This window comes from Oryctolagus cuniculus, chromosome 17 (genome assembly GCF_964237555.1).
Source record: "Oryctolagus cuniculus chromosome 17, mOryCun1.1, whole genome shotgun sequence".
NCBI classification, from domain to species: Eukaryota; Metazoa; Chordata; class Mammalia; order Lagomorpha; family Leporidae; genus Oryctolagus; species Oryctolagus cuniculus.
The window spans coordinates 22,345,662-22,480,684 of NC_091448.1; the positions used below are offsets into that span (position 1 = coordinate 22,345,662).

The window sequence follows — 135,023 nt, forward strand, 5'->3', positions numbered from 1 at the left end:
TCGGGCATGGAGAATTCCGCTTCGGTGGAGCAGCTCCAGGAGACGCTGCTGCGGGCTCTTCGGGCTCTGGTGCTGAAGAACCGGCCCTCGGAGACTTCCCGCTTCACCAAGCTGCTGCTCAAGCTGCCGGACCTGCGGACCCTGAACAACATGCATTCCGAGAAGCTGCTGTCCTTCCGGGTGGACGCCCAGTGACCCGCCCGGCCGGCCTTCTGCCGCTGCCCCCTTGTACAGAATCGAACTCTGCACTTCTCTCTCCTTTACGAGACGAAAAGGAAAAGCAAACCAGAATCTTATTTATATTGTTATAAAATATTCCAAGATGAGCCGCTGGCCCCCTGAGCCTTCTTGTAAATGCCTGCCTCCCTCCCCCATCACTGGACCCCCCCCCATCCGCCCCTATTTAAGCCACTCCCTCATTCCCACCCTTCTCTCGCCCCCTCCCCCTCTGGTTCTGTTCCTGTCTCAAATCCAATAGTTCCGAGCTGAGCTGGCTTCTGTGGTGTGGTGTGCTCGTTTGAAGGGTGGGGCGGGACTCTTGCCAAGGCTGGGGGGGACACCTCTCCATCTGGTCAATATGGGGGGTGTACTCTGCCAGCAGATGGGAGGATATAGGGAAACAGCACGCAAGTCTAAGGGGGGTGCCCAAGGGGGTGATTTTCATCATATATTTATTACATAAATATATAGTAAAATAGACGAGCAACAATTACCATAAAAATATCTTTCTTTAAAATCCTGACCCAAAACACAACGGGGTGAAAAATCGCACATAACAGACATACTGATTGTCAACGTGGGGCAGGAGTAGGAGCCCCTCAAGTCACCCCTACCGGTCCCACCCCTCCCTGGGGAAGGGACCTACCTCCTTCCCTGTTTCTGGCCACAGCCCCCCACCCCCACCCCAGCACCAGCTTCTCATACATTCAGTAGCGCCTCTGGGCAGTGTCCCCTCCCCCCACCCAGGAGTTCCCAGGGCAGGAATTACTGTCCCCCCCTTATGGACGGTGTCTGTGTCACACGCCCTGGCCTCTCCCAGCCCTGCAGACCCGCCCCCTGGGGAAGGGGTAGGAGCTCCTCCTCCCCCACCCTCCCCAAGTCTGAGCAGGGAGGAGGCTGGATGAGGTATGTGTGTTATAAGTGATGGGAGGGGGAATACTGAGATGGAGAGGCGGGTGGTGGGGGCGGGGTAGTGGTCATGGCTCTGGCACCCCCTTGTCCTAGCCTGGCCCCCCCATCCTGTTCCCAGCAACCCATCCTCCCACCAATACTGCACCTGCTGCCCCACCCTGCCTGCCCTAGTGCCCGGGCCAATACCGGGGGAGGCATGCCAAGCACCCACATCAGGGCCACCCCCTCATTAGCACCAATGGCCCCCAGGAGAGGGCCCTATTCCCCACTTCCTCAGCAGGGACTGGGACAGCTGCCTCTCTAGAGCAGATGCATGGCACTCCTGAGTCTCCCTGGCTCCTCCGGCACCATGCGTACTCACTCACACATTCACGCAGAGAAACGCACACATACGCCCCACATCACTGAGGGGGGAGGGGAAGGGCCCCGGTGGGGGAGGGGGTCACAGCTCATCTGACTGGGGAGGGCAGAAGTGGGGAGGAGGGGTTCCTAAGTGCCTGTAAGAGGCCAAGGCTCTTCCGGGCCTTTTCTTCACCGAGTCCATGGCTGAAAATGGGGATGGAGGGCGAGGGGTGGGGATGAAGGAGTAGGGGAGACAGCAGATAGGTCAGGAATTCCACTGGGGACCCCAGGTATGGGAGTCAGGTACAAGAGGGCTTATCCATGGGACTGCAGTCACACCCCAGGAGAGAGAGGGAGAGGACAGAGACAAAGACAGCACGGGCAGCCCAGGGCCCCGGTGGGGCGGGCAGGCACATGCACAGGTGACAGGATGCTCCTCCAGGCCCTCCATCCCCGTGGGAACACCTGATCAGCGGGGAAGGACACCGCCCTGGCAGGCAGCATAGCATTGCCTTCCTGTGTGTGTGGGTGCACGTGTGGATGCTCATGGCGTGTGTGTGTGTGTGTGTGTGTGTGTGTGTATGTGTGTGTAGGGGGCTGTGGCAGGCTGAGGGTTGGGGTGGGGTGGCAGGTTCCCCACTGCTTAAGACATTTTTGCCCCAATAGTGCAAAGCGCAGGAAGCCCTGGCGCCCCCTCCCCCACCCACCCCTGCCCCATTCCCCATGGCTTCCGGGGGCATCTATGTCCACCCATCCATCCCTGCCGACGTGCAGCCCTGAGCCCAGGGCCCTCTGGTCTGCGCTGTCCCTCCCCACTCCTCTCCTTCTTCCCTCCCTCCCTCTCTCTCCCCTGAGGAGCTGCCATAGCCAAAGGGAGGAGGCGGAGGAAGAGGAGGGCAGCTGCCCCAAGTGCAGACCAACAGAGCACTCCTCACCAGGAGGGTGGGAGGGGCTCAAGCCAAAGTCCCTGAATTTGAGAAAAGAAGAGGGGAAGGGAGCCCAGGGGCAGAGGGGGGCTGGTCTGAAGAGCATCAAAGGGAAAAAAGGAGGAGCACCAACCACCCCTCCCCCAGGGCCCCAATGTAGTGCCACTGACCCGGACACCCCCATTCTGGTGCCTGCCCACCCAGAGTCAGGATGAGCGCATTGTATAGGAGCAGGGAAGGAGGAGGGCAGAGGTTAGAGAGCCCAGAAGACAGACCAGGAAACAGGGCAAGCGAGCCCCCGCCCCCAGGGGCTGGGACTCAGGGAGATGCTCACGCACAGCTCCCGCCCCGGGCAGCAGCATCTGGACCATAGCTAATACTGCAGGACATGAGGAGGGCGGAAGCCGCAGCCACAGCTTTTCCCATGTGGGTGCCAAGGTGTGCGTGTGTGTGCGTGTGTGTGTGTGTGCACGTGTGTGTGTGTGAGGGGCGGGGGACAGGGACAGGCCCCTGGGGCTGGGCACTTGAATGGGGAGCTGTGCGGGCAGCAGGACAGGAGGTGAGGGGCCAACTGGCATCCAGCGTGAGAGGTAGATGGAACTCAGCGGGCACGAGTGGCAGAGAGCGGAGGAAGAACTGGGCTGGGGGTGCCAAAGGGGCACAGGGGGAGGGGCAAGGCAAGGGGGTGGCCAGGACCCTGTTGTGTCAGCTCACAGCTCTGATGGGCAGCCCTCCCGGTGCGGTCTGCTGGGAGAGGGACTCTCTTTGATTCGAGGAGGAGGAAGGGCAGCTGTCAAAGTGCATGGGGTGGTAAGGGGGGGTCCTTCCCCTCTGGCCAGCCTTAGTTAATAACTTAATATCATCTCTCTCGCTCGCTCGCTCTCGCTCGCTCTCGCTCTCTCTCGCGCTCTTTTTTTGTCTTTTTCTTGGTCTAGTTTTTCTTCATCTATCTTCTCCCCTTGCTTGTTTCCAAAGTGCAGTTAGAATGACTATAACATTTAACCCCCAGGGGAGGCGCCGAGCCAAGTCGTCCTCTGAGCCCAGGCATCTGGGGGAGCAGGAGGCCTTAGCTTGGAGGGGACACCTCGGCCAAGGGACTGGGCAGGGTGTCCCTCTCTCTCTCTCTCTCTCTCTCTCTCTCTCTCTCTGTCTCTCTCTTTTGTGCAGGGGGAGAGTTGAGGGCATCTGCCCCCTCCCACCTTCCTCCTCTCCCTACAGTCAAGATGGCTTGTCCACTCTGTTTCTCTCTCCCTTCCCCTGGCTTCTCAGAGGACTGGGTCTCCCCCCGCCTCCCACACTGTCCTTTTCATAGCAAGTTCATTTGTTGCCCTGTCCCAGGGCTGGAGGTTCTGAGGGGGGACCTGGGCAGTGTGGGGTGTGTGTATGGGAGCGGAATCTATCCGAGGGAGAGCGGGAAGGAGAGAAGAGGGGTGTGGGGGTGGGGTCTCCCTCAGCCCCAGCCCCGCCCCTTCTCTCCAGGCTCCTCCCCCCAGCTCCGGCACACCCTCTGGCCGCCTGAGGCTTTTAGACTTCCTGATCCTCAAAGACCTCGAGGAAGAGTGGGGGAAAGAGTTCGGTGGGGCACTCGACTTTCATGTGGAGGAAGCGGCTGGCGTGGCAGGCCCCGATCATGCGGAGGTCAGTCACCTTCATGAGCAGCTTGGGCCAGAAGTGCGGAATGTTGTGTTTGCGGTGGTTCACGTAGTGCTCGAACGCCAGCAGGTACGCCTCCTGACTCTTCTCGATCTTGTCCACGCACAGCAGGCCCGAGCGGTCTGCGGGGGAGGGAGGGAGGGCGCCAGGGCTCAGTGGCTGAGAAACACAGGCGGGGATGGGAGACTGAGGCACAGGGGCTGGGAGAGAAAATCGTGTGCAGGCGGGACCTCGGGGCACAGGACTGAAGCTCCCAGGGGGCCGTGGATGGATGCAGAGGACAGAGGGACAGAAAGGTGGGCCTGGCACGGGAGAGTGAAGCTGGGGACAGGGAGGACCTGGGGAGGGGTGGTGGTCAGAGAGGAGGGGTGTGGAGGGCACCAGGGGACAAGAGATGGGACTAAGGCACAGCAGGGGGTTGGGGACAGACGCTAAGGGGCATGTGAACGACAGAGATGATGGGTCCCAGAGAAAAGCATGGGGCAGACAGGACAGGACACACAGCAGGGGCTCAGGGGCATGAGATGAGGTTGGGGACAGGGGTATAGGGGGGTGACGGAGCAGAGGCTACGTGACAGAGGGACCTGGGTGATGGGGATGGGCTCCGGAGCAGCAGAGAGATCGGAAGATCCAGGAGGGGGGGAGAGCCACAGGCCCAGCTCCCGGCCCGCTCCGAGCCCTCGCAGCCGACCAGCAGGTACCTGTTGACATTAGCAGCACAGCCTGCAGCAGAGCCACTTCTGTGTCGTCCAGGTTAAAGGCAGACAGTGACTTGCCCAGCTCGAAGATGGCATCGGAGACGACACCCAGGCCGCCGTTCTTGAGCTGCTCCCGCTTGACAGCCATCTCCCCACTCAGCGTCAGGGTGTCGCTCTCGGGGTCATAGCGGACGGCTGCCCGCAGGGACATGATCTCCATGCAGCACCCCTTCAGGAGGATGATCTGGTCTTCGCAAGGCAGCTGTGGAGCGGCAGGGCCGTGGGCACACTCAGCACACTCCTCCCCACGCCCTGGAGGCCCCCCCCCGGTCAGCTGCCAGGTCGGTGAGCCCACCACGGCCTCAGCCAGTGAGGTGTGCTCTCCGCCTGGTGCTGGGCCCCGCGTGCACATGCCGGGGACTCAGGTCCCGTCATCTCCCCCACACTCCCTGCAGATGAGAAGACTGAGGTACGGGGGGAGTTGGGGGAACTCGGCCAAGATCCCACAGCTGTGAGGGCCACCTGCTGCAGTGAGCACTGTGCGGCACGAGGAGAACCGGCAGGCTGCCTGGAGATGCGATGGCCATGCAGATGTGAGGGGAGACGGGCCGGGGAGGCAGGTACGTGTGCACACACGTGCATGTATATGCATGTGTGTGGGTGTTACATGAATGTATATACATGTGTATGTGTTATGTACGTGCCTGTGAGCACTGTGAGTGCATGTGTGAGCGTGTTGTGTGTGCACGTGTGTCGGTGTATATGCACATGCACCATGCATGCGTGTATGCACACACCTGTGTGTGCACGCAGGTGTGTGTGTGTGTGTGCATTTATCTCCAGCAACTGCTCCCCACCCAGCAAACCGCCAATGGGCAAGTGCCAGCACCAAGTGAGCTGGGGGGCTGCTCCAGGTTCCTCCCCAGCAGGGCACCAGTGTCTCCTCCCATCCGCCACTCACCTCGGAGAACATGGGCAGTTTTTTGGCAAAGTCCACCACACGGGTGATGGCCGGGGTGATGATCTTGGTAAACTCGCTGAAGGCCTCTAGGTCCACCTTGTCCCCGTCTGGCATTGAGACGATGGGTGACTGGCCAATGTCATCTGGCTACAGGGAGATGGGGTGGGGGTGGGGCAGTTGGTCAGCTAGGGCTGCAGACCCCTGTCACCTCTCACTGAGGCTCCCTGCCCACCAGGGGGAGCTCCAAGGCAGCTTGGGGAAGTGGGGCCACCAGGGCCCAGAGGACTGCCCCAGCCCTGAGGCTTTTCCTCCACCATGGGGCAGAGGATAGACCAAGGCCAAGGTCTGCTGATAATAACAGTGATAAAAGCAGCGGCAGCAGGAGAGTAATAACAACAGCAGTTGTAAATACTGAGCACTTCATCTGAGGCCAGGAAGAGGCCGCGTGTTTTCCGTACCTTTTCTCATTTCAGCCTCATTCTGTAAGGAAGCTACAATATTAATACCCATTTCACAGATGAGGAAACTGAGACGTACACAGCTAAGTGATACTGCCCGAGTCACAAGACTAATTAGTGGCAGAACCAGGATGTGAACCCAGGCACCTGACCGCCAATCTGCCTGGTATGGGAGTATTTGTTTCCAGCAGGGCACTGTTCACCCCCTGCCACCCTCCATCATGAACCAGGTACCAGTCTCTGCCCCCCCCTCCAACTATATACAAATGTCTGTCTCCTCCCTAACTGACCACTCACTTGGCAATCATTTTGTCAGAGCCTAACACCCTGTCTGGCACTAGCAGGTGCCCAGAAATACAGTTGTGTGACTGTGCCCTAGCCCTCTCCTCACGGTCACTGTGGGCAGGACAGGCCGGCCCTGTTCACTGGAAGTCCACTGAGGAAGGCAAGGCCCTGTCCTCACAAAGCTCCCCATGAGATGGGAGACACGGGACGGACCCAAACTGCAATGACACGCTGGGTGTGCACACAGTGAGGATCCCTGACGGCTCAGAGGTCTCGGCTCAGCTCGTTCCTGCCTCCCGGCCGCGGGGCCACCACTTTCCTCGCTTCCTTCTCTTTTTTTTAATTTTTTTTGACAGGCAGAGTGGACAGTGAGAGAGAGAGACAGAGAGGAAGGTCTTCCTTTGCCGTTGGTTCACCCTCCAATGGCCGCCGCGGCCAGCGCGCTGCGACCGGTGCACCGCACTGATCCGATGGCAGGAGCCAGGTACTTATCCTGGTCTCCCATGGGGTGCAGGGCCCAAGCACCTGGGCCATCCTCCACTGCACTCCCGGGCCACAGCAGAGAGCTGGCCTGGAAGAGGGGCAACCGGGACAGAATCCGGTGCCCCGACTGGGACTAGAACCCGGTGTGCCTGCGCCGCAAGGCATAGGATTAGCCTAATGAGCCGGCCGCTTCCTTCTCTTCTTACCAGGAATTTCCGCCTCTGCTTCCAGTGGCTGCCCTGGGCGTTGGTGCTGCGATGGGCCTCCGTGGCGACGTGGATCAGATCCCACTCTTCGGGCGTGGGCTCCGGTCGCTGCTGCAGGGATCGGATCATCTCCTCCTTCCGCCGCCGCTCCCGGTTCTGCTCTATCAGCTTGCGCTTGGCCACCCGCTTCGAGTCATCTAGAACCACTGAGCACAGAGACACAGAGCGCTTCGCGGGGCCTCTCCACAGTGCTCCCAGAAACTCCTCCTGGTGCATGGCCTGGAGGGCCACCGAGCTTAAGCGACTTTCCTAAAGCAATCGCCCAGCAGCTGGGTAGCACGACGGGGATCGTGCTTAATCCCTGGGACCAAGTCAACTCCCACTTGGGCTGATGCAGAAGAATATCATGTTCTGGTTTAATGGGCTATGACAATACCAGAAGATCCTGCCGCCCAATCCCTGGCCAGTGAAAGACACAAACCCTCGCTTAGCAATGGGGAGCCTGCCCTGGGAGATGGGAACCCCGAGCTAGGGGGTTCTCTCTACCAAATAACAGCCCCTCTATGGCTCTCAGGTGGGTACTGTGGCCATAGTGCAGGGGCCACCCAAGGAAGCCTGTGTCCTGTCCCCGCCGGGACCAATACACTGAACTGGACTGTCACTGTACCGTGTGAGCACTGCGGGCTGCCACCCAAGAACTCAGCCCCCCACCCGCAGCCACCTGGCTCAGCTCCCCTGCCCCCACGCCCCTTACAGTCCATGGCCATGCCCACGGCGATGCACTTCTTGAAGCGGCACAGCTGGCATTGATTGCGCGTGATCTTGTCGATGACGCAGCAGCTGTCATATTTGCAGGAATAGGTGGGATGGAGATTCTTCTGGATTGTGCGGCGAAAGAAGCCCTGGGGGTGAGGGCAGGGAGACGGAGCAGGCTGCGATCAGGGCTGAACCGACCATGGCATTCCCTAGGAGCTGGGGGTGTGCTGAGGGAGGCGGGGCCAGTATGAGAACCTTGGCATCCTCCCCACCCCGCAGGCCCAGGAGCAGTGGGCTCTGGCAGGCTCCCAGCACCCAGGCCGTGGAAGGGCTTGGGCGCTTGGGCCCTGGAAAGGAAAAGCCTGAGGCACCAGGGTGGCAGCAATCAAAGGAAGAGCTACTATTTGCCGAGTGCTTACTATGTGCTAAGCACTGGGATAAAGACAACTCCTCTTTGACACAGCCTCGCGGTTACCCCTGATGATCACCCCGGGAGGTAGGGACTGTGACCAACTCCTGCTAGGACGCTGAAGCTTGGAGAGAGGAAGCAACCTGCCCAAAGCCATCTGGCTACACCAGGGCTCAGGCTGGAGACAGCCAGGTCTGAGCTCTCGGGTTCTGGGTGTGTTGAAATCACCTGGAGCGCTTACGGATTGCTGAGCCTCACTTGGGGACCTACAGCACTCGGGGGGGGGGGGGGGCGAGGAGCCAAGGCTGCTCTTTTTAGGATGCTCCCCCGGGACTCGGCTGCCCGCACGCTGCTTGTGTTGCTTCCAGGAATTCTAAAACCCTCGTGGTCTGGTTTGCATGACATTGAGAGAGAAACCTCAAGCCTTAACGTATTTTCAAATAATTCTGTTTCTTGGAAGACCTTGGATTTTCAGGGGATGGTGACCCTACATCTGCCACCCCATAATATCTGAGCACTGGTTCGAGTCCTGGCTGCTCTACTTCTGACCCAGCTCCCTGCTAACGAGCCTGGGAAAGCAGCAGGAGATAGTCCAAGTGCTTGGGCCCCTGCCACTCACAAGGAGACCTGGATGGAAGATCTCTTTCTATATATCTCTCTCCTTCTCTGTCATTCTGCTTTTCTAATAAATAAAATAAATCTAGACAGACATTCCATCTGCTGGTTCTCTCTCTCTAGCTCTCTGCCTTTCAAATAAATAAATACATTTTTTTTTTTGACAGGCAGAGTGGACAGTGAGAGAGAGAGACAAAGGTCTTCTTTGCTGTTGGTTCACCCTCCAATGGCCACCGCGGCCAGTGTGCTGCGGCCGGCGCACCGTGCTGATCTGATGGCAGGAGCCAGGTACTTATCCTGGTCTCTCATGGGGTGCAGGGCCCAAGGACTTGGGCCATCCTCCACTGCACTCCCTGGCCACAGCAGAGAGCTGGCCTGGAAGAGGGGCAACCGGGACAGAATCCGGCACCCCGACCGGGACTAGAACCCGGTGTGCCGGTGCCGCTAGGTGGAGGATTAGCCTAGTGAGCCGCGGCGCCGGCCCAAATAAATACATCTTAAAAAAAAAAAACAAAAAAAAAAAACACTGGGCCAGCGCTGTGGCATAGTGGGTAAAGCCACCACCTGCAGTACCAGCATCCCATATGGGTGCTGGTTCAAGTCCAGGCTGCACCACTTCCGATCCAGCTCTCTACTGTGGCCTGGGAAAACAGGAGGAGATGGCCCAAGTCCTTGGGTCCCTGCACCCGTGTGGGAGACCTGGAAGAAGTTCCTGGCTCCTGGCCTCAGATCGGCGAAGCTCCAGCTGTTGTGGCCATTTGGGGAGTGAACCAGCGAATGGAAGACACCTCTCTCTCTCTCTCTCTCTCTCTCTCTGCTTCTCTGTAACTCTGCCTTTCAAATAAATAAATTAATCTTTAAAAAGAAAGAAAAAAGCTGATGTTTGTTTAAGTCTGTCCCTCTCTGGTAGGCTGTGGGCAGCTTGGGGGCGGGGCATAACCTGCACCCCTCATACCTAATACTGGAAGATGGGTCGTACCTGGCATTTCTTGGCTGCTATTTATGTGCCTGGTTTGTGTTTTAAACACTTCATATGCAAATTATCTCATTTAATTCCCCCAGCAACTTTATGAGGTCATTTGTCATCCGCACTTTACGGATGAAGAAGGCTCAGTGCAGCAGGCAATTGACCTACACCAGCAGAGCAGGGGCTGTGAATGAGCAGGTGGCTGAAGAAGAAACGATGAGACCGAGACGAGGCTCTGTGTCGGGCCAGGTGCTGAGGGATCCCAAGGCTGGGCGCTCAGCGGCTGGGCACGGGACAGGGGATGGCTGGTCCCTACCTTGCAGCCCTCACAAGTGATACAGCGGTAGTGGTAGCCGGTTGCCTTGTCCCCACACACGACACACTGCTCGTCTTTGTCCAGGTAGCTAGGGATATACCCTGGGAGGGAGGAAAGGAGCGGGCAGGCATGGCTCGGGGTCCCGGCAGCTCGGCGAGGCTCCGAGACTTTCTCCTGCCCCAGCCTTCCCTTTCTGGCCTGTGGCACAGCCCTGCCTCCCTGCAGGGCTCGCTGTCTCCAGGTGGAATCCTGGGGACAGGTCACTGGACATCGTGTCCACCCCCTGAGAAGACACAGCAGCTCAGTGCTGACTGCTCGCTCACAGCTAATGGGTGGGGGAAGATGGACGTGGAAAATGGATGGCGGCAGCTCGGGAAAGCAGCTTGGGAAAGAAGGGAAGAGGCACTTCCTGACTTAATCCATCCTCAAAGCCCGGGTCATGCCCTCATCACCCCTCTCACTCCAGACAAACCCACCTCCAGCCCTCCATAGGCACCTGTCATGGGTCAGAGGGAGACCTGGCGGGGGTTGGGGCAGGAAGAGGGGGCACACACAGCCAGGCTCACCTGACATGCTGGTTTTCAGGGAACATTGGCCGTTCTTTCTTTTTCGCTTTCCATCTGGTGACCTGGCACTAGATGGGGGCAAAGTGGACAGAATCACGGAGCGGTCTTTGGGCAGCCCCCTCCTCACCCGTGAGGTTCCTAGAGTCCCCCAGGCCCGACTCCCTCCACCTTGTGTCCTCATTCCACCTCCCACCCCCAGGTCAGCTGACAAGGCTTAGAAGCCTTTAGCTATCTGAAAGCTGCAGGGGAGAGAGATAAGGGCCTTGGCTGGGCACAAGCATGTTCCAGGGCCCCAAGGTACACATCCACACGGATACAACACACACACACACATACCCACACACATACAACACACACATACCCACACACACAACACACACATACCCCCCCACAACACACACATACCCCCCCACACACAACACACACATACCCCCACACATACAACACACACATACCCACACACATACAACACACACACATACCCACACAGGCACACACACATGAATATACAGCACACACATGAACACAGTACGGGCACACACATCCACATCTACAACCACACTGTAGATATGAAGCACCCACAATCCACAGAACAGGACCACCACAGATCCAAGCCTTCCGTGGATGACAACTGTGCCAAAATAATCCACAGGATAAGCTTAACCTTCAGAACACACACATACACATGCACATGCACATGTATGCAATATGACACCAGCGTTCATATTAATAGCTTTGCAGCCTTCAGAATAAACCCAAGTACGATACACCACCATCTATGCCACTTCCAGGGCATTCTCAGATGTGTTATATGACCTCTAGGATATGCCCACATGTTACACAACTCTCTGGACAGGCACCTGCTAACACCGCTCTCTCTCTCTGCAGTGTGGACATCCAGGTCAGGATTGCATGCTTAGTAACCCACAGTGGCAAATGACAACGACAGTCACCCTGTGTACGGCCTCCATTTAACACAGGCCTGAACCAAAGCCCCACTTGTGCCTGGTGACACAGCACACAGGAGACACAGGCAGGGCAAGGACCCTGAGCCTCTTCATGCCAGGGATTCTCAGCCACCTTCAGTCCCTGCACATACATGTCACCAGGCTCTCCATACATGTTACATAACCTCATCACACACGGCTTACATAAGCCCTCTCCGTGCATGCGAGGGTTGTATAACCTCCCTCTCCCATCCTGCATGTGGCAAGTGCAGGGCCCCTCCTCCTGGAGCCAGACGCAGTTCCCAACACACTGACATAGTGACCTTGGCCAGGGTCACAGTCACAGACAGCCCCGTGCTCCACACCCCCTGGGGATTACCCTGTCTGGTTCCGACAAGGCTGGAGGGTCAGGTCTCCCTCCCGCCTCCTCTGAGGGGTGGGTGCAGGGCACCTGAGGCCTCCTAGGCCCCAGTGCAGCCCGCGCCTTCAGCAGTTTACAAGACTCCCAGCCTCTGGGTGCAGTCCCAGGAACAACCACAAGGTGGCGCAGGGACATGGGGGAGGGGAGGATACTGGGGGAGGGGCTGCAGTCCTAAGGGACTGAGAAAAGGCACTCTCGCCTTTGTCCAAGGTTTAGGGGCAGACTCTCCAGATCCACATTAGCCTGGACGGGGAGCTACAGCGGATGCAAGTGACAGCCACGTAGCAACAGGCCGGATCCTCAGAGTCCCGGTTGGGGTGAGGCTTTGGGGGTGGTTACCCTGGTGCCTACCCCATTTCGAGCCCCATCCACTTCCTCCAGCCCTCCAGGGACCCAGTGTTGGGCCCCAGGGCTTTGCCTGGCCAGGCCTCCAGCCTCCTGGCTCGGGATCTGATCTCCTAGGCAACAGCCAGCCACACTGCTCCCCAGAGCACCCCACCCCCACTCTCTCCCTGGCCATAGGCACAGCCTGTACCCAGCTCCCGGGGTTCCATGCCAACTGGGACAGAGCTCTGTGCCACTTGGATCCAATGGCAGAGGCAGAGACCCTCTGGGTTTCTCAAGGGCAGCGCAGATCACAGGTAACCTGTCCCTAGTGTGCATACAGCGCCATGCCTCACCCATGTGTAAGCAAAACCTTCACAGCTGGCATGCATTTCCACTTCCTGGGAGGAGCTCCACGGCAGTGTCCGCCTTTGACCATGAACAAGGAAGAGCTTGTGGGGCTCCCAACAGATTCCAAATCTCAGCATAGGCTGTGACCAATAGTTACCGGTGCATGGGCCTGAAATGTCATGTTACGAGCACCACAGCCTGTGGACAAGGCACTTGTAAGTGACCAGGTGGGGCCCGGGCTGCCAGAGAGGAGAGGAGGGACACAGCAAGGCCGTTTGGATCCCACGTGCTCAGGTGAGGGTGGCAATGACAGAGGGGCCTCTGGGGGCACCTCAGGCTGCCCAGCACCACCCAGGGAAGTGCCGTGTGCCCTCCTCTGCCTGTAATTACTCAGGTCTCTACCACCGGCCCCTGCAAGATGGGTATCTCTCAATTCGAGTGCCTGGTTCCCTGCCACCTCTGAGCGTTCCCTGGGCTCTAGGACGAAGGTGGATAGCAGGCCTGCTGTCTTTGTGCCCCATCCCCCAGAGCCACTCAACACAGAGCTCTTTCGCCCAAGATCGACGCGTAAGAGCTGGTGCAAACTCGTCGCCAGATTCGTTACCTGTTCTCCTCTGGGTCTGACCCACACTCCACCTTGCTTGGCTTCTGTTCCATTCACTTCAATTCCATCCAGGATGCCCTCCAGCACGCCAAGAGACTGGGGTGGGCACGCTGGCCCCCCCAACACGCCCACAGGCCGCCCACCCCCCGCCACCCAGGCCCTAGGGCACAGCACCCATGGTACCCGCTCAGCACTTGGCCTTTCACACCATGCCCTGCACCCCAAGGGGGGCGGGCGGTGGGAGGGGCCAGGGAGTGGCAGGTGGGAGGGTTGAGGGCAAGCTGGGTCCTTGGGGGGGTGGTCCTGGGGGTAGGTGCTGGGAGAGTAACTTCAGAGTCTCGTCCTGTCCGCGGATCCCTGCAGAGAGAGGAGAGAGGCCAGGTAAGGAGGTGCCATGGTAGAAGGGTGGGGAGAATCCCTTTGGTGGCCACATCTGGGGCTCCGGGGGACTATAATAAAGCGACAGTGGACATGGAGGGTAGGTGTGGGACAAGGAACAGGGTTACTCCTCTAGTACAGGCACAGCAGGCAAGACTGGATACCCACATCCTCAGCCCCACACAGGGGAAGGATGAAGGGAAAGACAAAGCCATCCAGGTACCAGGCAGCACGACTCAGCTCTCACAGCCAAACTGATGCCCAGCCGCTAACATGTGCCCGTTAAACATTAGCTAAGTCCTCTGAAAACCCATCAGCACCATGGCAGGGGAGGAGACAGAGGTGGGCAGGTCCCAGCACAGGCATGAGGGTACCGTGAAGGAAGCGGGGTGTGGGAGCAGCACACAGGTGCCCGTCTCAGCGCCATAACAGAGAGAGACAGCGACAAAGCCTCTGCCGCAGGCCGAGTCATGACTCCCAGTCCCCAGAGTTCCCTATTCAAGGGCCCAAGTGTCACTGCTGGGGCTGAGGAACAGACTTGTCAGCAGGTTTAGATGAGCTGCCACCCACCAGGACAGAGGAAATGAACGTGTGTTAGCAGAATAGCCAGTGGGCGCCCTCCGCAGCGGGCACCCGAACTTCACCTGGTTCACAGCTGCTAAGCAGGTGGCTCAGGGACTAAAAGCTCACACCCTCCAGTGCCAGCCTTGTTCTGCTACCTCGGGCCCAGGGTGCCAGGCCCACCATCCCGCCACGCTGCACCCCTGACCCTGGCTCGCTTTCTGTGTGCACGCAGGCAGGTGCAGGTGTGTGGGAGGGGGACAAAGGGTGCAGCTCCCCACATACAACCTCCATCACGTGGCTGCTGCACCACAGACCTCGCCCCTGGGCCCCCCAGCACCCCCCTCCTGGAACTGATAAGGAGGAGGGTGGGGGGAGGGAGAGAGATAAGTCAGATCCTTGGGCAGGGCCATGGACAGGGCCTCTGCACCCAGGCAAGCCCCTGGGGTGTGACTGTGGGAGGAGTGTGGAAGAGCGCCCCTTCTGCCTGTGATACCCCCCAGTCTGGGACTGGGCACTGGGGGCCGGACAGGAGACTGAGGGGGGGCCCCCCGAGCAGGGAGTCTTAGCTCAGGGAGCCTTCAAGAAAGTAGGTCAAGTTTTTCTTGGCTTGTGGAGAAATTCCTGTTATAAATTTATAATGGCGTAGCCAGTCCTGAGGGGTGGAGGTGGGGAGAGGAGGAGTGGGTGGGGATGCCCAGGGCCTGGCCATCAGGGCCTGCTGCTCCCAGACAGACCAGTGAGGAGTAGGGGGCGAGGGCAACGGTGGGGGCTAGGCCAGACAAGAGAGGCTTCTATGTTTCTACTTCTATCTGGGCCCAGCGAGCCTTCATTTGGTCTGTCTGTCTGCATCTGAATGTCTCTCTCTCTCTCTCTCTCTCTGGGCCTGGGTGTCTCCCTGTCTCTCCCCCCACCAAAGGCTGTGCCTCGGTGCTTGGCACACCCTGGCTGCGGTGCTGCCCCCGCCTGTCTCCTGCCCGCCTGGCACACTGCCACCACTTGTTTACAGAAGCTGGAAAAATCCACTCGCCAGCCAGAGGCCCGAGCGCCCCCGGGGAGGGCAGGAGGCAGGCACAGGAGTGGGCATGCTGAGAGAGGGGCAGCCCTGGGGAGCAGGCCCCAGGCGCAGGCACAGAGGCCAGGGTGCATAGGAATGGCCCTTAGCAGCTGTGGGCCCGCCGAGCAGGGAGCACAGGCAGCAGCCACATGGCATGGGCAGCTCCTGCCCCGGGCCGTGGCTGTGCAGGACCCCTTCCCCCACACCCCCACTACCAGTTGCTACAGGGCAGACCTGGGGCAGTGCCAGCCTAAGCCACCCTGCTTGTTTCCCCTTCCCCCTCCACAGCCCAGCCTTAACTCCAAATGTGCCTGGGCACTGCCAAGGGCTTGCACGTGCCCGCTGGGAGGGGGGGCAGACTCCCTCTCCGCCCTGACTCTGTGCTGAGCTCAATGGGGCCTTAGTGCCAGTCGGTGCCACTTTGGACCTGGGTAGCCCCTGGCTGTGGACAGAGGACCAAGGTGCTGCACTTACTACCCAGGGCACCCTCACCTGGAGGCTGGAGACCCTGGGGACTCCTTGATGTCTGTCCAGGGGCTACCTGGGCCTCTGGGGTGACAGAGCCCAGCAGAGGCCCCAGCATGCATGGAGGCACCCAGGAAGCTGTGTTAGCTGTGTGCAGAAGGTGGTCAGGGAACAAGGGGCAGGGATACCCACCCTGGTGGGCAGTCCCTCTCCCCTCATCCACAAGTCCAGCTGAGTTCCCCCCAAGCTCCCTCCGGGTGCAGCCCCTGCAGAGGCAGAGGAGCTGGAGCTATGGGGGGGTCCCAGGTTGGGCTGGACAGCAGGGCAGCGAGGCCCACCTGTTGGCTGGCCCGGCCACCCACTTCCTCTTTGTCAGATATGAGCTGCCGAGTGGCAGTGTGGGCAAGGTGCCCACACAGGGGGAAGCATTTCATTAAGCTTAAGTGCTTCTGCGCTGGGCGGGGGCAGGGGGGACAGGGACAAGAAGCCAGTGCGGCATCCGTAGGCACCACGCCAGGTTCCCACTGCTGCTGGTCCCACTCCGCAGTCCTGCGGAGCCAAGGGACACCCCCAAAGGACTCCCGGGCCACCTGCGAGGACTCTCTGTCCCCAGGACCTAGCACAGAATAGTACGCACTCAGCTCTACACACTCAGCTCTACGGAGGATCTTGGCCCTACCTTTCTGGGGCCCCTGAACTTTGTCCTTAATGCTCACAGGAAAGCCCAGCCCTCCTCCTCACCAGGCACACAGAGAGAGGCTTGCACCAAGGAAGCTCCGAAAAGGGGGGGGACGAGGAGGAGGCGGGGGGGCAGGAGGGGTGCTCGAGCGGAGGGGAGGGACAAAGACCTGGGGCAGGGCCCGTGGGGGTGCAGAATGCAGGGGGATGGGGGGGACTCTGGGAAAGAAAGACAGGGAGCGATGCGGTGGGGGATGGGAGGGAAGGGGGAGCGAAAGGAGGACAGACACGGGGAGGGGAGACAGACGAAGGAGGGGGAGACAAAGGGAGAAAGGTAACAAAGAAAGATGGGTGGGGGGTGCTTCAGCCCCGCCTAAGTCCCACCCCGTGGAGGCTGGGGGAGGGGGGGAGTAGGAATGGTTTCCACGGTGACAGCTGGTTCTTGGTGGCCTGGCATGTAGGCTATTAATAGTGCTGTGGGTAGGTTCACACCTCCCTCTCCCCTTCCCCTCTGCCTGCTGCTAGGGTGGGGGGAGACCCCCCAATCATTGGCATCGATACCCTGACTCCATGCCACGGGAAGCGAGAAGGGTGATGCTGCGGGGGCCAGGGCAGCCACTTGGGACCAAACACACACTAGGGCATGCACGGGCAAACGCATGTGTGTGCACACTGGCCCCGCTCCCACGGGCAGCCCCCCACACCCATGGCTCCCTGCAGCCTGTGGCCATCACGGAACCCCAGCAGCAATGCTCCTCCCTCGCGTGGAAGGGGAGAGGCCTCTCTAGGGCTGGAACCTCTCTCTCCTTTGCCAGACGTGCCCCCCCCCCCTTCTATTCTCAGGTATGGTTGGGGCAGGGCTGCCCCACCCAACTCTGTTCTCCTGCTGCCAGGAAAGAGAGGAGGAGGGAAGGCAGCAAGGAGACTCCTATCTGGCAGGTGTGATGTGGCAAAGGAACAGGCACAGACTCTGAGCAACGGGGCGGGGGGGGGGCATGGCAGGGAGGGAGACAGCTCCCCTTGGCGGGGCGCTCTGGCTGGGCCCCCAGGAGATGGGATCCAGGACTCTGCTCTCCTAGCCACCTGAGGCCTTAGGGGCTCCAGAATGGAAGATGGGGTGGGGGGTAGTCCTCAGGGGGAGGTTGGTTACTTAAACAAAGGATCTTCCCCACCCCCAAAAAAGAATATAACAGGAAACTCTCCCCTGCAGGTCAGAGACAGAAAGACATAAACAGCAGCCTTGACTTGGGCCAGATGCCCAGCAGGAACATCAAAGACGGTGCTTCCCACTCCACTCCCCCAACAACCTCACCCACCTGCTGCTCTCCTGGCCCTCCTCCCCCACCCTGGGCCAGCTCCAGTCAGGTAGCCTCGGGGTGCCCAGCTCTAGAGGTCACCTCCTGGCTGCATCTATCCCTTGTGCTGCTGCTGATGGCCGGCGGTGCCCACACCCGTGCCCAGGGGCTCAGCCCCTTCCTTACAGCCCCTTGCCCCAGGGTCCCTTGGGAACAGAAGTAGGACAGTGAAGTCGCTGAGAAGGCAGAGCGAGGAGCACCCCCAAGCTGGACATGGCACATTTCCCCACCCTCCCCCCAGCAGCCAGTGGGTAATCGGAGCTGGGAGCTGGGGCAGCTGAACGCTAGAGGCATGAATGTCACGGGGCCAAGGCGCTCCCCGCAGATGGCATCCTGGGCACTGCGCTGGGGGGTCTCCCTCCTTCACTCCCCTCTTTCAAGGCAGAAGAGGTTGCCTGCCAGCCCTGGAGAGCATCACCTAGGAGGGGAGGAACGGCGGAGGAGAAAAGAAAGGCAGGGATATTCTCCCAGGCACCCCAGGGAGGCAGGAGCCAGCCCCCGCCCAAGCAGAACTGGCAGAGGCAGAGAGGGGAGAGCGAGGGAAGGGGGGGGGAGTGGAGGAGATTGAGAAGTGCGTGTGTGTGTGCGTGTGTGTGTGTGTGTGTGTGTGTGAGAGAGAGAGAGAGAGAGAGAGAGAGAGAGAGAGAGAGAGAGAACGCGCGCGCGCATGAGAGCAAGCGCCAGCGAGCAAGCAAATGCAGCTGAGTCTCCAGCACACACACGGACACGTGCAGGCGCACAGACTTAGCGCGCATGCTCAGAGCCGCAGGGCTCTGGGTTCCCGTTCCAGGAGATATTCAGAGCCCTCCCTAGCCCACACATGCAGAAAACACCCTCACACGGATGCGTGCACAACACACCCACTCACTGATGTGTACAAAAATGCCGATAGCCACCAATCCTGGTCCCCTCCCCACCCCACCCCCACGCCTGGTAAAAGAGAAAATGAAAGAGAAGCAAGGACTCCTGAGAGCCAAGCGCCCATCTCCTCCTTAGAAGAGAGAAGCGGAGGAGGAGGAGGGTGGGGGGCTTGGTTCAATTATGCTACTTTTTGCTCCTGCTCCGGGTGTGTGGCTGCGCCGTTGGCACTATTTTTAACCCCCAGCCCCTGGTCCCCAAACAGGACAGCGTTTCCCGGGCACGGTGACATCCGTCTTGCATCCCTGCTTGCAAACTTCTGACCCCTCTCTCTGGATCACTTCAAGCAAGGATGTGCACGAGCGAGGTCCTCTGTGGCACCCCACGTTTGGCCTGCCAGGGGACACCAAGGTGAAGCCACGTGTGCCCACTCCACATGGAGCCCTGGACGTCTCCGTGAGAGACAGAGCCGTCTCTGCTCCGCGACATGTGCATCGCCCACCTGGCACGCGCCCATCCCTGGGAGGAGAGGAGAACCCACAGACGTGCTCACCGTGCCAGGACGAGACGCAGACTGAACGCACCAGTCACCTCACCTTACGCTGCTCACCCTCATGCTGAGCGAGACGGGCATCGCCGTCTCCAGATAACGAAAATCCAGGCCCAAAGTCACACAGAGTGGTCAACGCCAAAAACCCAGCCCCCCCCCCCCCGACCCCGCATCCCCCTGCCGGGTCATGCTGGCCTGTCCCCACCCCCAGGAGGCACAGAAGTCCCCCAAGCACCTTTGCGGCCGTGAGAGCGAGAGGTGAGATTTGCTCCCACTCCAGTCACCTCACTGTCAGCATCCCCCCCCAGCATCACCCGTCCTTGCTTCACCTTGAACAGCAGGGGCTGAATAAGAAGGGTTTGGGGGAGACGCAACTCTGATCACTTCACAGAGGGAAGGGGGGCACCCAGGACAGACCCCAGACCCGAAGGTGCCCTGCCCACCTCCCAGGTCCTTACTCAGCACTTCAGGTTCTCCCAGCCACCTCCCTTTAGGCTAATGCCTGTCCTGTGGGGGAGGGGTGTTTGTCAGGCAGGGTTGGGTCCTGGTGGGGCCATGGTAGGTGGCAGGGATGCTGGGTCCCCAGGAGGAAGGAGGGAGGCCATCTCCTTCATGAACTCCTACACATAAAGAAGAGAGTCTGGGGAGAGGGAACTGCTACGCTTGTTCTTTTGCTCTCCCACCCCCAGTGCTGAGATGTGTCCCAGCAGAGATGCAGCGATGCCCATATATTCCTGGATGAGCCCCCTGGTGGGGGAGGGGTATTCCCCGGCTAAGACACCACCGAGGGAGGGCTCCTTTTAAGCTAATGAGGGTCAAAAGAGGGCAGAGCAGAGGGGTCTGTCTTGGGTTCTTTTCCATATCCAGGCTGCAAAAGCTTGCAGGGGAAAGAGAAATGATATAAAGAGGAAGGAAGGTGGAGATTGGCGACCAGGTTCATTCCTGTGATGGTCAGGGGATCCAATGCTCCACTAAGCTCCTCTAAGAAATCCAAGGGACACCAGGCCCACTGGTTTCTTCATCACTAAAAGCTAACACACACACAGCCTGTTACCAACCAGGCACTTTTTAAAGCATTTTATATACTAACTCCGCTAATCCTCAAAAAGCTAAATGAGGTAGGCATTATCATCCCTACAGATATGGCAAGGGGGGAGTTAAATCACGTGTTCCGCTTCATACAAACAGCAAGGGGAAGAGGTGGGATTTGAACCCAGGCAGCCTGCCTCAAAAGACAACAAGACATCCAGCTCCTGACCACACTAGTATACCACCTGCTACGGGGATGCCACCTTGTTCTGTCACCAAGCTGCGCTCCCCAGGACCAAGTTTCAGCCCTCCCTCCTGTTGCAGCTCATGGACTGTCTACTGTAGGATCATCCTCACTGCTTCCTCCACCAAGGAGGCCAGGGCTACAGGGGAGGATGGTCAAACATGCATGGTGGCCCCTGGGCTCTGGGTGTGGGGAAGGGTGGCCCCTCCCACTCACCATGGGCTGGAACCTGCACTTGTGGGTGAAAGCGCCTTGCTCAGCCCCACACATAGTCTGGACAGCTGGACCCTCAGATCCAGGCCTTGAGGCTGGATGAGGAGGACACAGCTGTTGGGCATCTCTGAGGTGGGTCCCAGCTGCCAGGGCAGTAGAGAAAGGCCATGGTGAATCCTGCCAACTCCCGCCACTGCCCGCAGCGACAGTTCTTTCCCAGCATGGATCACTGGTGGAAGAGCCTTGTCACTGGCTCAACTAGGAGCTAACTCGCCGCAGCCTGCACACCAGGGGCTCCTGCAGAACCTGTGTCCACCGGCTGGACCTGCCAGCCCAAGGGGTCAGCATGGGCAGCAGCCAACCCCCTTCCTTTCCCCATTTCCAGCCCCCCAAACTGGGCTGTGCAGCGGCAGCACTAAGGAAACACAGGATGTCCTGAGCAGCCAGCTGAGCCCCCCGCCCCCCACCCCAACCTCCCGCTGACCCCAGAGGCGGGGCGGGCCGGGGCAGAGGGCCGGAGTTTGAGTATTAACAACTGGAAAAGTATGAAGACCATCCCTGCCAGTTCCCAGCTCCCAGGGAAGGGGCAGTGGCAGACAGAGACAAGGACAGGGGTGGACAGGGGAGCGCTGGGGCAAGAGGGAGTAACAGACTGGCAGGGGAACAAGGAGAGAGGGAGAATTAGACACCACGGGACACAGCAACAGAAAGAGAGACAGAGTTAGAGAGAAATTCCAAGTCAAAAATACACATCACTCACGCAGACACTCGCCAGCACTCGGCCTCCTAAGGAAAGCGTCCAAGTCTGGACAGAAAGGCCAAGGTGGGAAAAGGGGCCAGACGCACGGTGGGAGGCAGGGACTCAGTTGTCCCCAGGAAAATCATCCTCAGCAGGGCAGTGGGAGTCCCCTGTTAGCTTTCAGGGGACGGGTGAGAGCCGCTCCCTGGAAGCCAGCTCTCCCCCATACAACGCCCCCACCCCCACCCCTGCAGCCAGGACAATCCCAGCTGCTAGAAGTCACTGGACACTGCTTCAGGCCCATGACTCGGCCCTCTGAAACCCCCCTACACCCCCTGTCTTTGCTCTTGTTTCTCTTGTCCCTCCAAAAGAAAAAAAAGCGCCCACTCTCACAAAGGGCTGATGCCAGAAGGAGACAGGAGGAAGCTTGGAGGGAGGCTGTCACCGAGGCATGGAGGTGTGCCCGACTGCGCTGGCAGCAAGTGTGCACCTGGGGCTGTCTGACACACTGTCCACGTGGACCTGTGACAGCATGGCCCGAGCCTTGTGAATGTGCGGTGCACCTGAGTCCATGGGCTTGCGTGCCAACGAGTGCACCTGTGTCCGCACTGCCCACAGTCAATCAATGAACAAGTATTTACAGAGCAGCCCCTATGCTAGTCTCTGGGTGGGATCCAGAGCTGTCTAAGCGATTCTCCCAGGTCTTAAGGAGTCGGCTTCCCAGTAGGGTGATTTGACAAGCCAGAATGACCAAGAGCGAGTGCGCTATCAGGAATGCATGCTTTGTATCGTGATGCATGAAAAATCTCTTCACACACACACATTCCATTTACTCAGGAGCAGCGGTTTTGCTGTCGACAGAACCTCCGAGTTCCACTGTAAGAATCCAAGAAAATACTTGTTGCTAAGTTGTGTACACATGTGTTGATGTGTAACTGTGCTTGCATTTGACAGAGTGACAGTGACTGTCACGCCAGGGGATGATGCCTGCGTGACTGTGCTCATGCAAGCACGTGTGTGCCTGTGAGTGACAGGGTCTTTTGTAACGGTGTGGCTGTGTGCAATTGCTCCGTGTGCATGCATGCATGCCATAGTGACTTTTTCTGTGTGGGTGACAGCAACTCCCCCTCGCCCATGTGGGTGACAGCATCTCTGTGTTACCCTGCGTGTGGGCATGTGCATGGGTCCGTCTGCCTGCTGCTGGTCTCCCGTGGGTGTGTTCTGCCCCTCTGGGCTCCCACAGTGCAGCGGCAGCCTGCCTCTTTCCTTGTCCCATGTGGGTGTGTCCAGCAGCTCCTGTCCTTGAGTCCGCCTGGGTGTCCCTGGGTGTGCATGTGGCTGTTCTGTGTGGGCATATCTCTGTGTCTGTATGTCACCTTTGCTTCTCCCCTCATCTTGGACAACAGCCCCCTTCATCCCCTCCCCCTTCTGGGGCCGGAGCCAGCATGGAGGGGCAGGCTCCCATCTCACTGGCTTTCCTTCTGTTTCTATCCCCCCAACCCCCCACCCAGCCGGCAGCTCTCTCCCCGTTGCCTCCGCCATCCCCCCACCCCCAGGCCTTTCTTTCACACTGGACAAGGGAGGGCCCTAGACCGAGAAGGGGCACCAGAGACACGTTGCAAGGGGAGGGAGACAAGGGGGGGTGCACAACAGAGATCCGTTTCTCCCTCTCTTTCTCAGCCCCGCCAGCCAGCACGGGCCCCCACTGCGCCCCCAAACCCCCACTCCCCACCCCCACCCCCCCAGCCGCGTTTTTGCAATTAGGAGTGTTGCAACCAGAGAGCCATGCTTAATTGGGGAGAGGGTGAGGGGAGGAGGGACTTCTGTCTCTCTCTCCCCTTGCCGGTGCAAGCCCACCCCTCCCCACTGCACTCCCACTGCCCTCCGCAGCCGCTCGGCCTCCGAGGCTGGGGTGGGGGCTGGGGGGGGCAGGCCTCCGGAGCACCGTAAACAAACCGCGGCGCGGCGGGCGGGGGAGCTCGGGCGGCCGGCAGCGGGGCCCGGCCTGGGAACGCGCAGCAGACCGGCCGGACTGAGGCCGGGCGGGCCCTCGAGGGGGAGGCCCAGACGCCATCTCCGCCAGCGAACCCCAGGGCCCACCGACCTCCCAGCAACACCTCCCTTCCCTGGGGCGTCAGTTGCAAGCTCCCGGTCTGTGACAGGGTCACCTGGGCGCCGCGGAAGGCTGAGGCTGGCAGCGGGCACCCCCTGGGCGCCCCCAGCCCGCCCAGGAGCCGGCCGTAGGGACCCGCGGCTTTGCATAATCAATCGCGAGGCATTTGCATATTAATGCCCCCTCGCTCCCTCCTCCTTACCTCGGCGTGGCGCGCTGGACCGGGCTGGGCAGCGGCGCGGGGGTCTCAGCGCCCCGTGCCGGGGGCGTCCATGGGGGGCCGGTGGGGCCCGGGCCGCCCGCCTCCAGCGCCCGGGTGTGAGTGCGAGTGAGCGCGGGGGGGCGGGGGGCGAGTGTGGCGGCCCCGCGGCTCCTCCGGCAGAGGCGGCGGCCGCTCTGGCTCCTCCCTCCCCCGCCCCGCTCCGGCTGGGGCTCGGGCTCGGCGCGCCCGGCCGGCTCACGGCTGCTCCCTGCAGGCCGCCTCGCCGCCGCCGGCGCCCGCCCCCCGCCCCACGCCGCGCCCCGGGACCACGGCCAGCGGCCCGGCAGCCCCTCGGCCGCCTCTGCCCCCGCCCCGCTCGGACTCCGGCAAGCGGCTCCGGCGGGAGCTGTACTTGGTGACATATTTGGAAAAGCTGTCACTTAAAAAAAAAAATAGCCTTTGCCTGCCGGGAGGATTGGGGGGTTTTCGAGGTTTGCACCGTGGGCAGGAGGAGGGAGCGTGGACGAGCCACCTGCACCGCGTTAACGGGGCGGAGAGTCTGCCTGCCAAGTGCTCGGTCGAGTGGAGTTTGTTTGGGAGTTCGGGTCCCTTCTCCGCCGGTAACTCCCTGCGTGACCTTGAGGAAATCCCCGCAGCCTGCCCGGCCAGAGCTTCCTCAAGCTCCAATTGCAAGGGCTGGGCAGGTGCTCCCGCAGGTCCTTTTACTTTCAGTCACGCCGTTTTTAATCCTCTGGGGGAGCACATTCCCCCTTACCCCTCTCATTCCTAACAGCCAAACCCGATCCACTGCCTCCTCTTCCAAACGCCACCCTTCTCCACGTCGGCTCTTTTATTCACTGACACCAGCCATTTCCCCAACAGTCTGCTCTCCCTGCTGAGCCCGGGGAGGGGGCGAGATTGGCTGTACCCTCTCCACTGCCAGCCCCACAAGAGCTGTGTTTCCTCCCATGCTTGCCTCACCTAAATCCAAGGGTACCAAGGCCACTCTGAGGAGGAGGGTGGGCTACACCCAAATGGACCCCCTTCCCCAAAAGAGGGATGGTCTCCTACCAGCCCCATCCCCCTGCATGCATGCGTACGTGTGCGCATGCACACACACACACACACACACCTGCACGCATGGACATAAAACCATGCAAGTGACGCCAGAGCCCCTTTCATCTCAGGATCTCCTAGTGCCAGGCAGAGGTCTAATTACCCCAGCACCCCCTCTTGCCCCACCGGTTCCCCCCCACACCGCTGTCATTAGCCCAGTTTTACCAGCGGGGGCCACAGCCTTCCCACGGCTCCCAGGGCGGGGCCCTGTCTCTGCACTGCTCTTGGGGAGCTGTGTGTGTGTGTGTGTGTGTGTGTGTGTATTAGGGAAGCTGCTCTGCTAATGGTTTATAACTGGGCAGAGTCATTTGTTCAGTGTGAGTTCTGACCAACCGTTGATCCACATTGGGCTGCCTTTGCTAATCCAAGTCTCACCACCCACCTCCTCAGTTTTGTTGGAGCCCCTAGTGCCAGGGGTTTAGGGAGTTTGCAATGCATGGGGGAGGGGAAGCTGCATCTTCTGGGGCCCCTGGGACTACAGGGAAGAAAAGGATACCTGGGAGGACACTCCTGGGGTGCAGCGTGAAGGGGTGGTGACGAAGGGTGTGCTTGGTAAAGGGAGCCTGCAGTGTACAGTGGGAAATCGAGGCTGCCGCCAGCAGAGTCAGCATGCAATAAGCAAGCCTGTGTTCAGTCTGGGCTTGCAATGGACATGCAACAGCTGCAGTGGCGGGGGAGGGGGAAGGAGGGAGGAGGCTGCAACATGCAGAGTCAGTGCAGTGTGCAGTGGGCGGTGCACTGAGGGTGGCTGTGTGCCAAGCGATGCCACCTCTTCCATGATCAGGTTTGACTGGGGAGCAAGGCTGCAGTGGGCGGTGCGCAGGGTCGGTGCTCTGGCCTAAACAGAGTAGGTTCTTGGAATTGGGCTGCTCCAGGTGTTAGGAGAGAATACTAGGGCATGAGGTAGACAGGTGATACTCTGCCTCCACCAGGCTGAACGAGGAGGCAACAGAGAGGTCCCAGCAATCTGGAGAGAAGAGGGAATGGAGCCCAGAGGGACACAGTGCTGTGGTCTTTGTCTCCCCTCCTTCCTGGCTTTCTCCACTGCTTCTCTCTTTGATGCAAGGCCCTAAAATTATTGAGTGGGGGGGGGACCTTCTGAAATGGTAGACCCAGAGCCATAGGCAACACAGGGCCTCCCACTGCCCAGGGCACAGGAGGACATCTCTAACTCAAAGTAAGCTGCTGCTTCCGTCTCTCCCTCTCCTGGACTCCCAGTACGGGCTGGCGACAGACTTGGGCAAAGGCAAAGTGGAGGCCAAGCTGCTTTCATAGCACCCCTCTCACCAGATGCCAGGATGCAACCCGGGCCTGGGCCAGCAGCCCCCGTCCCTGTTGCAGCACCCTTCCCCCACCCGCACCCCTGCCCGCCTGGGCCGAGGAGTGTCCGGTTTTCAGATTCAGTGCATCCTCAGCCCCTGCTCTTCCCTGCTTCCTAGCAAGTCCCCATCTGAGCTCTCACCTCCTACCCCCCTCCCCGCCTCGGTGGGGCCAGCGGGAGGGTGGCCACGAGTGAGGCTGGATAGAGACTCTAGGAGGGGATATGTCTGACCATCCCCTCCAGCTTCGATTTCGGTTGCCAAGGAGGCAGCAGGAACAGCCTGTTCTCTGGGCTCCCATCAGAGCAGCCATGCCCAGGCCCCTCCCTCTCTCCTCCTCACCCTCCCTTCCTTCCAGTCTGTTGCTAGGAAGCACCCCAAGGTTTCTTGTGGGCCCCACTCCCAGGAACCAGGGGATCCAAACATCTTTCCAAGGAGCCAAAAAGCCTGTCGGCTAAGGTGCCACACAGCATCCTCCACCTCTGCTGAAAAGACAAAGACTTGTATTGTCCTAGTGGTCTGGGGGAACCAGACAGCCCCTCTGCCAGCCAACCCTGCTACAAGCTCTGTGGTGCAGGTCTCAGCACTTTCACTATCCCGGCTCATTTGGGCTTGCTGGGATCTGGGTGATGTCAGCAAGTCACCCGGTGTCCAGCGGACACCCCTTGGCTCTGCAGGCACAGCCCACTTACTGGGGGTGCTCTGGAAAAACAGCAGAGGAAACTGAGGCACTGGCTAAGGTATTTCTCCCCCTAAGTGATCGCCCAACCAAAAGAGACAGTGGAATCAGAGTGTGAGTTCGAGTCCCAGCTGCTCCACTTCCAAAGCCTCTCCCTGCTAATGGCCTGGGAAAGCAGCAGAAGATGGTCCAAGTCCTCAGGCCCCTGCCATCTATGTGGGAGGTCAGGATGGAATTCCAGGCTCCTGGCTTTAGCCTGGCCCCAGCCTTGAATGTCACAGCCATTGGGGGAGTGAACCAGTGGATGAAAGATGGATCTCTCTCTTTCTCTCTCATTCTTCCTTTCTTTTTTAAATTTTTTAAAAATATTTTTATTTATTTATTTGACAGGTAGCGTTACAGACAGAGAGACACAGAGAAAGTCTTCCTTCTGTTGGTTCACTCCCCAAATGGCCACAACGGCCGGAGCTACACCGATCTGAAGCCAGGAGCCAGGTGCTTCCTCCTGGTCTCCCATGCAGGTGCAGGGGCCCAAGCACTTGGGCCATCCTCCACTGCCTTCCTGAGCTGGACTGGAAGAGGAGCTACCGGAACTAGAACCCGGCGCCCATATGGGATGCCGGTGCCGCAGGCAGAGGATTAACCAAGTGAGCCACGGCACCGGCCCCTCTTGTTCTTCCTTTCAAATAAACAAATAAACCTGAGAGAGAGAGAGAGAGAGAGAGAGAGAGAGAGAGAGAGAGAGAGAGAATGAGAGAGAGAGAGAGGAAATGGAGAAAAGAAAGTTGGGGGGATGGTTTATGGAAGTTGGAGCTCAAGGGGCTGGTAAAAAAAGACTGGGAGATTAGCACACACCTACCCTAACAAGAGAAAGTGGGTACTTTATTCCCCCCGTCAACCACCTTGGCCTCGCCAGGCACCCCAGTTATGGATCTCCAAAGAGGGATCCAGGAAAGGGACTAGGCCTGAGTCTTGCTTTTGGGTAGCTAAACCAAAAGTGGAAAAAAAGAAGCTGACACCTTCTCCAAGCTGTCTTTCAGGGTTTCTCCTACCTTTATCTTTATGTGTTCATTTGACATTTATTTTCTCTTAGCATTGGACATGTGCCAGGCATTAGGTCCTCCAAATGTTCTGAACTCCTGGTTTCATTTTCCAAAAGAGCCTCCCAACCCTGCCCTGCTTTTGCCATAGAGGAGAGGAAGGAGGGTGTAGGGAGAGGACGCCTCTGTCACTGTCAGAGTTTGGGGCCCACCAGCCTTCAGCCCTCTCCTTCAAATTAGAGGAGAGAATGGAACAGGCTGATGAAGAGTCAACGGCTCAGGCCCAGAGGCCTCCCTTCCCCGCCCTGCAGGGACCTCAGGATCTCAGCAGCTCTCTTTCCCCCAGCTCCAGGAGCGTGGAGGGCACAGGTGTCCTCCAGGGTGTCAGAGAGAAAACTACTCCACAGCTTGGTTCATATCCTGACTTCACTCTCCTGGGCCAGTGGGAAGACAGGGGCAGGGAACTTTGCAGGGTCCAGGGCTGTCCCTGAGCTGCAGCCACCAGGTAGGCCACTTGGCCTCTTCCCCATCATCTCTGCTCGTAGATAGAAAGAAAGTGTTTTGACTTGGGGTCTGGCAGGGTGAGGGAACCAGCTTGGAGCCAGCTGCGTGGGAGAGGAAGGCAATGGCTTTCAGTGCATCTCCCTGCTGCCCACAGCAGGGGCACTGAGGCTTCCAGAGGAGAATGTTCCGTGTTGGGAAGGGCAATGGCAGTGAACCTGCAGAGAGAAGAGAAACTGAGAGGGTCTCTGTCTTGTATGCTAACCAGCAATTTCCGTGTTTCTGGGGTTGGGGGTCTGGATTCTTGCCACTTTGCCTGATTTTCTTTCTTGGCTTAGATAAGAAATGTCCCCTTCCCCTGGATGCCCCAAATCCCTGTTCCCTACAGCTTCTTACCTCACCATGGCCTAGCTGCCTCCCCCCCCCCAGATTTCTGAGATTTATTTTTGGGGCTGACACTGTGACGTAGTAAGTTAAACCTCCACCAGTGATGCTAGCATCTCACATGAGTGCTGGTTTGAGTCCCAGCTGCTCCACTTCTGATCCAGCTCCCTGCTAATGGCCTGGAAAGCAGTCAAAGATGGCTCAAGCCCCTGGGCCCCTGCACTCATGTGAGAGACCCAGAAGAAGCTCCTGGCTCCTGTCTCCTGGCTTCCATTTGGGGAGTGAACCAGCAGATGGAAGACCTCTCTCTCTCTCTGTCTCCCCCTCTCTTTGTCTATAGCTCTGCCTCTCAAATAAATAAATCCTTTATAAAAAAGGATTTATTGCTTTACTTATTTGAAGGGGAGAGAGAAAGAAAGAGAGAGAGAGAGAGAGAGAGAGAGAGAGAGAGAGATCTTCACACACTGGTTCACTTCCCAAATGGCTGAAATGACTGAGGTTGGGCCAGGCTGAAGTCAGGAGCCAGAAGCTCCATCCAGGCGTCACACATGAGTGGCTGGGGCCCAAGCACTTTGGCCATCTTCAGCTGCTTTCCCAGGTGCATTAGCAGGGAGCTGGATCAGAAGCAGAGCAGCTAGGACTCAAGCCCAGGCTCTGATACAGGATGCCAGTGTTGCAGGCAGCAGCTTAGTTCGCTGCGTCACAGTGCCGGGCCTACCCAACTGCTTTTCTGCCATTGTTCCAGCTGTTGGTAGATCATTCTGCCTGACTGGCTCTCCACTGTCCCTCTCCCCCAGTCAGGCCCCCTCCCCCACCAACCAAGGGAGATAAGAGTTTGGGGTCTGGGGCCAGGAAAGTGGGGGCAGGAGCCTCAATCAGAGCTGAGGATGACAAAATGGATAGCAAAAGAAAGGGAGGTAGGACCGGCGCCGCGGCTCACTAGGCTAATCCTCCGCCTAGCAGCGCTGGCACACCGGGTTCTAGTCCTGGTCGGGGCACCGGATTCTGTCCCGGTTGCCCCTCTTCCAGGCCAGCTCTCTGCTGTGGCCTGGGAGTGCAGTGGAGGATGGCCCAGGTGCTTGGGCCCTGCACCCCATGGGAGACCAGGATAAGTACCTGGCTCCTGCCATTGGATCAGCGCGGTGTGCCAGCCGCAGTGCACCGGCCGTGGCGGCCATTGGAGGGTGAACCAACGGCAAAAGGAAGACCTTTCTCTCTGTCTCTCTCTCTCTCAGTGTCTACTCTGCCTGTAAAAAAAAAAAAAAAAAAAAAAAAAAAGGGAGGTAGGAGAGCCATGGGAGAGAGGCTGGGGAGAGCCTTTCCCCAGGGAGCTGGAGGGGCCCTCAGCACTTCTCCCATCACCTTCTGAGGATTACACAGAGTCCCATCATTGCAGTGGATGCACCTGTGAGTGCAAGAGGGACCCTGGGGTTGGCGCCGCAGCTCACTAGGCTAATCCTCCACCTGCGGCGCCAGCACACCAGGTTCTAGTCCCGGTCAGGGTGCCAGATTCTGTCCCTGTTGCTTCTCTTCCAGTCCAGCTCTCTGCTGTGGCCAGGGAGTGCAGTGGAGGATGGCCCAGGTGCTTGGGCCCTTCACTCCATGGGAGACCAGAAGGAAGCACCTGGCTCCTGGCTTCAGATCAGTGCGGTGTGCTGGCTGCAGCGAGCCGGCCACAGCGGCCATTGTGGGATGAACCAACGGAAAAAGAAGACTTTTCTCTCTGTCTCTCTCTCTCTGTCCACTCTGCCTGTCAAAATAAAATAAAATAAAATAAAATAAAATAAAATAAAATAATAAAATAAAATAAAAGAGGGACCCTGGAAGAAGTCGCAGGGAAGGCTGACTCGCGTTTACACACTCCAGAGTTGAGAAACAGAAAATGACCCTTGTCCGGAGCAAAGGGAAACCTTGTACAGGTGTCCACACCCTGCAGAAACCCTACCAGGCCTCTAGAAAGGCTTCCGGTGAGTCATGGGAGGAGAGGAGGGCAGGTAGCTTGAAGACTAAAGCCCTTCCCTAGCAATGGGCCAGGTCTCCTGCCAGAGGGGATGGTTTGAGCTCAGACTATCGCCATCCTCAGGGCCCAAATATTCTCCACTCCCTTGGGGACTGGACCCAACACACTGTAGCTCAGAAACGGGTCACACAGTTGCCAGATCTCTCCCTGGGGGGCAGCTTGGGCAAGGAGGGATGGGGAATGTAGCTGTGGGCTGCTGGACAGGAAAAGAATAAGAAGTGGGGAGCAGGCAAAGGTAGAGTGAGGGGCCTGGGACCTGAAGGGAGGCCGGGTATGTGGCAGGCTCAGGAGTAAGTCTATGTGGCTGGGGGGAGCCTGGGAGTTAAGTGTGAGGAGTCTGGGTTCTCCCTCCCTCCTGCATCGGAAGCTCCAGCTACACATATTTGGCAGCTGTTTGTATAAACACTATTCCCCAGTGGTGTCACTTGGGCAGGCACAAAGGGAGGATAATGGAGTGGGGTGAGGGTGTGTACAGGGGAGGGAGATGGGATCTGGCCCTTCTCCAGCCACACTGTTCCCTTTGGAAGAGGAGTCCTCGTTTCCCTGCTTGGCCCTTGCTCCGGATGCCCAGGATCCTGTTATTCTCTGCCCCGACAGAGCCTGAGAGGGCTGCTCATCCAGATTCAGAAGGTGGCTGAGGGATGGCTGTTGGGAGAGGGACGGGACTGGGACTTGTGGACTGGCACATCTGGTTCCTCAGGATACGGGGTTGGGGGCTAAAAGGAGGGGTGGCAGGACACTGGCCGAGGGCCCCCCCATTCCCTCTTGTCTCTGACTATAAATGTCTGGGGTGACCTGTCCTTATGACTGGGCAGGGGTGAGGCTGTATAGGGAGGCTTAGATCTCAGAGCCAGAGGTGGGGGATGTTTGCTTTCTGGCTTCTCACAGGAGGGAGAGAAGATTTAACGCCTAAAGCCCTGGACATTATAATCTACAATGTGATTCTTGGGATAAACAGGATTGCTTTTGGTATTTTATTTTATTTTTTGAAGAACTTATTTGTTTAACAGAAAGGCAGTATGACAAAGAGAGATCTTCCATCTGCTGGTTCACTCCCCAGATAACTGCAACAGCCAGGGCTCCAGGCCAAAGCTACGAGCCAGGAACTCCACCTAGGTCTCCCACGTGGGTGGCAGGGGCCCAAGTACTTCAGCCATCTTCTATTGCCTCCAAGGCACACTGGCAGGGAGCTGGATCAGAAGCAGAGTAGTCAGGATTCAAACCAGGCACTCCAATGTGGAATTCAGGTGTCCCAAAAGGCAGCTTAACCCGCTGCGTCATGCCTGCCCAATAAAACAGGGTTGGGGTGATATGGTGGCACAGTGGGTTAAGCTGTCCACTTGTGATGCTGGCATCCCACAGCAGCGTGCTGTACTGAGTTCTGGCTACTCTGCTTCGGCTCCAGCTTCCTCTTAATGTCCCTGGGATGGCAGCAGCAGACGGGCCCCTGCCACCCACGTGGGGGACCAGGATTGAGTTCCTGGTTCCTGGTTCCTGTCTGCAGCCTGGCCCAGCTCAGGCTGGCCAATTTCTAGCTCTGCACCCAGTTTCTCCTTTTATTAACATCTTGGCATTAGTATGATACATTTGTTAACAACTAATGAATCAACATCAATACATTGTTACTAACTGAAGTCTGCTTTGCTCATATTTCTTTAGTTTTTTGCCTAATGTGTTTTTTTTTTTTTTTTCTCTTTCAGGATCCCATCCTCAACACAATGCCTTTTGTCGTGTCCTCTTAGGCCATGTCGAGCAGTTTCTTGGATATTCCTTGTTTCTTAAACACGCTAACTTCGGTTTCCTCTTTATTTCCTACTGAATGGGCCAGGAGAGTATGTGAGGACGCTCAGATGCGGCTGTGAGGTGATGTGTGTGCCACTAACCGGCCTCAGTGTCGCCTGTGGGATGCAGGTGTGGAAATGAAAAGTCTCACAGCTCCAAGAGCTCAGTAGTGGGGGGGGGGGGGGGGATAAAAGACCAGGGAAGAGAAACGCCACACCCTGCCTACTAACTAGAGGGTAAGGAAAGGGTGTCGGAATAGGATGGAAGGGCCTGGTCGGCAGTGACGTCATTGGGCGACGCCCAGTTGCAAGCAGCTTTTCAAGCCCCCCACACACCCCGTGCCTCTGAGACGCTGTAGTGCCTCAACGCCTGGATATCCTTCTTAAAAGGAGATAAATAATGCGGCCTGACAAGTAGTCCCTTAGCTTCCTTTCCATGGCAAATACGACTTCCGTACAAGGAACTACAACTCCCAGAAGGCACCGTGGCGGGACTTGCCGTATCTCTACTGGTTCGTATTTGTTATCCTCAGCCAATAAGAATTGGGCTCTTTGATAAGTGCCAAAATGGCGCTCCCTAGGGTCTAGAGCTCGACTGTCCGGTAGGTTTAAATTTAGGGAGGTGGAAGATGAAAAGGATATAGGGAATTATAATTTCAGGGTTGGGGAAGATGGTGGAAGTGGGGGTGGGGGAGAAAGCTGAACGTGGGGTGGTAGAGGCCGAGGGACGCCGCCAGGGCTCGGGGAGTAATTGGCCATTGGAACTGGCTTAACCCTTTGCTACCCTCTTTAGTGTTTGTATTACCCGTTTGACACTCTCTTCCTCGTGCCCCAGTCCAAGAAGGGATGGATTAGGAGGGACGGGTCTGACAGGATCTCCACCTTGTCCCTTCCCCTTTTTTATTTCCTGCTCCTCGCTTCAATCGGTTCCCGTCTCCATTCTGTGGAGCTCTGCCCGCGGCTGTTCTCTTTCCCTGAAACTTATCTCCTCTTTAGCTCCATTTCTGCAACCTCAAAGCTGTTCTCTACGGGCCGCCGCCTCAGAGTGAAGGCATGAAGGTGGTCAACCTGAAGCAAGCCATTTTGCAAGCCTGGAAGGAACGATGGAGTGACTACCAGTGGGCAATCAACATGAAGAAATTCTTTCCCAAAGGAGCCACCTGGGACATTCTCAACCTGGCAGGTCTCAAGTGAAGTGGAAGGAAGGGTGGGAGGGATGAGCCCAGGGAAGTCGTAACCACCCAGCCTTACTTTGTTGTTCCTTTTACAGAAGCACTCCTGGAGCAGGCCATGATTGGACCTTCCCCCAATCCGCTCATCCTGTCCTACCTGAAGTATGCCATTAGTTCCCAGGTAAACCACTTCTTCCCCAAGGAATGATTTTGGGGGTGAATGACCTGGAGTGCAGTTGTCAACTTAGTTTTTTTTTTTTTAAAGATTTATTTGTTTATTTGAAAGGCAGAGTTACAGAGAGGAAGAGAGAGGGAGGGAGAGAGAAAGAGAGAGAGGTCTTCCATCCGCTGGTTCACTCCTCAGTGGCTGCAACAGCCAGAGCTGTGCTGATCAGAAGCCAGGAGCCAGGAGCTTCTTCCGGGTCTCCACTTGGGTGCAGGGGTCCAAGGACTTGGGCCGTCTTTTATCGTTTCCTTAGGCTCATTAGTAGGAAGCTGGAGTGGAAGTGGAGCAGCCAGACACAAACCGGTGCCCACATGGGATGCCGGCACTGCATGCAGTGGCTTTACCTGCTATTCCATGGTGCCAGCCCCTGAACTTACACTTTCTACATGAACTGTTTGAACAGATTGCTTCTTTGAGCTCAGTTTTCTTGTAAAAATAAGAATACTTCATATGTTGTGATGGGTATTTCATTTGCTTATTCTGTCAGTGCTTTTAGTACCAGACAGTGCTAGGCTCTGAGGAAAAAGCTGTAAACACGACCTGTTCCTGGTACACAGGAATTTAATGGGTGACATTCATACAGACTTGTAAAGCAGCAGTCACTTGATGGGTTTATGATAAGGGTTAGAACAGAGTACGGGGGCTCCCTGTTGGGTCAGCAGGTTAAGCTGCTGCCTGTTAGCTTGGCATCCCATATCGAGCACAGGTTGAAGTCCTTCCAATAACGTATCTGAGGAAGCAGTGCAAGATGGCTCAAGTCAGGCTGGCGCCGCGGCTCACTAGGCTGATCCTCCGCCTAGCGGCGCCAGCACACCGGGTTCTAGTCCTGGTTGGGGCGCCGGATTCTGTCCCGGTTGCCCCTCTTCCAGGCCAGCTCTCTGCTGTGGCCCAGGAGTGCAGGGGAGGATGGCCCAAGTGCTTGGGCCCTGCACCCCATGAGAGACCAGGAAAAGCACCTGGCTCCTGGCTCCTGCCATCGGATCAGCGCGGTGCGCTGGCCCCAGCGCGCCGGCCACGGCGGCCATTGGAGGGTGAACCAACGGCAAAAGGAAGACCTTTCTCTCTGTCTCTCTCTCTCACTGTCCACTCTGCCTGTCAAAAAAAAAAAAAAAAAAAAAAAAAGGTGGCTCAAGTCACCCAGATGGGAGACCCAGATAGAGTTCCAGGCCCCCTTGTTGTCATCTGAAGAGTGAGCAAGAAGATGGAGGATCTTTCTCCTTCTGCCTCTCCCTCTGTGTTTCAAATGAGTATAATAAGTCTTCTAATTTATTTTTAAAGAATAGAGTATAGGTACTGTGAGAGAACATGGAAGGGACATCTAATCCAGTCTGAGCAATCAGGAGAGGGTTTCTGAAAGAAGTGATGTTTTACCCAAATCTGAAAGCTGAGTAGGGGTTATTCAGGCAGATGAGAGCACGCCAAGCAGAGATAAAAGTGTGTGACGTTGATTAGGAACTGAAGTGATTAAGTATGGCTGCAGCAGCAGTTTTGCTGACAGGACCCCTGGACGCTGTTTTTAGTTTCTGGCACTTTATTGTTAACCAGTGATTATTATCTAGAATTAGAGATGTAATTTAATTGTACAACACAAAATTATGCTAATGGCAACAGCTTACTGGAATTTACGAAACACTCATTCCTGTATTTGTGCGTTGCTATATAAATGTGCTCAGCTGCTAATGATAAAAGTTACAGTTGATTTTTAGTCATTATGAAAACCATATTGCAGATGGTTGTTTCTGTTTAGAAAAATGCACACAGCTTTAAGAATGGATTAAATCCATTTCAACTCTAATCTACAAATAGATTCTAAACCACAAGTATAACAGGTAATTAATTTTTCAACACTGTTTCAGACTGGTGTAGCAATGATAGTGCATGCAATTTAAAATGAGGAAATAAAAGTTAAGTGGAAGTCCAAGTTTTCACGTATTCTGGCAATTTCTAATGCTTTAGAAATGTGAAACTTACGTTTCAAGGCTTGGATCCCTTTACACTGTTAAAAATTTGAGACACAGAACTTCTTCACTTTTTTTTTTTAAAAGATTTATTTATTTATTTAAAAGGCAAAGTTTTAGAGAGAGAGAGAGAGACAAGTCTTCCATCCATGGTTCAACCCCCAAATGGCCTCAACGGCTGGAGCTGGGCCAATCTGAAGCCAAGGAGCCAGGAGCTTCTTCTGGGTCTCCCACAGGGATGCAGGAGCCCGAGGATTTGGGCCATCTTCTGCTTTCCCAGGCTATAACCTGAGAGCTGGATCAGAAATGAGCAGCCAGGACTAGAACCGGTGCCCATATGGGATGCTGGCACTGCTTTTACCTGCTATGCCAAGCACTGGCCCCCAGAACTTCTTTTTATTGTTTATGATATCTATCCATATTTACCATCTTAGAAACTAAAACTGGGAATTATGATTCATTTAAAAGTAACACAAATCGGGGCCGGTGTTGTGGCATAATGGGTTAAGCTGCCGCCACAACTGGTTTATTCCTTAAATGATTTACTCCATCCACTGGTTCACTCCTCACATAGCCACAATAGCTACGGGGAGGCCAAGCCAAAGCCAGGAACCAGGAACTTCATCTGGGTCTCCCTCTTGGGTAGCAGGGACCAAAATGTACTTGGGCCATCTTTCGCTGTGTTCCCAGGGTCATTAGCAGGAAGCTTGATCAGAAGCAAAGCATCAGGACTCAGACCAGCACTCTCATATGGGACGCTGGTGTCGCAAGCAGTAGCTTAACACACTGTGCCACAATTCCAGCCCCGATGCAGCAGTATTTTAATAAGCCTTTCAGATAACCATGGATATTCATCTTTGTGTGTGTGTTTTTTTTTTTTGTTTTTTTGTTTTTTTTTTTTGAAGGCAGAGTGGACAGTGTGAGAGAGAGACAGAGAGAAAGGTCTTCCTTTGCCGTTGGTTCACCCTCCAATGGCCGCTGCGGCCGGCGCGCTGGGGCCGGCGCACCGCGCTGATCCAATGGCAGGAGCAAGGTGCTTCTCCTGGTCTCCCATGGGGTGCAGGGCCCAAGCACTTGGGCCATCCTCCACTGTACTCCCTGGCCACAGCAGAGAGCTGGCCTGGAAGAGAGGCAACCGGGACAGAATCCGGTGCCCCGACCGGGAGTAGAACTGGTGTGCCGGCGCCGCAAGGCGGAGGATTAGCCTATTGAGCTGCGGCGCTGGCCGGATATTCATCTTTGATACTGTACTAAAATTCAGCAGGTTGTGTGATACCCCGGCAGGGAACTTTTTATACTTTGTCATATTACAATCCATTGGTCTTTCTCTTGAACTTTGAATAGATCTCTTATGGCTGCATGATTTTTGTAGCATCATGGGTTGGTCATTTGGAAAACATTCATGACTGAGTATATAGATATTTCAGTTGTTAACACTTTTAGTCCTGTCATCACATGTCTTAGAACCTCAGGGACACTCTATTGTACAACTGTGAGAGAATGAGAGTGAAGAGATAAATAATGTTTTAGTAGTATTTTATTGTATCTAATTTTTAAAGGTTTACTTAATTGAAAAGTCAGAATTATGCAGAGAGAGGGAGAAACAGAGAGATTGTCCATCCACTGGTTCACTCCTCAGCTGACTGCAATGGCTGGGACTGGGCAGGGCCGAAGCCAGGAGCCAGGAGCTTTTTCCAGGTCTCACATGTGGTTGGTGGTGGTCCAAGTACTTTCCCAGGCACATTAGCAGGGAGGTGGATTGGAAGCAGAGCAGTCAGGACTAAAACTGGTGCCCATATGGGATGTTGACATTTCAGGTGATGGCTTAACCTGCTATACCACAACACCAGCCTCTATAGGGGCATCTTAATTGGTGTCTTAAATGCTAGGCTAAATGTCCAGCCCCTAGATACTTTTTTTTTTTTTTTAAAGATTCATTTATTTATTTGAAAGGCAGAGTTGCAGAGAGGCAGAAGTAGAGAAAGAGAGGTCTTCCATCCGCTGGTTTGCTCCCCCAGATGGCTGCAATGGCTGAAGCTGCACTGATCTAAAGCCAGGAGCCAGGAACTTCCTCCAGATCTCCCAAGTGGGTGCAGGGGCCCAAGCACTTGAGCCATCTTCTGCTGCTTTCCCAGGCGATAGCAGAGTACTGGATTGGAAGTGGAGCAGCCAGGACTCGAACCAGTGCCCATAGGGGATGCCGGCACTGCAGGTGGCAGCTTTACCTGCTATGTCACAGTGCCATCCCTTAGGTAACTTTTTTTTTTTTTATTAAAGATTTATTTATTTATTTGAAAGAGTTAGAGAGAGAGATCTCTCAACCGAGAGAGAGAGAGAGAGAGGTCTTCCATCTGATGGTTCACTATCCAGTTGGCTGCAACAGCCAGAGCTGCACTGATCCAAAGCCAGGAGCTTCTTCCAGGTCTCCTACGTGGGTGCAGGGGCCCAAGGACTTGGGCCATCCTCCACTGCTTTCTCAGGCCATAGCAGAGAGCTGAATTAGAAGTGGAGCAGCCGGGTCTCAAACCGGCGCCCATATGGGATGCCAGCGCTTCAGGCCAGGGCATTAATCTGCCGTGACACAGCGCTGGCCCCATCGGTAACTTTTTTATAACATTATTAGGGGGCCAGTGCTGTGACATAGTGGGTGCAGTGCTGGCATCCTATATGGGTGCCGGTTCGAGTTCCAGCTGCTCCTCTTCCAATCCAGCTCTCTGCTATGGCCTGGGAAAGCAATACAAGAGGGCCAAGCCTTTTGGCCCCTGCACCCTTGTGAGAGACCTGGAAGAAGCTCCTGGTTCCTTGCTTCAGATCAGCGCAGCTCCAGCCATTGCGGCCAACTGGGGAGTGAACCAGCGGATGGAAGATATCTCCCTCTCTCTGCCTCTCCTCCTCTCTGTGTAACTCTGACTTTCAGATGAATAAATATTCAAAAAAATTCTTAGAATATAATTACGGCTTTTTGTATATGTTTAGTAATTCATTTTTATTTATCTGGAAGACTGCAAAATAAAGAGGGAGAGATCTTCCATCCACTGGTTCACTCCCTAAATGCCTGCAACATCTGGAGCTGGGTCAGGCCAAAGTCAGGAGCCAGGATCTCCTTCTGGGTCTCCTATGTGGGTGTCAGACGCCTAAGCACTTGGGCCATCTTCTGCCTTTGCAAGCATGTTAGTAGGAAGTTAGATCAGAGATAGAGCAGCTGGGACTTGAACTAGCACCCTGATATGGGATATTGTGTCACGAGCAGTGGCTTGACCTGTTGCACCTCAGTGTTGACCACGCCCCAATATTTTTGACCCCCAGTTGGTTGAATCTGTGGATGTGGGCTCTATGGATATGGAGAGCTGACTGTAAATACCAGCTTCGCAGCTTTTCAGACTGTATGGTCTCTGCTTCCACTTTTCGTCATTATAGCCCCAAAGCAGATAGTATATAAATAATATAGAAACCGTAAGTAGACAGTATATAATCAGTGACATTGCTGCATCTAATATAACCTTATTAACAAAAACTCTGATGAGCCAGATTTGGCTTGTGAGTTGTAGTTGTGTGGCCCCTGACTTTAGGCTGTTGCAGTAATTTAGGTGTGAAATGATACTAGCATAAACTAGGAAGTGGCAGCAGAAAACAAGAGGAGTTCAGGAATAATTTAGTAAGTAGCATGGAGAGGATTTGGTGATTGGCTGAATGAGGGGAGGGGAAGAAGGCACTGATAATGCCTGGCTTTCTGGCTTGGACACTAGATGGCTGATGGACTAGGAAGAAGACACTGGAAGCAGTATAGGGCTGTTAGGGTTGGAACGCAGGTGAGGATGGCATGTTGATTTTGGCCTTTGAGGTGCCTGTGTGGACTGTCAGAGAGAGGATAGTCCATGGGCTGTTGAGCATACGTGTCAGGGACGCTGAAGAGAAGGCTGGCCTGGAACTGTTGGTGTGGAGGCCATCAGCTGCACACGGCAATCGAGATGGCCCAGAGAGTGAGCAGAGGTGCCCCGAGTCAGATTCCTGAGGAGCCTGCCACAGTTAGGGAACGTGCGTGGGAAAGGAAAGCCTCACAGGAGCCTGAAAAGAAGGGATGAGAGAAGTGAGAGCTCGGTGCAGGAGCAGCTGAAGGGAGAGAGGAGGGAATGAGGGAGTGTTTCATGTGCCGGATGCTGCCAGCAGTCGGGTAGGATGGGGATCCACTCAGATCACCATCAAGAGTTTGTTGATGGGGGCTGGCACTGTGGTGTAGTAGGCTAAGCCTCCGCCTGCAGTGCCGGCATCCCATATGGGTGCTAGTTCATGTCCCACCTGGTCCTCTTCTGATCCAGCTCTCTGCTATGGCCTGGGAAAGTAACGGAAGATGGCCCAAATGTTCAGATGGCCCAAATGTTCAGGCCCCTACACCCATGTGGAAGACCCGGAGGAAGCTCCTGGCTTCAGATCAGCCCAGCTCTGGCTGTTTTGGGCTATTTGGGGAGTGAACCAGCAGTTGGAGGACTTCTCTTTCTCTCTCTGTAACTCTGCCTCTCAAATAAATAAATAAAATCTTTAAAAAAAAAAAAGACTTTTTTTTTTTTTCAAAGTTTGTTGATGACCTTAATGAATGGATTCATGGGGTGGTCGGGACAGAAGTCATTGTCATTGATGCGGGTTGCAGTGTGAAGGTGGGGGTGTAGAGAGCTGCCTGCGAAGAGCAGCAGGTGCTTGAATGGAAATGTGGGGTCTGCGGGAAGCTCTTTTAAAAATAGAATAATCTTGATTTGTCTGAACACTGATGGGAAAGACAAGAAGAAGGTGACAGAACTGCACGTGAAAGGGCTTTGTGCGCCATCAGGTGCTGTGCAGAATTACTGAATTACTCAGAGTCAAGAGGCCCTTTGATTCGGTGTTGTGCGTAGAGAGGGCACTTCGGAGTAGTTGGAGGTGTTGGATATGAAGAAGAACGGAGGGGATTAGAGAGCAGCTGCAGGGTCACGCGGGGCAGCCACGTGTGCAGCGGCCACACTGACAGTTCCAGTCTCAGGCGCCTGTGGTTCAGAGCTTCCATGTTGATTGAATTATTAAGACTGGACCAGGTTAAATCCTGCAGTGAAAAACAGTTTACCAGGTGGAAAGTATTTTTAGGTCCCTGGAGTAGCAATGCTTTCTTGATACAGTTAGCAGACACTCACTGAACTGTATTCACAATTGGAAGACCATAAATCCATTTGGACTAACAATATCTCTCAGGACCTACAGAATTGGGGCTTTCTCCCCTGGTAGTTTGGGGTCTATTTTTAGTGAGAACATTCAGCTCCCCCTACAGGTTGGTATCCAGTAAGGCTCAGTCCTCTGCCAAGCTCTTGCTATGGGGATGTCAGTTATAAATAAACAAACACTCGCCTGGGATGTTGTGGTCATCCTGCCCAGGCAGGCTCCCAGCTTCCCGAGCACTGTCAGACACCAGCGTTGGCTTCGCAGTGTGTCCTGCTGAAGGTGGTTCTGAACATGGATTTTCTTTGAGACCTCTGTGTGTCCCACTCCTGTCTCAACAGGGAGCAGTGTGTTCAGGTGATAGAGGAATTACAGGTGGGAAGATGATCACTGTACTCGGGTTACCGAGGCTGGCTTAGCTTTCTCGGTAAATCTTTGCAAGTTTCTGCTCCATGAGGCAGATGACTACCCTGACTGTGTCCGGGACCTGAACCAGTGCCCATAAGGGATGCTGGCATTGCCTGTGGTGGCCTCACCCGCTACACCACAGCGTCAGCCCTGTCCTTTTTTTTTTTTTTTTTTTTTTGACAGGTAGAGTCATAGACAGAGAGAGAGACAAAGGTTTTCCCTCCATTGGTTCACTCCCCAAATGGCTACTATGGCCGGCGCTGTGCTGATCCGAAGCCAGGAGCCAGGTGCTTCCTCCTGGTCTCCCATGTGGGTGCAAAGACCAAGTACTTGGGCCATCCTCCACTGCTCTCCTGGGCCACAGCAGAGAGCTGGACTGGAAGAGGAGCAACCGGGACTAGAACCCAGCGCCCATATGGGATGCTGGTGCCACAGGCAGAGGATTAACCAAGTGAGCCACGGTGCCGGCCCAAGCTCCGTATTTTTTTGTTAAAGATTTATTTTGAAGGGCAGAGCAACAGAGAGAAGGAAACACACACACACAGACTGGGAGGTGTGGGGAGGGGAGAGAGAGCTTCCCTCCCATGGTTCATGCCTCAGATGGCCATAATGGTCAGGACTGGGCCAAGCTGAAGCAAGGAGCCTGGAACTCCATCCAGGTCTCCCACATCATTGGCTGAGGCCCGTGCACTTGGGCCATCTTCTGTTGCCCTCCCAGGCACATTAGCAGGGAGCTGGATCAGAAAAGGAGCAGCTGGGACTAGAACAGATGCTGCTATGGAATGCTGGCATCGCAGGTGGCTTAACCAGTTGTGTTGCAATGAGAGCTCCATATATACATATTAAAACCTAGGTTTTCAAGTTTGTGTGTGTGTGCACATGCACATGGCTGTAGATAGGTAACGTTTCTCAACATAGTTGGGAACCTTTGGAACAGCGTAGTCCACTAGAACTTCCTGCACTGGAAGTGTTTTGTGTCTGTGCTGATACAGCAGCCAGCAGCCACGAGCACTTGGAATGAGGCTACTATGACTGAAGAACCGGATTTTTAGTTTTATTTAACTTGTAATTAACCCCAACAGCCACGTGTGTTCCAGTGGTTTCCCTGTTGACAGCATAGCTTTGGAAGCAACTTTAGGAGATAGTAATCTAAGGGTCTAAGGGTGTGTTTTCATTTAGTCATTCTTTTTTTTTTTTTTTTTTTTTTTGACAGGCAGAGTGGACAGTGAGAGAGAGACAGAGAGAGAAAGGTCTTCCTTTGCCGTTGGTTCACCCTCCAATGGCCGCCGCTGCAGCCGGCGCACCGCGCTGATCCGATGGCAGGAGCCAGGAGCCAGGTGCTTTTCCTGGTCTCCCATGGGGTGCAGGGCCCAAGCACCTGGGCCATCCTCCACTGCACTCCCTGGCCATAGCAGAGAGCTGGCCTGGAAGAGGGGCAACCGGGACAGAATCCGGCGCCCCGACCGGGACTAGAACCCGGTGTGCCGGCGCCGCAAGGTGGAGGATTAGCCTAGTGAGCCACGGCGCCGGCCCTCATTTAGTCATTCTACAAATGCCTAGACTGTGGCAGTCACTGAACAGGGGCACCCTTGTTCTCAGGGAACTACCTATTTGGTGGAGGCAGCCTGTACCCCTGGGTAGTGATGGGTGCAGGCACCATTTGGAGCACAGATTTCAGCTGCAGGTGGGAGGCTGAGGTTGCTCCGGGAAGCTGTCCTAACGAGTCCTAGAGGAGCAGGCCCAGAGTGTGAGTGAGAGTGTCTGTAGTGAGGCTCACTGCCTGTCTCAAGTGCAAGTGCCGCTTCTGCAGCACCAAGAAATGTTTGTCTTTAGTTCTTGCCCAAATAAATCGCTGTTAGTGACAGAGTTGGAGGAATTAAGTAACATAGCCTCACTTTTTTTTTTTAAGATTTATTTACTTATTTATTTACTTTGAAAGGTAGAGTTACAGAGAGGCAGGGGGAGAGAGAGAGAGAGAGAGAAGAGAGTCTTCTATCTGCTGGTTCACTCCCCAAATGGCTACAATGGCCAGAGCTGGGCCAATTGGAAGCCAGGAGCCAGGAGCTTCCTTTGAGTCTCCCATGCGGGTGCAGGGGCCAAGGGTTTGGGCCATCTTCTACTGCTTTCTCAGGCCATAGCAGAGAGCTAGATCGGAAGCCGAGCAGCTGGGACTCAAACCAGTGCCCATAGCCTCACTCTTGCCCATTCTTCTGCCCATTGGTAGTCAGACTTATTGTAGACAATGAATGACTTGGCACCTTTTAAAAAATTATTTATGTATTCACTGGTTCACCCCTTAAATGCCCAAAATGGGCGTGGGGGAGGGCTAGGACTGGGCCAGGCTGAAGCCAGAAGTTGGAAGCTCAATCCATTTCTCCCACATGGGTGGCAGGAACCCCTTTATTTGAGCCATCACTGTTGCCTCCTGGGGTCTACATTAGCAGGAAGCTGGAGTCAGGAGCCAGAGTCGGAATCACGCCGAGGTCCTCCAGTGTGAGACATGGGCATCTTACCACTAGACTAAGTGCCCATTCCCACCTGACACCTTTGAGTAGCCCCAGATTCATCCGTGGGCTTACGCTGATGCTGTTTTATCAGTGAGCCGGTCAGGCACAGGAACAAAGACAGTGCATAGTGTCGTTTCTTTCCTGATGGATCAGGGAGGGCCTCTCCACGGGGCTGAGGTTTCAGGAGAGCTGAGGCAACATCAGATGTCACTGTTTGTTCCTCTCAGCTGTGGGAGACCAGTGGTCTGATCACTGTTTTTCTTCCTTCCCTCAGATGGTGTCCTACTCCTCTGTCCTCACGGCTATCAGTAAGGTAGGATCACTGCCGCTCCTGAGCTAGGTGGGGGGTAGGGGATGACTGCCAAGCCCCACTTCCTTGGCTGCTCTGGTCAGGCGACCTCGCTGAGGCTGGACACGCAGTGCATGATGCCTCTGGCCGCATTCCTGGCCTTCCCCTGGGAAGTGAGCATGGCATGTAGGAGCCGATTCCCAGTGCTGATAGGATGCTGTGTCTGGGGGCACAGGAATCCCGAATGTAACATCTGCGTCCCAGGTAAGACCCAGGCCAGCATCTCCACTGTTCTTCCCACAGTTTGATGACTTTTCCCGGGACCTGTGTGTCCAGGCTCTGCTGGACATCCTGGACATGTTTTGTGACCGTTTGAGGTAAGGGCAGGGGGCTCAAGGGCCCAGCATTCTCCCAGTGCAAATGAGAGGTCCCCCCACCCCACCCCATAGACTCAGACCAGCCTGGCAGGGCCCCACCTTTCTTCTTTTCACTTGCCCATCCCTACCCATCATCCTCGTCCTTTTCTATTTATTCTCTTAGGACAAAATGCCTCTTCTCTACTCGGAATAGCGCATTTCAAATCTTGTCTGAGGGCCACCAACTGGATAGATGTCCTCCCTGGGGCTGTGCTATCCTCCCTGCTCTCTTTCCTAGTAGGGGAGTGCCAGGGTCGGATTTCAGCCCTGGGAGCAGAGACAGATTTTGCATCCTTTCCTGGTAGCTGTCATGGCAAAGCCGAGGAGTGCGTTGGACTGTGCCGAGCCCTCCTCAGCGCCCTCCACTGGCTGCTGCGCTGTACGGCAGCCTCTGCGGAGCGGCTCCAGGAGGGCCTGGAGGCAGGCACAGGCCCCGGAGAGAAGCAGCTTGCCATGTGCCTGCAACGCCTGGAGAAGACCCTCAGCAGCACCAAGAACCGGGCCCTGCTGCACATCGCCAAACTCGAGGAGGCCTGTATGTCCCCTGATTCCTGTGCCCTGTAGCTGGCCCTTCAATTGTTAGGGGAGAGTCAGGCTGACATCCCACTTCTTTCCAGCTGGATCTGAAACCATCCCACTTCCTTTTTTCTCTCCCCATAAGCATTGCATACATCCCAGGGACTTGGGCAGGGTGGCACCCGAGCCAGTCAACCAACAGGTATTTACAGAGCATTGTTGTATCCCAGCGCTCTGCCAGGAGCTGGGTGTGGGGGCGGGGGGCTACCAAAGCAGCATGTGGCAGGCCCTGCCCTCAGGAGGAATATGTGCTAGTGGGAGCGAGTCTACTACGCCCCACACCTGCAGGAAACTTGAGGACGAGACAGGCACATCATCTGTTCTTACGTTTGTCTCCACGTCGCTCCTTGTCTGGAGGCAAATGACTCTTGTCCCTTTAAACAGCAGTGCCAGCCTGCGATGCCATACACCTCTTGACTCGGGTTCAGATGTTAAATGTTGGACCCTTCGGAGCCTGAGAACAGACAGATCAGCTGGTGGAGGGAAAGGCTGTTTCCGGTGATGGGGTCGTAAGGCCACAGTCTTGCTCGGGAGCCAAGGCGGCTTGGGGCCACCTAAGGCTGTCTTGTTCCCCAATAGCAAGAACGCTAAAACGGGTGACACCCAAATCCTCAGGACCTGACTGGGGAGCTTCCTATAGGAGTAGTGTCTTTATTCTCTAAGTGCAGTTTAGTGTTTGTGAAAAGTCTGGAAAGATAATCACTATGTAAAGCGGGGCTGTGCTTGACCACTTCTGGCCTGACGAGAATGGATGAGTGCCTGCTGGCCGCAGAGTGGATGAGTCCCTGATTCTGATGCGTCTCGGGTCTTGTCTTTTTCTTCCCCTCGTGCTACATGGTTAATGGGCTGGTTGCTGCTGTTATTCACCATTTGACCCTCTGGAGTTGTAACTAGGATAAGCGATTTATAATCAAGTGCTAAGTAGTGTGGTAGAGAGCATGAGTGCTGGCCTTTAGAGAGATTAGTGGGTTAGAGCAGTTGGGTAACTTGTTAAAGGAACTGAGGCTTGAGCAGGGACTTGAAGGATGGTGGGAGTTGTGTGTGAGGGGGCATCTTCCCAAAATGGGGAGCCGAGGGCAGGGCCCAGAGGAGAGGTGGCGGACAGGGATGGCAGTCTGGGAACCAGGCGACTTGAGTGGAGGGAGAGGGCCATGCCAGGCTGGCTGGCCTTTCAGCTGGGCTGTCTCGTGAGGTGATTTGTGGCTGGCCTCCCTGATCCAGCCAGGGACTCTACACGCTGCGTGCTGCCCTCTGCTACTGCCCATATGGTCTCTGCAGTCAGCTGGGGCGTCCCATGGGAGTCAGGCTTTTTGGCGTGGTTTCTAGGGCCTTCAGCCCTCAGTAGCTGTCCCCTTGCACACACAGTGCATGCTGCCCTTCAGCCCCTAGCCTCCATGTCATCCTCAGGGGAAGCCTCCCTGCGTGGTTTTGTGGGCCCAGGGTGCCAAAGACGTGGAACCAGGCCCTCTGTTGCCTATCAAGTTTGTGCATTTCCTGTTCCTCTTCAGCCTCCTGGACTGCCATTGAGCACTCTCTCTTGAAGCTTGGGGAGATCCTGGCCAATCTCAGCAACCCCCAGCTCCAGAGCCAGGCTGAACAGTGTGGCACACTCATTAGGAGGTAGCCGGCTCCCAGGATGATGGTGGGGAAGAGGGAGGATGTGTCCTGGGGCTTGGGTGAGGTTACAGTGCCCACTCCTATCCCCTTCGTTCTCACCTTTGTTCCCCAAACGCTGTCCCCTCAGCATCCCCACAATGCTGTCTGTGCATTCGGAGCAGCTGCACAAGACTGGCTTCCCCACAGTCCACGCGGTGGTCCTGCTCGAGGGCACCATGAACCTGACAGGCGAGACGCAGCCCCTGGTGGAGCAGCTCATGATGGTGAAACGCATGCAGGTGGGAGGGGCCGGGTGGCCGCCCTTACCCGAGGTGGGCGGGCAGGTCAGAGCAGGGGGAGGAGTCTCCTGTGTCTGGTGGAAAGGGGCTGCCAATCATGCATGGTTCTGTCTTCTGACCTCCCTGGTTCTCAGCACCAGAGCTGGGGAGCAGCCCTGCCCTGCAGTCTCTGACCTGGCCTAGCCCCTGGAGCCTGAGAAGGATGAAGGGGTGCGGGGCACCCTCTTAGGCCTCACTCTTGACTTTCCACAGCATATCCCCACCCCTCTTTTTGTGCTGGAGATCTGGAAAGCCTGCTTTGTGGGGCTCATCGAGTCCCCTGAGGGCACAGAGGAACTCAAGTGGACAGCTTTCACCTTCCTCAAGGTACCTGGAGCCTGGATGAGTCTCGGGGCAAGCAGACACCTGGGCCCTGGCCCTCTCGCCCGTGTTGGCTTCGTGCCGGCCTGCAGGGGCCCCAGCACCGGTTCCCACTGATGATCTCTGAAAGCCCCAGGGCTGTATTTAGTCCACTTGGCAGGACTCTGGCTTCTCAACAAGGGGTGTTGTTTAGCTTGATGCTCAGCCAGCCTGGTGCTGGGCAGTTCCCAGAGCCAGGGAGGTAGGCCCCGGTCGTCTGGAAGCTGGGCTCCCCCACTTCTGTGCATGGCATTTCCTTGTGGAGCTGGCAGAAGTGGGTGGTTCCTGTGTCCAGTGGGTTGAGGGGCATCAGGCCCTTGGGCGCCCCCCAGCTTTCTGACTGGCCTCGAAGGAAGTCTTCACTTCCAGTCAGGAGCACTCCTGTCCCGCTGCCCGGAGCAGGGGCCGGAGGGGGACGTTTCATAGTAGGTGAGACTGATCTTCCTGTTTCTCCCTTACCTTGTGCCCTAGATTCCGCAGGTGCTGGTGAAGCTGAAGAAATACTGTCATGGGGACAAGGTGAGTTGGAGAAATGGGGTGGGGTGTGGAGCAGGTGAGGGCATTCTACGCTGGAGAAACAAGGGCAGGGGAGGTCGTTCAGACCCTAGTCGGGCAGTCTGTGCTTGTGTTCAGAAGACAGCAAGTGTGTGAGAGCATTGGAGCCCTGTGTGTGTCCTGCCATATGTGGCCCGGCTCCCGGCAGCAGGCAGGCTGTCTCCTCCAGCAGGCAAGGTCGCCTGAGGGAAACACCGATGCCCCTTCCTTCTCCAATCCAGTCCTTGGAGTCGGTGGCAGGCAGGACCTACAGCAGGCCCCTGCATCCAACAGGATGGCCTTGCATGACTGCCTTGTGGGCTGTGGGAGGAGCAGGGGACCCAGAACCCCGGTGGAAGTTTCTGACCCTTTGTAGGACTTCACTGAGGATGTCCACTCTGCTTTTGAGTTCCTGCTGAAGCTCACCCCGCTGTTGGACAAAGCTGACCAGCGCTGCAAGTATGAGCGCCCTGCTCAAGCCCTGCGCTCCTGGAAGGTGTTCCGGGCTCTTAGCTTGCTGGCTATGCCAGATAAGCCTCTGGGGACACTGTCTCCTTGTTGGCTCCCCTTGGCAGGGGCAGGAGGCAGCAGCCCTGTAGTTGCTGCGAACCGAGATCTCTGTTCCCTTCCCTCCAAATTGTCCTCATCCTCAAAACCCTTCCCTGTAAACTCCCAGCTGTGCGCGCCGTTGTCTCATCATCATTTTCCCTCACAGCTGTGATTGTACAAACTTCCTGCTCACAGAATGTAGCAAGCAGGGGCTTCTGTCTGAAGCCAGTGTCAACAGCCTTACAGCTAAGCGGTAAGTGTGAGCTCATGTGGGCTACCCCAAGAGCCCCGGGCTTTTCTGTCTCCTGTTGACTGGGCTGCTGCTGCCTCTCCCACTCCTGTCTAAAGTTTGGGTTGCAAATGACTGGGACCATGCCACGAGGGGACAGGGGACAGGAAGGGACAGACCAAACTCAGTTCTTTAACATACAGTTTGGTTCTCTCAGTTGCTACTTTTTTTTTTTAACATTTATTTATTTATTTGAAAGGCAGAGTCACAGAGGCAGAGACAGAAAGAAGTCTTCCACCCGCTGGTTCATTCCCCAGATGGCTGCAATGGCTAGAGCTGGGCCGATTCAGAGCCAGGAGCCAGGAATTCCTTCTGGATTTCCCATGCGGGTACAGGGGCCCAAGGACTTGGGCCATCTTCTACTGCTTTCCCAGGCCATAGCAGAGAGCTGGATTGGAAGTGGAGCAGCTAGGACTCGAACCAGTGCTATATGGGATGCTGGCACTGCAGGTGGCAGCTTTACCCTCTACACCACAGCGCCAGCCAGCCCTAGTTGCTACTTTTTAACCCATACCTTCCAGTGTGATAGAATCAGAATCCCAGATCTTCCGTTAACCTTCAGTAAATTTTCAAAAAAGACTCAATGGCTAATGACTAATTGAGGCAGTCGCAGTACTGAATTGCTTTCTCAAGCTTCACCCAACCCCAGAGGCTGTTAAAGGTTCCCAGGGGTGGGGCCGGCGCTGTGGCGTAGTGGGTGGAGCAGCTGCCTGCGGTGCCGGCGTCCCATATGGGCGCTGGTTTAAGTCTCGGCTGCTTCATTTCTGATCCAGCTCTCTGCTGAGGCCTGGGAGGGCAGTGGAAGATGGCTCAGGTCTTCGGGCCCCTGCACCCGAGTGGGAGACCTGGAGGAGGCTCCTGGCTTCAGATCAGCGCACCTCTGGCCGTTGTGGCCAACTGGGGAGTGAACCAGTGGATGGAAGACCTCTCTCTCTCTCTGCCTCTCCTTCTCTCTCTCTATAATTCTTTCAAGTAAATATATAAAATCTTTAAAAAAAAAGAAAAAGAAAAAAGGTTCCCAGGGTTGCTTCTGCAGTTGGACTAGGGAGTGTCATGAAATCATGAAATCACGTTCCTCTTCCCTTTTCTCGGCCAACTGGTTATGACCACAGCACTGAAGACCGGGAGCAGGCACCTCAGCTGAAGTCAGGAGAAAATGCCAACATCCAGCCCAACCCCGGGCTGATCCTGCGGGCAGAGCCCACTGTCACAAACATCCTCAAGGTCAGTGTGCCCGTCTCTTGCCACCAGAGTCTTGTCTTTCCCTGTCCAGTCCCTGTACTTCCAAATAAGTAACCAGGGCTGCAGGGCTCTCTCTTGTCTGGTTTTCTTTTTCTTTTTCTTTTCTTTTCTTTTCTTTTCTTTTCTTTTCTTTTCTTTTCTTTTCTTTTCTTTTCTTTTCTCTTCTCTTCTCTTCTCTTCTCTTCTCTTCTCTTCTCTTCTCTTTTCTTCTTCTTCTTCTTCTTCTTCTTTTTTTTTTTTTTTAAGATTTTATTTGTTTCTTTGAAGGGTAGAGTTACAGACAGAGAGAGGGAGAGACAGAAAGAAAGGTCTTCCATCCTCTGGTTCACTCCCCAAATGGCCGCAACAGCTAGAGCTAGGCCAATCCAAAGCTAGGAACCAGGAGCTTTCTCCAGGTCTCCCACTTCTATGGCTTTCCCAGGCCATAGCAGAGAGCTCAATCGGAAGAGGAACAGCTGGGGCTAGAACTGAACCGGCGCCCATGTGAGATGTTGGCACTGGAGGCAGAGGCTTAGCCTACCGTGCCACAGCACTGGCCCCTCTTGTCCGGTTTTCTCACATAGTTTGCTCTGGAAGTAGAGAGAGGGGGAAAGCGGGCGCAGCTCCCCCTGAAAGCTGAGGTTTTATTGGGTTTTGCTTGCGGGCCGGGTGCTGTGGTTGGGGCTTTCACTGTTGCCACCTTGTGTGAAGACAGTAGACAAGCTCCCACCTTCGTGCCAGTGTGACTGAGAGGGATGGATGGATTTTAGGAGTGATTTTCCAGATGGGGGTCAGAAAGATGGAGTCGAAATTGTAGATTGGGGTGTACCGGTCAGTGGAGACATGCAGCGAGAGAAAAGGTGGCTGCACTGTGTCTGGGGGGTTCCACAGTGTTCTTTGGGACTTGATTTCCTGTCCTGTCCCCAGACGATGGATGCAGACCACTCCAAGTCTCCAGAGGGGCTGCTGGGAGTCCTGGGCCACATGCTGTCTGGGAAGAGTCTGGACCTGCTGCTGGCTGCTGCTGCTGCCACTGGAAAGCTTAAATCCTTCGCCCGGAAATTTATCAAGTGAGGGGAACTGAGCTCCTGATTGGTGGGGAGGCCATGTGTGAGGGAGGAGTTAGCAGAGTGGCAGTGAGGCACCTTGGACAGGTCTCCCAGGTCAGAGATGCACTGGCCAGGGTGGAACATCCCAGCTGGAGACCTTGCTGGAGCGATCTTGACCCAGAATGCCTTTTTCTCTTGAGCGGAGGGTTAGGTGGAGGTGGTGATAAGGTGATGAGGCAGTGAACAGGAGGCATGGTGGGTTCTGTGAGTGTCCAGCCGCTAATGAGAGCCTCTCAGTTCTCCTGCTTGTGTTGGTTGACTTGGAATTTGACAGAGATCATTGTCACATTCAGGGAGCCAATCTCTAGGCCTTGGAACTCTTTTAATGATAGGTAGGAGAAAAAATAATAGAAATAATTATTTTTTCTATAGAAGTGATGTTTATTTACAATTTTTTTAAAGATTTATTCATTTATTTGAAAGAGTTCCACAGAGAGAGAAGGAGAGGCAAAGAGAAAGGTTTTTTGTCTGCTGGTTCACTCCTCAGATGGCTGCAACGGCTGGAGCTGAGCCGATCCGAAGCCAGGAGCCAGGAGCCAGGAGCCTCCTCTGGGTCTCCCACGCGGGTGCAGGTGCCCAAAAACTTGGGCCATCTTCTACTGCTTTCCCAGGCCACAGCAGAGAGCTGGATCAGAAGTGGAGCAGCTGGGCCTTGAACCGGCGCCCATATGGGATGCCAGAGCCTCAGGCCAGGGCCTTAACCCGCTGTGCCAAAGCGCCGACCCCTGTTTGCAAATTTTTAAGAAGTTTTTTTTTTTTTTTTTTTTTGAAAGGCAGAGTGAGAGAGAAGGTGAGAGATAAAGAAAGATCTTCCATTCACTGGCTCACTCTGCAGATGTCCACAGCAACTGGGACTGGGCCAGACTGAAGACAGGAGCTAGGAATTCCATCCGGGTCTCCCATGGGGGACCCAGGTACTTAGGGCGTCATCTGCTGCCCCCCAGGCTTCGTGTTAGCAGGAAGCTGGATCAGAAGCAGAGATGGGCCTGGATCCCAGACACTCCAGTGTGGGGTGTGGGCGTTCCAAGCTGAGGCTTCACCGCTGCCTCGCAGTGCCTGCCCTGTTTTGGGCTTAGTCGTGATTCCGATTCTAGTGACCGCCTCTCTGAGCGTGTGCAGCCCCTTGTATCTGATGGTTGCTCAGCTCTTCCCTGGTTGATGCCAGCTGTCTCCATTCCTTCCGCAGTTTGAACGAGTTGAATGAGTTCACAACGCATGGCAATGGAGAAAGCAGTAAGTCAGCGGCAGATCCCATTGGCACTGGATCTGCCAGTGGAGGGAGAAGGCAGGGGAGGGAGGGGCACCTCGGCTCACCCTGGGAAGGCTGTTTCCTCCCAAGCCATGACTGACTTAAAGAGGGCGGTGTTGGGAAAAATTTCTAAAACTGTCCTGTTGTTGCCTTCCTGCCCATCTTTATGGTTCAGCTGGGCATTAGGGGGAAGTCTTTGACTCCAAGGAAGGAATGATGTCCCTTGAGACTCAAGAAAAGGATTCTGAGCCTTGGCTTTGAAGGAGCCACTCAATCCCTGACCTTCCTTGAGGCAAATCCCGATCTTGCGACTCAGCCAGGGGCTTTGGGCCCTTGCCGTAGGCTGAGCTGTCAGCCTTTTTATCCTCTCACAGCCAAAGCAGCCTCAGTGCGTGCCTTGCTGTTCGACATCTCCTTCCTCATGCTGTGCCACGTGGCCCAGACCTATGGTTCGGAGGTGAGTGGGAAAAAGGAGAGGGGAACGACCCATAACCCTGCCATCCCCCACCTCAGTCAGTCTCCCAGGCCAGTTCTGCTGGCCTCAGAAAGCAGGTGCCCACCTTGGGCAAAGCCAGTGGACTTCTCAGTCACATCCACATCCTACAAGGACCGCTAGGTGGCAGCACAGTCCCCTGTCTGCCTCCCTCAGACCAGTTGGTCTGTAGTTCTTCAGGGTTGGAAGGGAACTGCAGGTTTCTAAATTTATTTATTTATTTCTTAAAAATATTTATTTATTTACTTGAAAGTCAGAGTTACACAGAGAGAGAAGGTGAGGCAGAGAGAGAGAGAGAGGTCTTGCATCCGCCGGTTCACTCCCCAATTGGCTGCATCGGCCGGAGCTGTGCCGATCCGAAGCCAGGAGCCTCCCCTGGGTCTCCCACATGGGCTCAGGGGCCCAAGGATTTGGGCCATCTTTCACCGCCCTCCCAGGCCATAACAGAGAGCTGGATCGGAAGTGGAGCAGCTGGGTCTCAAACCAGCACCCATATGGGATGCTGACACTGTAGGCGGCAGCTTTACCTGCTATGCCACAGCGGGGGCCCCTAAATTTATTTATTTATTTTTTAAGATTTATTTATTTATTTGAAAGGCAGAGTTACAGAGAGGTAGAGAGAGAGAGGTCTTCCCTCCGCTGGTTCACTCCCCAATTGGCTGCAACAGCTTGAGCCGCACGGATTGAAACCAGGAGCCAGGAGCTTCCTCCAGGTCTTCCTATGCAGGTGCAGGGGCCCAAGGACCTGGGCCATCTTCCGCTGCTTTCCCATGGCAGAGAGCTGGATCAGAAGTGGAGCAGCCGGGACTAGAACCGGCGCCCATATGGGATGCCGGCACTGCAGGCGGCAGCTTCACCACAGTGCCGGCCCCGGGAACTGCAGTTTGACAGGCAGTTGGGGTGTAGTCCTGGCCCAGCTCGGGCAGGCACTGCACCCTCCACACTCTGCTCCTCTCTGCCCCCTCCAGGTGATTCTGTCCGAGTCAAGCCCAGGAGCAGAGGTGCCATTCTTTGAGACTTGGATGCAGACGTGCATGCCCGAGGAGGGCAAGATCCTGAACCCTGACCACCCCTGCTTCCGACCCGATTCCACCAAAGTGGAGTCGCTGGTGGCCCTGCTCAACAATTCCTCAGAGATGAAGCTGGTGTTAGTGCCCGGGCGCCACTGCACGGAGGGAGGAGGGGCAGGGCCAAGCCCTTCTCCCGCAAGCCCATCTGTGCTCCCCACGGTGACTTTTCCCTCCTCCCCACCCTCTGTAGGCAGATGAAGTGGCACGAAGCCTGCCTCAGCATTTCAGCGGCCATCTTGGAAATCCTCAATGCCTGGGAGAATGGGGTGCTCGCCTTTGAGTCCATCCAGGTAGCCCCGCCTTTCTAGCAACCTCTGTCTTCCCAGGACACTAAGCCCGACACTGTTGGCTTGTCATATTTACTGCAAACAACAAGACCCATGATCCAGGAGCTCCTGTGTGGTGTTGAGCGTCCTGGAATCATAGTGTTAGCCATTGCTTCCCTCCCAGGTAGCACTGGGAAAATCCAACCTGTTGGGGAGAGGTGTTCAGTGTGGGAATGTGGCCTCGGGCCTACCTCCCCCTGCCCCAGCCCACAGATGCCCCAGGGAAGGGGAGATAGTAGCCTAGTCACTCTTGTCCCTGCCCCCAGAAAATCACCGATAACATCAAGGGCAAAGTGTGCAGCCTGGCGGTGTGTGCTGTGGCTTGGCTTGTGGCCCACGTCCGGATGCTGGGCCTGGATGAGCGGGAGAAGTCGCTGCAGATGATCCGACAGCTGGCGGGGCCGCTGTACAGTGAGAACACCCTGCAGTTCTACAACGAGAGGTCAGTACCGACCCCGACCCCTCCCCACAGATGTGTCCCAAAAAGGCGGCACCTCCAGGAGCCAGTGTCCCCTCACCTTCCCCAGTACGCTACTTGCTTGGTCACTTCCTGGCTCGCCCGCTCACTCACATTTCTTCTGCCACCCATCAGAATCTGAACCAGGCCTATGCTGCCCAGCTCCTGAGATTAGATGAGTTCAAGGTGTCCAGGGTGGTGTGGCTGCCGCTCAGTGTTGTCGCATGTTCATCCTGTGACTCTGGACCACGTAGTGTGTGTCTCTTGTCGTGAGTGTTTATCACCAGCGCTGCTGTGTGCCAGAAATGCAGTAGGATTCCTGCCCTCAGAGGTCTCGAGTTCCAGGGACTCGCTCACCAGGGTGCAGAGGGTCTGTCTGAGTGGCCTTGCTCTCTAGGAACCATGAGCCCAGCTGTAGGCCTGTGGGCAGCCCCCAACCCCAGTCGTCCTTTGGGATTTCCTGTCTTGTTCCTGGTGACTTCAGCTGTGTTGAGTTTGATGGTGTTGGTTCATTCACCCAGCCAACAAGTTATTTTAAAATTCTGGCAAAAGGCTGGCACCGTGGCTCACTAGGCTAATCCTCTGCCTGCGGTGCCGGCACACTGGGTTCTAGTCCCTGTCAGGGCACCGGATTCTGTCCCGGTTGCCCCTCTTCCAGGCCAGCTCTCTGCTGTGGCCTGGGAGTGCAGTGGAGGACGGCCCAGGTGCTTGGGTGCTGCACCCCATGGGAGACCAGGAGAAGCACCTGGCTCCTGGCTTCAGATCAGCGTGGTGTGCTGGCCGCAGCACGCCACTGGAGCGGCCAATTGGGGGGTGAACCAACGCAAAAAGGAAGACCTTTCTCTCTGTCTCTCTCTCTCACTGTCCACTCTGCCTGTCAAAAAGATAAAATTAAAAATTAAAAAAAAAATTCTGGCAAAAAACATGTAACGTACATCTTAACCCTCTTTCCGGCGCAGCACAGTTGTGTTAAGTGTGTTATTGTGAGACAGCTCCAAAATCTTCTCACCTGGCAGGTCTGGAACTCCCCCTCTTCATCAACAGCATGTGCGTCTGTCTCTGTAGATCTGACTCCTTTAGATGCCTCCTATCACTGGAATTAGGCAATATCTGTCTTTTCATGACTGTCTTATTTCGCTGCTCATAATGTCCTCAGAGTTGATCCATGCTGCACGTGACAGGATTTCCTTCCTCCTAAGGCTGACTAATCAATCCTCCACTGTGCACATGTGTCCAAATGCTGCTTACCCGTTCGTCCAGCCGTGGACACTGGGTTTCTTCCATCTCTGTTGTGAAGTTGTGCTAAGAGCACAGATGTTTACCAACACATCAGTTTGTTGGTGAATACATGAATAAATATATTTTTAAAATAAAATTTTAAATAAATATTTATTTATTAATTTGAAAGGCAGAGTGACAGAGAGAAGGAGAGAGAGAGAGGGAGAGTCAGAGATGTCTTCTATCTATTGGTTGACTCCCCAAGTGTCCCCAACAGCTGGGACTGGGCCAAGCAGAAGCCAGGAACCAGGAAGTCCATCTGGGTCTCCCCCGTGGGTGGTAGGGGCCCAAGGACTTGGGCCATCTTTTGTTGCCTTCCCAGATCAACAGGAAACTGGATCTGAAGTGGAGCAGTGAGGACCTGAACTGGCCTCCAATGTGGGGTGCGTCACAATCAGCACTTTAACTTGCTGTACCACAACGCCAGCCTTCCCCCCCCCCCCCCCATCAGTTCTAAGTGATGACTGGCAGGGTAGCCATTGAGGATATTTTATAAAGGAAAAGTAGCAACGTTTAGCTAAAGTGAGGTTTGGGGAGGGTCTGTAAAATCACATCTTTGGGGCCAGTGTTGTGCCAAAGCAGGTTAATTTGCTGCTTGCAATGCCAGCAACCCATATGGGTGCTGGTTCGAGTCCTGGCTGCTCCACTTTCAATTCAGCTCCCTGCTAATGCACCTGGGAAAATCCATTAGCCGAAGATGGCCTAAGTATTTGGAGCCCTGCACCCATGTGGGAGACCTGGAAGAAGCTCTTGGCTCCTGGCTTTGGCCTGGCCCAGCATTGGCTCTTGCAACCGTTTGGGGAATAAATCAGCGGGAAGAGCTCTGTCTCTCCTCTCCAACTCTGCCTTTCAAATAAAAAAAAAAATCTTTTGTTTTCTCTTTGTCTCCACCTTTTTTCCTTTCTTCCCTCATTGTCCTCCCAAAAGTAATGGCACTTTGGCTGTGACATAATTGACCCTGAGCACCCCACACCAGTCCCTGTCTGGGTGAGGAATAGTGGGAAATCCAGGGCTCCCTGGTACAGGTGGGAGAAGCGACCCTGGAAGCCCCAGCTGCTTTTCCAGCACCACCCAGCATTCCAGGAACAGTTGGCTCTCAGCCCCAGGTTTGCAGTCATAGTCAGACTCACACAAGAAGATTCCTGGATACACACTGAGATTTGCCCAGCTACCAAGGGCCGGGAAGAATCTCGTGGGGCAGCGCTGGGGCCTCTCCTGGAAGTAACAGTTTGCTTTGGGAGGAGGCCAAGGCTGGGCGGGGACCCCCTCAAGCACTGGGCCCAAGGGGAAGTGATTGTATTTATTTATGTCAGAGGGTTGGCAGCGCCCAGGCCTGGGGTGAGGGGAGGTTGGAGAGGGAGAGGAACAGGAATATAGCGCTGGAGCCGCAGAACAGAGGGAAGGCCCTGCACTGGGCCCTTTAAGGGCTTCGTGCCCAGCAGGTAGAGCCCTGCCAGCTCTGCTGGGGGTTGTCTCCTGCTGCCCCACCGAATGAGGCCCCGTTCCCCGGGAACACTTCCACAACCCAGGTCCAGGGGAAGTCTGGCCTGGGTGTGTCCTCCCCTTCCCACCAAGGCACCTGAACCTCAGGTCCTCCCCTTGCACAGGGTGGTGATCATGAACTCCATTTTGGAGCACATGTGTGCTGACGTGCTGCAGCAGACCGCCACGCAGATCAAGTTCCCGTCCACTGGGGTCGACACGATGCCCTACTGGAACCTGCTGCCCCCCAAGCGACCCATCAAGGAGGTGCTGACAGACATGTTTGCCAAGGTGCTGGAGAAGGGCTGGGTGGACAGCCGCTCCATCCACATCTTTGACACCCTGCTGCACATGGGGGGTGTCTACTGGTTCTGCAACAACCTCATTAAGGTACTTGGCTGGGATGGCGGGGAGCCAGGGCCGGGCTGCAGGGTTGGAGGAGGCTGCACAAACACCTGACCAGGCCAGACTCCGGCCTGGCCCGGGGGCCGCTGTGGCTAGCTTCGTGGGTCCTGGCCTCAAGGAGCTGCCCGTTGGCTGTCGCTCTGGCCAGAGGCTGTGAGTTGGGAGGAGCAGGAGCAGCACCGGAGCCCTGGCCTCTGCCCTGCCCTCCAGGAGCTGCTGAAGGAGACGCGGAAGGAGCACACGCTGCGGGCTGTGGAGCTGCTCTACTCCATCTTCTGCCTGGACATGCAGCAGGTGACCCTGGTCCTGCTGGGCCACATCCTGCCCGGCCTGCTTACCGACTCCTCCAAGTGGCACAGCCTCATGGATCCCCCTGGCACCGCGCTGGCCAAGTAGGACTTTCTCCAGAGCCTGCCGGGCTCCCTCTCCCTGGGCCTCAGGCAGTCCCGCCTGGGCCCGCCCCGGGAAGCTGGGCAGATGGGGCCTGATCAGCGTGGACCAGAAACCCCCTTTTGGGCCCCTCTAATTGTTCCACTTTTCCTGGAACCCTTGGCCAGGCTCGCCGTGTGGTGTGCTCTGAGTTCCTACTCTTCCCACAAGGGACAGGCGTCCTCCCGCCAGAAGAAGAGACACCGGGAAGACATCGAGGTAGCGGCCCCTTGCTCGCGCGTTCCCATTTCATCCAGCAGACATTTCCAGGCGTTTGCTGGTGAGAGGCGCCTTCCCTGGCTGAGGGCCTCAGGCATGGCTCCTGCCCTTGGTGCAGCTGTATTTGGGCCTGGGTGGGCACAGGCTGGAGGGGTAGCTCACGTGGCCCCCCAGACTGCCCTTAGTAAGAGAAGCTGGTGAGGTCCGCCCCAAGGCGGTGAGGGCAGAGGCCCGAGGCCGTGTGGGCTGTGGGCAGGTGGCTCTTCTCTGCGTCGAGTCCTCGCTGATACCCAGAAGTCTGGGGCTCAGGTTGTGAAACAGTGACTGCCCCTCAGGACTACAGCAGCCTCTTCCCCTTGGACGACACGCAGCCGTCGAAGCTGATGCGACTGCTGAGCTCCAATGAGGATGACGCCAATATCCTTTCGAGCCCCAGTGAGTAGAGGGGCTGCCTTTGCCAGCCCCCCCCCCCCCCCGGCCCCGAGAGCCGCGCATGCACAGACGCAGCCACAGGCTCCGCTGGCTGGTTCTTCCCTGGTCCCTCCCTTTCACCACAGGGTTGGGGGGTGACAAACCACGCAGGTATGGCCACAGCTGCCTCAGTACAGTCTGTGCCATTGACTCATCAGCTCTGTGCTTCCTTCCTTCCCCCAAAACACACCCTGTGGTCTGGAGCAGGCCCAGCTGGGACTGGGGCTGCTCCCCACTCTTCCTGCCCGCGGAGCACCGGCCCAGCCTGGCTTCCACGCCCCCTTCCCCTAAGGCCTCTTCGGTGCCATTTCTCTTTCCTGAGAATAGAAATTTCTCTGAGGCTTTTTGGGGACTTCGGGGTCCAAGTGCACGTGTGAGAGGAGGAGAGATACTGGGCCTGCCACCTACAAGCCCCGTGACCGCGGCTTGTTGCTTAGCGAGGCTGAGCCCCCATGTCCTCACCTGCAGATGGGGTGTGAGAATTGAGAGCTGAGTCCTGGTGCAGCCCGGAGGCTGGGCCCCGGCCCTGGCGGTCCTCCTCATGGGGATGTCCGCATTCAGAGCTCCTCTGGACTCTGGTCTGAGGGTCTTCTCTGGGCTCTGCAGGGATCAGCTGATCCCCGAGTTGGGGGGGGCTGCCACTGGCAGAGCCACCAGTGAGTGCAGTGGCCGTCTCCTCAGCGTCCCTGCGCTCCTCCCCACAGCTGACCGCTCCATGAGCAGCTCCCTCTCGGCCTCCCAGCTCCACACGGTCAACATGAGGGACCCTCTGAACCGAGTCCTGGGTGAGTCCCCCGCTGCTGCTCCTGAACCTCTCCCTAAGGGAGGCAGGGGCCACGTCCGCTGGAAGAGGCCTCGCCTCCCCCACTGCACCTGCTTCCCCCTCGCCAGTGCTCCCGTGTCTCCCCGTTTTCCTCTATTTCCCCTGGACATTCCTGCCTGCGGGTCTCGGCGCCCCCTTCTACTCCCCTGCCTTCCCCTGGACTCTGATCTCTGCCTCCTCTTGCTCTCCCGTCCTGCACAGCCAACCTGTTCCTGCTCATCTCCTCCATCCTGGGGTCGCGCACCGCCGGCCCCCACACGCAGTTCGTGCAGTGGTTCATGGAGGAGTGCGTGGACTGCCTGGAGCAGGGCAGCCGAGGCAGCATCCTGCAGTTCATGCCTTTCACCACCGTGAGTGCCCTTCACCCCGGGCCACCGCCAGGCGGCCCAGGCGTCGCTGCACCCGCACCGGGGTGGGGCCTCCTTCCTCCTGGGACCCTGCACCACCTGAGGAACCTGGTGAGCCTCTGTTGTTCTGTCTGTGGCAGGTCTCGGAGCTGGTGAAGGTGTCAGCCATGTCCAGCCCCAAGGTGGTTCTGGCCATCACGGACCTCAGCCTGCCTCTGGGCCGCCAGGTGGCCGCCAAAGCCATTGCTGCCCTCTGAGGGCTTGGAGTGGCTGCAGGAATGGCTGGGAGGGTCCCAGCCTCAGGCACCTCAGGAGGGAAGAGTGAGGAGAGATGAAACGGCGTTGCTCTGGTGTGAGAGCCCTTGGTTGGTCTCCAGAACTTTTCCCCCCTTCCTGACTTCTAAACAGTTCCTACTTTTTTGTAATTTCTTCTCCCCTCTGCCTGTATCTAAAGAGAAGGAGCAGCCTGGATCCTTAGCCCAGGGCAGGGCCCCTGTGCAGCCTTCCCCCTTGCAGATTGGCCCCCAGGACTTCATGGACGCAAAGGGTGTGTGTGTATGTGTGAGAGAGAGAGGGAGAGAGAGAGTGCATGTGCATGTGTGTACGGGCCGTGTATTTTTGTAATGTGAGGGGAAGCCCACCTCAGCTCATTTGTAAATAAAGATCCTCACGGATCACATTGTGAGTGTCCGCACCATGGGTGTCTGCGTCTGCGCCCCGTGTCCCTTGCACTGGAGCTGGGGGAGGGGGGAGGAGGAAGAGGCTCAGGAAGTAGGGCTTAGGTTCCCGTGTGTGTTCACTGGGTAGGGGAGGGGGGCAGTGAGAGCAGCTTCCTGGGCTCAGACCCAAGTGGGGTGACAGCACTGGCCTGCGGCCCACCTGGTGAGCCGTACCCTGAAGCGGGAGGGGTTCTGGCATGCTGGGGCAGCATGTCCTGTTCTGTGGCTCCCCACCCGGTCTGTCCGGCCTGCAGTTTGAGCTGTCGCTTCCACAGGACAGGGCGAGGGACAGCAACGCTCTTGAACCCTTCCTTGCCTCTCCACACGCTCGGAGCCCCTGTGGGAGAGCCCTCAGCCAGGCAGTTGGGGTCTGGCCTTGCTGTCTAAGGCACTGCGGGGAGGAGAATGGGTGACAGGAGCTGAGGATAGGGAGGGCGCCCAAGACAGTGGGCTGGGTGGTTTGCGGGGATCTTTGAGCTGGAGGCCTGCCTGGTGCCTGCAGTGTAGACACCATATCCCCCCATCCCGAGCTGTGCTCCACCCTCTTCAGCCCCATCAGGCAGGGCCAAGGAGGAGAGGGTTCTTTCTGGGCCCCGACCTTCCACTGGCTTCTGTCTTCCCCAAGAGCCACGGGGTGGCAGCCACGGCCGCCTTTGCTGCTGTGGGCCAGCATCGGCGGAGGGGGCCCGGATACATGAATGCCACAGGACTGCGTGTTGGCTGGGGTGGGGGGGTCCTTCCCTCCCTGCCCCCTGCTCCTCTCCCACCCTTCAGCACCCCTGCTCCCCACCAGGCACCAGCCAGACTCAAGGAGGAGGAAGGCCGTTTCTGGAGACACATTTTATTGCCCTAAAACTTGGTGACAGTGAGAAAGGGGGGCAGGGAAGGGGTGACAGCACACTTCCTGTTGCCCCCCCCCCCCCCCCAGCAGGAGTCCCCTTGTCTTTTCCCTCTCACATTCCCAAGGCAAATGCCCAGCCAGAAAAGGAGCCAAATCCTGCCGCTGCTGGGGCAGGCGCCACGGCTCGGGACATCCGGTGATGCCTGCACTGCCCGCCCGTGAGCCAGAGGCCTTCACAGGGCCTGGCTTCCCAGCCCTGGCTGCCCCTGTCCAGGACTTTACCTAATACGCGTGGTGGGGGGCTGTGAGGGGGCATGGGACCTGGTTGGCCCAGTTGGGGAACACTGCTGTTTAAATATTAAACAGAGCAGTCTTGTCTCCCACGTGGACCTCCTGGTGCTCCCCAGGGCCCCGGGGGCTCACGGCAGCTCTTCCCAGTGCCCGCGGAGGCTGCCGGGAGCCCTGTCAGGAATAAATACTTGGTATTTACCAATCTCCCTCCCATGCAGGAGAATGAAACTTGGAGAGAGGGAAGGACCTGGAGTCTGGAGTTGTTTCACTCTTCCCTGTCTTTAAATACGAGGCTTAAATAAGCATAAATATTAAATAGAGATAAATACAGTGGGAAGGGGAGCTTTGCTCAGGGCTGGGCCAGGTAGCGCAGGACACGGTAGGTCAGCTCCAGGAAGCTCTGCAGGTGGGAGGCGACCAGGACGCTGCCCGCCCGGCGCTGGAAGGCAGAGGTGAGGGCTGGCATGGTGCTCTGGGTGGGCTGCACGGCAGGAGCCTGCCCCAGGTCCTCCATCTGTGGGAGAGGAGATGAGGTTAGGGCCACTGAGCAGGCCTTGGTACCAACGAGGAAGCGCTGGGAGCTGATGGGGCTGGGAGTCACGTGGTTGAGGGGGTCCAGGACTCGAACTGAGGTCTGTCTCAAGGTCCTGGGATCTGGCTCCTTGTTCTCCAGGGGACTGGAGGAAGGTCAGTGTGAGGTTCCTGACCTGGGGTGGTGGCTTCGCGTGCCCAGGCCCCGAGAATGTGTCCACCCCAACCCCAGAGCATCTCGGAGCCCTGGTGAGCACTCAGCCTTGCTGTGCGCCTCCCCCAACAAGGCTCACCTGGTGCCAGATGGTGGTGGCAAAGTCGGCGACATCCAGCTGCAGCTTGTCCAGGGCTGGCGCTGAGGCCGGGGAAATCCCCGCCAGGGCCTGCAGGAGGCCGCGGTAGAGGAGGAGGCCGCTGTGGAGTTGGCTCAGGCAGCCGGGCTGCGGGTGGAGCAGGAGTTAGGGGAGCTGCTGGGACCCTCAGGGAAGAGAAGTGGGGCGCCCCGGCATGGGTGTGAGCCCCTCTCCCCCGCCCTCCCCGGCACTCACCAGCTGCAGGGCCTGGCTGGAGCAGCTGCTCAGCGGAGCCCGCGGGATGCCCAGAGAGTGCCCGAGCAGCAGCAGCTCCTCAGGGTGGCACAGCTTGTGGGTGGCGCACTGCGGGTGGGAGGATGCGGAGTGACACCAGCCAGGGCCACCCCCCATTTCTCGGGGCTGCCCCCCCTTCCCCGTCCTGCCAGGCTTCTCAGCCCCTCCCCCAGTGCTCTCTCGGCCTTGGGCCTCCCCATCCTGGTCCCCAGCAGGGCGTCTCTCCCCAAGTCCTTCCCAGCCACCTCTTCTTTCTTCCCTGTCCCCGTGCGTCTCCCTCTCCTGGCGCCTTCCTGATGAGGGCTCCCTCCCCCTCTTTCCTCCACAGCCCTCCTGTGCCCCTGCCTCTCCCTCACCAGCTCCTCCTGCAGCATCGAGGTGTCAGCCTGGATCTTCCGCACTTGCTCTGAGCACTTGAGCAGGAAGCCCTGGGGCAGGGAGCTGGCAGGGCCTGGGGGCGCAGCTTCTTGCACTGCCCAGAGTGCACCGAGCCAGAGCAGCAGCTGCAGGGCTAGAAGGAGATGGGGCTCAGAAGATGCTGCCTGCTCCCACCTGGGTCCCTCTTGGGTGCTGGGTGGCCATCACCCCAGGCTGGGGATCGCTAGCCCCTCTGCCACTTCAGCCTCCCTCCCACACCCAGGCCAGGCAGCTGGCCAGTGCTGAGCTAGGATACTCACCCATTGACTTCGTGGGGCTCTGGGCAGCAAGTTTGGCCTTGGGTCTGTGTTCTGTCAGGGCTCAGCGCCTGAGGGCCTTTATACAGAACCCCATTGAGGCCTGGAGGAAATTACCTGGGGCCACGACTCAGACTTTGTAATTTCCCAGGATTTATGCAAATGCGGCGTCCAAGACAATGCAGGGGGTTGGGACAAAAGGCTGTTTGCGAAAGCTTTTGTGAAATTGTGGAATCTCTGATCCTTTGACATCTAGTCCCCCTCAAACTCCCTTCCTCCCCTCCAGCTCCTCCCTGGCCTACATCGCCCCGGGGTGTTTGAGCCTAAAGAAAAGCGAACAGCTGGTAAAAGCCTCCCAGGCTGGAGGCTCCTCGGCCTCTGAGGTCTGGCCCCAGGACGGCCTCCCGCCCTCCTCTGGCAGCCACTCCGGGCAGCCCTCTCTGCCTCTCTCCTTTGGGATTCTCAAGCCACCTGCACCACAGGCCCCCAGATAAGGGAGAAGGCAGTGAGATGGCCCCCATAGGTACCCCCAAGGCCCTGGGGTGCTGGCTCCAGAGGGGCTAGGGCCCGAGACAGGGACATTGGCCCTTGCCTCTGGCCGCCACCCCATACCCCACACTGGGATAGGCACCATCCCAAGTTTCAGGCTGTCTTGTTCCCAGCTGATTAGCTGGGAACTCCCCGATACCCCCCGCTCTGACTCATTCCTTTAAGCCCCCGGAATGGGGCAGAGGCCAGAGGAAGCCGGATGCCTGTCCTGAATGAAGCAAGACCATTGAGGCTCTTGCTCACCTGACCTTGCCCTTCCACTGTCCCCTCTGCTACCCCTGGTGCACTGCCCGTAAGACAGCAGCGTTCTCTGGGCTTTGGAATTGGGGGGCCGGTTCCTGTGAGTTCCCTGCCCCAGGGAAGAGGCACCAGCCAGCATGTGCTGCCCTCAAGTGGGCATGGGCTGGGGGTGACAAGGAGAAACTGCCCTGTCTTTACATCCCAGAGCCGTGCACTGTTAGTGCTGAACGTGAACTTGTCAGAGCCAGCCACGTGGACTGGGTCTGATAAGGAAGTGCCTGGCCTGCGGTCGTGGGTAGCAGAGTCATGTTACAACCTGAGCCTCTGCCGGGCAGTGGGCCTGTCGGGGCGGTCTGACTGACCGCACCCAGGGCTGTCACTTTCTGAACAGTCTACCACAAGTGCTCCAAGAAAGACTTCTCTGGGTCAAGAGGGGATGTGGCGCCCTGGGCGGGGCCATCCCTGGGGCTGGGGTGCCCTCTTGCGGCCACAGCTGGCAGAGCCATCACCTGTTGAGCTCACAGATTCATCTGGTCCCCCTGTGCCTCTACGCTGATGAGGTCGGGCTGTGTGCCCAGCAGCGCGTGGAGGGCAGGACATCCACATCCTCGAACCTGCCGACTGGCAGCCCTCAGGTGCCTCTTCTACGTCTTCGCACGATATTCTTCCCGTCACCCAACAGGTGTGTGACACACGAGGGTGGGCCTCACAGGTCACAGAGCCCGCAGGATGCGGAGTTCTGTTGGCTTCCCAAGCCAGTGGGACTCCTGTCCAGACAGCCGTCTGGGTAATGGTGCAATCCGCACTTGAGCTCTAGTCGGGCGCTGAAGACCAGGTAGAGAGCAAGGGCTCGTTGCCGGCAGCGTGCTGCGCAGGCGCTGCACTGCCCCGGAAGCTGAAAGCAAAATCTGACAAGGCACCTGGCTCGAGACCCCCCATTCATCCCTTCAGCTTCCCCCGGGCCCTCCCGGGTGTTCCCTCATGGTCAGAACTGGCTGGCAGCTTGCCCTCCCACTGCCTGCTTCCTTCTGGTGCTCGCTCAGAGCATCTGTAGCAAGGATCCGAGGGACTCGGGTGGTTGCTGAGGGCAGTTCGGTGGTATGGAGTAATGAGGCGCATGTCCTGTGGCCGAATGATTCTACTTCACTAGGCCTCAGAGCTGGGGGAGGCAGGCTCCGCCTCGCGCTGAGTGAGGAATGGCTTTTACCTTTGTATTTGAAGGGCAGAGCGAGAGAGCTTCCATCTGCTGGTTCACCCCCCAGATGGTTGTAACAGCAGAGGGATGATGATTTCTGTCTTTCAATAAATATTTAAGAAATAGTTGTGAAAACAATCAGAATATTTAGTATCATGTAAAAAACCATTTGAAATTCAAGTTCCAGTGTCCATAAACCATTCCCTTACATGTTGCTATGGCTTTCGAATTGGAAAGGCAGAATCGGGTAGTTGTGACGGAGGCCATATGGCCGACATGCCTAAAAACTGTCTCTGTGGCCCTTTGAGTTTGCAAATCCTGTACGCCGTTGGTATTGCAAGACCACAGACACGCTCTTAGGCGCTGTCTGGTGAATCAAGTCTCCAGCATGGGAGGGGGGATGCTAAATAAACTGCAGTCCACTCACACATCCCGCCTCCCCACCTGCCCGGCCCGCGAACTCCGCGAGGAGAGGGACCATTTTATTCAGGAACGTTGTTAGTGCAGTAGGCATGCGTACCGACACAATCAGCTCTCAGGCAGCAGTGACAGAGCAAGCTCCATTCTGGTAACGTGAACACGCCCTTTACAAAAACTCAAAGCTGTGTGTTCTAGGGAAAGTAGGAAAGCAGAAAGTGGCTTACTCACAGAGTTCGGCCGGAGGCTGCCCCTGCGGAGGGAGCCAGAGACTTCAGCTTGCCTGGCGCTTCCTTCCTTCTCGGGTTAAAGCATCACACAACAGAACGTTAGCGTTTATTAAGCCTGGGTAGAAAGTATGTAAGTGTTTGTTGTGTTATTCCTTGTACTTCTACGTTGTTTTTGCAATTCTAAAACACTCAAGGGAAGGAATACAGTGAGCTCCCCAGGTGGGAAAGACAGGAAGCTTCCCCAGGAAGTGCAAAGCCAAGACAGCAGCTTCCAGAGGGGGACAGAGAAATGGTCCCGAGACTCAAGGTGGGCAAGAACCAGGAAATCATGGCAAATGATGCCAACTTTCTGTAGCAGCCATCAACTCTCAGCAGTCTCTTTCCAAGCCAGAAAGGCCTGTGGTGCTGGGGGTCAAGTGGAGACTCGCAGATCTGTCATGTGTGCGGTTGGGTAGCACCAGGCAGAACGACAGCTGTGACCAGAAACACTAAACAGGCGAGACGAAGCTGTAGGCAGCTGCACCCGCCCTATTATACCTGTGTCCTATCACACAGCTTTTGAGGTCAGGTACAGTGAGTGGTCAAGGGCCGGAAGGACAAGCCACCTGGGCTGGCGCCGCGGCTCACTAGGCTAATCCTCCGCCTGAGGCGCTGGCACACCGGGTTCTAGTCGCGGTCGGGGCGCAGGATTCTGTCCTGGTTGTCCCTCTTCCAGGCCAGCTCTCTGCTGTGGCCCGAGAAGGCAGTGGAGGATGGCTCAAGTGCTTGGGCCCTGCACCCCATGGGAGACCAGGAGAAGCACCTGGCTCCTGGCTTCGGATCAGCGCGGTGCGCCGGCCACAGCACGCCGGCCGCAGCGGCCATTGGGGAGTGAACCAACGGCAAAGGAAGACCTTTCTCTCTCTCTCACTGTCCACTCTGTCAAACCCCAAACCCCAAGCCAACCAGGTAACAGAACCCCAGACTGAGCCTGGGAGAAGGCAGCACAGCCTGAGAGAATTTGAGCTGAACTCGGAACCAGACAGGCAGGGCGACTCATGGGAACCAGTGCTTGAATCCCCAAGACACCCAGGAGGTGGCCAACATTCGCTCCCTTTCCTGGAAGGGAATTAAAGAGCTCTTCAGGGGCTGTTGTGGTAATGCGATGCCAGTACCCCAGTTGGGCACCAGTTCCTGTCCTGGCTGCTCCACTTCCAATCCAGCTCCCTGCTAATGGCCTGGGAAAAGCAGCGGAAGATGGCCCGAGTACCTGGCCCCTCCACCCAGACTCAGATGGGAGTGGGAGACTCAGATGAAGCTCCTGGCTTGGGCTTGGCCCAGCGCTGGCTATTGTGGCCACCTTGGGAGTGAAGTGGCGAATGCAAGACCTCTGGCTCTCCCTCTCTCTTTGAAAGATTTATTTATTTATTTGAAAGGCAGAGCCACAGAGAAGCAGAGGCAGAGTTCTTCCAGCCGCTGGTCCACTCCCACAACGGCTGGAGCCGGGCCGATCCGAAGCCAGGAGCCTCTTCCAGGTCTTCCACGCAAGTACAGGGGCCCAGGCCATAACAGAGAGCTGGATCGGAAGTGGAGCAGCTGGGACTTGAACCGGCACCCTTATGGGATGCTAGCACTGTGGGCAGCAGCTTTACCGGCTATGCCACAGCATTGGCCCCAAAATAAATCAATCTTAAAAAATGAATTAGGACACTAGATAACATCTGCCACAGAGTGATGGGAGAGAGCTGGAGAGTAGAAGGCAATGCTGTTCCACACAGCCGGCTTCAAGTGCTGACACGCAGAGGCACAGACGCTTCAAGTGAGCAGCGCCGGATCCCCGCAAGCAGGACTGGGTGGGACCCGGAAACAGCAGCCTGGGACAAAGCCTGGAGCACTCGGTGCAAATACAGATACTGCAGCTGACAGCCACGAGCCCAGCGTGGGCCACAGACTGGCTAGGAAAACAGTTTGCCCCGACCACACCCTAACTAAAGCACCTGATGGTGGGAAAGGGCCTTGGCCACTGAGTCCGGACCTGGAGGACACGTGGAATTCAGCACAGTGGAGGGGACGTGTGGCCAGAGGCCGAAGGCTACCAGGTGCTTTTCAGATCAGGGCTTGGAGGAGCAAGACTGTGACGTGCCAGGTGCTGGCCAGAGAACAGACTCGAGGCGGGAGCAGTGGTGCTCAGGATGCAGCTCGCCTCCTCCCCGGCAGCTGCGCAGGCCCTCGCGCTGCCCTGGAAACCAGGACTCCAGACCAGGGAGAAGATTCCAGGCCTTTTGATACGGCAGCCATGGGGGCCAAGAGTAGTAACTGATGCACAAAGAGCTCTGGAGAACATTTTTATTGTTAAAAATCATAATTGAAGCTTCAAAAAACATAGAATTGAACACATGTCCCAACTCCAGTGCCCTACTCCCTTGAGGAGAGCACGGGGCTGTCCCTCCCTCCTGCTGCCCACGCCACTAGCCAGGACCCTGTCCTGGGGAGGCCACCCGCTCTCCTGCCACCGTGTGCTAAGTCACCGGGTGGGGAGGGGCCCTGGGATGGGGGGCGGCTCCCAGCACCCCTCACCCTCTGCATCTAGGCAGTCTGTGAGCTGTGTGTGGGACAAGGGGGCCAGTCCCCTGGGCAGGGGGCCTCCGGGAGGAAAGATGGAGAGCCAGTCCCCGCTCACCCACCCCTCCCCAGCCCCCAGCTCAAGGGAAGCTGTCGTCGTCATCTTCTGCCATCTCCTTGGCAAACTCCAAGTCTTGCTGCTCCCGTTCGCGTCGCTCCTGGGGGAGGGGCGGGGGCAGTGGGTGTCTCACTCCGCCCAGGCCTCCGAGCAGCTGCCCCCTTCCCCCCTTCCCTTTCTGCATGCAGGTGCCCCCCCTTCCCCCCCCCCCCGGCCTACTCAGAAAGCAGGGAGCTTACCTCTGCCGACTCCAAGTCCTTGTTGTAGGATTTGGGAGGAAACCTCATGGCCTGGAGCACAGCAGGGTGGGGGAGGGAAAGAAGCAGTGTTGGTCTCACCTGCCAGGCCTCGGGAGGGGACGCTCTCCAGCTCAGCCTAGCAGGGAACTCGGCGTGGAAGCAAACTATTACAATACCAGGTGGCAAAGGCCAAACAAGGAGCAAGGAGAACCTGGCGGAATACATGAGCAGCCCTGTGCCAGGCAGAGTTGTGGGGCTGGGGCAGAGCTCACGTGTGAGAAGCCCTGAGCTCGCTGGCGCTAGGTGGGGGAGCAGCAGTGGGAGCGGGGACGAGACTCAAGGGACCAGACACAAAGGCGCACGGCTCTCCCAGAGTCTGGGAGGAGAGCAGTGAAACACAGCAGGGAAGTGCTAACAGCAGCCAACTGCCCGCCAGAGGCGAGGGCCCGAGAACCTTCTCTGCAGTGACGTGGTGGCCCCACATCTTGCTCAACTTAGACCCTGCCAAGTGCCCTAGAGTGGCTGCCTCCTCAGTCCCCCTCGCCTGCAAAGCAGTCACGGTGGCTTCATACATGGAAAACCAGGCTCCAAGAAGCTAAAGGACCGAAATCCGGAACCAGGCTGGAGCCGTGCACCCCGAATCCCTGCTGACCGCGTCCCTTATGAGCGTAGTCCTCTGACCCTCCAGGATTTTACGGCTGCTGGAGTGTCCGAGGAGTCGGGAGGGAGGGAAGTGCCCCCGCAGCCCTCACCTTGACGGACATGTTGTGGATGTCCAGGCAGAAGGAAATGCGCTGGTGGAAGGCCAGCTGGGGTTCTCGGGTGGAATAGATGTCAATCATCTCCTTGGACTGCACGTAGCCCTTCTCGTGGTTGATGCTGGCCTCAATGACGCCATCCCGGATGGCCTGAGTGTCCCCCAGGGGAGGAAAGGTCACTAGCCCATTAGTCCCAGTCCGTTCCTCTGCTATCCTTACACATACACACACACACACACACACACAGGCAACCGCCTGGCTTTGCGGTGAATGAACGGCAGGCCCCACAGAGACCAGGCCCCTCCTCTGCCTTCCTCCCACTCCCACGCACGGGACAAGAGGGCGATGACCTGAGCCACCGCAGGTCCTGAACCAGCCCACCTTGGCAACAATGAACTCAGCATCTTCAGGGCTATCCAGCTGCAGCTTCTGGGCGATGTCGGCCAGGGAGATGCGGGAATAGGAGAGGCTGATCATGCGCACACCTGGGGGAGGACGGGGTGGAGGGGTGGGCAGGGCAGGGCAGACACAGGCCCTTCACCTGCTCACAGATACCCCCACCCGGGGCTGGCCTGTCCCTGGGAGAAGCCCCGTATGGGTCCCCTCCTCGAACGGAGCCCGATCCACACCTGTCTTAATCACATTGTGTCGCAGCCGGATAATCAGGGTGTAGGTCCCATCTGCTTGAAACTTCTCTCCAAACTGATCGAGGACCTGGTTGAACTTGGCTAGGTTTCCTGTCCTGACGGCTGCAGGGGCACAGGAGTAGGTCAGATGCTGCATAGGGGCACCGGCCTCAGAGGCCGCAGTGGAGGGTCTGGGGGCCCAGGAGGGCACACGCGGCTTACCTTGGGTCAGGAGGAAGTAGGGTGTGAGCGAGCGCTTGAGGGAGGGCTGGCGGAACTGCAGGCGGTCTGGGATCTCTCCCAGCAGGAGCTCGACCACGATCAGCAGCTTGTGCACCTGTGGTGCGACAGGGGAACACAGCACTCAGCGTGGCCAGGGATGAAGTGGAGCGGGGCTTCAGTTTGGCCAGACATACTGCGAGCTGGGGCGAGGCAGCACTGGCTCAGGACCACTGGCGGAAATGCCCGGGCGCCTGGCTCACAAAGCGCGCCCCGGGGAGCCACGTGCTGGGACTGGCTGACCCTTGAGCTCACAGCGCCTGAAGCCTCACAGCCTCTGGCCAGGCAGCAGACCCTGCTCTGAAATGGCAACGCTCTAAGGAAGAAGCCAGGTCGGGGGGTTTCCTGGCTCAGAGGTCCAGAGAATGGGACACGAGCCAGACCAAGACACTGAGCAGCGCACTGCTCCTGGAGAGAGGAGGGGGCGGCGTGGAGAGCCAGGGCTCAGGGAGTGGGCACAGCGCATGGATGCGAACGCTGCTGAGTGTGCCCACCTGGACTGGGATGGGTGCGGAAAGGCAGCGCAGAGGGGCTGAGTTACTGCCGGGCAGCAGGAACAGAAACACACGCTGGCAAAATCACACCAAGTGTCGGGGCGGGGGGGGGGGTCACGCCCACAGCGGGGAGACTCCTCACCTCCCCACACCCCCACCGAGCCGCCCTTAGCTTAATCCACGTGTGGGGGGAAGCCACGGACATGGAAGAATTCAGTAAGTGCCTAAAGGGTCTGACGAAGCAGAAACAGGAAGGAGAAAGCTCCAGTCAAGGGAGCAGCGGCAGGGTGAGGGGGCTCTCAGGAGAGAGGGGCAGGCTGCCGGGGGACGCGCACCCTGAAGAGGGCGAGGACACTCTCCCTACTGGGCAGGCGGCGGGCAGCCGTAGACGCGCCTGGCAAGAGGAAGGCAGACCTAGAGCTCTGCTCAGTGAGGCGACTGTGCACGCTGCCCAGTGCAGGGGAAGCCTCCAGAAGGGTTAACTGCTGGCATGTCAGCGCGGGCGTCACAGCAGGCCCACACAGAAGACGCAGCCACGTGAAGGGAAGGACCAAACCGGGCTTCCCACCTGGACCCCGTGAGCAGGAGGAGGCAACGGCAAAGGGCTTGGGGGGTCTGTTTGCGACAGGCCACGTTTGATGAGTCGGGGCTATCTGAACAGAGAGGAAGCAGCGTGAGCGGAACCGTGTGTGCCCCAGAATGCTGTGTCACAGGCCTAACCCCCGGGCCCCGGCGGTGACTATTTGGAAGTAAGGCCAAAGCTAAGGTAGACTGAGGTGAGGGGGCGGGCTGGGATCCAGTGTGAGTGGCGCCCCTATGAGAGAAGCCACAGAGGGTGAAAGCAGAAAGCTGGCCGAGCGAGGCAGAGAGGCCCTTGGAAGGCGTCGACACCTTGCTGCTCGACTTCTGGTCTCAGAACTGCGACAGAATCGATTTGTACTAAGCCATGAAGTCTGAGGTTCCTGGTCACAGCAGTCTGGGCAGCCTCACCTGCCAGTGATGTGCTTCCAGGAAGCATCAGAGGTGAGAGCCAAAGCTCCCAGAGCCCACGGGGTCACCTGGGGGAGAGTGTGGACTTCACTATGGGCAGCCTGACTGTCAAAATGCTGGCGAGAAGGAGCAGGGAAGGAGAGAGACAGACAGACACACAGACACCTGACTGAGGGGCTGGGCCAGAGGCCTGCTGCTTGGAGCCAGGAAAGAGATGGCCTGGCTGCCTTAGTGGGAGGAAGCAGGGTGGGGGCGCAGAACTTCGTGCCCAGAGAGCCCGAAACAAACAGGTGATGGGCCCTGGGGGACACGGGAAGGGATGGGATCAGGAACACAGGAAAGGCGGCTTTCGGTAGACGGGGAAAGACATTCAAATTACAGTGGAGAGAAGGCAGCTGCAGAATAAACCCTGGAGCCTTCTTCCAGCCCCCAGATGGCTGGGCCGGAGCTCCCCACGCAGAGCGGGCCGTGGCGGCCTTTAGAACTGCGGACTTTCAGAACTTTTTAGAACTGCGGCCCCTGCAGATGCTCCTCCACTTGCGATGGGGCTACATCCCGATAAACCCATGCTAAGTTGAGAATGCATTGAATGAGTGTACGGACCATCCTAGCTTAGCAACAAGGCCCACTGCAGAACACCAGTGTGTGGCTGCTGACTGAGGGGCTGACTGGGAGCTGCACTCACTGCCACTGCCCAGTGTCGCCAGAGGATGGCACTGCAGAGCGCTAGCCCAGGGAACAATCAACATTCAAAACCTGGGGGCCGGGAGGAGTAAAATCCTCTGCAGTGCCGGCATCCCATAGGGGCGCGGGTCCTGGCTGCTCCACTTCTGATCCCGCTCTCTGCTGTGGCCTGGGAAGGTAGTGGAAGATGGCCCGGGTCCTTGGGCCCCTGCACCCCATGGGAGACCCGGAAGTGAAGAAGCTCCTGGCTCCTGGCTTCAGATTGGCCCACCTCCGGCTGTTGTGGCCACTTGGGGATAAAGGAAGACCTCTCTCTCTCTCTCTGCGTCTGCCTCTCTGGAACTCTTTTAAAAAAAAATCAAAACTTCCAGCACTGTTTCTATTGAATGTATATTGCTTTTGCACCTTTGAAAGCCGAAATACCCTAAGTCAAACCAACTTACGTACTTTGACATAGCCCCAGCGATTCACCTGCTCACTCAGTAAGGTGGTCGGCAAGGGCAGAGCTCCTGAGGGGTCTGTGGCTGTCCTCTCTTGAACACGCACGCACTGCCCCTTCTGCCCTCTCAGGGCGCCCTCAGCAGCCACACACTCACAGCCCAGCCTGCTGCACCTTCCTGCCCACGGGGCTTCTCCACAGGAAACTCAGAACTTACACACACAGTAAAATCTGGTTTGAAAACTGCTTTAGGGGCAGGCGCTGTGGCACAGCAGGTTAAACCACCGCCTGTGATGCATCCCGTATGAGTGCCGGTTCGAGTCCCGGCTGCTCCATTTCCACATTTCCAATCCAGCTCCCTGCTAATGCACCTGGGAAAGCAGCAGCAGGTGGCCCAAATGCTTGGGTTCCTGCCATCCATGTGGAAAACCCAAAGGAGTTCCAGGTTCCTGGCTCCAGTGTGGCCTGGACCCAGCCACTGTGGCCATCAGGGAGTGAACTAGAGAATGGAAGACCTCTCTCTGCCTCTCCCTCTATCACTCTTTCAAATAAATAAATTTAAAAAAAAAAATTCCCAAATAATTACCAAAAAAAAAAAAAAAAAAAACACTTTACCCTGTAAAACCTCTCTCCTGGCACGACTCAGTCTATGTTAATTATTTGTATTTTTCATGTTTTTTAAAAAAGGATTTATTTTGAAAGGGTTACAGAGAGAGGGAGAGACACACAGAGATCAATCTTCCATCCACTGGTTCACTCCCTTTATGACAACAACGGCCAGCGCTGGGCCAAGCCAAAGCCGGAAGCTTCCTCGGGGCCTCCTGCGTGAGTGGCGGGGCCGCAACACCGAGGTCATCTTCCACTGCTTTCCCCAGGCCATTAGCAAGCAGCTGAGCCAGAAGTGGAGCAGCCAGGACACGAGCTGGAGCCCACACGGGATGTCGGCAACACAGATGGCCACAATGCTGGCCCTGCTTCTGGAGATTTTAAAAAGGCACTTCAGTGTGTCTTATATTGTAAGGAATCTCACATCCGGCTCCTGTATTCCATGAGTCTGAAAAGCAATTCCTTTCTGTAAAAGTTCTACCCAAACTGTTCAAAAACCAATTATTTTTGTTTTTAAGATATCTATCTTCCTTCCTTCCTTCCTTTCTTTCTTTTTCTTTGCCTTCAGACACTCTCCAGCCGTCCAGAGTGCACTCTCTTGGTTCACGTCTCTGAGAGATAGCGTTCCCCATCCCCTCCTATCTCCCCGTGCCTCAACACCACTTCTTGGTGACTGGGAGCTCTTAGGCGGCCACGGTTTCTCTGTGCAATCAGTGAGCCGCAGGCGGCGTCCTGGCTCCTTGCTCACACAACACCTGCTGCCAAGCGGGCATGGAAGGGGCAGCTCAGAGCCAGGGTTTAGCGACACAGTCCAGGCCCAGCGGGGCCGGGACGCAGCCGCACCCTCGCCTCACCTCCCAGAGAGAACACCCCCGTCACCTGCCGGAGGTGCAGGCTGTGCTGCTTTGTGCGCCCTGCACATGGCACCTGAGGAAGGGTCCCTGCACAGGGACCCACAGCTGAAGTGCTCTCAGATGAGGGAGGGGAGGGGAGGTCCCTGACGCTCACCGTCTGCTTGAAGCCAACAGCTGTGTGCTGAGGGGCCTTGCGAAGGGCATTGGTCATTGTTCTCCGGGCCTCTGAGTACTCCAGCTGGATGGCTTTGATTCGCCCTGGTGTGGAGGAAAGGACAATGGTGCCACCCAAGCCTCCGGCAAGCCCGAGCGCCGAAGGGGCCTGGTAGAGGTCATCCCTCGGGAGAGTCGCACCAGGCGAGCCCGAGACAGGCCCTCGCTCACCTGTGTAGTAGAGGTACCTGGCCCACTCATTGTTGTTGGCCTGCTCTGGGAACACGGACTTGGACACCAGCTTCTCGGCCTGGTCGTACAAGCTGTAGTGCAAGTAGTTCCGCAGCAGGAGGTTCAGCAGGGTGGCCTGCCCGTCCGCGTCGTGCCGCAGCGTGGCTGTCCGCAGCCGCGCGTGCAAGAAGCTTCACGAAGGAAAGAGAACAAGGCCTCAGTGACAACTCTGTGAACTTCCTTTTAGTCCTCATTTGCTCGCAATGCCTAAAAAAGTGGTAACAACTGCCCTTCTGGTTATTCTGAAAATTCAACTACCAGCCGCCTACGGTGGGAGACACCTCTCTAGGTGCACAAAAGGACAGAGCTCTGCTCTCAGCTCCCCAGTGCGCAGGCTCCAGGAGTTCACCGCGTCTACCCGGCAGCCTCCCCCACGGATCGCCCGACACGGGGGACACTGGGGTGCGGAGGATGAGACGCACTGGGAAGGCAATGCCTAGGCCAAGCCTCAACGGAGGCAGCGGGAAGCGCACTGCTGGCTGAGGGGGGAGCTGGGCGAAGGCTGGCACACCCGCGGCGAGCAGGAGGCCAGCGGGGCTGAGAGGAGAGTCGGGAATGGGGAGGAGGGGCAGGAGAGGAGGCCAAGCAGGCTGCGGTGGCCGGGTCACACCAGGCTCTGTAAACTCTTGTCAGGACTCGGAGGGAACTGGGCCACTGCGGATTTGAGCAGAGGAGAGCAGGGTTTTCTGTCTGTCTCTCCACTCCTAATCCACCACTCAGCCTCCCTTAGCAGTCGGGGTGAAAGGAAGCGCCTGGGATAGCTCTTAACCTGGGTCCTCATCTACAACCAACCCTCCCCTGGCCCAGGGCATGTCACCCTCCCCTTCCTGCTGGGTACCTTACAGCTACAGCTTGTTGCCCTTAGCAAGTCCACAGTTCTGTGGCACTGACTGACCAGGCCCCTAACCCCAAGGCAGCAAGTGAGACCCCTGGTAACGTGTACCTGCGCACCACGTCCAGCTTGTCCAAGAACTCATAGACCCGGGCGTGGTAATAGTAACACTTAGCGGCCACAAGATCTAGGGCCCGGCGATTCTGGGTACTGATCTTCTGCATCAGGTCATCCGAGATTTTCTGTGCCTGGGGAGGAAGCCCAAAGACAATCAAGCGGTCGTTTCTCAAAAGGTTAAATAGGAATTATCACACGAGCCAGCAAATCCCCTCCTGGGCACTCATCCAAGAGAACTGGCAACACTCACGCCCATCTTGCAGACCAATGTTTACAGCACATCATTCACAACCACCCAAAAGCAGAAACCACTAAGTGCTCGCCAGTGGAGGCATGGAGAAACAAAATGTGGTCTAGCCACACAAAGGAATACTAGGCTCCCATGAAAAGAATGAAATCCTGATACAGGTTACAAGGATGAACCTTAAAGATATTACACAAAGTGAAAGCAGCTAGCTACAAGGGCCACATATTGTGTGATACTATTTATATGAAACACCCACAACAGGCAAATTCTCCTAAGGGACAGAAAGCAAGTTAGTCGCTTCCAGGGGTGGAGTGAGGGAGAATGGGAAGTGATTACTAATAGGTCTGATCAGTCTTCTTGGGATGAAGAAAATGTTCTGGAATTAGTGGTAATGGTTGTATAATGTTGTGAATATACTAAAAACCACTAAATCATACACTTTAAAGGTTGAGTTATATCTCAAAAGCAAAGAAAACAGTGATAAGAAACGGAAAAACTAAAACTAGAAACCAGGAAGGGGAGCCCGTCGCTTCTTGGGCGACTCTCGCAGCTGTGGCTGAGGCCGGTGAGGGACCCTGTCCCTGCTGGGGAGCGGCGGCAGTGCTGAACTCAAAATGGAGGTCTCTGGTCCCATAAGAGTTACCATTTATTCAAATATCATGAGAGCTTATTAAGTGCAGAACACAGTAACAAATACTCTTATTCATTTATTTGAAAGGGAGAGTGATAGTGAGAGAGGGAGAGAAGGGATCTTTCATTCATTGGTTCACTCCCCAAATGCCCGCAGCAGCTAGGGCTGGGCCAGGCTGAAGGCAGCAGCCAGGAAGTCCACCCCATCTCCTACATGGGTGGCAGGAACCCAAGTACTTGGCCGTCATCCAATGTCCCCCAAGTACACTGGCAAGAAGCTGGACAGGAAGTGTGGAGTGGTCAGGACCAGAACCAGGCACTCTGAAATGGGACGCAGGTGTCCCAATAGTAGCCTAAACCTGCTGTGCCACCATGCCCAGCCTTCAGTATTTTTAAACATATAATTTATAAAATCCTTTAAAGAAGGTCACACTGGTAATTCTCATTTTATAACTAATTAATTTACTAACACACAGCTAGGGCAGGGACACAGGTCTATCTTCAAATCTACTTTTGCCAAAAAGTTTACTTTGCTGGTATTGTGCCACTGACGGGCAGACACCGCCAGCCCTTCCCACAGTGCCCGGAGCAGGGCCAAGCACATGCTCCGCGGGGCAACATTCTGAGGGATGGCTCTCAGCGAGCCCGGGGTCATCTCCGTTTCTCCACGAGGGACGACCCCACCCACCCCTCGCCCTGCCCAGGCTCGTCGGCGGCTCTCACGCGTCCTGGGTACCTCTTTGTATCGCTTGCTGTTCATGAGGAAGATGACAGTGAGGAGCTGGAGATAGGCTTCCACTTCAGGCAGGAGGGGCGCTGCCGCGGCTTTGCCTGTGCGGGGACGGAACTGGAAATCGGCTTCGGTGTCCATGGGCTGGGGGAGGACAGGAGGCAGCATGTCAACCACGATCGGGTGGAGCCCCCACTACGCCTTCCTACATGGCCTCAGTAAGTGTCTACTATGTGCCAAGGTTTTGCAGGGATACAAAAACAAGCACGCGCCGTTTCTTTCCCAGCAACACTGCACGTCTAACCCAGGGCTGCAGGGTATCACAGGCTCCGGAACAGAACACAGAGGATGACAGCAGGAAACTCCAGAGTGCCCACATCCAGGCAGAGGGAAGACACCGCCACCGCTGAGCCACTGCAACCCTGTCGGGCAGGGTTGCATGAAACTGAAGATGGACTCACGAGACTAAAAACCGGATTTTTGTGGGAACAAAGACAATCTGTGGAAAATGGACCTACACACAGCGCCTATCTTCAGATCCGTCACTGAAATGGACAGAAACAATGCCTGATGGTCCCCAAGGTGGGACAAACTCTTCACTGTCCTGCTTCCAGCATTTTCTGAGTCTCCACTTGTATGGCACAGACTAGACTACACAGGACTCTGGGAGACGCAGGCGCTCAGGGTGAATGAGGTCTGAGAAGGCTGAAACCTGGTGTCATGAATGATGACAGAGGAAGCCTCCCCTGGCTCGGAGACCAACCATCGCCACCAGAGTGCCATCGTCAGCACTCCCCGTGTGCCAGGCTCTGCTCTGAGAGCTCTCCCCACAGCTAATCCAGTCATCACACGGAACCCAGGGAGAAGAGGGGCGCACTGAGTTCAGGTCGCTTGCTCAGTGCCACACGTACTAACTGGTAGAGTCTGCACTCAAACTCAACTATCCAAAGCCAGTGCTCTCAATCACTGTTCTAGACTCTCTGTTGTCTGTCTCACAGGCCAGGAAGCAGCCTCTTGTCTCCTGTGACAATGAGACGTCGCCCAGTCCAGGGAGAGAGCGTATGCTGGGAGGAAGCGGGAAGTGAGTTTGGGTGGGAAGGGCCGAGTCCCCACCTGAAAGAATGAATGAGGGCTCCTGCGCTCCTGGGCAGATGGCTACCTACGGCGGCTCTGGCTTTACTCCTGCCACGGCCGCTAACGAGACAGGTTCTCAGGAAGGGAAGCGATTACATCCCGGGCTCTGGCTTCAAGCCTCCCGCCATCAAGCTGGCCTGACCCGCTCACCTCCTCCAGGAAGGACAGCAAGAAGTCTCGCGTGGTGTTATTTGCGGTGAAGAAGCCGTGCACAGCCTTGTACAGGACGTAGTGGTTGAGGCGGCGTGACGTGGAAGGCAGCATCCGCAGGGCTCTCAGGACGAACCTGGGCTCCTTGCCCGAGACGGCCTTCTCCAGCTGCTTCACATGCTCCTTGATGTCTGCGGGGGACAGGGGAGAAACGTCACTCCACCCCGGCACCCCTCCACCCCTCCACTCCTCTACCCCTCCACCCCTCCACCCCAGCAAGCAGTGCAGGAGATGGCCAATCACCTCTTGTGTCCTAAAGTGTTAAGCAGTACTAAGGATTCCATACACTGATTTTTAGGATAAATAAAGATCAGAAACAACGTGATTGAAACTCGTGGAGGGGCTGGCAATGTGCCACGGTGGGAGGCTGCAGCTTGTGACACCAGCATGAGTGCAGGTTTGAGCACTGGGTCTGCTTGTGATCCCACCTCCTGCTGGGCCTGGGAAGGCAGTGCAGATGACAGACTGAACACCTGGGCCCGCCACCCCTGTGGGAGACCAGAATGGAGTTCCCAGCTCCTGCCTTCAGCCTGGGTCAGCCCTGGCTATTGCAACCATTCGGGGAGTGAATCAGCAGATGGAAGATTTCTCTCTGTCTCGCCCTCTCTTTCCAACTCTCTGCCTTTCAAATAAACAAAAAGGAAACACATGGAAATTTATCAGATCTCAGTATAGGAAAAACTAACTATAAACAATGAGAGAAATCTCTCTCACACACAAATACACAATTGAGGAATCTAACATTGTAGAAATGTTTTGTGTAACTGTGTAAAAAAAATTGCAACAAATGTGATCAAAGATTCATATTTTATTTTACAAAGAGCTGTATAAATGGTTAAGAGAAACTATATTGGCCGGCACCACGGCTCACTAGGCTAATCCTCCGCCTTGCGGCGCCGGCACACTGGGTTCTAGTCCCGGTCGGGGCGCCAGATTCTGTCCTGGTTGCCCCTCTTCCAGGCCAGCTCTCTGCTGTGGCCAGGGAGTGCAGTGGAGGATGGCCCAGGTGCTTGGGCCCTGCACCCCATGGGAGACCAGGATAAGTACCCGGCTCCTGCCATCGGATCAGCGCGGTGTGCCGGCCGTAGTGCACCAGCCGTGACAGCCATTGGAGGGTGAACCAATGGCAAAGGAAGACCTTTCTCTGTCTCTCTCTCTCACTGTCCACTCTGTCAAAGAAAAAAAAAAAAAAAGAGAGAGAAACTATATTGCCACAGTTTTCAAGTAAAAAGATACCAACGGCTGGCGCCACGGCTCACTAGGCTAATCCTCTGCCTTGTGGTGCCGGCACAATGGGTTCTAGTCCCGGTTGGGGCACCGGATTCTGTCCTGGTTGCCCCTCTTCTAGGCCAGCTCTCTGCTGTGGCCCGAGAGTACAGTGGAGGATGGCCCAAGTGCTTGGGCCCTGCACCCCATGGGAGACCAGGAGAAGCACCTGGCTCCTGCCATCGGATCAGCGCGGTGCGCCGGCCGTAGCGCACCAGCTGTGATGGCTATTGGAGGGTGAACCAACGGCAAAGGAAGACCTTTCTCTCTCTGTCTCTCTCTCTCACTGTCCACTCTGCCAGTCAAAAAAAAAAAAAAGATACCAACACAAACACAGAAGACAAACAGCTAACAGATTTGAAGAACATATTTTACTAGTATTCAAATAATTGCAAGTAAACATTTTAAAGTACCAAACTAGTAATATATTAAAAATAATAACAAACGACTACAGTAAAAGGGGTATTTTTGCTAACATAATGTAAACTAGCAGTTTTTCTGGACAGTGTCCAACACAAACCTTAAAAATGTCCACCTTTTTTCTAACATTTAAAAAAATGAAAAGCAGAGCAACAGAGAGAGGGAGAGACAGACAGATCTTCCATCCACTAGTCTACTCCCCAAATGCCTGCAACGGTCAGGGCTGGGTCAGGCTGAAGCCAGGAACCAGGAACTCTATGGGGCCCAAGCACTTGAGTGGGCTTTCTCCCTCCCAGGATGCATTGGCAGGAAGCTGGATCAGAAGCAGAGTAACCAGGACTTGAACTGACACTGACACAGCACGTGGGAGTCCCAAGTGGCAGTTTAACCTGCTGTGCCACAATACCTGCCCCTCATTCTCCCTTTTGGACTTAGGCATATAGATTCTAGGAATTTATACTGAAGAAATAATCAAATAAGTGGATCAGAGGGCTGGGTGTTTGCTGCAGTGTTATCAGAGTGCCTGGTTCCCATCCGGGCTCTGCTTCTGATCCAGCTTCCTGCTAGTGCACTCTTTGGGAAGGCAGAGATGATGGCTCAAGTACTTGGGTCCCCGCCACCCATGTGGAAGACCTGCACTGATGCAGAGTCCTGAGCACCCGGATGTGGCCTGGTCCAGCACTGAGCGGGGGTGGGGCGTGGGGTGGGGGGCATATCTGGTAATGAAGCAGCAGACCAAGACCTCAGTGATCCTGCCTTTCAAATAAAATGAAAAAAGGAGAAAAACAAAATTTTAAGTGGATTAAAAAACTTGGGTATGGGGGCAGGCATTTGGCTTGGCGGGCAAGATACCCACTGGAGTGCCTGGGCTCCATGCTCGCTCCTGGCTCCTGATTCCAGCTTCCTGCGATGGTTCAATAACTGGCTTCTTCCCACCCCTTTATAGGAGACCTGGATTGAGTTTGTGGCCCCTGGCTTTGGCTGCTGTGGGTATCTGGGGACCAAATCAGTAGAAGTGAGCTCTCTGTGTCTCTCAGATAAAACAACACTTATGAACAAAGTTGATCATGCAAGGTTATTTGTAACAGAAACTATCAAATGTATAGCAATAAGGGAATACAATCAATTAGCAGGGTGTTCAGTCACTTTTGCATGATCAGCACTTAGCACAGGGTGCCTGGGCCACACAGATGATACAGTAGCAATATTTATGGAAGGTTTACTAAGTGCTTACCAGGTGTTAGGCAGAGTCCTAAGTATTTTGGTGTTCACAATCCAATGAAGTAGGTACAATTACTGTCACTTATACACATGGGGAAACTAATTCTGGAGCCTCTAGTTATAACCTCCACACTACGTATGCAACAAATGCTTCTGGAACAAACTGAATATTGACTATGATGAATGAGAAATCCAAAATCGTCTGTATTTAGTCACAGATCTAACAAACTGGATATATGACCTGACCTCAACTGTGGGAGAGCAGCTTGAAAATTCAAGGATAAAAGGTTAACCACGGTGGATTTTTCTCACCTGCTACTTTAGACATCTCAGACTTTCCAAAACCCATACAATCAAAGTGAACTACTTAATCAGAAAATGAAGTATTTACACTAAACACACACATATACCTCAGCCGCTGTCTATCATCACTTTAGGTAAAAGGATCTTTATTAGACACTGATCCTGGGTCAGGCAGGAGCTGGTCCAGCCAACGCTCTGGAATCCTTAAAACCCTCACCCAGGAGTGTAACTCCTCAGTGTTTAGGGCTAGTTCCTCATGCAGGCAAGTGAAAAGCAGTGGGGGGTCACAGAGGGAAGCCTCACTCTACCCACTCCAAAGTGGGCAGGATGCTGGGGGGCGGGCACAGAATGAGTGAGTGGGCTTGAGACACCTGCACCTCCCCCCATACGGGAGGGCCTGGCTGGGCCTGAGTCCTGGCTCTGCTGCCCATTCCAGTTTCATGCCCATGAGCACTCTGGGAGGCGGCAAGTGATGGCTGAAGTACTTGTGTCCTTGCCACACGCGTGGGAGGCCTGGGTTGGGTTTGGGCTGCCTGCTTCGGCCCAGCCCGGCCCAGCTGTTGTAGGCATCCGGGGGAGTGAACCAGTGGATGCAAGACCTGGTTGTCTCTCTCTGTTTTCCAAGAAAATCCAATGAAAAATAAATGAATGAATGAATGAAACAGGCAGGAAACTGCGAACAAGCACTTAGGATACAAGAAATTGGGGGCTGGTATGCAGAATTTAGACTGTGAGTTAAAAGTGTGAGTATGTGTTTAAACCCACTGGGAGTGAGCTCCGGAAGGCAGAGGGAAAGCGCAACGGGCAGTTGGGGCACTTCAATTAGAGAAACAAGGAAGCGAGCTAATAGGTAGAAATGGATCTTTTCAGGGAGCTTGCTAAAGGCAACCAGGGCAGCAAAAACCGTTCGCACACCTTAAAACTCAGGGGTCTGTATTGTTACCCTGGTTGCCTTTACACGCAAACTCGGGTTTCTAGAGGGATCAGTTCACTCCTACTGCTGGGGACCCCTGATGGCTGGGTGGGATTTAAATCCAGCAGCTCAGGGGAGGGCTGACGAGGCCCGGTGCGACCTAAACTTAGATGCAATCCCCGAGAAGGACGCAGAGTCAGTGGTCCCCGGCCTGGAGAGGTCCAGTCACTGGGGAAGGGGTCCTAGGTGACAAGGCGGGGGGGCGGGGGGCAGGCACTTGGGCGCGATCTCAAAGAACCAGCGGTGGTGGAGGTTGCGCTGGACTTCCCGGGAGAAGTCCAATCGCTGGGGTCGCTGTCACCCGTGCCCGTAGCACTTCCCCGACCCGGGTTCCCGTACCCTCCAAGGTGACGGTGTCCAGCTCTCGCTGGGAGTGCTCAGCCGCCGCCGCCGCCGTCTTGCCGTCTGCCTCCCCCGTTGACCCGGCACCCGCCGCCGCCTCCTCTTTCATCTCCACATCCTGGGGAGCCGGGGGCGGTGGTGGGTCCTGTTCCCCTCCGCCGGGCGGCGGCTTCGCTTTGTCCGCACCGCGGCGCCGCGCCGAGCCCTCCTGCTTCATGGCGCCCGGGGTCGCGGCCTAGTCCGGGCACCGAGGCCGGGACCTCGCGTAAAGCCTCGCACCACGGACCAGGAACCGAGCCTGGCCTGCACACGAGCGCGGGCTAGCGTCGGGCCGCACGATGACGGAGCAGCTGCAAACCCCTTCCCGGCGCTGGGCCTTCTGGGAAGCCCCAGGCTCGGCGGGCCGATAGCCGAGTCGACAAAGGGAAAAGAAATCAACCGCCGAGGTGCAGGATGGAGGCGGATGTTCGAGGAAGCGGCGGGGAGGAGCCTGTACGAGTTTGAAAGGCTTGCTTTGGCGTGCGTAACTGTTGATTTTCTGTTCCTCTCGAGTGCGTTTCTGCGAATGTCCACGAGAGGTCCCCTCACAGCCTCCGACCTCCCCCAGTCACTGTGGAGTGGGCAGGGCCTCTCCGAAGGCAGGGCGAGATGACGTCACGGGTGCCGGGCGGGTTTTGCACCCAAAGTGGCTCAGTTTTCCCGAGCCAGGGTCCCCTGGGAGAGCCGGCGGCTTTGCGCTCAACGGCCGCCAGGTGCGTCCAGCGCGAGGGAACAGGCGGGTCGTGGAGCTGGGCTGTTGGGGTTAAAGCGGGATTGCAGCGTCTGAAGAACCCCGTGGTTTCAGTTCAGCCAGAAAATCTCCAGGCTGGGAGCGGGGAGGGTGCTTCCGGAGACTCATTGGAGTTTAATGAAAGATAGGGGTCCACTTGTGTGCTGCCCAGGACCAGCACAGGATGAGTCTGGGGCGGCGTTTTGTCTAGCGGCTAACCCCGCACCCCACATGGCAGAGCCTGGGTGGAGTCCCGGTCTGCACTTCCAGCCCCCTACTGCTGCACACCCTGGGAGGCAGCAGGTCATAGCTCAGGTAGCTGGGCCCTGACACCCACGGGAGGATGTGGAATGAGTTCGTGGCTCTGCGCTCTGCCTGGACCAGCCTGGGCTGTTGGGGATGCTTGAGAGATGAACCAGCCAGATGCAGGTTTTGTCCATCTGACTCTCTGCCTCTCAAATAAAAATAAAATTTTTGTTTGTTTGTTTTGTTTCTTAATCACTTTAAACAAGCAAGCAGACTAACAAAACTCCCTCCCTCTCTTTTTTTTTTTTTTTTTTTTTTTTTTTTTGACAGGCAGAGTGGACAGTGAGAGAGAGAGACAGAGAGAAAGGTCTTCCTTTGCCGTTGGTTCACCCTCCAATGGCCGCCACGGCCGGCGCGCTGCGGCCGGCGCACCGCGCTGAACCGATGGCAGGAGCCAGGAGCCTGGTGCTTTTCCTGGTCTCCCATGGGGTGCAGGGCCCAAGCACCTGGGCCATCCTCCACTGCACTCCCTGGCCACAGCAGAGAGCTGGCCTGGAAGAGGGGCAACCGGGACAGAATCCGGCGCCCCGACCGGGACTAGAACCCTGTGTGCCAGCGCCGCTAGGCGGAGGATTAGCCTAGTGAGCCGCGGCGCCGGCCCCTCCCTCTCTTGAAAGGTTAATCTGTTCCAAGAATGGAATTCCTGGGTTTTGGGGCTTGGACAGATCTTACACAGGATGCTAGCCCTATAGTGGGGACTATGTTCTGGCCATATCCATTTTATACTTGTAAAGTGTGTCTGCATAGCCCTTTTCATACTATAGCAGTCAATAGTTCCTTGCCTTCGGCAGCCATTTGTTAGATGGAAAACCGCGTGCTGCAGTTTTCTGGAACATTCCCCAGCCCTCACCGTCCTCTCACCCCCAGGGCTGGGGGATGGGTAACAGCACTTTTACATCATCAGTGAAATAAACTCCTTGAAGATCTTCTTCATAACACGGTGTCTGTGGTTGACGGTGGACGCGGATGAAATGCACACGGGAGAAAACAGAGGCGCTTTGTTGTTCCTCCCCACAATCAAAGGAGTTACCCTGCTGGATGGCTGGGATGTGAGCTCACCTCTCTATTAAGTTTGCTTCACTAAAGAAAAACAATCAAGTCAGCAGATAACCAGCCGGTGTGGCCACGAGCAATCCAGGGAGGCTGGATGGGGAGGATGACTTAGCACAAAGCTTTTGGCTTTGTGAGTCCGTGGTTAGTGAGCTGCCTAGCCTGGACTAGGGTGGCCAAGACCAGGGAGAGTCTGATTATTCATTTGAAAGGCAGAGTTACAGAGAGAGAGGGAAGGAGAGACAGAGAGAAACCGTCCACCCGCTGGTTCACTCCCCAAATGGCTGCAATGGCTGGGGCAGAGCTGGGGCTGGGCCAGGCCGAAGCCAGGAGCCAGGAGCTTCATCCAGTCTCCCACATGCGTGCAGGGGCCTAAGCACTTGGGCCATCTTCTGCTGCTTTCCCAGGCACATTAACAGAGAGAACTGGATCCGAAGTGGAGCAGCCAGGACTCGAACCAGTGCCCATATGGGATGCTGGTGTTGCAGGTGCCAGCTTAAACTGCTGTGCCACAGCGCTGGCCCCCAAATGCACAACTCAAGTGCTATACCAAATGCCCACTTCTAAAACTGCTTCCAAAGAGGTTAGTGGAAGATGTTTAAACCCAACTTTAGGCAGAAGAGGATGATGTAAAATCAGTATTTGATGAGATTGATATATATTAGAAGGCCCATACACCAAACCTATCTACTCTACTTCCCATAATCACTCTAAATTGAGGGCAGAAATAAAAAGTCCAAAGACATCACAGTTTACTTTTTTTAAAATATTTATTTGAAAGGCAGAGTGTGGGTGGAGGGGAGGAGAGACAGAGTTTCCATCTGCTGGTTCACTTCCCAGATGGCTGCAACAGCCAGGGCTGGGCCAGGCCAAAGCCAGGAGCCAGGAGCTTCTTGTGGGTCTCCCATGTGGGTGCAGGAGCCCAAGTACTTGGCCACCTTGTGCTGCTTTCTCAGGTGCACTAGCAGGGAGCTGGAAGGGAACTGGCACCCATGTGGGTGCTGACACTGTAGGCAGTGGCTTAACCTGCTGTGCCACAGCGCCGGCTCCTACACAGTTTACTTCTGAAAGTTTTGATCAGTCCTATTCTTGGGCCCCATTTTTTTAAAGACCCATCGACATTTTCTATTCACTTGAATCTTGTCTCATTTTTGTTTGGGGCTTGCATCACATACCTCTAGATCTTCCCTTTCCCCATTCCTTCCACCCAGGGCTAAGGACCCCAAATATTCTTCTTTGAAGAGAAGCTGCTCTGATGATCTCCCACATTCTGTGTACACGTATTTCTTTGAGTACTTTTCAGCTGGCTTGAGGACAACGCGGAGCTGTAATCATGTATAGGGGATGTATAGATAGACAAACAGCCATTATCATAATAACACAAATTAAATTATTTGAGAGACAGAGAAAGAGAGGGAGAGAGGGCAAGTGAGCAAGTATTCCAGTCCACTGGTTCACTCCCCAAATGCTTGCAAAGGCTAGGAGGCTAGCCAGGAACCAGGAATTCAAGTCTCCCGTGTGGGTGGCAGGGATTCAACTAACTGAGCTGTCATCCTCCCTGCCCCCCGGGGTGCACATTAGAAGGAAGCTGGAATCAGGAGCTGGAACTGGGAATCATACTGTGATGTCAGATGCAGCCATCCTAATGACTAGGGCAAAGAACCCCTCTCCTTATGATAAATTCTTTTTTTTAAAGATTTATTTATGTATTTGAAAGGCAGAGTTACAGAGAGGCAGAGGGAGAGGGAGATGCAGAGGGAAATGGAAATGGAGAGGGAGAGAGAGAGAGAGAAAGAGAGAGAGAGAGAGGTCTTCCATCCGCTAGTTCACTCCTCAGATGGCCACAAAGGCCAGAGCTATGCCAATCCGAAGCCAGGAGCCAGGAGCTTCTTCCAGGTCTCCCAGATGGATGCAGGGGTCCAAGCACTTGGGCCATCTTCTACTGCTTTCCCAGGCCATAGCAGAGAGCTGGATCAGAAGTGAAGCAGCTGCGATTCAAACTGGCACCCATATGGGATACAGGCACTGCAGGTGGCAGCTTTACCCACTATGCCCCAGTGGCAGTCCCAATAAATTCATTAAAGAAACACACCAAAATACGTTTCATACTAAGATTGACATAATATTTTCCATTAATTCCATAAAGCTTTTTTGGGAGGAAGAACAAGTGAGAATTAGGACAGGAGGTTATCTTTTCTTTTTCTTTCTTTCTTTCTTTCTTTTTTTAAATTTGGAAGGCAGAGTGACAGAGAAGGAAAGACAAAGAGGTGGAAAGACAGAGAGAGGGAGAGCTTCCATCTGCTGGTTCACTTCCCAAATGGCCAGAATAGCCAGGGTTGGACCAGGAACTCCATTCTGGTTGGTAGGGGCCCTAGTACTTGAGCAATCTTCTGCTGCTTTTCCAGGCATCTTAGCAGGGAGCTGGATTGGAAGCAGAGTAGCTGGGACTTGAATCGGCACTCTGATATGGGATGCTTTTGTTGAAATGACTCACAGTTTAAAAAGTCTAAGTGCTTCCACGTCTACAGGATTTCAGCATCAAAGGATGGGCTTAGTAGGTGTGGCGCTGCAGGGCACAATGTAGAAGTTGCTAATTGTGGGTGACCGGAAGCTATTTTAGTGATCTTCAGCCTGGTGGCGCAGCATACTGAGGTTGGGAAGGCATTAGGGAAGCCGGAAACAGAAGGCAGGCAAGTTAGGAGGCCTTGGTCAGCAGCTGAAGGAGGGAGAGGCCAGCGTACAGGGCACAGAGGTGGGGGAGGGTGTCTGGATCCCACATGTATTGGGGGCCCGACCTCTGCACTTCTAGGCCGCTCAGCCCCACAAGGGCCTCGGTGAGGGTCAGTTCCTCTTCCCCAAGGGAGGAAAGCAACTCGGGTCGCAGGGGGAAAACACCCTCTTTATCCTGCAGGAAGTTCTGTTCCATTGCGCTCTCCACCTGGCGGGAACCAAGACAGAGTGAATAGGGCAAACTAGAAAGCTCTTCTTTTCTCCGAACTCACAAGAATCACAAAAAAGGCTGCGCTCTTTGTAACCCCTACAATGCCTTGCAACTCCACCTGGGCCTTCTCGCGGCCTCTGTAGCGGCCAGCACCTTTGTTCCTAGCCCTGATGCACAGAGGAGGACCTCGAGACAGGCCCAGACGGTAAACGATTTACTCACACCGAGCAAAGTCAAGGTTTTCTGTCTCTTCTCCCAAGAGAAGCGCAGTAAACCCAGAGCCTTGCCCCGCAATTCTCTCTTCTACCTCTCCTTGGGATAGAACAAACAGGAAGTCAGGAGAGGAATGAGAAGTGGGCATGAGCGCCTCGGCCAAGACAGGGGCTCTTAGGGGTGCGTCTGTCCTTAGGCTAAATCTGCGCCTCCTCTTAGTCCTAGCTATTCCTTCCCGACTCTCCCCGGAAAAGGCCATGTTTTGCTTTTTCTTCTTACCAGCTTTAGCTGCACGGGTAGGATCTTTCTCTCCATGGACTTTACTAGCAGTTTCTGTTGGGCTTCGCTTAGCACTGGGGAAAAAAGTAGAGGCAAAGGTGTGAGTTGCTGGTGCCGAGGGGACTGCAGACTCCAAATGGGTGCATTTCTGGAATTCCAGCATTCAATTCATTCATTCATTCATTCCTGTTGTGTGCCTGCTCTGTCAGGCACCTTTTCTGGGTGTTAGCTAGCAACTGCACTCCCCCTTTAAGGAACTGACAAAGTGATTAGAGTAATTAGAGTCCAGGTGTCGGGGAGCCATCGATGGGAGTGTGCTTTGGTCTTGTCATCTGAGGAAGGGCAGGCTTCCTAAGGGAACAAAAATCTCAGTTTGTATCTGAGGGGTTGCCTAAGTGGGGTCGGTGCAGAGGCAACCAGAAAACATAGGGTCAAGATCAGAAGATGTTACTCTCTGAAACTAAAGTGAACACGTGTTAACATGGGTGTTGAGCTTAGCTCTATGCGGAAGGGTTAAATATGTGGCCAGTAAAATTAGGGTTATTTCCCACCTCTATTAGCAAGACTAGGCTGTCTCCTCAGGCCCTCAAACAGGCTCGGATGAATCCTTAGGAACGAAACTAAGTTTTTAAAATGTAGATAAAAGGGTGGGAGCTTGGCACAGTGGTTAGGCAGCTGCTTGGGACGCCTGAAGCCTGCAGCCCACATTGGAGGGCTGGCTCTGCTGCAGTTCCAGCTCCCTGCTAACGGGAAGGAGCAGGGAGTGCCGGCTCCAACTGTTGGGTCCCTGCCACCCACGTGGGAGATCCAGGCTAAGTTCTGGGTGCCTGGCTTCGGCCTGGCTCAGCGCTGGCTACTGCGGGCATTTTGGGAGTAAACCGATGGATGGAAGATCTTTCTCTTTCTTTCTCTTTCTTTCTTTCTTTCTTTGGCAGACTTAGACAGAGAGAGAGACAGAGAGAAAGGTCTTCCTTCCATTGGTTCACCCCCCAAATGGCCACTACGGCCGGCACACTGTGCCATTCCGAAGACAGGAGCCAGGTGCTTCCTCCTGGTCTCCCATGTGGGTGCAGGACCCAAGGACCTGGGCCATCCTCCACCGCACTCCCGGGCCACAGCAGAGAGCTGGCCTGGAAGAGGGGCAACCGGGACAGAATCTGGCGCCCCAACCGGGACTAGAACCCGGGGTGCCGGCACCGCAGGCAGAGGATTAGCCTAGTGAGCCGTGGCGCCGGCTGTCTCTCTTTCAAACAAAATTATTTTTAAAAATATAGATACGGGAGTTGGGGGTTGAGCTAGCAGTTAAGCTACGGTTAGTGTGTCCACATCCCACATCAGAGGACCTGGGCTCACTTTCTGGCTCCAGCTTCTGCTTCCAACTCCCTAATAATGTGGACCCTAGGAGGCAGCAGTGATGGCTCAAGGAGTTGGGTCCCCACCACCCATGTGGGAGACCTGGACTGAGATCCTGGCTCCGAGTTTCAGCCACCTTCCCAGGTGTTACAAGTATTTGGGGAGTGAACCAGAGGAAGGGAGCTATCCCTCTGTTTTTCAAATAAATAAATAACAATTAAAAATATTATTGATATAGAGAACTTGACTGTGGCATGATTTGCCTGGCATTCCTTCATTTGGGAGTTCATTCCAATGATTCATTCCTGTCACTCACCAGGTCTGTAAGTGTAGATCTTCCCGCCTTACCTGTTAGGGCTCCAAGGAAATACAGGACAGCACCCATAGCCTCCTTTGAGAGTAGGACATCTTTTGGGAGTGCCTCTAGAGTCACTTCGTGTCCCTTGTCTAGAGCCCCTTCAAGCTGTGGGAAAAGGCGGGTGACTATTGAGGATGACACTGTGCCCAGAACCTAATAATCCCTGGACATGAGTGACCCCTGTCGTGTTTCCCTATCCCTTTTCCAAGGTACCAAGTCTTGAAAAGTACTGGACTCTTGGTGCCCTGGCCTCTGGGTTTTAGACTTGGAAAGGGAAGCTTCCTGCCTGTTCGCCCAGAGGGCCCTCTGGCCTGCTGCCTGCCCCCGTCCTTGTGAGGGAGCCCGTGCCCTGGGGGCATCGTCGCTGTTTACTCTTTCCCAGGGGACAAGGTGGCACTTGGCAAGCCTGGGGGAAGCTATCCACTTCTATTGGCCCCTGGCCACCTTCCCCCGTCATACCCTCCACCCTCACCCCTACCCCACAGCTTCCTTCTCCCACACTCCCCGGCTTTCCTGAGGCCTCACCGTGAGCTCAAGGTCTTGCAGCTCCTTTTTCTTCCCTAGAAGTTTGCTGAGGGAGCTGAGCAGGGAGCTTTGCCCTCTTCGGCTCAGCTTCTCCACTTCGTGGGTCTCTCTTTGAACCTCTTCTTTCAGGGTCCTGAAGTCCTCGTGTGCCTCCCCTACGAGATGGTAAGTGTGGCCACGGCCGGCTGCCCTCCCTGCCAGCTGGCATCCTCCCTGTGGGGCTCCTCTGTGCCCTGCTCCCAGCTTGAGCCAAGGAGCGTGGTTATGAAGGTGTCCTCCAGCCCTGATGCGAGGGTTGGGGCGAGGAGGCAGGCCAGGCCCCCCAGGATCCTGGAACCCCACGTCAATCTTCCCTGCTACCCCAGGCCCCAGCGCGCGGTAGTACACCGTTAACTTCCTGTTCTCTGGTTCCAGCTGCAAGTGGGAAGGTCTAGTTCCCCTACAAGAGAATGACTAAGGCAGCTGAATGGAGGCCAGGATGGGGCCTGGGTTGTGGGTAGCTCAGGGACAGCTGGAACTGTAGCCCGGCTCCCTAGGGGCCTGGCATCCCAGGGCTATGTCCAGCCTGCTTTGGAGACGGTGGGTGCCTGGACGTGGCTTCAATCCCCAGGACCTGGGACTCAGCCCCCGGCTTCCTCTCCCTCCACCCAAATCCTTCCCTTGCCATCTTCAAGCCAAAGCCTCGAGAGAAACTCAGAACATTCCTTACCAACATCAGATGCCTGGATGACTGAGAAAACAAGAAAAACAGAGCCGCGTTAAGGATGGAATCCTGCAGCATGGCAGCCATCCCCAGGGGAGGAGACACTAAGGAGGATGCCGAGTGCATCCTGCCTGTCTCCTGGGGGAGCCCGGCTATCTGGATTCTCCTGCTCCATCCTGGGAGCTACTGCGAGATGGAGACAGGCTCCGGGAGTGCGCCGGCACCGCGGTGACTCGGCAGCTCCCACCCCAGTCGCTGGGGAGCAGGGCTGCAGCTGTGCGTGGAACCCCCAGAGGGCTGCCAAGGCCTTGAGAACAAAGGTACGAGGCCTCAAACCAGCTGGGCTTCTTGTCCAAAAACCTCCCCCTTCCACGACTTCTTCCGAAGCCGCTGGAACTTCTGCCACATTTCGGGTACAGCAGTTGCTAAGACCAGCTCCGCCATCTTCCCTGTCAATCCCATGCAGAAGGGAAGAAAAAGTTTGGAGTTTCTGAGCCAAGAAAGCAGCATCGGATGAAAGGGAGCACTTACGTGTGAACTTCTCTTCTGGTTTTTCTAAAGACAGAAACAACGCACACCCGTCAGCATAAAACTCACTCTGCCTTTTTATCTCAGGCAGTTGTCAAGGGAGCTCTATCCGTGCTCGTTAGAAAACCCCATGGAGCCTCTGCCAGCTCTGCCACCCTTGCAATTTGGGAGCGCACTCTGCCTCCAAGCCTTACTCAGCTCTGGTCTCTGTACTTCTCTGTCCCTCTGGGGTAGGGTTTATATGCCTCTATCTTTCTGAAGGTTGGTGATAGATAGTCTTAGGGACTTGGGAAGCAAAAGCAGGGCTCCTTGAGGGGTCCCAGTGTGCGCCTTTGGGGGCAGAGAATGAAGGGGCAGGGCAGGGATGCAGGGAGCCGGCCAGCACCTGAACTTACCTCCGGGAGGGAAGGTCTGCATGGTGTCGCTGCAGATGTGCGGGATGTCTGTGACGGGCAGGGGAGGGAGAGCAGGTGCACACTCAGCAGCCGTTCCACCCTTCCTTCTGCAACCCCAAGCCCGAGGGCTCTGTAGGAGCTGGACCTCATCCATGAAAGGCCTCATCCAATTCCTTGCTCCACCTCCATTGCAGGAAGTTGTAAATTCTCTCCTAGGATAGCAACTATTTCCTGCTTTGCATTCTAGCCCACCTTCCACTGGGGGCTTCAGAGAAGCTGTGCTTGTTCAGTTTTGCACCCACTCACCCAACTAACCATGGCTGCCTGGCACCAAGCAGATGCTCAGAACCCCCAACCTCTTCACCCATCATGAGCAGCCCCTGGGGCCAGGTTCCCAGCAGAATCCAGCACATTCCTCCATGCATTCCCTTCCATGGCCACCAGAGGGGGCCAGAATGCCTTGGGATTGGTGTGGGGAGAAGGTGCGGGTCTCTGCTCACCCCACTCATCTTTGCCGTTGACCATCAGCTGTCTCACTCGGAAGGCCAGGACACAGCCCTTGGGGATGGTTACAGCCTCCTTGTGGTTTACAGATCCCTAGGATTAGAGGGTGAAGGTTTGTGAATCGTAAGTATGAGAAATTGGGGGTCGGGGACAGGAGCAGGGCCAGGGCTGCGGGCCCCTGGGGAGTTAAGGAACACCTTCAGCGGTATCTCTGGTCAGCTTTCTACCTGTCTGGACTTGGTGGTGGTGGTGGGGGTCAAAGCGCTTCCGCTCCTCTCCTGTGACATCCCTCCAACCATCTCTGTCTTCTTGGTTCAGTCGCTGGAAGGGACCTGGGTACACCTGCTCCTCTCACCTGCCTGTGTGGTGCTCTGACCCAGGCAGGCTCTGGTTCCTTCCTCTGCTTCTTCTCCTGTCCCATGCTCACCTCGTGCAGGAAGCCTCCATGACTTAACCCTTCTCCCAGCTCCAAATCCCAAAGCATCCCTCGAATATCCATACTCAGTAGAGATAGGTGGGTGGAGCATTACTTATTCCCGCTGAGTCTTCCAAGCCTGCGCTCTCTGGACTTCAGCCCCTGCATCTGCTCTGCTTCGTGAGCCTGAGAGCTCTCTATGAGCAAGGACTTCCTGGGCCCCTGTTGCTTCCTTCTCCTCCCTTCCCTCGCTGCTCATCCCTTCTGGGATCCGTTCTCTCCATCTCGTTCCCCCTCTCTTGCTTTAACAGCGGGTACTTTCACTGCGTGCTCCTTTGGTTTGCTTCCATGGTGTGCACATCTCCCTGATCCCAGAAAACCCATCTCTGCGATCTTGCTACTCTCTCAAGTTACCATCCTATTCTTTCCTTCACTTCATTGGCAAATATCTCAAAGAACCTGCTTGTCCCCTCTGTCTACTTCCTCACTGTCCACTCCTGGCTTCTTCACTCATTTGGCTTCTATTTCCAAGGCCTTCTCTTGAGATGGAGAGCACCGCGAGTGCAAACCCGTGAGTGTGGGTTTCCCCTTCCCCGATGTGTCCCTGTGGCATTGGGCTCAGAGGTTGGCCCCCACTGCGTGCCACTGATCAGACAGCGTGGCTGACTCCAGCCAGCTTGGGTTTGGGTCTTGAAGAGCAGGGAGAAGGAAAGTCCTTTTCAATATCCTGGGTGGGGCACAGACCAGGCAAAATTCATGAGACCTCTGAGAAGAAGTTGTGTGTGCATGACTGTGTGAGCATGTGTGTGTGACAGCATGCATGTGTGTGACTGTGTGAGCATGTGAGTGTGACCATTGCGTGACTGAGTATATGTGTGTGTGACTGTGAGCATGCCTGTGTGTGAGTATGTGTGTGTGTGTGACTGTGTGAACGTGTGTGTGAGGGAGAGTGCAGACCCTGAGTTTGGACCAAACCTGGAGCCCCAGTGGGGCGAAGAAGGGGAGGGAGAAGCAGCCCTCTGCCTTGCCGGCTCTCTCCAGAGTGACCTCCTGCACAGTCTCCACCACCTCCATCACCACGTACAGGTTCTCCCCCCGCTCACGCATCTCCTTCAGGAACGGGTGATCTGCTGCCAGCTTCCTGCGGTGGGGGAAACAGAGGGGAGCGCTCGGAGCTTCTCCCCACACGGCCGTGCCTTCTTCTCTTCTGTGCTGTGGTGTTGGGGAAGGAGCGGGGGCTCTGGGGTAAGACTGGGGCTGAGACCCAGAGCTGCTGCTGACCGGTAGGGCGGCTTGTCCGAGTCGGAGTTGCCTCATCTAGAAAATGAGTGTACTGACGCGAGCCGCCACGGTTGTCGAGATAAACTGCCATCGTCTGGCGCGGTGTCTGCCCAAACAGGGCCTCCTGTGCGCCTCTCTCTATCTCGTCTGCAATTTGTTCTCTCCACCTCTTTCCTCCTCTCTTGCCATGAACGCCGGTTCCTCCTCACTACTTGCTTCTTCTCCCTGCCCCCACGATATGCACATCTCCCTGATCCTGGAAAAGTCATTTCTTTGGTCTTGCTACTCCCTCAAGTTACCACCCTCGGTTTTCCTTCACTTCATTAGCAAATATCTCAAAAAACATGCCCATCCCCACTGTCTACTTCCTCACCGCCCACTCCTAGATTTCCACTCCTCAGTGGACACCACAGTGCCTCCTTCCCGTCACACCTGCCCCTGGGCAGCACTGATCCTGCTGTCTAAAACCCCATGGCACACTGCCTTCATTGGCTTCCAGTCGCACTGTAGGATCCTGGTTCCTCTCCTGGCTGTCTGGTTCTAAGTTTTATCCTTTCTGTCTGCGTCCATTTTCCGCTTGACCCGGCTTTGCTAAAATGTGATGTTCTCCAAGATTCTGTTCCCTCCCCTGTGCTCTCTGAATTCCGTGCAACAGTTCCCGCTTCCTGGAGTTTCAGTCTTTGTATTGCCGACCGCCACGTGAGTGTGTTCGCCTTGACTGCTCTTCCCAGCACCTGTCAAACATCCTCAGGGCAGTGACAGACTCGGAGTACCCAGAAGGGACCCCCAATCCTCCTGTCCAGTGCCCTTCTCGCTCTGTCTTCCCGTTACCTGTCATGTCACCGTGCTTGTCCTGCGGTGTCACATCTGGGTCACCTCTCAGTGTCAGCGTGGCCAGAGCCTCTGCCTACCCCTGCACTCAGGTCTGAGTGCGGGCCATGCTGCTGCCTTTCACGGCAGGCCCTGCCTCAGTTCCCCATCTTTGGTCTGACTGCTTTCTCCCTGGGTTACATCTCTGACGAACAGTGGAACAGTACTCCGACTGCCTGCTTCAAACCCCGTCCCTATCTGAAAGGCTTCCTCCACGTGGCCGGATTAGTCAGGAGATGCATCAGAGCATTGTCAGGTCTCTCTGGTGCCCACAGAATACAGGATCTCAACCACCTTAATCTGGCGCCTGGCTCTTCTGTGGTCCGCACCAGGTTGCATCTCCCACCTTTTGCACTCGTGTCTCTTCTGCTCCTGCCAACGTGGCTATTCATGGTCCCTTATTGATTTTTTTAATTTTTAAAAATTTATTTGAAAGGCAGAGGGGAAGAGAATCAGAGACAAATAGAGATCCTCCATCTGCTTTTCACTCCCCAAATGCCTGCAACAGTTGGGCTAGGCCAGGACAAAACCAAGAAACCAGAACTCCATCCAGGTCTCCCACATGGGTGGCAGGGACCCACGGACTTGAGCCATCACCTGCTGCCTCCCAGGATGCACAGTAACAGGAAGTTGGAATCAGGAGCAGAGCTGGGACTCAAATCCAAGCCCTCCAACATGGGATGTGGTTGTCCCAAGTGGTGGCTTAATCGTTGCACCAAATGCCCATCCCCTGTCCTCCCTGGGCCCCTCACCCCCATTCGTTTTGAGAGTTCTCAATTCTGAGCCTCTGTAATGTCCTTCTACCAGCCCTGCATGTCCAATTTCTACTGCCCTTTCAAGGCCTGGGTCACGGCCACCACCTCTGTGAGTTCTTTCCTTGTTTTCCCAGCCAGAAGTCCCTCGGATCTGCCCCAAGACTCAGATCCCTTATGACTTCATGCCTTGGGTCATGTTCACATTTGTGCATTTTTTCACTCCTAGATTACAAGCAGATAAGAATGTTCTAGATGCCCCCCAGCATGCCCTAGGGTGCTTTGCACGCCATGAAGCTCTTTTGTGTTTTCTGATGGCTTCTGGAACACCTCAGCCCTTCCTTCTTTCAACCACTACTTAACTATGTAAAAGCCAGTTCCCCTGTCAGGCCAAACATCTGAAGCACCGGGCATCACCACTGCATCTGCCACACCCCTGGTGCTCCTGGGACGGGCGTGCCAGGTGTGTGTGTCATGCTGGGTAGCAAGCCTCACTTATGGGAGCAGACGCGGCGCTCAGCTGCGGTGGGGAGCAGTCCCGACCACCTCCACCTTTCTAGGAAAGTTCATAGATTTAACGTTGGAAGGTGCCAAAGCGGTGATCCTTGGATCCCGTCATTTTGCAGGAAAGAAAACTGAGCTCTAAAGAGAAAACTTTTCCAAAGACCCAGCGGGGATCCACAGACATTCTAGAAGGCTCCCCACAGGTGACTGGATTGGCACCTGCCAGCGTGAGGGCCCCACCCTTCTATGCCCTGCCCTGCCCCGCTCCGTCCAGCAGCCCCAGCCTGCTGCCTCTCACCTCTCCTCATGCAAGGTCTCCAGGGCCTTGGGAGCCACACTGAGCGTCTGGACCTCCAGAGTGCTGTTCCGGGACAGCCCTGCGGTCCCCGTCACCTTCACCGTCTTTGGCACATCCACCTCTCCCTCCACTCGAGCGTCTAGCATATTCTTAAAGCCGAAGTTTCCAGAGTCTGTTGGATCTACAGGAGGGAGAAGACAAAACGGGTTGGGCTGAGAGGCACCCCTTGTCCCTCCTGATGCTTGAGCTCCCCGTGGGAGCCCTGGGCTTGAGGACATCAAGCACATCTGGGCAGAGGGGCCTCGGGGGACAGGAGGCCCTGTCCTCGGGACCCCTCGGAGGCCAGCCGCAGGCCCCAGGCTCACCCGAGGGGGCGCTGCCAGGCTCCAGCAGGTCCAGGAGGGTGTAGTCCGTGCGGACGTATCGGGCGCCCCAGAAGAGCGTGCTCTTTCTCTTCCTCAGCACCAGGCAGAAGGGGTGGAAGCGCTTGAAGTCGATGAGGCTGTCAAGGGCTGTCAGGTCCCCGTGAGGGTTCAGCTGTCTGGCCAGGGCCCGCGTGACGTTTTCAAACATGGTCATCGCCTCTGGGAGGGAAAGGCAGGGGAGATGGGAGAGGTCACGATGGCTTCCAGGGGACCAGGACTCGGGGCCCTAACGGAGCCCTTCGAGATGCCTGGGTCCCTAGACCTCAGGGCTGGAAGGAGCCCAAGGAGCCGTCTTTTTGTGGAGGGAGGGAGCTGGGGCTCAAGAGCGCACAGCGGTGACTGGGAAGCCAGACCGCCCCTTTTCTTTGTCAAGGGGATGAAGAGTGTTCTCTCCACGCTCTCGTTCTCTTCACAGACTGGAACATTTTACCAGCGATGGAAGGGCAGCTTCCTCTCCCATCAGAGAACAGCCATGGGGAAGGGAAGCTGCTGCTCCTGGGGCCGAGGGCCTGGGCCGGCAGAGCTGGGCACCTGCCCCAGTCATCCCTTCCCGGGGCGCAGGTGCAGCCCGCTGCAGTGCCCTGTCCCTCCTTGTGCCCGCCTCCCGGCTCCTGGGCGAGAGGAGACCACTTCCCTGCAGCTGGTACCCCAACAGTCAAGCAGTCTGATGCTGCTTGCTTTTGCCCCCTCTGCTTCCCAAACCTCTTCCCCCATCTGCAGAGTCCCTATTCACCCTTCCAGGCTCAACTTGGGTCACCTCCTCCAGACCCCTCCCCACATTCCTTTAAGCAGCTGCTGACTCCGCCCGTGTTCCCAGACCACTTTGCACATCCCCTTCTGAAACACCTGCCACTTCCTGTGATCCGTTCACCCGCCCTTCTCACCCACTTGACAGTGACCTCCCTGAAATTGGACCTGGGTCTCAGTCACGTCTGGCATCAGGGCTGGAGCTTGGCGTATGTGTGTGGAAATAACAAGCCAGTGGGTGATTGTGGCCCTGGGGTGAGAGGCCCCAGAAGTGTGGGGGCTAGCACAGCCCGAAGTTTGCCACCGTAGCTCTCCATCTTTGAAGTGCAAGTCCAGGTGCCCTGGCTGGGTGGCCAAGTGGCACACCCAAATTATATCCCTGTGGGTGGCAGAGGACACACCAGCTGTCCTGGACGTGCCTCACCTTTCCTGTGGATGCCTCCCAGAGGTGGAGGAGTGGGAGGCACAGGCGCACACGCAGGGAGCCATTCTGCCAGTTCCCAGTGCCTGCCTCAGTCTTCATCCCCGGGAGGGCCAGCCTCCTGGACCAGTCGGTACTGGGAAGGACTTGGGTGCCTGCAGTCTTCTCCTCCCCAGAGGGGGCTCACAGGGACCCTGCCCCCTGCTCTCCCTGATGCCAATCTCCTCTGTGCCCTTCTGGTCCCGCCCATCTCCCTGTGTCCCCGGAACAGCCCCTGCCTCTTCTTACCGGGAGAGATGCTGGGTCCGTCCGTCCGCTGGGCGTGGGGAGAGGGCTCAGGTCTCCCTTGGTCTGTAGGTTGAACGAATGACTGTCGCCTGCCTGGGCGGGCTGCTTTATGCCTCTGTGGAGGCAGGGATGGAGGTTTCTAAGGACCCACCCCCGGCCTGGTCCGTTTCCGGGAGAACAGCATCAACCTGTTCCACGTGTGCCCTGCCCCAGGCCCTGGGCCCTGGCCTCCTGAGGGCTGAGGGGGTGGGTGGGAAGCTGCCAGGCAGGTGCCAGCGTGGGTGTGGGCAGCTGGGGCTGTGAGAGAGGTGGCAACTCAAGGCAGGCTTGTAGACACCATGGAGTGGGGAGCTGCACAGAGAGGCAGTGGGAGGTGTGTGTGCAAGTGTGAGTGTGTGCTGTGTGCGAGCGTGTGAGTGATGAGGGAAGGCATCTCAGCTGTGTCATTGTCGTCTGGAAGCAGCTGGGACTCCTGATGAGGCCTTGCAGGTGCAAGTGTGATACGGGGGTAAGAAGTCCTGTGTTGTCCAGAGTCCAGCCAGAGCTGGCCTTTCGAAATCTGCCTTCCGCTTTTCTGCTCAGGATGCGTATTGGCACCTCCCTCCCTTTGTTTTAGCTCAGGGACAGATCCTGGGTGCCCCTAGACACATGGGTCTGAGAAGGCAGAGGTGGGGCGAGACCAGTGCTTTTCTGTTGCTTGGTGTTCTGTGCACTGCCTCCCACGGGACAGTGTGTACCATACATACACAGAGCAGGGCGTGGGGCACGGTGAGACACCTGCACCTCATTCAGAGTGCCTGGTTCGAGTCCCCACCAATTCCCCTGCTTGCTTCCAATCCAACTCCCTGCTGATGCGCCTGGGAGGTAGTGGGTGATGCCCAAGTGCTTAGGTTCCTGCCACCCACATGGGAGATCCAGATGGAGTTCTTAGCTCCTGGCTTCTGTCTGACCCAGCTCTGCCTGTTTGGGGCATTTGGGGAGCTAATCAGCAGATAAAGATCTCTCTCTTTCTCCTCTCTCTGTCACTCTGCCTTTAAAATAAACAAATTTTGATAAAACAAAACAAAGCAAAGCAAACCCTGGCGGCTGCCTCCCTGGTCCCCACCCCTGGCCATTTTGCTCATCTCCTTTCCCGTCAGGCCCTCCTTGTGTTGATCTCTCACACTCCTCCCTCTTCCGGCAGGCAGTCTATTAGCACAGTCAAGGTCCCTCTGCCTTGGGGGAGGCAGAGGCGGCCGGGGTGTGGGGAGGCTGTCAGGCTCATTTGGTCCCTGCCTGTGATGCACAGGGATGCAGACAGGTGTTGTGTTCCTTCATCTGTAGTGCTGGTTCTCCTGGTTCTTCCCGCACTTCTCTTTCTTCCTCTCCATCGCACAGAATCACTGTGTTGATTTGACACCTGCAAACCAGCTGCAAGGCCCCGGGCTGCGCCATCTCCGTCCTTTCATCAGCTCCAGGGAGGGCGGTCAGCACCTGCCCCATCATCAGTCCACCCTGCCTTGGTGCCTTGGTCACACTTTTGTGACTTTCATTCTTTTAGATTCATTTATTTGAAAGACACACACACACACACACATACACACACAGATCATCCATCTGCTGGTTCATTCCCCAAGTGGACACAACAGCCAGGACTGGGCCAGGCTGAAGTCAGGGACCAAGAGCTTCATCCAGGTCTCTCTCGTGGGTGGCAGGGGCCCAGGCATTTGGGCCATCTTCTCTTGCTTTCCCAGGTGCATGAGTAGGGAGCTAGATTGGAAATGGAGCAGCCAGGACATGAACCAGTGCCCGTGAGATGCAGGCGTCACAGGCAGTGGCTTACCTTGCTGTGCCGCAACGCTGGTCCCTGGGAGTTTCTTCCTAGAGTCTGCCCTCCTCCCGTTGGCAGTAGGCTAGTTCTCTGGTCTAGCTCATCCTCCCAGGATCTGGAGAGGAGTGGTCTCACAAAGTCACACACATATCTGCTCTCCTTGAGGACCCCAAAACGTCTGTCTAGCCGACTCACCCTCCTCTGACCCACGGGTCCTGTTCCTTTCATTTCTCTTGTTCCTTCATCCACTGTGACCCCGGAGCACTCCACCAGCCCTCCCTCAGTCTCCTTTCCTGCCCCCTTCCTGCCTTCCCCCTCCTGCCCCATTTACACTAACTGCCTAATGGTGCTCCAAGCAGGGGGCTTTGAGAGTTTCAAAGCCTCAAGAAGACATGGCTTGTGGAGCCAGCTTGTGGGGTGGAGGGCTTGTGCTTTTGTAACAACAACACCCATATTCAGGCCTGTTCCTTGCTCCTCCCTCCCATCCCAGAAGCCCTGTCTTTTTTTTTTTTTTTTTTTTTTTAACTGCCTATACCTGTGGTCTTATGGATGGGCCAGAGTCCCTTTAGTATCCAGTCTCTGCTTCAGTGTCCTGGTATATGGTCATGATAATGTGGAACAGAATTTACACTGCACTGGAAGGCATTTAAGTTTGACTAACACGTAAGAACTCCCTAGCTCAATTAAAGGAACTGAATGTTGAAAGAGGAGGGTGGGTGCGTGGTACTTAGGCAAGGTGGCAGGCTTTGCTCTCTGTCTCCCTCTGGTGGTCACTCGGGGTAGGTGTGAGGGTGCTGGCGCGAGGAGACCAGAAACGAGAATTCAGCTGGGGAGGACGCCTAACTACTTGCTCTCTGGGAAACTCAATGTCTCTCCGTCACACAGAGTGCGCTGCAGGCAATAGCTGTTGGGACAGTGCACTATTTTCTTACTCATCTTTTTAAAGATTTATTTATTTATTTGGAAGTCAGAGATACAGAGAGAGGGAGAGACAAATCTTCCATCCTCTGGTTCACCCTCAAGTTGGCTGTAACTGCTGAGGCTGGGCCAGACCAAAGCCAGGAGCCAGACGCTTCATCTGGGTCTCCCATGTGGCAGGGGCCAAGCACTTGGGCCATCCTCTGCTGCCTCCCCAGGCACATTATCAGGGAGCGGGATCAGAAGTGCAATAGCTGGGACTCGAACAAGTGCCCATGAGGGATACCGGCACTGCAGGTGGAGGCTTAACCCGCTACGCCATAGTGCTGGCCCTATGAGCTAAACTTTCGTAAATTATCCTTTCTAAACAGAGTAAAATGCTCAGTCTTTTCTTATCCTCTAAAAATCTTTGAGGGGCCAGTGCTGTGGTGCAGCAGGTTAAAACCCCGGCCTGAAGTGCCCGCATCCCATATGGGCGCCGGTTCAAGTCCTGACTGCTTCTCATCTGATCCAGCTCCCTGCTATGGCCTGGGAAAGCAGTAGAAGATGGCCCAAGTCCTAGGGCCTCTGCACCACAGCTCCAGCCATTGTGGCCACCTGGGGAGTGAACCAGGGGACAAAAGACCTCTCTCGCTGTCTCTACCACTCTCTGTAACTCTGTCTTTCAAATAAATAGAATAAATCTTTAAAAAATAAAAAAAAATAAAAATCTTTGAGCTTTCTTCCCAAATTCCCAAGTCAGCTTTGGAGCCCGACATTCCCAAACTCCTGGCTGGGCAGACACCGATGTGCAGTTCCAAGTGCACCATCTAGCTGTCTACTCTCATCGCCCCCTTCCTCCACTGCCAGTCCCCTACCATCAGGCTGCTTTGGGCAAGGAGGCACTGCCAGCCCCCAGCCCCAACCCAGGGAGTCCTGCTCTGTCGGCCGATCCTCTCAACACCCATGTCTTGTGGAGGTCCTGCTGATGCGGCAGGAACGGGTGTTGGAGCCCCTGTCTACTTCCTGGCTAATGGAAGAGCTGCTCCTCCTCACTGTGACTGTTGGGCGTCCCCGTGGGACAGAGCTCCCAGGGCCTTGCTAAAGAGACCAGGTCCTGGGGGCCCGGTGTGGTGCAGTGGGTTAAACCAACATCCCATACGGGGGTGAGGGCTCAAGTCCCAGCTACTCTGCTTCCAATCTAGCATCCCTGCTAATGCGCCTAGGAAGGCAGCAAAAGATGGCTCAAGTATTTTAGGGGCAGAACGGCAACAAGTCATTTGGCTCCCAGGGGTAGAGGGCTCATCTCCTGGATTTCCCTAACCCTCTTCACTGTTGTCCCCTCTAGGCTGTCTTTGGAAAGGAGGCCCCTGCAGAATCATGGTCTACAACCCTGATATGTATTCTGTCTCACTGGGCTACCCTGCTCTCCTGCACCCTGGCTGTCAGCACCTCCCTCCACTTCTCCCTGCACATGAGGGTTGGAATCCTGTGCTCCATGCCTGTAGGATCTCCACGTGTAGTAAGGTGAGAACCTTCGCCTGCAGTAGGGCCAGCGTGTCTGCGCCTGGCCTTCGGGAGTGCCCTGATCCCTCATTCTCTTCCCTTCTCTCACCATCTGGTACCTGCTGGCTACTGTGTAGAGGACCCTACGGATAGTTCTGGTCTGCTGCCTATTTACTGCCTGGCACTGGAGCTCCACCAAGGCCTCTAACACTGCTTGCCTCTGTACCCTTGGCTCCTTCAACAGTTCTGCACTCCAGTCTCTCCGTCTCCTGCACTGTGAAGGCACTTCCTGGGGTTGTTCTCCTTTACGGCAGCCTGGTGTACAACTACACCTTCCTTGGCGTCATTCCTGTTGATGAAACCACATCCGTTTCTTACTGTTCCCAAAGCCTTTGTTGCCACTCATGTATGGCTGCTGTGTGGCTGCCATGGTGGGCTTGGTTTCAGAGGCGCTGGGGTCGGGGTAGTGGGCGGCTGCTCATGGCCACGGTGGTGGTGATTCGGGCTGGCTGCCGCAGCTGCGGCTCCTCCAGGGGTGTGATGGTAACTGGGCCAGCGGCCAGGGCTCTCTGGGGTTCCCTCTCTGCTCTTGCTACCGATCAAACCTGTAATTCTAAAATTATTTTGTCATTTGAGAGAGAGAGAGAGAAAAAAAAAAAAAACTCTCATCTACCTTTTAGCTTACTCTCCAAATGTCTGCAATAGTTTTAACTGGCCTGACGCAAGCTGAAGCCAAGAACTCCATCCAGGTCTCCCACATGGGTGACAGGGACCAAGTACTTGAGCCATCTCCTGCTGCCTTCTGGGGTCTGCATAAACCGAGTCACCAGCAGGAGCCTAACTGGTGGCTTAACTGCTAAGCCAGATGCCTGCCGCTTGAATAATTCTTAAATTTTTTTTTAATAAGGAGCCTTGCATTTTTGTTTTGCACCAGCCCCCATCAGTTGCGTGGCAGATCCTCTTGGTACCATCAGGCCCCAGCCAGTAGGCCCGGCACAGCACACACGTGACTGCACTCAACTCACTCCTTGCCGAGTCCCAGCAACAGGAGGATGCTGTAGCCATGTTTGCTCGTGTTCCGGCCTCCTCACTCCAAATCGGCTTGTTAAGACCAGGCCTGGGGCCAGTGCTGTGGCAAAGCAGGTGAGGCTACCACCTGCAGTGCCGGCATCCCATATGGGCACCAGTTCTGGTTGCTCCACTTCTGATCCAGTTCTCTGCTGTGGTCTGGGAAAGTAGTAGAAGACAGCCCAAGGCCTTGGGCCCCTGCACCCTAGTGGGAGACCTGGAAGAAGCTCCTGGCTTCAGATCAGCCCAGCTCCAGCCATTGCCGCCAATTGGGGAGTGAACCAGCGGATGGAAGACCTCTCTCTCTCTGCCCCTGCTTCTGTCTCTCTGTAACTATGCCTTTCAAATAATTAATTAAAAACAAAACAAAAAACAGGCCTATCCACCCTGCAGAGAGGTGGGAAGTGATGCAGTTGGAGTCAGGGAGCTCCGAGGGAGGGGAGGCTGTCTCCTGGTCTCCCCGCCCAGTCCCTACTCTCCCTCAGCCTATATGTTACCGGAGAAATTGCAGGGTTCTTGTCTTCGCACAAGAAAGATTTCAGGCGTGAGACAGAGAGTAGTGGGAGGTAAAATAGCAAGGTTTATTAGGGAAGGGACATCCGTAAGGATGGATGGGGAGAGATTGGGGTGGCGGGTGGAGGTTACATGGTTGAGTGGAGAGAATACACCTGGGCACACCAGGCGGGCGGCTCAGCAGAGAGGCAGAGGGCTGAGCGCGCAGTCCGGTTGAGGCCGGGGGTTTTTAAGGAGATGGGTCTTTGTCTTCAGACACCTCCTCCTGAAACAAAGGATTTTATGGCTGTAAATATTAAGAAGCTCCTATCTGAGTTTTCCCTTGAAGGTATCAGACAGGAGGAAGCCTAGCTGGCGCCATCCTGGGTTCAGAGGAAGGGTGAGCAGGACCTTCTAGAGAATGGGGATCCGGAGCAGGGTGTTTGAAATGCAGATACTGGGCTGCATCTGGGAGACTGTGGAAGATGTGTCAGGCAGAAGGGGCGGGGGTCTCCACCTGGCAGGTTATCAGGTAGAAGGGGGCAGGGCAGGATGTGAATACCGGGCTGCCCCTGAAACATTGTCAGCAGATGCATATGCTGGACATAGATGTCTTCTCTTTAGGCCTTTATGTCACACACATAAGCTCATAACTGACTTCCTACCTAACATAAAGAAGCCTAACTAGGGGCAGGTGTTTGGTGCAGTCGTTAAGTCCCGGCTTGGGACACCTGCATCCTGTATTGGAGTGCCTGGGTTTGTGTCTCAGTTCCACTTTTTTTTTTTTTTGACAGGCAGAGTGGACAGTGAGAGAGAGACAGAGAGAAAGGTCTTCCTTTGCCATTGGTTCACCCTCCAATGGCCGCTGGCCACAGCCAGGAGCCAGGTGCTTCTCCTGGTCTCCCATGGGGTGCAGGGCCCAAGCACTTGGGCCATCCTCCACTGCACTCCCTGGCCACAGCAGAGAGCTGGCCTGGAAGAGGGGCAACCAGGACAGAATCCGGTGCCCCGACCAGGACTAGAACCCGGTGTGCCGGTGCCGCAGGCGGAGGATTAACCTAGTGAGCCACGGCGCCGGCCAGTTCCACTTCTGATTCCAGCTTCCTGTCGGGGACACCCTAAGGAGGCAACAAGTGATGGTGGCTCATGGAACCCACACGTAGTCCCAGGCTCCTAGCTTCTGGCCTATGGCAGCTCTGGCTTTTGTGGCAGGCATTTGGGGAGTGAACCAGCTCATGGGAACTCTGTCTCTTTGCCTTTCGGATTAAAGATCTTTTTTGGGCTAGCATTGTGGCACACGGGTTAAGCTGCTGCCTGCAATGCCAGCATCCATAGGAGAGCAGTTGGAGTCCCGCTTGCTCCGCTTCCAATGCAGCTCCCTGCTGACCCGTCTGGGAAAGCAGCAAGGATGGCTAACGCTTCCTGCACCCGCTTGGGAGATCTGGATGGAGTTCCTGGCTCCTGGCTTCTGCCTCGCTCAACCCCAGCTGTTGAAGCCATTTGGGGAATGAACCAGAAAATGGAGGATCGCTCTCTTTCCCCCGCTCTGTACTCTGCCTTTCCAAAATATAAAGAAACCTTTAAAAAAGAAAAGCTTTTTTTGGGGCCGGCGTGGTGGCACACTTGGTTGATTCTCTGCCTGCGGCCCCGGCATCCCGTATGGGTGCCGGGTTCTGTCCCTTCCAGTCCGGCTCTCTGCTGTGGCCCGGGAGTGCAGTGGAGGATTGCCCAGGTGCTTGGGCCCTGCACCCGCATGGGAGACCAGGAGGAAGCACCTGGCTTCTGGCTTCCGATCGGCCTAGCTCCAGCCATTGCGGCCATTTGGGGAGTGAACCAGCGGAGAGAGGATCTTTCTCTCTGTCTCTCTCTCACACTATCTGTAACTGCCTATCAAATCAATAAATTTTTAAAGAAGCCTCAGATTTCTGAGGGCAAGCAGCCCATAGCCCCGCCTCTGTGACGAAGCTCCGCCCACATCTGTCTTAGGCCCCGCCTCGCGTCCCACAGCTCTGCGGCTCTGTACCGTCACCGCCTGGGCGGGCTCTGCCAAGCCGCCCTCCACCCCGCCCACTCCGCTCCAGCCCCGCCCCGGACGCCCCAGTCCCGCCCCCTCTCGCCCCAAGTCCCGACTCGCACCGCGCAGTTCCGGCGTCCTCCTTAGCCCCGCCTCCTCTCGCTGCGCGCCCCGCCCCGCCCCGCCCCGCCCCTGCGCCCTCCGCCGCGCAGTGTTCTCCCGCGCTCAGATCCGCGGCGCCGGCCGTTCTTTCCTCGGGCTGGGCGCTACCGGGTCTGGCCGTTCTCCCCAGCCGCTGGTGCTTTCCCTCAGCCTACGGCGCCCGACACCCCGTGTGCTCCGGGGGTCCGTTTCAGGGCGGGACTGAGGTTTGGGTACAGGACGGTGGTGACCGGACCCTACCCCTCTCCACCCCTCTCTCTGCGCGTCCCGCTGCTCCCAGGCACCTGCTCCCTCCCTCCGACACCGCAGGCCCGGGAAGGGGGATCCGGGCAGGGTCGGGTGTGGCGTGTGCGCGCAGCTCGCTCCTTGCAGTGTTTTCGGTGGGCACTGAGGACCCTGTAGAGGGAGAGGGACACCCGCTGTCACCATGGGCCACTGCCTTAGACGATGGAGAGCCAGGAACCCTCCTGCCCCGCGTGGGTTTGGGGCTTGGTGGGGCTGACGGGGCGAGGGTGCACGGGGAGGAACGCCTGCATCCCCCCCGAAGTCAGCCCCGCGCCCCGTGTCTGGGCAATGTCTTTACTCAGTCAGGCTCAGAATTCCCTAAGGAAAAAGACACTGTTTTCCATTAACCTGGGAGAGTTACCTGTCACCCCACTCACACTGGGGACTCTGAGGGTACCGCCTGCTTTCCCTGCTGCTCCGGGTCTCCGCTTCATGGGGTGGGAAGAAGCTGGTGCTTGAAGGGCTACGGGAACCTTCCTTCTTCCTACCCGGAACAGCCTGCCGGCCCCGGGATGCTGCCTGTGGACGACAAGCTGGGGCCTGTACCAGGCTACCTGGGTTCGTTCTTTTTTTTTTTTTTTTTTTTTTTGACAGGCAGAGTGGACAGTGAGAGAGAGAGACAGAGAGAAAGGTCCTCCCCTGCCGTTGGTTCACCCTCCAATGGCTGCCGCGGCTGGCGCATCGCGCTGATCCAAAGGCAGGAGCCAGGTGCTTCTCCTGGTCTCCCATGGGGTGCAGGGCCCAAGCACTTGGGCCATCCTCCACTGCACTCCCTGGCCACAGCAGAGAGCTGGCCTGGAAGAGGAGCAACCAGGACAGAATCCGGCGCTCCGACCGGGACTAGAACCCGGTGTGCTGGCGCCACAGGCGGAGGATTAGCCTAGTGAGCCCCAGTGCCGGCTGACTACCTGGGTTCTTGCCTCGGAACTGGGCTCTCTTGGTACGTGGCAGCTTTGTTCTGGGCTCCACCACAGCTCAGTGGAAGAGGCTGCTCCTGATCCAGGGCTTGCCCAGGAAACGCACCCGTTAGTCCATGCGAAGTGGAAACAGGCGGCAGCCTCCTCACCACAGCCCAGTGGCATCTTGGAGCCTGGGCCCTGTGATCCCAGTCCGTGACAGAGATGAGTATAGGGGTTGTGTTAGAACATCTGCTGCTGCTATGACAACATGCCAGCGACGTGATGACTTCTAAAGAAAAGAGGTTTATTTAGCTCATAGTTTTAGAGGTGGACATAAGGACAGCCCACAGTCCAGAGAAGCCTCTTGTAAGGGCCCCAAGGTACAGTCCATCATGGGAGGTGGCATCGTGGCAGGAGCATGCGTGAGCGGGGAGAGCCCATGGTGGGCCAGGAAGTCGGGGGAGAGTGGGGAGGGGCTGTCCTTGCTCTTGTAGAACAACTCTATTGGGCAAGAGCCACTTAATCCTCCAGGAGGGCAGTGTCCCTGATGTCCCAGATGTCACCGAGGCACCTCCTAAAGGTTCTCCCGCCTCTCACATCGCCCAGCTGGAGACCAAGCCTCCAACACGTGAACCCTTGGGGGACACACCACTTCCAAGCCAGGGTGCTGAGGGAAGGGCCTCGGGGTTCACAGACTCTTATTCCAGGCAGGTGCCTCTGTGTCCAGGCTCCTGTGTTGGATGGGCTGAGCAGACGCTATAGCTTCTTTTTTTTTTTTTTTTTTTTTTTTTTTTTTTTTTTTTTGACAGGCAGGAGTGGACAGTGAGAGAGAGAGACAGAGAAAGGTCTTCCTTTGCCGTTAGTTCACCCTCCAATGGCCGGCGCGGCCGGCGCGCTGCAACCAGCGCACCGGGCCGATCCGATGGCAGGAGCCAGGTACTTCTCCTGGTCTCCCATGGGGTGCAGGGCCCAAGCACTTGGGCCATCCTCCACTGTACTCCCTGGCCACAGCAGAGAGCTGGCCTGGAAGAGGGGCAACCGGGACAGAATCCGGCGCCCCGACCGGGACTAGAACCCGGTGTGCTGACACCGCAAGGCGGAGGATTAGCCTAGTGAGCCGCGGCGCCGGCCCGCTATAGCTTCTTTTAAAAAGATTTATTTATTTATTTGAAAGTCAGTTGAGAGAGAGAGAGAGAGAGATATCTTCCATGTGCTGGTTCATTCTCCAGTTGGCCACAACTGACATTACTAACTGGGTTAGGCTGAAGCCAAGGGCCAGGAGCTTCATCCAGGTCTCCCATGTGGGTGGCAAGGGTCCAGGCACTTGGGGGCCATCTTTTGCTGCGTTTCCCAGGCCATTAGCAGGGAGCTGGATCTGGAGTGGAGTGGCCAGATACAAACTGATGCCCATATGGGTGACAGCAGGTGGTGGCTTTACCTGCTATGCTCTAATGCTGGCTTCAAGCTACAGCTTCTGATATCCTCATGCCAGGAAGTTTTAACTTAGGGACCCCAGCGGGCTAGGGTGATAGGGTCTCTTCATGAGGAGGGGAGCCAGTGAAGTATTCCCCGCCACCTCCCGACCCTCCTCTCTGCCCTCTTGTCCTCCCTCTGCTGCTCCTCTGCTACTCCTAGCAGGGGCACTGATCTGAGCTGGACAGTAATTGGTGGGGCACTGATTATCTAGGGGTCAGGAATACCTGGCTCCAGGTACCCCCTGAGCAGGGGTACAAGCAAAACTCCTTCCCTGAATCCTGTCCTGCACTGAGCTTTCTGACAACTGGGGTAAGCTATCAGGGTTGGAGGAGGTGACCCTCTGCTCGGGACAGCAGAGGGTTAAATAAGGAATGGGCACAGGTGATGGAGGCATAGGATCCCGTTGTTGCCACTCTTGTATCCCTGCTGTTCTACACGATCTGTTTTCAAGAACCCAGTGAGCTGTGTCCTAGTCTGATTCCTGTAGGGGGTGGGGCAGCAGATCAAGACATGCTCTGAGGGTGACAGGGGAGAGAGGCTGATGGGCTTAGTGGGGAAGGGGGCCAGGATTCTCAGGCCCAGGCCAGCTGTGGCTGGGATGGACGGTCAGAGAGAACCAGCATCCCTGGAGCTGTGGAGGCTCAGGCTGCCTGAGAAAGGATGATGGGTGGAAGTGGCAGGTTTTTCTGAGCTGAATCAAGTTGGGGCTTCCTGGATGGTGCCAGGGAGCTCAGACTTGGAGTGGTCGTCGTGTGTGTTGTAGGAGCCTCAGTGATTGAGAGAGGAGGGGGAGAAGGTGCTAGAAAAGAGGGAAGTCAGGATGGGGCAGGGGGGCCCGGGGGAATCGATGGATTCCCCTGTGCACTCCTTGAGTGACTACACACCTGGCTTCAGTGACTGCCCCAAGCTGGCTGGAACCCTGGTTCAATGGTTTTTATTTTCAGTTGCTGGGTGGGCTCCCATGAGCAGCTCTTTTCCATGAAGGCCATGTGGGTGGGTCCTGCTGAATGGCCCACAGGGTATGAGGACCCTTAGGGTTCTTGACAACCTGTTTGGTAATAGGTCACACGGCCTCCTGTGTCTCCCCTACCCCCACCAAGTTCTTTTGTTGACCTTGTGTGCACTTCTGTACATAGCTGTTACCCTATGCAGACGCTCGTGTGTGAGAGAAAAGACAGATTCCTTGGAAGGAAGGAACAGCCAGGACCTGGGGCTCCAGGAAGGCTGCCTGGGCCGGCAGATTGGAGACTGCCCACTGATAGCTGCTGCCTGGACGCTCCCTCCTCCCTGGCTGTCCTCTCTCAAGGCTTCCTCTCATCCTCTGCCCCTCCAGTTCCATCGTCGTCAATCCTAGGCCCTGGCTTCCCTGGCACACACACTCTGGTGTCTGGAGCTGGGAGGGAGGGCAGGCAGGGAAAGGGAGCTGGCACTCAGCCCAGCCTCCAGAGGGAGGTGGAGGGAGTGGGGAAGAGCTCAGGCCCTCTGGCCCTTCTCACCACCGGCCCACACATGTCCAATAAATGAACAATCATGGGGGCTTTATTGTGTTGCTCAGTGAGTTCTGGAGTCTTCCTTGTGCCTCGAGATCTCCAGTCATTCCCAGCTCAGTCCTAGAGACCACTTTTTCCCCAAGAGAAAGGGTTCAAGGAATCCTTCAGTGTGTAGAGAGGGCAGAGAGACAAAGAGTCTCTGGGAAAGGTAGTGGGGGGCCTTCAGTCAGGGGGTCCCCAGTACAGGGCACTGGGAGAAAGCCTGGGGACAGGAGAGAGGTAAAAGCAAAGAGGAAGTTCTCAATAGGGGCAGAGGGAGAAGAGAGAAGGAGGCTACAAGGTCCTTCCCAATCTGGCTGCATCCCAACCTTTCTTTTTTAAAGACTCATTTATTTATTTGAAAGGCAGAGCAACGTAGGTGGGGGGAGAAGAGGGAGAGGGAAAGGTGAGTAGGGGGAGAGATCTTCTATCCACTGCAACCCAAATGGCTATAATGGCCAGAGTTGGGCCAGGCCAAAGCCAGGAGCTTGGAACTCCACCCACGTCTCCCTGCCATCTTCCACCTGCCTCTCTAGGTTCATTATCAGGGAGCTGGATCAGAAGTGGAGCAGACAGGACTTGAACCAGTGCTTGGATATGGGAGGCTGGCACTGCAAGGGCTGATTTAACCTATGCCACATGCTGGCCCCGGCACCCCAACTTTCTGACCACCCCTCGCCCCTCTCTGCATCCTTTCTAGCAGTACCGAGGGAGGTCCTGGCCCTGCTCAGGTGTTCTCAGTTGTTTTATATTTTCCTTGTCTTTGTACACAGCCTTTCATCTAGGATCCCTCCCTCTTTTCTTCCCAAATTCCCTCTCTGTCTTTAAATGTCAGTCCAAACATGTCTGCAGAGAAGGCCTTGAGACACCCGCACCGAGGGACTGACTCCCTCCTCAGTGCTCCCACGGCTGCGGCTATGTTGGCACACAGACCACCTGCCGTCATTCTCTGTTCTCTCATCCCCCACCATCATGAACCCAGGAGTGTTGGGTTCTGAGTCTAGCACAATCCAGGCAAAGAGTAGGCTCCCCAAAATCCAGGCATCAAAGATGGCGTTGGGAGAAAGAGAAAGAGATCAGGTTTTTAGGGGAGACAGAGGCTACAAGGGTGGGATGGGATGAGGAGATGGGTGGGGTTGCAGAAGAGGCAGAGGGAGTCAGAGGCTCACGGTGGGAGTGTGGGGCCCCCCATCATCAGACCACTGTGCTGAGGGTGGAGGAGTCTTCGGAGCGCATAGGTACCACTGGGGCTCGCTTGAGAGGGCGCCGGGTCTCATCCCGGTTCTGCCACACATAGTGGACCAGATAAGCCACCACCAGTGTCAGCCAGCCCCCCATGGTGACCAACAGGGCCACATCAGTGCTCCGCCGGGCCCCACCACGTCCTGTCCCGCACAGTTCTTCCTCGCCAGCCAGCAGCAGGAACTCCTGCCCAACGAGGTCTGGTCGGGCTCCTGGGCCGCACACAATGCCCGTCCCGGTGCCCGGCGCCAGCCTCACCTGCCTGAGCACTTCCTGGAGGGCACAGTCACAGCGCCACGGGTTGGCAGACAGGTTCACTTGGATCTGCAGTCCCACGAAGGCCTCCACGGGCACCGAGGCCAGCTGGTTGGCAGAGAGGTCAAGGAGGCGCAGAGTGCCCGCCAGGCCCTGGAAAGCAGCCCCCGAGAGGTGTTCAAGGGCATTATGGGACAGGTCGAGCTCCTCCAGGACAGGCAAGTGCTGGAAGGCTCCAGCTGGCACCGATATCAGCTTGTTGGCATCCAGGTAGAGCTTGCGGGTGTCGTTGGGGATGCCGGTGGGCATAGCACTCAGGCCTGCCTGGCTGCAGCGGAACGTCCGCTCACCGGCTTCTTCTGCCACATAGCAGCCCTGAGGACGTACCTGGGGGCTGGGCATGGTACCCCCTGCACATGGCAGCAGCAGGAGGGACAGGAGACAACTGGTTGATGGGAGCATGGCCACAGATTGGCATAGTCCTGGAGTGGACTGGGACCTAGGGGAGAAAAGACCAGGTAAAGGAAAAGCTAACACTCCATTCCAAGAGAACTCCATTCCCCACTGCCAGCTCTCTCCTGCAGGCCCTCTGTGGGGTCTCTTGGGCCTGGGCCCCTCCTCCGGGGACTGAATCAGGTGTGGGTCTCTCAATCTAGGGTTTCTCAGTAGAGTGTTTTGAGTAAAGGATCCCTCAGGCTTGGGACTCTCTTAGGGCCTAATGATTCTAGATGGTTAACTTCCAAAGTTTCTTGGCCCAATGCCCCATTGCTCATTCCTGCCTTGGGGTCTCTAAGTATCTGTCTCTGTCCATGTATTTATTTCCCTCACTGAAATGAAGTATTTTCCTTCCTACCTACCTACCTGGGTGGCGTCCAGCTGGGCCAGGGGGGCACCTGAGGGTCTGGCTGGTACTATTAAGAAGACAAGGAAGACAGATCAGCCACAGGACTTTGAGTCATCCATCTAGACCAGATGCCTGGGTAAGAGGTACCTCTGGCCCCACCTGCTAAGCCCATCACCCCCTTCTTAGTAGTACCCACCCTTCTGCCTGTCCCAGCTCTGTCCTCTTTGCCCTGTGTGCCCCCCACTTCTCCCTCCTCTTCCCAGTCTCTCACCCCTGTTGCTGGCAGAGCCTTCTGAGTTGTTGCCCTCTCCCCAGAAGTAGCCGCCCTGCCGCTTAGCTCTGGAGACCCCCTTCCTCTTCCAGAAGCCCTGTTTGTTCGTAGTTGCTGATGTTGGGGGCTGGGGCCAGAGAGTGTTGGGTTTCCTGGCATGTGACTCTGGGCCCCAGGTGTCGGATACCTGAGCCATGGCTGACCAGGTGATGCCAAGAAAGGGCAGATCCTGGACCCTGATAAACTCTGCCACTGGGAGATCAGACCCCAACCCCATTCCCTGCCTTTGAGCTCCCCTCCCAAGACTTCATGTTGCCGTCTTCCATCACCTCTCACCCCGCAAGGCTGAGACTCTGTCTCTAAGAAGCTTTCTTTCTTGCCCAGAGCCTGGCTGGGCAGTAGGATCCCTGCTTGGCAGGCCTAGTGGGCAGAACTGGGTGGGCCCCATCTCACATCCATTGCCTCCAGAAACATGTATCCCTCAACACCATCTCTCCCCCTACTCTCCTCTGTCCTGCCTCCCTGTCCTGTGACACCCTCATCCCTTGGGAGAAAACTTTCCCCAGTCTTTTTCTTGGAACATTTTCTTCTGTAGAGAGCCTTATCTCCTGGCTCAGCCCAGCACGCTGGCCCGCCAGGGGGCGCTGTGGTTCAATTTTGGTTTGTATTCTGTGTGGTTGGTGGACGGTGACTCTAGGAGTTGAAAGGATTTCTTTAAAAGACTGACAAAACCCTGAGTTTTTTTTTTTTTTTTTTTCTGTTGATTTTTGTTCTGGATCAGGACAGACCCTGATTCTCTCTCCGTTTTGGGGGCCCTGGGCTTCCAGGTAGGTGCTTGGAACTCCTCTTCGTGCCTTGGAACTGAAGAGGGCTTGGATGAGTTATTTCTCAGGGCCTCATTTGCAGCCCATGCCACCTCAACACACCATCCTCTCCTAATGTCCACTGTGTGGTGGGAAGAAGGGTTTGAAGCCAGAAGGTCCATTTTAAAAATATTTATTTATTTCGAAAGGCAGAGAATAGAGGGGGGTAGTGATAGAGAACGAGAGAGAGAGAGAGAGAGAGAGGGAGAGAGAGAGAGAGATTTAGATGCTGGTTCACTCCCCAAATGGCTGCCTGCAAAGGCCAGGGCTGCGCCAGGCAGAAGCCAGGAGCCAGAAACTCTCCATCAGGGTCTCCATATGGGTGGTAGGGACCCAAGTACTTTGGCTATCTCTGCTACTTTCCCAGGTGCATTAGAAGGGAGACTGATCGGAAGCAGAGCAGCGAGGACTCGAATTGATGTTCTGCTGTGGAATGCCAGCATTGCAAACAGCAGCTCAACCTGCTGGGCCACAGTCCAGTCCTCCACGTTCTGTGTGTGACTTTGGGCACATCACCTCACCCCTCTGAGCCCCGTGTCTGCCTTTGGACATGAGAACACTGCTGCAGGGTGCAGAGGGTCTGCTAGGGTTGGGCGAATGTGAAGGTCCTTTGTGGGGTGCTCAGCAAATACTAGTTGTTACTGCATTACTGTCTTCCAGAACATGGCCTTCCTCCATGATTTTAGCACCCAGGTCAGGGTTTTCCCACCTACTTCATCTCCTGTGACTGCAGGGGCATGGGTGACAAGGGTCACTGTTGTGATGAGGTCATTTCATCAGGGGTAGGGAATCTTTTTACTGTCAAGGACCATTTAGATATTTATAATATTATTCATGGGCTATACAAAATTATCAGCTTAAAAAATTAGCCCTCTATAGATTTACTGAAATTGAAACCAGCCTGTGGTTGCCTTGGCAGGGCCAGATCAAATAATTTTGCAGGCCTTATACGTCCTGCAGGCCAGACATTCCCCTTCCCCCGTAGCTGGTTCTCTGTAAGTCCCTCGACTCGCAGGTCTACACATCAGCTGCCTTGGCCACCCTACAGCTTTTCCTCCTGTGGTGCCATTATCCCCATACCACCTCCAGCTCGGATTTAGAGCCTTAGCTGGTGACAGAGCTCCAGGGAATGGACCATCTAGTTTGATCCTCTTAAATTATAGGCAGATAAACTAGGGCTAAGAGTGTGAGCAGAGTTACACAGTGAACCAGTGGCCCAGTTTTCTCATTCCTTCTCCAACCACCTCCCATTCCCATCTGCAGCTCTCTTGCCCCTATGCCACCCCTGAGCCCTTGCCTATAACCTCCAACAGTGTCCACGGCCGTGTGTGGACTCCCTGGGTCACTCCTCCTAGGTCAGATGGGTGGGAGGGAACCGCAGAGACTGGGGAGGAGAGATCTGCTTGCAGGAAGATGAGGTCAGGTGCTATGCAGGCCTTTCTGAGAAGAAAATCCTGGCTGGATTTTGTACAAGATTATAGGCTAGCAGGACTGGACATGTAATTGCTGGGCCCAGTGCAAAAGAAAATGTGGGGCCTTTTGTGCAAAAACTGTTAAGAATTCCAAGGCAGCGGTAGCAGAGGGTAAAACCAAGTGCAGGGCCCTCGTGATCAGGGGGCTGGGGCCCAGGGCGAGCGCACAGCTGTGCACTTGTGAAGCCTGGCCTGTCGGTTACCTTTGAACAAGCAGTTTCAGAAGCACATGGTAGGGGACCAGATGATATCAGCTCTGGGCATGTACTCACCCCTGACTCATTCCTCTGATGTCAGCAGGGGCATTTCTCAGACTCACATTTGTCCAAAGAATCAGATAAGATTCATTTTCTACATGTGGGCAGGAGAAGCAAAAATTTTCTCTGTGCATTGCTAATTAGTTAGGCCAGGCACTCTGCTGCTGCATGCTTGGGTGTCCATTTTAGGGTGACGGTGGGCTGTGGGGGTAGAAGGCTTGGGACGTCTCTACCTCCTGATGTTCTCTCACACTGGTCAGGCGGTTTAGCTGAGGCCCATGGGCTGAGCCTGGCTATCAAGAGAGAGAGTTATCTCCTTCTCAGCCTAGGGCAGCTGCCAGCGAAGAGTGGGACTGGGCTATTCAGTCCAGCAGCTGGAGAAGCAGGCAGTGTGGGCACACAGGAGAGTCCAGCTGGGCTGCAGATGTGGATAACTAACAGAAGTTACGTGCAGGGCTCGGTAAAGAAGTGAGATTTGAAGAAGGGAAGGACCACAGTTAGGACAGTACACACCTCACTCTTCTCTGCCGTTCGTTCATTCAGTAGGGATTCCTGCCAGCCCTAGAGGGTTCTTCTAAAAGTTCACAGAAGAATGGAATTAGAGGGTAAGTTTGTGAGGTGGACGTTTAGCTTAGAGGTTGAGGTATTGGTTACGCTGCCCACGTCCCACACCAAAATACCTGGGTTCAATTCCTGGCTCTGGAACCTGCTAATGTGGTCCCTGAGAGGCAGCTGTGATGGCTCATGTTCCTGCCACCCTCGTGGAGGCCTGAATTGTGTTGCTGACTCCTGGCTTTGACCCTGCCCAACCCTGGACATTTTTGGCAATTGAGGAATGAACCAGCACATGGGAACCCTCTTTCTGTCTCTCTGTCACCTCTCAAATTAAAAAAAAATTAAAAGATAAGTTTATTTTGGTGCAAAAACATTTTTAAGAGGTTTGTTTGTTTGTTTATTTTCGAAAGGCAGAGTGCCAGAGAGACAGAGGGAAACAGAGCGATCTGTCTGCTGGTTCACTCAAATGCCCACAATAGCTGGGGCTTGGCTGGGCCAAAGCCAGGAGCCGGAAACTCCATCTGGGTCTCCCTCAGGGGTAGTGGGAACCCATGTACTTGGGCTATCATCTGATGTTTCCCAGGTGCATTAGCAGGAAGCTGGGTCAGAAATGAAGGAGCCAGGACTTGAACTGGCACTCTAATGCAGATTGTGGGCATCTGGAGAATCGGTTTAACCACACTGCACCACAACCCCTCCCCTAGGGGTTCTTAAGGCACTGGATGTGAAGCAGTGGTTTCCAAAACTCAGCCTGCACATTAGAATCACTTGGGGAGCTTTTAAAAATTAGTTATGCTGGGACTCCATTTGGACCAATTAAATTAAAATCACTATGGATGAGCTCGAGGCACTTTTATCTTTCTAGAGCTCCCTAGGTATTTGTAATGTGCAGCCAGAGATGAGAACTGTCAGTGTAGAGGGAAACATAGACATGTCTCCACATGTCCCCACAACACATTAATGTGGTGTCTTCCATAGCTGGAGTGCGTACAAGCAGCTATGACGCACACAGCATATACATATATAAGGTGGCAGAACCTGCTGGCTGCCTGCTTGAAAGCACTCAGCAGTTTGGGAGTAACAGTGTATTCAGCCCCTGAGGACTGAGCCTGATTCACCCTTCAACCCATAAAGTATCGTGGTGCCCACTTGTCCAGCCTCCTCTGCAGCTGGAGGTGGCCCAGGTGTGATGTGACGGCTAAGTGAGACTCTGCTGCTGACGTTTCTGGGACAGCCTGATTTTTGTCATGAGAGGATGGGGCTGGGCTCTGCTCTTTTCTCTCCCACTTTCTTCCTGCTTTGGACACAGTGAACTCCAGCTTTCTTGTGATAATGAGGCAGAAAAGCAGAAAAGAAAATCAAGAGTATTGCTAAGTGTCAGGCATTTGGCACAGCATTTAGGATGCTGCCTACCATGTTGGGGGGCCTGGATTTGAGTCCCAGCTCTGCTCCCAGTTCCAGCTTCCTGCTGGTGTGCATCTTGGAAGGTAGTAGGTTGTGACTCAAGAGGTTGGGTCCCTGCCATGCACTTTGGATTCAGTTCCTGGCTCACCGACCTGTGGAGGATGAACCAGTGGGTAGGAGCTCTCTCTGTCTCTCTGCCTCCCAAATAAGGAGAGTAAATGGAAGTTTTAAAAAGTATCACGGAGATGTTGGCCTGGACATCACTGATCTATTCGACCAGCACCAGCAAGCGCCCACCTCTAGGTTCATTAGGTAAGAAAGACAAACCCCTGCTTCTGTGCTCTCCCCTTGGCTGCACATTAGATTACAGGAGGCTTTGAAACTCCTGGTGCCTGGGCTCACCCACAGAGATTCTGATTGCGTTGATCTGGCATGCGTCCAGGGATGGGGATTTTGAAAAGCTCCTTAGGTGATTCTAATGGCAACCCAGTGTCAGAATCATTACTTGGGTTTTCTGTTGCTTTCAACTGAGAGCATTCTTAACTGGTGTGCCAACTCACCGGGGCTGTGAGAGAAGGCTTCGCTAAGAAGTGTCATTTCAAGGCCTCCAAGGCTGGGTTCCTCAGGTGAGGAAGCAGTGTGTGTACAGGAGCGGGTGGCGTGCAAGGCTTGGCTTCCCGACCACTGAGTGGATGGAGGGGAACTCTTCCTCCCTGGTGCTGGAAACCCGCATGTTCAGCCTGGACAGGGGCCAACTGAGAGGAAGGAGGAGGGGTAGGTCATCTGGGGGCCCATCTAACGCCAGGCTACTGGGCAGTTTAGGGAGGAGGGACAGCAAAGGCCTCTGCTTTGTCGTCCTTTGTGGAAAAGGACAAAGTGTGTATGCATCTTGCATTCCCATCCTTGGACATGCGCTGTGGTTTGTTCAACATACACCTGAGCACCTATTGTGTAGCATCGGGGATGCACAGAATTAAACAGGCAGAGTGGACAGTGAGAGAGAGAGAGACAGAAATCCTCCCCTGCCGTTGGTTCACCCTCCAATGGCCGCCGCACCGCGCTGATCCGATGGCAGGAGCCAGGTACTTATCCTGGTCTCCCATGGGGTGCAGGGCCCAAGTACCCGGGCCATCCTCCACTGCACTCCCTGGCCACAGCAGAGAGCTGGCCTGGAAGAGGGGCAACCGGGACAGAATCCGGCGCCCCGACCGGGACCAGAATCCGGGGTGCCGGTGCCACAAGGCGGAGGATTATCCTAGTGAGCCGCAGCGCCAGCCGAGAATTAAACATTCTGCCCACAGGGGAGAAGGGCTAGTGTGCCCATAAACACAGCCACCGGCGGCGAGCACAGGGGTGGCTCCTGCTGAGTTGTCACAGTGGTCAGCGAAGCCCAGAGGATAAAGCAGTGGTCACTACCCAGCTACTGGAGATAGTGTCACAGAGAGGGTAGCAGGTGAGCTAGGATTTGGGGGTGAATAGGAGTCCACCACATGGAAAAGGGGAGGAGGGAAAATGCTGTAGACTGAGATAAGAGCAAGACAGAGCAAGTTGTTTTCCGGCAAAGGTGAGAAGCTCTGTGTGGCTGCAGTCCGGAAGACCGGCTTCAGTTACACACTCCAGCTCGTATTTGTTGGGAATCCACTCAGTGCTGGAGATGCAAAGGTGGGTAAGACATGGAAGAAGCCCCTAGTGGGGGAGTTTATACACATAAACCCTGGAACACAGCAAACAATAACATTTGCTGTGATTGTGATTAAGGAGGAACTGGCCCTACACAGGGGAAGAAGGTGGTCTGGGGGCAGTAGCCACTCCACATTTCTAGGGGGGCGGGGCCTGCTGGAAGTAAGAACTCAACTGTGGAGCTGACATGGTGCAGTCAGTTAAGCTACCAGTTGAAAAGCTCTAATCCAGCTCCCATTACTGCACCTGGGAGGGCAGCAGATGGCCTGCGTGTGTGAGACCCTGCCACCCACGTAGGAAACCCGGAAGGAATTCTGGTTTCTTTGCTTCAGCTTGGACCAGACCTGGCTGTTGTGGGCATTTGGGGAGTGAATCAATCGATGGAAGATTCTCTCTCTCTCTGTTGCTTTGCCTTTTTTTTTTTTTTTTTTTTTTTTGACAGGCAGAGTGGACAGTGAGAGAGAGAGACAGAGAGAAAGGTCTTCCTTTGCTGTTGGTTCACCCTCCAATGGCCGCCGCGGCCGGCGCACCGCGCTGATCCGATGGCAGGAGCCAGGAGCCAGGTGCTTTTCCTGGTCTCCCATGGGGTGCAGGGCCCAAGCACCTGGGCCATCCTCCACTGCACTCCCTGGCCACAGCAGAGAGCTGGCCTGGAAGAGGAGCAACTGGGACAGAATCCGGTGCCCCGACCGGGACTAGAACCCGGTGTGCCGGCGCCGCTAGGCGGAGGATTAGCCTAGTGAGCTGCAGCGCCGGCCCGCTTTGCCTTTCTTTTTAAATAAATCTTTTAAAAAACCCTCAATTGGAAGAGTGTTAGGGGTTTTGTCTTGAAGCTACTGGTTTTATATCCATTTCCCTTACATTTCTTTATTTTTTACTTATTACTTTGAAGACAGGGAGAGAGAGCGAGAGCGAGAGAAAGAGAGAGAATCTCCTATCTACAGGTTCACTACTGAAATGCCTGCAACAGATGGAGCTGAGGCAGGCTGAAGCCAGAACTGGGACTCTGGCCACCCTACTATCCAGATAGGTAGTAGGGTCCCAATTACTTGAGCCATCACCTACTGTCTCCCAGGGTGTGCATTAGCAGGAAGCTGGAATGGGAAACAGAGCCAGCTCTGGGATGTTGATGTCTTTTGTTTATTTATTTGAAAGGTAGAGTTATAGAGAGGCAGAAGCAGACAGAGAGAGAGAGAGATCTTTCATCTGCTGATTCACTCCCCAAATGGCTGCAATGGTCAGAGCTGGGCTGATCTGAAGCCAGGAACCAGGAGCTTCTTCCATGTCTCCCACACGGGTGCAGGGGCCCAAGGACTTGGGCCATCTTCTACTGCTTTCCTAGGCCATAGCAGGGAGCTGGATCGGAAGTGGAGCAGCCAGGTTTCAAATCGGTGCCCATATGGGATGCCAGCCCTGCAGGCAATGGCTCTACCCGCTATGCCACAGTGCTGGCTCCTGAAGCAGTGTCTGAACAGCTACACCAGACACCTGTCCCTCCATTACCCTTTCGCCCTGTGGTATTATTCACGGGAGAGAATGTTAATTGTGCAGATCAAAGAATATGAAGACTGAGGGGTTCCTAAAACCCAGGTCAGCCCTTGGTTCCCAGAGGGAGTTTCCAGTTCCCAGGTGTTGGTTTGGCATGCTGGCCAGCTCAGCCCTTTCCCTTTGCAGCCCAAAAGAGCCAATGGCCAGCTGGCGAGGCTGGCTGGCCAGAGTGCCCAGGGGATGCTCCTGGCTCTCCCTGCTCTGGGGTTCTCTGGAGGTTCCTCAGTGCTCCTTTGGTTTCACCCTTGCCCCACCCAAACAGAACACCCCAACTGTCAATGCAACAAACTGTTCTTTCTTTCTTCCCTTCTGGAAGCGGGGTGGGCGATGGGTCAGGAGGGCTAGTGGGAGTGGGGCTGTGGCACTCTTGCCCCCAGGGGCCAGGGCAAGGTCTCTGGTTCTGATGCGCTTTCTCCCGGCTTCTCGCAGCTGCCGTGATCCGGGGAGTGTGTTCCCTGTTTATCATCCTGCTATCCGGGCCTGTGTGGGTGTGTGTCTGGACACGCCCCTGGCAGGGGAATGTGGCTGCCTCAGCAGACCCAGGACACCCAGAGGGCAAGGAGAACCTGTGGCAGTGGCTCACTCCACTCCAAACACACCTTTCATAAAAAATTTAGCAGTAATATCACATCACACAAAGTTTGAAACTTGAGAAGGAAAGAGATCACCCTGAGTCCCCCTCTATCCCAATACAAGATCTTTTTTTATTTTGCTGAATTTCCATAGCCTAGTAGAGGCTCAGATATTCAAATGTGGAATTAATTGATAAGACACCACACATATGAGCACCCGTGTGCCAGGTGTTGTTCTGAGTGGTTCACATTTACCCGATTAATCCGAGGTGATATTATCCTGATCACCACTACCCCTGCTTGGAAATGAGGTTACTGATGCACAGAGAGCCTCGGTGACCTGGCTGAGGTCACACAGCTGTAACTAAAGGAGCTGGGCAATACGGTGCCAGGATCTTACTAGTGCTGCTCCATTTTTGCTTCTCTTAATCAGTAATGCATATGCGGGTTTAGAAAAACTTTCTTTTAAAAAAGATTTATTTATTTATTTGAAAGGCAGAGTTATAGAGAGAGAAGGAGAAACAGAGAGAGATCTTCCATCCACTGGTTCACTCCCCAAATGGCCCTCAATGACCAGGGCTGGGCCACGCTGAAACCAGGAGCCAGGGGCTTCCTCTGGGTCTCCCACATGGGTACAGGAGCCCAAGAGCTTGGGCTGCTTTCCTAGGTGTATTAGCAGGGAGCAAATGCGAAATGGAACAGCTGGGTCTCGAACCAGTACCCATATAGGGTGCTGGCATTGCAGGCGGCAGCTTAACCTGCTATGCCACAGTGCTGGCCCCTAGAAAAAACATTTAAAAAAATTATTTTATTTATTTGAAAGGCAGTGTGACACAGAGAGGGACAGACAGAGAGAGATCTATTCCCCAAATGGCCACAATGGCCAGGGTTGGGCCAGGCTGAGCTGGGAGCCTGGAACACCATCTAGGTCTTCCCCATGGGTGGCAGAGGCCCAAACACTTGGGCCATCTTCCACTGTCTCCCAGGCACATCACCAGGAAGCTGGATCAGAAGCAGAAAAGCTGGCACTCACTGGGGCTCCGATATTGGATACTGGAATCACGCATAATGGCTTAACCCACTGTGCCACAACCCTGGCCCCCAGAAAAACTTTTTATTAGACACAATTCACACATAGAAACATGGAGAAAATAATATAAGGAACCTCACATCCCCATGACACAGCTGCGTTATATACCACCTCAGGGCCCATCTTGTTTCTTTTATAGCCACAAAGCTCCAGCCAGATTATTTCTGAGCAAATCCAGTCATTGTATGATTTCATTGACAACATTTTACTATAAACTTGTAAAAGATAAAGGAGATTTTAAAATAATTTTTAAAAAAGATTTATTTATTTGGAAGTCAGAGTTACACAGAGAGAGAAAGAGAGATAGAGAGAGGTCTTCCATCCACTGGTTCACTCCCCAGTTGGCTGCAACGGCTGGAGCTGTGCCAATCTGAAGCCGGGAGCCAGGAGCTTCTTCCGGGTCTCCCACGTGGGTGCAGGGGCTCAAGGACTTGGGCTACCTTCCACTGCTTTCCCAGGCCATAGCAGAGAGCTGGATAGGAAGTGGAGCAGCCAGGTCCTGAACAGGCACCCATATGGGAATATGGCGCTTCAGGCCAGGGCGTTAACCTGCTGCGACACAGTGCCGGCTCCAAAGGAGATTTTTAAATAAAACAAATAAATAGGGGCCAGCATGTGGCACAGTGGGCTAAGCTGCCGCTTATGATGCAGGCAACTCGAGTGCCAATTTGAGTTCTGGCTGCTTCACTTCATATCCAGCTCCTTGCAAGTGCATCTGGGAAAGTAGCAGATAGCCTAAGTGCATGGGCCTCTGTACCCACGTGGGAGACCAGGATGGAGTTCTAGCCCTGGTTGTTGAAGCTATTTGGGGAGTGAAACAGCAGATAGGAGATGTCTCTCTCTGTCTCTCCCTCTGTCACTCTGCCTTTTGAATAAATCTTTAGAAAAATTAATAAAAATATATTTTAAGGGGATTTCCAATGGTCATTTGCTATTTGGGGTTTTCTTTCTTTCTATGAAGAATTATTTAGGGGCTGGCATAAGCCTCTGCCTGCAGCGCTGGCATCCCTTATGGGTGCCGGTTCATGTCTCAGCTGCTTCTCTTCTGATCCATCTCTCAGCTGTGGCCTGGAAAAGCAGTAGAAGATGGCTCAAGAGTTTGGGCCCCTGCACCCACGTGGGAGACCCCGAAGAAGCTCCAGACTCCTGGCTCCAGATCAGCACAGCTCCTGCCATTGAGGCTATCTGGGGAGTGAACCAGCAGATGGGAGACCTTTCTCTCTTGTCTCTCCTTCTCTCTGTAACTCTACCTCTCAAATAAATAAAATCTTTAAAAAAAGAATTATTTATTTATTTGAAAGGCAGAGTGACACAGAGAGAGGGACAGAAAGAGAGACAGAGGGAGCGAGATCTTCTGTCTGCCTGTTTACTCCCCAAATGCCTGCAGCAGCTGGGGCTGGGCCAGAAGCCTGGAACTCCATCTGGGTCTCTCCCATTGGTGACAGGGACCCAAGCACTTGGACCATCTTCTGATGCTTTCCCAGGTGAATCAGCAGGGAGCCAGATTGGAAACCAGGTGTCCACGACTGGAACTGGCACTCCGATATGGGATGCTGGTATTGCAGGCCCTTCTTTTTTTTTTTTTTTTTTTTTTTATTTAATGAGCATAAATTTCCAAAGTACAGCTTATGGATCACAATAGCCTCCTCCCCCCCGTATCTTCCCTCCCATCCACAACGCTCCCCTCTCCCACTCCCTCTCCCCTCCCCCTTCACATCACGATTAATTTTCAATTATCTTTATATACAGAAGATCAATTTAGCATATGTTAAGTAAAGATTTCCACATTTTGCTCCCACACAGAAACCCAAAGTGTAAAATACTATTTGAGTACTAGTTATAGCATTGATTAAACACCTAAGAGTGACTGTATATTAATTACAGAGTTCAACCAATAGTTTTTTTTTTTTTTAATAATTAAGCTCATGAAGAGCTGTGTCTGTTTCAACCAATAGTTTTCAGTAGAATATAAAATGCATCTTTTGTATTGTTGTGGCTTCCCCCCGACCTCCCTCCCTCCCGTGGCCCTCCCCTCACCCACTTCCTCTCCCATCCCGCCCTTCATCACGTTTCATTTTCAATTACCTTCGTATACTGAAGATCAACTTTAGGCCGGCGCCGCAGCTCACTAGGCTAATCCTCCGCCTTGCGGCGCCAGCACACTGGGTTCTAGTCCCGGTTGGGGCACCGGATTCTGTCCCGGTTGCCCCTCTTCCAGGCCAGCTCTCTGCTGTGGCCAGGGAGTGCAGTGGAGGATGGCCCAGGTGCTTGGGCCCTGCACCCCATGGGAGACCAGGAAAAGCACCTGGCTCCTGGCTCCTGCCATCGGATCAGCGCGGTGCGCCGGCCGCAGCGCGCTGGCTGCGGCGGCCATTGGAGGGTGAACCAACGGCAAAGGAAGACCTTTCTCTCTGTCTCTCTCTCTCACTGTCCACTCTGCCTGTCAAAAAAAAAAAAAAATGAAGATCAACTTAGTATATACTAAGCAGGGATTTCAACAGGTTGCACTCACACAACCGAACCAGGTATAGGGTATTGTTCGACTAGTAGTGTTGTTTTTGAGTTTCATAGATAAACATATTAAGGACAGAGATCCTGTGTGGGGATCATGAACCCAGTGACTCCCGTTGTTGATTTAACAATTGGCACTCTTATTTATGATGTCAGCAATCACCCGAGACGCTTGCTATGAGCTGTCTAGGCTATGGAAGCCCCTTGAGTTCACCAACTCTGAATTTGTTTAGTCCAGGCCATATCACAGTGGAGGTTCCTTCCTCCCTTCAGAGAAAGGCGCCTCTCTCCTTGATGGGCAGGCCCTTCTTAAGCTATTTTGTATCCTTATATATTTTTTTTAATATAAACTAGCCACATAGTTTTCACAACTGTATCCTAAATGGCTTCATACTATCCCATCCAAGAGATAGCCATATTTCTTTCAGCTTTCCCCTACTACATACTTTACTAAAATGAACATTCTCACATGCCACAGATTTTCCTGTACCTTTTCCATGGAATGGCTTCCTTAGAACAGCTACCTGAAGTGGAGTCGCCACTCCAAGGCATGGATGCTATTTTGTCCAAGAAGTTACAAGTTCCCCAGCACCACGTAAGAGTGCTGTCACTCGGGGCAGTAGGTTAATCCTCTGCCTGCGGTGCCAGCATCCCATATGGGTGCTGGCTCTAGTCCCAGCTGCTCCACTTCCCTTTTTTTTTTTTTTTTTTTTTTGACAGGCAGAGTGGACAGTGAGAGATAGAGAGAAAGGTCTTCCTTCTGTTGGTTCACCCCCCAATGGCCGGGGGTGCACCACACCGATCCAAAGCCAGAAGCCAGGTGCTTCTCCTGGTCTACCATGTGGGTGCAGAAGAGGAGCAACCGGAACAGAATGCGGCACCCCGACCAGGACTAGAACCCAGTGTGCTGGCGCCACAGGTGGAGGATTAGCCTATTGAGCTGCGGCGCCAGCCTCAGCTGCTCCACTTCTTCTTTTTTTTTTTTTGACAGGCAGAGTGGACAGTGAGAGAGAGAGAGACAGAGAGAAAGGTCTTCCTTTTCCGTTGGTTCACCCTCCACCGGAGCAGCACCGCGCTGATCCGAAGGCAGGAGCCAGGTGCTTCTGGTCTCCCATGGGGTGCAGGGCCCAAGCACTTGGGCCATCCTCCACTGCACTCCCTGGCCACAGCAGAGAGCTGGCCTGGAAGAGGAGCAACCGGGACAGAATCCGGCGCCCCGACCGGGACTAGAACCCGGTGTGCCGGCGCCGCAAGGTGGAGGATTAGCCTAGTGAGCCGCGGCGCCGGCTGCTCCACTTCTAATCCAGCTCTCTGCTATGGCCTGGGAAAGCAGTAGGAGATGGCCCAAGTCCTTGGGCTCCTGCACCCGTGTGGGAGACCAGGAGGAAGCTCCCGGCTCCTGGCTTCCTATCGGCGCAGCTCTGGCCGGTGTGGCCATTTGGGGAGTGAGCCAGCAGATGGAAGACCTATCTCTGTCTCTCCTTCTCACTGGCTATAACTTTCAAAAAATAATAAAATATATATATTTTTTAAACGAGTGCTGTCACTCATTCTGAACAGTGCTCTGGCCTATTCACAGCTGAAGGATGCTTGGTGAAGACATGACGATTTTAAGAGCCAAAAGTTAGGGCAGGAGGAAGATAACAACAGGGACTCTGGCTAAGTAAAGCACAAAGTGATCTACAATTTACGGCAAACCCAGGATGAGTCAGAGCTCTGTTCACTCCTGTTGTGGAAAACAAACCAATGAACCAAGCTTGATAACAGGAGTTATTAATAGAGTTGACATGTCTGGTGCTCTTTCTGTTGGAACCTGCACTAGGCTGAACCCTAGTGACCAATCAGTGTCACAGAGATACAAGGAAACTGGCAAAGATCCAGACAACTCCAGCAACCCAAAGGATGAAGGAGAATGCCAGAGAAAAGTCAGACATCTCTTTTGCCAAGGAGGTTTCTGCGAAAAGGACTACACTCAGTTGCTTGCTTCTGTTTGCAGAAGGTGACCCTAAGGAGCGGGGCCTGTACAACCCCAGTGACACTAGTGGAGGATACAAGGCAGGACCTCTTCAGTTTCTGGGGTGGTTAGTTAGGTCCTGGTGTACCTGCTCCTGAGTCATTGGCCCTGGGGATTTTTGAGAAGCTGCCTGTTCTGCTCCGGGGGATTCAGACACCTACTTGCCTGTCCACGAGGTGCCCCTGGAGTCTCACTCTAGCTGTGTGACTACTGTTTCCAGGAAGTCCCCCAAGGACAGCTGGGGTCCGAGGGAAAATACTCCTCAGCTTGTTGGGGTCTGCCTTGTCCTTCTCGTCCCCTTGCGTTCAGGGTAGGCGGGTGGGGGTGGGGGGTGTCCTGGCAGTGGGGTTGGCATACCGTGACGTCATCTGATCCTGTTGTGCTAGAGAGGATCCAGAAAGGTGGGCGGGGGAGCGGAAACTACCCAAAGAAGGCCCTCTTGCGAACACGGAGACTGGGAGTCCAGGTCACAAGAACCACTTCAGCTTCCTACAACACATTCTTTTGAACGGGAGATAGGGTTTTCCAGGTGTGGAACTGGACATTAAGACTAGTTAACTTGCCTAGGGTCACCGCTGGTAAAGGAGTGCCTACGCAGTGTCTTCCCGACACTAACATCTTGTCTCCTCGCCTTTAGCGTCCGCAGAATGCTGACCAGCGCCTCCCACCCAAAGCCACATGAACCGACCTGAGACAGAAAGTCAAGCTGGTAACTATTTATCAAGGAATCTCTCTATGACATGGGTCCGTTCTGACGTCTGATGCAGGAGACTCAGGATGCGGCCCAGCGAGTCCGCTTCTGGAGCAGCCAGCATGGGGCCAGGTCGGAGACAGCGTAGCTGTAGTGGAAAAACCCTGCGCTTGGGGTCTGAATATCTGACTTCCGGTCCAAGCTGGGGCCGCAAGTTACTTAAAACTCCCAAGTTTCTTCACCTGCAAAACCGGGGCAAGGGTAAACCACACTGCGCAGGCGCAGAAGCTGAAACTGCTACGCACCAATGGAATACTGTCGAATCTTCCTGTCACGTCACAGTAAGACCCTCGCCCCGCAAGCCCCCCGCCAGGCCCGGCCCAGAGCCGAGGAGAAACTACGACTCCCAGGAGGCGCCGGGATAGCACGTACAGAGGCAGGGAGAGAAACTACAATTCCCAGGAGGCACCGGGCGGACCGGCGCGGGCCGGTGACGTCGCGGGGGCCGGCGCGGGGAGCTGATTTGGCTGGAGCTACCAGTAGGGTGGCCGCCGCCGCGGGTTGTTACAGCTGCTGGAGTAGCAGCGGCCCCCGCCCCCGGGCAACTCTCCCGGGCTCTCGACCTCCGACCCCGCGCGGTGAGTCCCAAGCGGACGGCCTCGGAGTGGCGGAACCAGGAGGCCCCGGGGCTAGAGGAGGGGCGAGAGGGAAGGTGGGGGCTGCTGGGTTGGCGTCCCAGGCTAGAGGAGCCCCGGGCGGGGGTGATTGGGTCGGTGGGCGGTGCATCGGCCGAGGAGGGGCCCAGAAAGGAAAGTGGGAGTGGGAGTGGGAGGCCGGGCGGGGGACGTCGGCAGGAGCGGGAGGCTGGGGTTGGGGGGCGGGGAGCGGCTGAGCCCCGGGGATAAAGGTTTGGCTGCTTCGAGGGCTGGTTGAACGCGTGGAGATGGGGGTGGGGCCTTGGACTTGCTGTGAGTTCCCAGGCCGGGGAGCCGAGCGGAGGCCGTCCCGGCCCTGAGGTCCCACTCAGAAAACCCCAACAACAATGGTCAGGACTCCGCCTCCTCGCTCCTCCCTCTGGCTGGGTTAGCGAGGGTTTGCCTTGGTATTCGCTTCTTTCCACTCCCACCGCCCTCGCGAGTGCGGGAGGCTGGGCCAGAGCTGAGAGGTGAGCAGCTGTGGCCCTGCAGGTCGGAGGGGTGGGCAGAATGGGAGCGGCGCCGGGCCGTGCTGCCACGGACGCCAGATTGGGGTCTTCAGGGTACAGGCCTGGGTGTTCCGTGATCCTCACTCAGAAGGCGGGAGGTTCGCTCTTTAAAAGGCTGCCCTTACTTGGGGGAGGGGAGGGGGAGCGCACACCTGGTGGCTGCCCCAGGGCGCACTCTGTTCGGCCTTGGCTCAGGTGTCCGACAGACTGGCTGGGCTGGGGTGTTTGTGTTTGGAGCCAAGGGGGAGGGGAGGGAAGGAACGGAGCCACCAGCAGAAAAGTGGTTAACAGAACAAAGTTGCTGCCGGCTCTGGTTTGAAGCAGGTTATGAAAGCGCACCAGGGCTGGGGCTGGCAGCCACCTGCCAGCGGTGGCCGCAGAACTTCCCAGCCTGGGCTGCTGTGGACCTGCCCTGCCTCTGCCAGCCCCTTCTCCGGTGTCTCCGCTTCTTGCTGGTGGAAGTGACATGTGCCTGTAGCCACAGGAAGATCCCAAGAGTGCTTCCTGGCTGCCCGTCTTTTTCTTAGCTTGTTGACTTTTTCTGTCTTTTGGTGAGTCTCCCTGGGTTTTCTGCTGCCGGGCCTCAGGTTTCCCGTCTCCCAGGGTGTTAGCGAGGACCTAGGTTTAGGCCTCTCATCGGGCTTTTCTGGGCTGGAGGTTTTTCTACACCTGTACCTCAGTAGGTCTGGGGCAGCAGTTTCTGGTCAGACGTGGGGAGCTCTTTCCCTCTCCTCCGCCAGATGTTGCCCCTCCCCGCAGGTGCAGGCTTCCTGCAGGAGGCGTCCCAGGAGCTGTGCTAGGGTAGCCGAAGCCCCAAGGCTCGGGAAGGTACACAGCTCTGGTTTTCTGGTTCCTTGGGCTTCTGTTAGGCCCAGTTATCCAACCTAATGGGCTGGGTTGATGGCCCCAGGAGCATCTTGCAACCAGGCTGCACCTAGGCCGGCTCAGGTCTGTTTGCTGGGAGGGCGTGCTGTGGGCCGTGTTTCCCCTGAGCTCTCTGCGCTCACAGCTGTCCGAGAAGAGGAAACTTGCTCCCATTCTCCTGGAAGCTAGGAACTGACTGCTCAGCATTCTGGCCTGTGTGCGAGCTTGTCTAGGGTCCTAGACAGAGACAGGTAACATCTGAGTTGGAGGTGGCCACCGTGGTGAGGAGGCAGCCTCTGGGCACTCCTGGAATATCTCCACCTCGGACCTGGGACCCCCTCCTGCATTCTTTGGAAAGGGGGGACTGCGACCCTGGTGATGACCTCAGGGTCGTTAGCAGGCAGGATCCTGCCTCAGGTGGGGTGGTGAGCTGATACACAGGTGTCCTTCTGCTGGCCACAGGGCCCTCAGTGGTGTGGGGCCAGCAGGCTCTGCCCAGGGGGCACATCATTACCCTCCCTCCCATCTCTAACTTGGCTCCTCCTGCTGCACAGCATCCACCATCAGAGCTGAGCAGGGAGGGCCGGCCGCTGGGCAGGAGGAGGCCACAGGTGCTGGTCTGTGTCCTCGGAAGAGGGGTGCTGCTGTGAGTTCCAGCTGCCTAGGGGCTGTGGATGGCGGCCATGCCCTCTGTCCTCAGCTCCCTTCTCTGGTAGGGAAAAGGGCCTTGGTGGTTTGGCAACAGAGTGGATGGCATCACAACGGTGAGCCCAAGGGGCTGCCAAATGGATAAAAGTGTTTTGGAGAGAGAGCTGTCCAGGTCTGGGCAAAGGGTGTCCTATCTCTTGGTTTCAGCTTTCTTCCTCCTCCTCTCTTTCTACCCTTTCAGTCTTCCTGGGCTGGGGCTGGGCGAGATCCAGGATTGGAGAATTGAGGGCGGTGGGTGGAAGCAGCAACCCCAAATATATTTCAGCCATGGTGGCCTGTGCCCACAGGCCTCATCTGCTTTTGCCCCTTATGGAAAGGGCTTAAGGGTGAGACCCTTAAGGGCCCTGGGTGAGACAGGGTGCAGCAGGGGTTATGCTCTGTGAGAATTCTGGGGGGGCTTTCTCATTTGCCCACCGCTGTGTAGAAAGAGGACGGACCCTTCTGGGAATGCCACGAGTAGTGGGACTGGGGGACGGGCACTCACTTGTCTGCCCTGGGCTGGAGGCCTCTCGATGACTTGTCTTCCCAGGCCCTGCTGGGTGGGACACAGTCCTCCTGGGATGCTGCATCTAGCAGCCTGGTGTTTATCCCAGCCCGGCAGTGGGCAGCGAGTAGCACTAAGGCCGCATGGACTTTCTTCAGCCTCGCTGGAGAGTGAAAAGAGTGAACGGGTGGCATAGAGTTGTCGAGAAGGGCGAGCCTGCCTGTGGGATGTGGAGGGAGAGAGGGGGCAGGGAAAGTGGTGTGACCTGTCTCACCGGCGCTGCCTGTTTGCAGGGCCGCGGAGGAGAGGGGCGGCACGATGAACGTGGGCACAGCACACAGCGAGGTGAACCCCAACACGCGGGTGATGAACAGCCGCGGCATCTGGCTCTCCTACGTGCTGGCCATCGGGCTCCTGCACGTCGTGCTGCTGAGTATCCCCTTCGTGAGCGTCCCTGTCGTCTGGACCCTCACCAACCTCATCCACAACATGGTGAGGGCCTGCCCTTGGCCACGCGTGGGCTGCTCCCTGGCAGGGCCGCGTGTAGGAGGAGCCTGCTGGTCAGGGGCCAGATGTCAGGCTGATACACTCAACAACATCTGTTGCCAGAGCCCAGGCCTGCCTCTTATCTCCCTGCCCCACTCCCCCTGCTGAGCTGGGTTCCAGCCGTGCACATCGATAAGAAGAATCAAATTAGCAGATTTGTCCGCGTCTCCAGGGTAGGGTGGCTTGTGGGCCTGGAAGAGAGGCTGTGGAGGGCTGAAGCCGGGGCTCCAGGGTGGCCTCAGGACATGGAGTGTGGTGTCTAGCCAGGTGCAGAAATGCCCCTTTCTCCCTTTTCTCCCTTTCCCAAGGTGGGTCTCAGATCAGTCCCACTCTGCGTTGCCCTGCGCCCTTACCACCTGCTGCCTGTACTCTTGGGCACATGGGGATCTGCACCCCTCCATCAGCTTGCTCCCAGGGGCCTAGGGGCCAGTCTGGGCTGGAGGGCAGCATTTCCGTGTCTGTTCTGTGGCTGACTCTCCCCCCCCCACCATGCTTTCCTCATGCCAGGCCTGCCCTCTCCCCCAGGGGTCCCACTTCCTTAGCCAGGCTCCTAGCTGCTTCATCCTGACCTTCAGCCCACATCCCCCTGCCCAGCAGGTGGAGGTTCCCCGTCTGTGTGACTGACGTGTGGATGGAGGAACTGAGCCAGCCTTTCCCCTGCAGGGCATGTACATCTTCCTGCACACGGTGAAGGGGACACCCTTCGAGACTCCGGACCAGGGCAAGGCGAGGTTGCTGACCCACTGGGAGCAGATGGACTACGGGGTCCAGTTCACAGCCTCTCGGAAGTTCTTGACCATCACACCCATTGTGCTGTGAGTGCCTTGGCTGGAGGAGGACCCCAGCAGGCAGGGCAGGGCTGGGGGAGCCCGGAGCCCAGTCAGCCTTAACCCCTCCCCGATGCCAGCCTCTGGCATACGGACGAGCAGAGGATGGACAGTTGGGGTCCCAGCTCTGGGCTTAGCTGAGCCTTGGACAACTGTGGTCCTGTCTTTTCCCAGCAGGAGCTTCCTTCCTTTTGGTGAGATGGGCCCATAGTCCTGGGTGACACAGAGGGGCCTCTTCAGCCTGGGCGTTCCTGGCGTCCCACTTCTGGTTCTGGGACCCTGTCCTGTAATCCTCAGCTGTCAGGTCGTCCAACCAGGGCGGGAGGAAGAGGCCGGGACAGTCTTGATCTCTCTCCAATCTTCCCCTCCCAGGTACTTCCTCACCAGCTTCTACACCAAATACGACCACATCCATTTCATCCTCAACACCGTGTCCCTGATGAGTGTGCTCATCCCCAAGCTGCCCCAGCTCCACGGAGTCCGCATTTTCGGAATCAATAAGTACTGAGGGTGCAGCGCCTTCCCCTGCCCAGGATGGCCGGGGAGGGCTGAGGGCCTGTACTGCGATACTGAAGCCAGAAGGAGCCTCTGGACGCTGCCAGAGATGGGGGCCGAGCCTCTTGGCCTGGTTCCCCCCTGCTTCCCCCAGTAGCCGACTTGGAGTAGCTTGTAGTGGGGTTGGGGTAGGCCTCCCGGGCTCTGACCCCTTCTGATTTTTTTTGATCTTTTCCTTTTGCCTTTTGAATAAAAAGACTCCATGGGGGTGGTCATAGAATGGGCTGGGCTCCTGGGCTGAACATGGGCCTGC

At 55.8% G+C, this 135,023-nt stretch overlaps 8 protein-coding genes, 1 long non-coding RNA gene and 1 other non-coding gene across 24 annotated transcripts in view; 4 read left to right on the forward strand and 6 right to left on the reverse strand.

Annotated features, from left to right (window-relative positions):
- NR1D1 (nuclear receptor subfamily 1 group D member 1) overlaps positions 1-489 on the forward strand; it is a 7,471-nt gene extending 6,982 nt beyond the window's left edge. For all 3 annotated transcript variants that reach the window (XM_002719349.5, XM_070060741.1, XM_051825655.2), the window contains one exon: positions 1-489. This exon is cut by the window's left edge and continues 5 nt beyond it. In XM_002719349.5, the coding sequence (XP_002719395.1) occupies positions 1-195 (195 nt within the window). In that variant the 3' untranslated portion in view covers positions 196-489.
- Positions 490-3,144: 2,655 nt separating this feature from the next.
- THRA (thyroid hormone receptor alpha) lies at positions 3,145-24,002 on the reverse strand. The gene is made up of 9 exons (XM_051825658.2): positions 23,862-24,002; positions 13,420-13,776; positions 10,773-10,840; positions 10,207-10,307; positions 7,898-8,045; positions 7,144-7,349; positions 5,712-5,858; positions 4,754-5,012; positions 3,145-4,174 (listed from the first exon to the last, which is right to left on the reverse strand). The coding sequence occupies exons 2-9, from the start codon at positions 13,470-13,472 to the stop codon at positions 3,924-3,926; spliced, it is 1,233 nt and encodes a 410-aa protein (XP_051681618.1). The 5' UTR covers positions 13,473-13,776; positions 23,862-24,002; the 3' UTR covers positions 3,145-3,923.
- Positions 24,003-32,629: 8,627 nt separating this feature from the next.
- MED24 (mediator complex subunit 24) lies at positions 32,630-61,158 on the forward strand. 4 transcript variants are annotated; one of them, XM_051825648.2, is made up of 27 exons: positions 32,630-33,213; positions 33,698-33,884; positions 33,972-34,054; positions 44,428-44,466; positions 44,746-44,819; positions 45,164-45,393; positions 45,520-45,576; positions 46,943-47,054; positions 47,179-47,329; positions 47,582-47,695; positions 48,200-48,247; positions 48,639-48,721; positions 48,978-49,064; positions 50,213-50,324; positions 51,249-51,391; positions 52,617-52,663; positions 53,054-53,136; positions 54,141-54,319; positions 54,433-54,532; positions 54,835-55,010; positions 57,911-58,175; positions 58,401-58,582; positions 58,748-58,838; positions 59,174-59,273; positions 60,014-60,094; positions 60,334-60,482; positions 60,620-61,158. In XM_051825648.2, the coding sequence occupies exons 2-27, from the start codon at positions 33,755-33,757 to the stop codon at positions 60,734-60,736; spliced, it is 3,033 nt and encodes a 1,010-aa protein (XP_051681608.1). In that variant the 5' UTR covers positions 32,630-33,213; positions 33,698-33,754; the 3' UTR covers positions 60,737-61,158. The 4 variants fall into 4 exon arrangements, with proteins under 4 accessions (XP_051681608.1, XP_008269651.1, XP_051681609.1 ...); XM_051825649.2 differs by lacking the exon at positions 32,630-33,213 and adding an exon at positions 33,230-33,303; XM_008271429.4 differs by lacking the exon at positions 45,520-45,576.
- On the forward strand, positions 52,877-52,976 carry LOC127484547 (small nucleolar RNA SNORD124). Its single transcript, XR_007911609.1, has one exon. It is a non-coding gene; the product is annotated as a small nucleolar RNA SNORD124 (small nucleolar RNA).
- Positions 61,159-62,040: 882 nt separating the features above from the next.
- Positions 62,041-64,285, reverse strand: CSF3 (colony stimulating factor 3). The gene is made up of 5 exons (XM_017349312.3): positions 64,126-64,285; positions 63,805-63,959; positions 63,410-63,517; positions 63,155-63,301; positions 62,041-62,844 (listed from the first exon to the last, which is right to left on the reverse strand). The coding sequence occupies exons 1-5, from the start codon at positions 64,127-64,129 to the stop codon at positions 62,680-62,682; spliced, it is 579 nt and encodes a 192-aa protein (XP_017204801.1). The 5' UTR covers positions 64,130-64,285; the 3' UTR covers positions 62,041-62,679.
- A 4,779-nt stretch (positions 64,286-69,064) lies between these two features.
- PSMD3 (proteasome 26S subunit, non-ATPase 3) lies at positions 69,065-84,681 on the reverse strand. The gene is made up of 12 exons (XM_008271427.4): positions 84,248-84,681; positions 79,666-79,856; positions 78,388-78,525; positions 76,769-76,905; positions 75,766-75,956; positions 75,536-75,639; positions 71,258-71,372; positions 71,039-71,158; positions 70,791-70,894; positions 70,404-70,559; positions 69,652-69,702; positions 69,065-69,512 (listed from the first exon to the last, which is right to left on the reverse strand). The coding sequence occupies exons 1-12, from the start codon at positions 84,465-84,467 to the stop codon at positions 69,435-69,437; spliced, it is 1,605 nt and encodes a 534-aa protein (XP_008269649.1). The 5' UTR covers positions 84,468-84,681; the 3' UTR covers positions 69,065-69,434.
- A 3,791-nt stretch (positions 84,682-88,472) lies between these two features.
- On the reverse strand, positions 88,473-100,323 carry GSDMA (gasdermin A). Of its 3 annotated transcripts, XM_002719347.5 has the most exons (12): positions 100,176-100,323; positions 98,660-98,878; positions 98,295-98,475; positions 95,565-95,730; positions 94,171-94,267; positions 93,671-93,718; positions 93,279-93,302; positions 92,754-92,774; positions 92,045-92,199; positions 91,510-91,624; positions 89,809-89,882; positions 88,473-89,313 (listed from the first exon to the last, which is right to left on the reverse strand). In XM_002719347.5, the coding sequence occupies exons 2-12, from the start codon at positions 98,871-98,873 to the stop codon at positions 89,071-89,073; spliced, it is 1,338 nt and encodes a 445-aa protein (XP_002719393.1). In that variant the 5' UTR covers positions 98,874-98,878; positions 100,176-100,323; the 3' UTR covers positions 88,473-89,070. The 3 variants fall into 3 exon arrangements, with proteins under 3 accessions (XP_002719393.1, XP_008269648.1, XP_017204679.1); XM_008271426.4 differs by lacking the exon at positions 93,279-93,302; XM_017349190.3 differs by lacking the exon at positions 92,754-92,774.
- An 817-nt stretch (positions 100,324-101,140) lies between these two features.
- On the reverse strand, positions 101,141-108,989 carry LOC138846093 (uncharacterized). The gene is made up of 3 exons (XR_011383481.1): positions 108,771-108,989; positions 108,409-108,520; positions 101,141-106,234 (listed from the first exon to the last, which is right to left on the reverse strand). It is a non-coding gene; the product is annotated as an uncharacterized lncRNA (long non-coding RNA).
- A 3,314-nt stretch (positions 108,990-112,303) lies between these two features.
- Positions 112,304-129,980, reverse strand: LRRC3C (leucine rich repeat containing 3C). 4 transcript variants are annotated; one of them, XM_017349189.3, is made up of 5 exons: positions 129,580-129,980; positions 126,452-126,806; positions 118,031-124,057; positions 114,672-114,721; positions 112,304-114,309 (listed from the first exon to the last, which is right to left on the reverse strand). In XM_017349189.3, the coding sequence occupies exon 5, from the start codon at positions 114,270-114,272 to the stop codon at positions 113,508-113,510; it is 765 nt and encodes a 254-aa protein (XP_017204678.2). In that variant the 5' UTR covers positions 114,273-114,309; positions 114,672-114,721; positions 118,031-124,057; positions 126,452-126,806; positions 129,580-129,980; the 3' UTR covers positions 112,304-113,507. The 4 variants fall into 4 exon arrangements, with proteins under 4 accessions (XP_017204678.2, XP_051681611.2, XP_069916845.1 ...); XM_051825651.2 differs by having other exon boundaries at positions 118,031-118,091; positions 129,580-129,964; XM_070060744.1 differs by lacking the exons at positions 118,031-124,057; positions 126,452-126,806 and having other exon boundaries at positions 129,580-129,776.
- A 99-nt stretch (positions 129,981-130,079) lies between these two features.
- The window catches only part of ORMDL3 (ORMDL sphingolipid biosynthesis regulator 3), a 5,956-nt gene continuing 1,012 nt past the window's right edge, over positions 130,080-135,023 (forward strand). The window contains exons 1-4 of one of the 5 annotated variants that reach the window (XM_008271421.4): positions 130,080-130,220; positions 133,136-133,334; positions 134,052-134,203; positions 134,588-135,023. The exon at positions 134,588-135,023 is cut by the window's right edge and continues 1,012 nt beyond it. In XM_008271421.4, the coding sequence (XP_008269643.1) occupies positions 133,161-133,334; positions 134,052-134,203; positions 134,588-134,723 (462 nt within the window). In that variant the 5' untranslated portion in view covers positions 130,080-130,220; positions 133,136-133,160 and the 3' untranslated portion in view covers positions 134,724-135,023. Of the gene's footprint in view, positions 130,295-130,550; positions 130,748-130,779; positions 130,885-130,973; positions 131,338-133,135; positions 133,335-134,051; positions 134,204-134,587 lie in introns of those variants that run through there. The other 4 variants (XM_051825652.2, XM_008271424.4, XM_051825653.2 and 1 more) reach the window with 4 other exon arrangements.

Coding starts and splice junctions, on each gene's coding strand:
- LRRC3C (XM_017349189.3), bottom strand. CDS start 114,272: ATGCTCCCATCAACCAGTTGTCTCCTGTCCCTCCTGCTGCTGCCATGT.
- THRA (XM_051825658.2), bottom strand. CDS start 13,472: ATGGAACAGAAGCCAAGCAAGGTGGAGTGTGGGTCAGACCCAGAGGAG. Junction 10,841..13,419: donor TCAGACCCAGAGGAGAACAG/GTAACGAATCTG, acceptor GCCCCCATCTAG/TGCCAGGTCACCAGATGGAA. Junction 5,013..5,711: donor AACTGCCCATGTTCTCCGAG/GTGAGTGGCGGA, acceptor GCCGCTCCACAG/CTGCCTTGCGAAGACCAGAT.
- CSF3 (XM_017349312.3), bottom strand. Junction 63,302..63,409: donor CCAGCCAGGCCCTGCAGCTG/GTGAGTGCCGGG, acceptor CTCCACCCGCAG/CCCGGCTGCCTGAGCCAACT. Junction 62,845..63,154: donor CCACCACCATCTGGCACCAG/GTGAGCCTTGTT, acceptor CCTCTCCCACAG/ATGGAGGACCTGGGGCAGGC.
- PSMD3 (XM_008271427.4), bottom strand. CDS start 84,467: ATGAAGCAGGAGGGCTCGGCGCGGCGCCGCGGTGCGGACAAAGCGAAG. Junction 71,373..75,535: donor CTGTTGGCTTCAAGCAGACG/GTGAGCGTCAGG, acceptor GTCGCACCACAG/GTGCACAAGCTGCTGATCGT. Junction 70,560..70,790: donor CTGAGTTCATTGTTGCCAAG/GTGGGCTGGTTC, acceptor GGGGACACTCAG/GCCATCCGGGATGGCGTCAT.
- MED24 (XM_051825648.2), top strand. CDS start 33,755: ATGAAGGTGGTCAACCTGAAGCAAGCCATTTTGCAAGCCTGGAAGGAA. Junction 50,325..51,248: donor CTGTCACAAACATCCTCAAG/GTCAGTGTGCCC, acceptor TCCTGTCCCCAG/ACGATGGATGCAGACCACTC. Junction 52,664..53,053: donor GCATGGCAATGGAGAAAGCA/GTAAGTCAGCGG, acceptor ATCCTCTCACAG/CCAAAGCAGCCTCAGTGCGT.
- GSDMA (XM_002719347.5), bottom strand. CDS start 98,873: ATGACCATGTTTGAAAACGTCACGCGGGCCCTGGCCAGACAGCTGAAC. Junction 95,731..98,294: donor GAGACCTTGCATGAGGAGAG/GTGAGAGGCAGC, acceptor CCCCCACCGCAG/GAAGCTGGCAGCAGATCACC. Junction 91,625..92,044: donor TGCAAGACCTTGAGCTCACG/GTGAGGCCTCAG, acceptor CTTTTCCCACAG/CTTGAAGGGGCTCTAGACAA.